Source organism: Schistocerca cancellata, chromosome 5, assembly GCF_023864275.1.
Source record: "Schistocerca cancellata isolate TAMUIC-IGC-003103 chromosome 5, iqSchCanc2.1, whole genome shotgun sequence".
Lineage (NCBI taxonomy): Eukaryota > Metazoa > Arthropoda > Insecta > Orthoptera > Acrididae > Schistocerca > Schistocerca cancellata.
The window spans coordinates 278,079,771-278,223,949 of NC_064630.1; the positions used below are offsets into that span (position 1 = coordinate 278,079,771).

At 41.8% G+C, this 144,179-nt stretch overlaps 1 protein-coding gene across 2 annotated transcripts; it reads left to right on the top strand.

The window, feature by feature from the left end:
• Positions 1–18,497: 18,497 nt before the first annotated feature.
• On the top strand, positions 18,498–87,473 carry LOC126187686 (uncharacterized). Of its 2 annotated transcripts, none has more exons than XM_049928926.1 (5): positions 18,498–18,605; positions 23,494–23,519; positions 33,792–33,921; positions 55,818–55,972; positions 86,857–87,473. In XM_049928926.1, the coding sequence occupies exons 1-5, from the start codon at positions 18,560–18,562 to the stop codon at positions 87,061–87,063; spliced, it is 564 nt and encodes a 187-aa protein (XP_049784883.1). In that variant the 5' UTR covers positions 18,498–18,559; the 3' UTR covers positions 87,064–87,473. The 2 variants fall into 2 exon arrangements, with proteins under 2 accessions (XP_049784883.1, XP_049784882.1); XM_049928925.1 differs by having other exon boundaries at positions 55,815–55,972; positions 86,857–87,454.
• The last annotated feature ends 56,706 nt before the right edge of the window (positions 87,474–144,179 follow it).

A 144,179-nucleotide genomic window follows, 5' to 3' on the forward strand; every position in this document is an offset into this window, starting at 1 on the left:
GGCTGGTCTCAATGTTTGGCTACGTTTTTCGTCATTGGGTGACAGTCACTCCTGTCGTATACTCAATTTTTAAGCTGATATAAAATATAACAAAACAATGCAGGCAGGTATTGCGGTGAAATTTAAAATAGTTAGTCACTCAAATTGATTTGAACAAGTAGTTTACTTTTCTTCAGTATCTTCACTAAACACTTAAAATGGAATCTGGGGGCTTCTTAGTCAGGGCAGCCGTTAATAACTAATGCTACAACACTTCACAATTCGTATGTCACGATCATGACACTCGACAGTCTGTTCACAGTACACAAAATACACTGTTGTCTGCTGTCCTAAACCACTATATTGCACCCAACTTGATCGTTTTCGAACGTTGTTACATACATACTTGTCCCCGATCGTGGCTACCAACCCAACGCTACCCCCAGATAGGCGGCGCGTCCGTCTCTTAGCGTCGCTCAAACCCAACTGTCCAGTCATCAAAGATGGCCGTCCTATGCACCCTCGAAACGACTGCCTAACTCAAAACAATTTTTGACAAAAAATGCGAATATTCTTAAATTAAACACAAAAACATATATAATACACTACTGGCCATTACAATTGCTACATCACGAAGATGACGAGCTACAGACGCGAAATTTAACCGACAGGAATAAGATGCTTTGATATGCAAGTGATTAGCTTTCCAGAGCATTCACATAAGGTTGGCGCCGGTGGCGACACCTACAACGTGCTGACATGAGGAAAATTTCCAGCCAATTTCTCATACACAATCTGCAGTTGACCGGCGTTGCCTGATGAAATGTCGTTGTGATGCCTCGCGTAAGGAGCAGAAATGCGTACCATCACGTTTCTGACTTTAATAAAGGTCGGATTGTAGCCTGTCGCGATGGTGGTTTATCGTATGGCGACATTGCTGCTCACGTTGGTCGAGATCCAATGACTGTTAGCAGAATATGGAATCGGTAGGTTCAGGAGGGTAATACGGAACGCCGTCCTGGATCCCAACGGCCTCGTATCGCTAGCAGTCGAGATGACAGGCATCTTATATGCATGGCTGTAACGGATCGTGCAGCCACGTCTCGAGCCCTGAGTCAACACATGGGGACATTTGCAAGACAACAACCATCTGCACGAACAGTTCGACGACGTTTGCAGCAGCATGAACTATCAGCTCGGAGACCATGGCTGCGGTTACCCTTGACACTGCATCGCAGACAGGAGCGTCTGCGATGGTGTACTCATCGACGAACCTGGGTGCACGAATGGCAAAGCGTCTTTTTTCGGGTGAATCCAGGTTCTGTTTACAGCATCATGATGGTCGCATCCGTGTTTGGCGACATCGCGGTGAACGCACGTTGGAAGCGTGTATTCGGCATCGCCATAGTGGCGTATCACCCAGCGTGATGGTATGGGGTGCCATTGGTTATACGTCTCGGTCACCTCTTGTTCGCATTAACGGCACTTTGAACAGTGGACGTTAAATTTCAGATGTTTAACGACCCGTGGCTCTACCCTTCATTCGATCCCTGCGAAACCCTACATTTCAGCAGGATAATGAACGACCGCATGTTGCAGGTCCTGTACGGGCCTTTCTGGATAGAGAAAATGTTCGACTGCTGCCCTGGCCAGCACATTCTCCAGATCTCTCACCAATTGAAAACGTCTGGTCAATGGTGGCCGAGCAACTGGCTCGTCACAATATGCCAGTCACTACTCTTGATGAACTGTGGTATCGTGTTGAAGCTGCATTGGCAGCTGTACCTGTACACGCAATCCAAGCTCTGTTTGACTCAAAGCCCAGGCGTATCAAGGCCGTTATTATGGCCAGAGGTGGTTGTTCTGGGTACGGATATCTCACGATCTATGCACCCAAATTTCTTGAAAATGTAATCACATGTCAGTTCTAGTATAATATATTTGTCCAATGAATACCCGTTTATCATTTGCGTTTCTTCTTGGTGTAGCAATTTTAATGGCCAATAGTGTATATTGAAAAATATGGAGTTTTTCCGGGCAATAACAATTTAAGGTCCAGTTTTCTGTATGTGCCGACGTTTTTCCACAAATGATGTTCTTGTGGGGCGATACTGCTTTTCCCAGATTTTTGATACTTAGCATAAACAAACAAACAAAGACACATACTTAATTACTCATCTACCCCTTTAAACTTTTGAATGCTGCCGCTAGTTTCGTACGTTTAAATTTATTTATTACCAAAATCACAGTTTCTCTCAGTCGAATCCCATATTCCGACCTCTCATTCAAAATCGGCTATGATTTCTCAATTCAGCTCTACTAGCCGCATCCGTAGACACTTTGTTCATATTAATCGGCCAAAGCGTTGCCGAGATGATAGCTTTTGAACTTTCATAAATTTACAATTTTTTAGACAATAATAACTTTTAAAATATCACATATTTTTGTAGCGCTTCTAGATAATTTGGTTGTACGTATTTTTCTGTCCATGAGTGCCAACTCGCACCTCCGTGTCACTTTTAGTTATGTGATTCTTGAGTTTCTCCCGGCGTATTTGATAATCAAAATATCCACGGGTGTGCTGCCGGTCTATAGTGTCCAACGGGCACAATATTTCGGCGATCATACATGTCGCCATCATCAGGTGAACTGACGGACTGAGCTCCTGTGAACGTGCCGGCACGGAGATCCGTACGCTATGGCTGCTCAGAGGGAACTGGGTTCGGTCACTTTTTTTTTTTTTTTTTTGGCACATTTCATTCCCTCCCTTATGGGGAGGGCGGGCCTTTTTAGAGCTTGCTATTTGCTCTTTTTCGGCCGATGGTGTTTAATACAATTTTTGCTTTTTATAGTTACATTTGCTTGCAATTGTGCCAAGCATTATTATTTTGGTATAATATTGATTTTACATTATTATTTATGAACAATACATGGTTTGTACTATTTTGTTATTCATGAGATATTTATAACGTTCTTTTAGGAGACATATAATTAAGTGTTTAAAGAGAGATAAATGAATAAATTAGGGTATAAGAAAAAAATTATAAGTTTAACAAAAACATAATGATAAAGAAAAAAAATGTAAGTTAAACAAAAACATAATAAGTTTAGCAGGACATATAAGTTGTAGGAAAACATATAGATTAGAAAGAAACATATAACAAAAACATAATGATAGAGAAAATATAAGTTAAACAATAACATAGTAAGTTTAGCAAAAGCATATTAGTTGAATAAATACATATGGTTAGAAAGAAACATATAAATTTAAGAAAAACAGACTTGTAAATTTAAGAGGATCATATAACAATGAGAGTAATATAATTAAGAAGGATTTCGTTTTATTGCTATTGCTTGTTTGTGTATGTGATCGTTTCGTTGCGGTGTGTGTGCGTATGTGTGACTGTGTGTGTGTGTGTGTGTGTGTGTGTGTGTGTGTGTGTGTAGGGCCGTTGCCTACATCCTGGCGTCGAGGTGGGGGGGACAGTGGGTGCCGCTTACGAGTGGGGTCATGGTGGGAGCGAGGTCGGGGAAATGGGATGTCGTATTTTGTGCCACTGTACGCGCTGGTTGGATGTATTTGAACTTAGGGCGCCTCCTTTCCCGGATTTGAGAGGTCAGCAAGTCTTCCATGTCTGGTCGTTTCGTCAGTATGTGTTTGCCGTAGTTGGCGCGTAGTTTCGTTAGTCGAGTTTGTAACGGTTCTATGTTTGTGATGTCATACACGTCGTTGCTCGGCGTCTGGGGGGGGGGGGGAGTTTGGTGATGCTGCAAAGTAGTCTTCTTTCGGTTCTGTATAGTCTGTCTGTCTGGCTCTTCGCCAGGCCAGCCAGGGGTGCGGCTGCATACTCCATGACCGGCCTGACGAAGGTCTTGTATGTGTGCAGGGCTGTCTCCAGGCGGCAGCCGTGGAGGCGACCCTGCACCTGTCGTATGAGTCCTTGTCTTTTTCTTGTTCTGTTGAGGAGGTAGTTGATGTGCGTCTGCCAGTTTAGGTGCTTGTCTAGGAACACGCCTAAGTATTTCGCGGAGTTAGTGAGCGTCAGTGGCGTGTTCCATAGGGTCAGTTGTAAGTCGCCAGTGTTTTGGTTTCTGTTCTTGGTTCGATGTCTGTGTTGGAAGAATATGGTCTGTGTTTTGGTCGGGTAGGGTCGAATTCGCCACTGCGTCATCCAGGTCTGGAGTTTTTGTAGGTAGTCTGTCGTTTTCCGTTGTATGGTCCTGGTGTTTGGTGCAGTGCACCAATATGCAGTGTCGTCTGCATATAGTGCGACTGTCTCGTCTGGTGTCGCCGTGGTGGGGATGTCTGCTGTATACAGCGCGTACGGGGTCGGTGACAGGATGCCTCCTTGTGGGACGCCTGCCTGTGGCGTGAACGGTTCGGATTGTTGATCCCCTACATGGATCCTGCATATTCTGTTACTAAGGTAGGCTTGTATTATCTTAATGAATTTGGTGGGGATTCCTAGTCGGCTTAGTTTGAGGAGGAGCCCTTGATGCCACAACTTGTCGAATGCACGCTCGATGTCTAGGAATACTGCGAGCGTGCATCTTCCGTCGTTGAATCCCTTAGTGATGCTGTTGGTGAGTTTAACGAGAGGGTAATTCGTCGAGTGATTGGGTCTGAAGCCTGCCTGGATTGTCGGGGGTAGTTCTTTGTCTTCTGTGAATTTTCTAAGTCTGTTCGCTAATATGCGTTCGTAGGTCTTCCCTATAACGTCCAGCAGAGAGATTGGTCTGTATGAGCGGGGGTCAGTCTTCGGTTTGTCAGGCTTGAGGATCATTATCGTCTTACTCGTCTTCCAGTTGGTCGGTAACGTTTCGTAGGTGAGGCAGTAATTGAAGATAATGGAGAGAATGGGGATGAGGATGTGGGGGGGAGCTTTCTGTAGGTGCAGTCGCCGGATTTCGTTTTGTCCAGGAGCGGAGTTTCGTCCTGTGTGGATGGCTTCGGCTATTTCCGTGTTGGTTATTTCCTTGGTCAGGTTGTGGTCGTTCTCTGTGTCCACTGTAGCTGTGGTGAGTAGTCGATTCAGTTGTAGTTCAACTGTACGTCTGTGTACTTCGTCAAAGAGATTGTCATTGGGAAAGGAGTAGACCTCCTGCAGTACCTGTTTGAAGATGGAGGCCTGTTCCCGTTTGTCTGTAGTCGGTTCGTTGTTTGTTATTAAGGTGAGTTCAGTAGTTCGTCGTTGTCCCGTTAGTGTTCTGAAATTTTTCCAGAATTTGCCTCCACTCCTGTAGTCTAGTTGTTGGCAGGTGTCGTCCCACTGTGTTTGTCTGTGTGTGGATATTATGTTTCTGACTCTGTTGTTTAGTCTGTTCCAAAGTCGTCTTAGATCTGGGTTGTTTGTACGTCTTATCTCTCTGCGTAGTCGCTTCTTTTGTTGTATTAGCTGTAAGGCCTCACGGGGGATAGTTGGTCTCCAGTTATTTATGATTTTCGTCGGGATTGCTTCGTCGGTGGCTTGTTTGATTGCGTTTTCCAGGCGTCTGGTCACTAGCAGTAAGTCATTGTCGTCAGTGATGCTAACTGGGAAGTTTAGTTGGTCTGTGATAACTTCGCCATATCGTTCCCAATTAGCATTTGCGTAGTTGCGGATGGTACGTCTAGTGGGAGGAGGGTCTGGAGGGTTGAGTGCCTCTGTGGAGAAGGTGAGTGGTAGGTGGTCGCTCGTTATGGGATTGCCAATCTTTGGGGAGGTGATGGTGTCTGTCAGTGTGTGGCTAAAAAGGATGTGGTCAGGGGCGGACTGTCCGTTGTGCCCTATGAAGGTGTATTCATAGATGGGAAGGCGGTCTATTGGTTGCGTTGCTAGGATGTCAAAGAGTGTGCGTCCGTTTTGGTTATCTGTCCAGTCTCCGAGTTGGGGGTGTCTGGCGTTGAGGTCGGATAAGAGAATGAATTTGTCCAGGGTTTGTAGGTGCTGTAGGAATTGAAGTGGGAGGGGACTGTCGGGAGGGTTGTATAGGCATGCCACTGTGATTGTACGTCTGTTGGTTCCCCTGATTTTTACCATTATCGCCTCTAGGTTTTGTAGTGCTGGGGGGAGGGGGATTTCGGTGGCGGGGATCGAGTTTAGGACATACAGAGCTACGCCTCCCCTACCGTCGGCCCTATCTTTACGGAAGCAGTTGAATTTAGGGATATTGCAGTCCCTTCCCTCTTTCAGCCAGGTTTCGGCCACGCCCGCTACAAGTATGTGGTCATTTATGAGAGTGTGCATTAGCAGAGTTCGTCTGTTTACTATCCCCCTCGCATTTACGAAGAGGAAGTTTGTGTGAGTGTGAGCAGTGTTATCCATGTGTTAGTCTTGGTAGAAGTGTTGTCCTGCTGTTTTTAACTTCTGGTAGGTGGGCGGGGTGTGCGGTGAGTGTCGTCGGGGGACCCGTTTTGAGTGTTTTCTGGTGGTTCGTTTAGAGTGTCATCACGTGTGCTGAGGAGTCTTGTTTGTGGGTGCCACTGATCTTTGATGGTGATGTGCAGCCTGCATCCTGTTTGGGTGGCTTTTATTGATTTTTCCAGGGTTTGGAAAGCGACCTGGTTAATAGTTTTTATGATGTCCTCCTTCCTGTCCTGAAACAGGTTAATCAGGGTGCCGGCTAGGACCCTCAGGAAGTCCGCCTTCAGCACCACCTCCTGCTGGATGTCCTCCACTGCGATCTGTGCTGGCTCGTCTATTAGCTTGATGGGTGCTTGAAGCTCTGGTTTCGGAGCTTCCTTGGGGCGCAGTGGGCAGCGGTAGGAGAGTGCTGAATGCGGACCTTCGCAGTTGGCGCATTTTTCAGCATCAAGGCTGTTGCATTGGGAGAGGGAGTGGTCTCCACTGCACTGGGGGCACTTTGGCTTACTTAAACAGTTTTTTCTTTGGTGTTCAAACGAAAGGCATAGACCACACTGGGCGGGTTGAGGTGGGGGGAAATTGGAGGGTTCTGTTTCTTTCCGTGAGTAGTCTATGACAACTCCTTGGGTTAGGATTTTGTCGAGGGTCTCCTGATCCCTCGTTATTACACGGATCATCTTAGTGGGGGCGTTCCTGGCGCGAGATTTGATTCGCCAGGCCCTCTCAATGGTGAGGCCTTGATCTTGAAGTTGTTTCTGGACTTCTTGGTCTTGAACATCGTGCGGAACCTTTTTGATTACTGCCGATAGGGGGGGCCTGCCTTGATCAGGCCTGGGCTGTCTTTCTCTTGGTTCACGAGGACAGAGTTGTCTCACTACTATTTTGTGGTGTAGGTGGAGCCTAAATAGCTTTTGTAGGTGGGTTTCTTCTCCAGGTTTGGCAATTGTGATGAGGGCGATGCCATCTCGTCTGACCTTTAGGTCCTTGATAGCATCCCTCATTTCCTGTTTGAAGAATTTGTTAATGAAGAGAGTTAGTTTCCTCTCTGTAGCCGAGTCGTCCGGAAGGAATTGTATCTCGTACGTGACAGTTCTTAGGTCTTCGAGTTGCAGTCGCTTGCCCCTGTCCTCGGACGATGGCCCTGGTTGTGGAGACCTGGTAGTAGAGGAGGGTATAGGTGGTTGCTGTAGGTTGGATGGGGTGGGCATTCTCGCCTTGTCTGAGTACATGGTCGTTGGTGTGTCGGGACTGGGCTCTATACAGTCGCTTTAGGGAGTCCGACTCAGGAGCGCTTAGTTGTCACCGTTATTCGTTTCCACGCCCTGAATCAGCCTATTCTGTCATACGCGGGTTACTGGGCAATGCCGCAGGCCCTGGTATGCGTACACCCTCCACTTAGGGGGGAGACAGTCTGACTGCCAGCGACACTGTGCTGTGGGCACAACACTTTTTGCTTTTCTTCACCACTACTGGAGTGGCAGGAGAGGGTAACACGGCCTTGATTAACCCAATCGCTGGTTCCCAAGCCTTGCTAGGATTATAGCCACAGTCACAGTTTATGAGGTCGTCATTGGTGCGAATGTCGATGGCCTCTCTAACAACGCTGTCCCAGTATCTCGACGTCTGTACCAGAATCCTCGTGCGGTCATACTCCATGGCGTGATTTTCCGACAAACAATGTTCAGCGACCGCCGACTTGCTCGGATACATCAGTCGAGTGTGCCTCTGGTGTTCACGTCGTGAAACTTGTCGTGCGTTGACGAAATCCAAGCCGATGAAGTCAAATATCAGCAGTAAAGAGAGGGCGGCCATTCGTGATCTAAGGGAGCGCTCTGAAATTGTTGTCTTACCGGCTGACAAAGGCAATGCTACAGCTGTTGTCTCCCATAAGGACTACACTGATAAGATGCAGAGCTTGCTAAATGACAATTCCTACCGGAAGATCAGCGTTGAACCTACAAAGAAGGTGGAGAACAAGACGAGGGCGCTTCTCAAGGACGCAGATTTACCGGAGGGTGACGCTAAGAAATTGTTATCCCAAGGTCCGGTACCGCCTAGACTATATGGACTCCCGAAGGTTCACAAAGAGGGGGTACCATTGTCAGCAACATCAGAGCACCTACATATTTGTTGGCCAAATACCTGACGGGAATATTAAGTCCTTATGTGGGTAAATGCCCTCATCACATCCGTAATTCCGTGGATTTTGTTAAACGCCTTGATAGCTTCAGGTTGGATGAGTCAGATATCATGGTGAGTTTTGACGTCGTTTCCTTGTTTACGAGGGTACCCCTTCGAGAGTCACTAGAATTGATTAGTCAGAAGTTTGACGAGAAGACCACTGAACTTTTTAGGCATGTCATGACTTCCACGTGTTTTCTTTTTAATGGAGAATACTACGAACAAACGGAGGGAGTCGCCATGGATAGCCCACTCTCACCAGTGGTTGCGAATTTGTACATGGAGAACTTCGAGGAGGAAGCGCTGTCGTCATCCGTATGGAAACCTACTTGCTTTTTCCGTTACGTGGACGACACGTTCGTCATCTGGCCACATGGTATGGATAAACTCCTTGACTTCCTTACACATCTAAACTCCATACACCCCAACATCAAATTCACTATGGAGACTGAAATGGAGGGTAAATTACCTTTCCTTGACGTCTTGGTCAAGAGAAGGGTTGACGGCACCCTAGGTCATGGGGTGTATCGGAAGACAGCGCACACTGATCTGTATTTGCACGCAGACAGCTGCCACCACCCTTCACAGAGGAACGGGGTACTTAAAACTCTAGTACATAGGGCGCGCACTATCTCTGACGCAGAGAGTCTACCCCAGGAATTGGAACACCTGAGAACTGTATTTCGAAAAAATGGGTACTCAGAGTGGCAGATTCAACGTGCTCTCCACCCAACCACTGCAGCACAACCTGTTGAGATGGATGAAGTCACGAGGGAGGAGGTAGACACTGCATTTATTCCATACACAGGCGCACTCTCGGGGAAAATCGCCCGCATTCTGAAGAAACACCAGGTCGGAACTGTGTTTTGTCCTCCAAATAAAACTCGTGCACTGGTGGGGAGCGCCAAAGATGACCTCGGTTTGAGGAAGGCCGGCGTGTACCAGATTCCGTGTCAATGCGGCAAGTCGTATATTGGTCAGACGATGCGTACCGTCGAGGATCTATGCCGTGAACACCAGAGGCACACTCGACTGATGTATCCGAGCAAATCGGCGGTCGCTGAACATTGTTTGTCGGAAAATCACGCCATGGAGTATGACCGCACGTGATTCTGGTACAGACGTCGAGAGACAGCGTTGTTAGAGAGGCCATCGACATTCGCACCAATGACGACCTCATAAACCGTGACTGTGGCTGTAATCTTAGCAAGGCTTGGGAACCAGCGATTGGGTTAATCAAGAGTAAATCGAGCAAACGTATAGTTGTGACGACCACGGCGGACAGAGCCATCACACCGACGTCATCTCAGACGCCGTCGCAATCTGTTCCACCGCGCGACCGTGGCACGGGACGCGGACGGCGGAGGGAGCGCGCCGCGGGCAGAGGGTATTTAAATTGGCCGCCGCCGCTACCGAACCCAGTTCCCTCTGAGCAGCCATAGCGTACGGATCTCCGTGCCGGCACGTTCACAGGAGCTCAGTCCGTCAGTTCACCTGATGATGGCGACATGTATGATCACCGAAATATTGTGTCCGTTGGACACTATAGACCGGCAGCACACCCGTGGATATTTTGATTACTTTTAGTTATGTTTTTATCAATTTTTCTGTGGCATATAAATTTCTCCAAGAGCGCAAACACGGCCACATGCGCCCCTGCCGAGCGTCCACTCGGGTTTTTCCAACGCCGCGTACACGCTAGCCGCTCGCCACGGGCCCGTAGCATCCGCCAGCCACGTGGTCTGCGGCGGGAAACGGCCGCTCTAAGCTGCCGCCACAGCTTGTACCCTCACAAGGTTCACATCGACACATTTATTTAATCAGGAAATGCTTAAACAGTGAGCAAAATACTCTACTACATAAATAAAGTGGTTACAAATTTCATAATAAACAGCAAAATAAAAACATGAAAACCAAGTGTCAGTGTGGAACTTTACCGTGCACATTGGAAATTATATAATGCCAAACTTGGAGAAAAGACAAAAATCTTGACACAGTGTTGGTAGAAATATGCAGGATGGCGCACGAAATGTGTTACTAATTATTTCTTTCACAATTTGCGACGCACATTAGATATCCCGCTGGGATCTCTACAATAGTACCAGCAGAAAAAAAATGGTTCAAATGGCTCTGAGCACTATGCGATTTAACTTCGGAGGTCATCAGTCGCCTAGAACTTAGAACTAATTAAATCTAACTAACCTAAGGACATCACACACATCCATGCACGAGGCAGGATTCGAACCTGCGACCGTAGCGGTCGCTCCGCTCCAGACTGTAGCGCCTAGAACCGCACGGCCACTCCGACCGGCAGTACCAGCAGAGCTTGGAAAATCAAATGAGTTACGAAATGACGTGTAATTCACGATACTGCCGCTAGGAGACTAGTAAGCAGCAATGACTGACAATGGAAGACTGACGACACAGCAACGATCGGCAATCGTGTTACTTTTTCATGAAACGAAAAGCCTTGTTGTGACTCAGAGGTGTTTTCGACAACAGTTTAACACACGATGGGTCCCTTTCAAGAAGACCATCCACAGGTTGTACTATAAATTTGTACGGGAAGGAACAGTATTGGAAGCGAAGCGACCTCTGACTAAGCCTGTTTGTTCGCCGGAGAATATTGAAGCGGTACGAGTTGCTGTACAGAGAAGTCCCGGGAAATCGTGTAGAAAGGCAGCAGTGCAACTGGGAATATCCAGAAGCTCCGTTCAACGCATTCTTAAAAGTGATCTCCATATGTACCCATACAAGATGACCTGTGCACAGAAGCGCACTGAAGAACAATGGTTTTCAGACTAGGCGCATTTTCATTTAGACGGTGTGGTTAACAAACAAAATGTACGCTTTTGGGCCACTGAAAACCCACAAGTGCTTCGTGAACGACAACATTATGCTCCGAGGATTACAGCGTGGGCAGCAATTTCCAGTCACGGACTTATTGAACCCTTTTTCTTTGAAGAAACTGTGAATAGCGAGCGTTATTTGAGCATGCTTTGCAATAGCTTCATTCCACCGCTTCTTGTTACTTCCTTGCCCTTCAACACGCAGTGGTTCATGCAAGATGTTGCAAGGCCACATACTGCAAACACTGTGTTGGAGTTTTTACACGAGCATTTCGACATGCGGATCATTTCACTCAGGTTTCCAATTCACTTCAATGACGGACAAAATTGGCCCCCAATAGTCCAGACCTCAATCCATGTGACTTTTTTATTTGGGGGTACCTAAAGGAAAAAAATTTCCCGAAACGTCCACGTAATTTAATGGAGCTCAGAAGACTTACTCTTCAAGCTTGCAATGAAATTACTGAAGACATGTCCCGTAGGGTAATCACTAACTTCAGTGTTCGTTTGAAGGAAGTTAGGAAACGAAATGGTGGACATATTGAGCATGTGCTAAGTTAGAACAAATCTCGATGGACGGCTCTTCATTGTAGTATATGTTCCTTTCAGATTGTATTGACAATAAAGTTTATATTCAAAAACAAAATGGTAACACTTTTCGTGCGCCACCCTGAGTAACTACAGTAGCACATGAAAGTAGGACATGCAGACTACAATAGCATACACAGGCAGTGCACTTTATAAACAAATTCACATCAGTGAGGAATATGGATAGAAAATACGCAATTGGAAATAAAAAAGGGGTGAGGAGGACGGGTGGGGGAGGGAGGAGGGAGAGAGAAAGAAAAGGTCAGGGATGAAAATTATGAGGGGACCCGAAGCGGAAAGCACAACAAGGCTGGAATAGTAAAGAGGATGGAACCATAGGGCAACACAAGGGAATGGTGCTACAGCGGACCTTGGATGACAATCCGTACACGAAAATTTTATTACATCAGACGTTATATTTAAAAAAAGGGGGGAGCTGATAGAAGATAGAAAGACTAATATATGAAAGTGGATCTAAACAGAAAACACTGCAGCAGGCAGAATACGTGGTGGAGCCTGGATATGATCTACGCAACAACAGGCCATCAAGTAGTTACATTGAAAAACTATTGGCGAGACGACATTACTTGTACAGGGTGTTTCAAAAATGACCGGTATATTTGAAACAGCAATAAAAACTAAACGAGCAGCGATAGAAATACACCGTTTGTTGCAATATGCTTGGGACAACAGTACATTTTCAGGCAGACAAACTTTCGAAATTACAGTAGTTACAATTTTCAACAACAGATGGCGCTGCGGTCTGGGAAACTCTATAGTACGATATTTTCCACATATCCACCATGCGTAGCAATAATATGGCGTAGTCTCTAAATGAAATTACCCGAAACCTTTGACAACGTGTCTGGCGGAATGGCTTCACATGCAGATGAGATGTACTGCTTCAGCTGTTCAATTGTTTCTGGATTCTGGCGGTACACCTGGTCTTTCAAGTGTCCCCACAGAAAGAAGTCACAGGGGTTCATGTCTGGCGAATAGGGAGGCCAATCCACGCCGCCTCCTGTATGTTTCGGATAGCCCAAAGCAATCACACGATCATCGAAATATTCATTCAGGAAATTAAAGACGTCGGCCGTGCGATGTGGCCGGGCACCATCTTGCATAAACCACGAGGTGTTCGCAGTGTCGTCTAAGGCAGTTTGTACTGCCACAAATTCACGAAGAATGTCCAGATAGCGTGATGCAGTAATCGTTTCGGATCTGAAAGATGGGCCAATGATTCCTTTGGAAGAAATGGCGGCCCAGACCAGTACTTTTTGAGGATGCAGGGACGATGGGACTGCAACATGGGGCTTTTCGGTTCCCCATATGCGCCAGTTCTGTTTATTGACGAAGCCGTCCAGGTAAAAATAAGCTTCGTCAGTAAACCAAATGCTGCCCACATGCATATCGCCGTCATCAATCCTGTGCACTATATCGTTAGCGAATGTCTCTCGTGCAGCAATGGTAGTGGCGCTGAGGGGTTGCCGCATTTGAATTTTGTGTGGATAGAGGTGTAAACTCTGGCGCATGAGACGATACGTGGACGTTGGCGTCATTTGGACCGCAGCTGCAACACGGCGAACGGAAACCCGAGGCCGCTGTTGGATCACCTGCTGCACTAGCTGCGCGTTGCCCTCTGTGGTTGCCGTACGCGGTCGCCCTACCTTTCCAGCACGTTCATCCGTCACGTTCCCAGTCCGTTGAAAGTTTTCAAACAGATCCTTTATTGTATCGCTTTTCGGTCCTTTGGTTACATTAAACCTCCGTTGAAAACTTCGTCTTGTTGCAACAACACTGTGTTCTAGGCGGTGGAATTCCAACACCAGAAAAATCCTCTGTTCTAAGGAATAAACCATGTTGTCTACAGCACACTTGCACGTTGTGAACAGCACACGCTTACAGCAGAAAGACGACGTACAGAATGGCACACCCACAGACTGCGTTGTCTTCTATATCGTTCACTTCACTTGCAGCGCCATCTGTTGTTGAAAATTGTAACTACTGTAATTTCGAAAGTTTGTCCGCCTGAAAATGTACTGTTGTCCCAAGCATATTGCAACAAACGGTGTATTTCTATCGCTGCTCGTTTAGTTTTTATTGCCGTTTCAAATATACCGGTCATTTTTGAAACACCCTGTATATAAATTCCAAGCTCCTCCAGAGTGTACAGTTCCCGCCCGTTAGGCTCCACACGTAAAATTTATGTGTTGCCATTAATCGATGATAACATATGGTCTACATTTTTTAAATTTGATAATTCTTGAACATTTCTAGGAATTTTTATCAATGACTATAGAACTCCATGTTCAACACAGTCCTAGGTTGTTAAAAGACGATTCTACCACCTTATTTGTGGTTGGTTTTGCGAGATTTCCCACATTCATCCCGTCGAATCTTGCTCCTGGCTTATGCTTGGTCCAACTAATGCAAAAAATGTAGCTTTCAAAACAAATTTTATTAAACTTTTTATGTTGCAGATTTTCTAAATTCTGTCTCAACGTTACCCCACCGGAATATAATAATTTTTAGTGAAAATTTTCTACCTATACTTCATAAGCCATTAGTTACCCTGTTGTAATCATTTGATGATGTAATTCCTGATTGTTGAATTAAGACTGCAGAACATTCAAATTTTAAAATACTCTACCTTAAAAGTAGCATGGTTGATAATTATAGGCGTTTGAGATAAACTAGTTTTGTAAACTTTCTGTTAAAATTCCGCCCTTGGGGCAAGACGTGTTTTCAAACTCAAAAATCAATTGGATAAAAAGTGGCAGCGTTAGAATTTCGGAATAATTCAGGCGGACGCAGATGGCGTCTATGAAGGAGAAAGCGCAATGTGTACTGAGGTCTCATATGAAACACGATTGCGTATTACAGTTCAACTACAGTTTCGAAGAGACCCGTCGGATGAGAATAACATTAAAGGGTGGTATGAAAAGTGTAGAGAGACTGGCAGTGTTGGTGACAATGTAAGAGGCGGCATACCTGGATGGATCGAAGAAACTGTTGATACCGTGACTTCAGTATTTCAACGCAGTCTGCGGAAACTGGTGCGTCGTGTTCCAAGAGAAACCGACATAGCTCAGAGCACTGTGGTGAAGATTTTACGCAAACGGCTGCTTTTCCTTGCACGAAAAGTACAACACCTCCATGTTTTTCAGACCTATGACAGGCCCCGATGTGCTGAGTTTACTAAGAACATGCTGGAACGAATAGATACGGACAATGACTACCTTAAAAAAGGTTGTTTTCCGATGGAGCCACTTCCCACATCTCATGAAATGTATACAGGTATAATGTCCTGATCTTGGGGTCGCAGAATCCACATATCGTAGTACAGCTAGAAAGTGAATGCACAGTGTGGCCGGTCGGAGTGGCCGAGCGGTTCTAGGCACTACAGTCTAGAACCGCGCGACCGCTACGGTTGCAGGTTCGAATCCTGTCTCGGGCATGGATGTGTGTGATGTCCTTAGGTTAGTTAGGTTTAAGTAGTTCTAAGTTCTAGGGGACTGATGACCTCAGCAGTTAAGTCCCATAATGCTCAGAGCCATTTTTTTTTTTTTTTGCACAGTGTGGCTCAAGACACAACACAATTATTAGACGTCCTTTTCGCTGAGCATTACTGCAACATTTTACCTGTATATGTACGAACCTTCCGTCACACCGCAGTTACAGGAATTTCAAGCATTAGAAGTGTTTCAGCAAGGTGATCCACCGCCACGCTGGGCGTTGATTGTTTGTCAGCTCTTCGATGAAATCTTTCAGGACACGTGGATCTGTAATTTAATGTCAAACCCCTTCAGATACACCGGTGTGCTCATTCCCTCGAACCGAATGTCGCAGTTTTAGGTTTCCAGCTTCCACCGATAAGTAACACATAATCATGTCATGCTTTCTCTACAGGTGGTCGCGACGTTATACTGCGTAGTATAGTCCTATAGAGTATCCCCCGAAATTTTGTGTTATCAAGAGTTCTGAATTACACATTTTTGACGTGAACAGAAAATATTTCTGAGACAATCTGTTCATCGTTTAGATGGGTATTTCGAGCCATGGTACAGTGGATACCTTAAGCTTTCCACTTAATGAAAACAAGTGTAAAAACACCTTGGTCACTTCATCAGTTTCTATATACACACACCGTAAATAGGGATTGGTTCAAAAATTTTACTTTAATTTATGACTGAGAGTTTTAATATTCATAAAAGGTAAACTAGTGTTTAAAGTAGTAAAATAAAATATTATCTGGTATCTTCACATTTCATGTGCAATTAGAATAATACATTATGAAAGAGTTTAAGGAGAAGTCAAATGAAATCGGGACGAATGGATAAAAGTAGTTAAACTGTTTATTATTTCAAAAATAATCACCATAACTTAATAAGTTTTCCCCAGTGTGCCTTCGTCGAAAAATGCTTCGGTTTGCGGTCCACAATTGCACCCAGGTGTGCACCTCTTCATCCGAAGCAAACGACGGCCGCGAACGCCTTTCTTCAGGGCTCCAAAAATATAGGAATCACGAGGGAAGGGATCGAGACTGCGTGGGGGACGTGGCAGGGCTTCCCATCGAAACTACTGCAGCGTAGTCGAGACAGCCTGCAAAAAATGCCCGCCTAAATATTGCCGAAGTTTTTTCAACCACGTTGCAAGAGTTTCGCTGGTAAGACCTGTCTCATACTCCATAGAGTCCCGATCTCTCCCCATTCCATTTCCATATGTTTGTAACCTTGAAGGAAGACCTTCATGGCCGTCGATCTGCTTCGGACGAAGAGGCCGGCCCCTTGGTGCAATCTCGGTTCTTCATCTACGTAGATACTCCGCAAGCCACCGTATGTTGCGTGGCGGAGGGTACCCTGTACCGCTACTTGTCATTTCCCCTCCTGTTCCACTCACAAATAGACGGAGGAAACAAACGACTGTCTTCATGTCTCCGTATGAGTCCTAATTTCTCCTATCTCATCATCGTGGTCCTTACGCTTGATGTATGTTTGCGGCAGTAGAATCGTTCGGCAGTCAACATGAAATGCCGCTTCTCTAAATTTCCTTAACTGTGTTTCTCGAAAAGAACGTCGCCTTCCGTACAGGGATTCCCATTTGAGTTCCCGAAGCATCTCCGTAACACTTATGTGTTGTTCGAACCTACCGATAATAAATCTAGCAGCCCGCCTCTGAGTTGCTTCGATGTCTTCCTTCAATCCGACCTGGTATGGATCCCAAACACTCGAGCAGTACTCACGAATAGGTCGCACCAGCGTCCTATATGTGGTCTCCTTTACAGGTGAACCACTCTTCCCTAAGACCTTCCCAGTAAACCGATGTCGACCATTCGCCTTCCTTATCAGAATTCTCACATGCTCGTTCCACCTCATATCGCTTTTGAACGCTACGCGCAGACATTTAAATGACTTGACTGCGTCAAGCAGAATACTAGTAGTACTGTATCTGAACATTACAGGTTTGTTCTTACATTTTTCCACATTTAGGGCTAGCTGCCATTCATAACACCAACAAAAAATTTTGTCTAAGTCGTTTTGTATCTTCCTACAGCCATTCAACTTCGACACCTTGCTGTACACCACGGCACCATCAGCAAACAACCGCAGATTGCTGCCCGCCCTATATATAGAGAGAGAACAACAGCGATCCTATCAGACTTGCCTGAGGCACTCCTGACGATACCTTTGTCTCCGATGAACACTCGCCATCGAGGACAAACTGCTGGGTTATATTATTTCCGTAGGCGACGGCCAACATCTTCGATAAAGGCATTGACCGTCTTGTTTCACACCGGTTGGTGATAACTTTTGAAATAATAAACAGTTTAATTGCTTTTTTTCATCTGTATCTTTTTCATTTGACTGTACTTTGTTCATACTTCTGATGTGCAGAACTCGAATCCTGCCCTGCTACACTCTCAGACGTTTCAGTTCAGTTTTAGTTTCTAGTAAGGCGGAGCAGGTAATGGATACTGACTTGTAGTCAGTGTACCCGGAACTCTTTGTTATGAAATCTCAAAAACTGTTTCGCCATTCCCGCGGTGGTCTAGCGGTTCTAGGCGCTCAGTCCGGAACCGCGCGACTGCTACGGTCGCAGGTTCGAAACCTGCCTTGGGCATGGATGTGTGTGATGTCCCTAGGTTAGTTAGGTTTAAGTAGTTCTAAGTTCTAGGGGACTGATGACCACAGATGTTAAGTCCCATAGTGCTCAGAGCCATTTGAACCATTTGTTTCGCCATTCATCTTGAAACGAATAAGTTTCCCACTAGCTCAGATCTTGGGTATACTTTTGTCTGTGCGTGAAAGTGAAGCATGGCTGATGTTATTTCCCAGGATGCTGAGTGTTCACAAACACCAAGAGTCACAAAAGGTTTGCGTTATGATTTTGCAGCAGTGAACTGCTTTCACCCTTCAGTTCATTAGCTGGAGGGAACACAACGTGTGGAGATACGATACGTGGAAAAGGAGAAGTAGTGTCCTTGCTGAATGGCCTGCAGGAAACGTGGGCAGGTCGTGTAATTGCTGTTATCGGCTTCAGCCGCCGTCGGCGCGTAACGAACGAGCGCGCGTTCTCATTTGTAGTCTACGGCGCCTGGTCAGTCACACTGCATTCACAATGCGGGCCACTGTGTGCTCGATAATCCTCACTCTCTCCAGCTGGGGTAAGTTGACTAATGTAGGTGCCTGAAGTGTGGATGCTTAGGAGTTTCAGATGCAGTGCGAAAACCCTAGGGTCCCGATTCCCGAAGACAAATCTGATTTCAACATTGTCGATAGAAAACCTGAAGCATCCAGAAATGCCTCAATGAAGCTTTTGTTTCCTCGGCAGAAATCATTTCGGGCCAGGTCACTTTACATACAGTTTCTCCTATGATAATCTTACTATTGTAAGTAAACGCAGCATTCATTGTGGATACACGTGGTAAAATACACACTTGAACAGTTTATCTTAAATCTGAGTATCAATTCCTCTATGACTTTGTGCACATTTCACATTACATTTACACTTTTTGACTATCCGGTGCAACGTTTCAGTAAAAGTCAAAGAATTGCCTCTCGGACACTCGTGGTGCATATCCAATAGGACGGAAATGCCCACTTCAGTAAAAAAGCCCCTGGAGAGAAACGGCCGCTGATTCATAGAAAACAACGAGATGGTTTCTTATATGGCATTTTAAAACATACTTTTGCAGTAAAAACAACACATTTACTTTGCAAATATGATAAATTTAGTACCTGATTCAGCTTAAGCAACTGTATATCTGCTGAAAAAATCAGCAACCAGTTTCACAAAAGGAATTTCGTTTCTTTACGGGCTTTAGACATCTAGTGCCCTTCTTCCTGAAATTATAATTACTATCGCCTATTAGCGAGCGTAAAAAAAAATAAGCAGTTACATGCAGCATATTATCGTACTCATGTGGATCATAGTGTAAAAATTAAGTGGGCAGTTGTGGATAGATACTAGAAAGAGGAATAAAGCGACTATAAATGCACATCATCAGAAGACATAAGTAGGTGGCAGCTCTACAAGCATAGCTCCACGTTACTGCTACACCAAATATCCTCTAGGGTCTGTTTTGCGTATTCTAGTCTTAGCTTGCCCCTGCCGTTATTTGCCGGCCGGAGTGGCCGTGCGGTTCTAGGCGCTACAGTCTGGAACCGAGCGACCGCTACGGTCGCAGGTTCGAATCCTGCCTCGGGCATGGATGTGTGTGCTGTCCTTAGGTTAGTTAGATTTCATTAGTTCTAATTTCTAGGCGACTGATGACCTCAGAAGTTAAGTCGCATAGTGCTCAGAGCCATTTGAACCAACCAGCTGTTATTTCATTATTGTACTTTTTCCAGTGCCAAGTTATTTACACCTGGATACCGAGCAGATCTCCAACTAACTTATTCCTTCTTCCACAGATTTAATAACATCATCAGTCATTGCAGTACTTTTTTCATTTATCTATCCACATTCTTCGATAGCACTACGTTTCAGATGTTTCTACTTTCTTCTTCTCTGAATATCTGAGGTAACTTGTTTCAGTTCCACACAATGTTGTGCTGCGGACGGACTGTTTCAGGAACTTTTTCGTCATATCCATGTTCATATATGATGCCAGTAGAGCTCGTTTATGGAAGATAACTCTCTTCGCCCGTGCCGGTTTACGTCTAATATCTTCCTTGTTTCGGCCTTCCTTCCTAGTACTGCTACCTAGATATGAGAATTCTTCGCTTCTTTCACTGGTATATTGTTTTGATGCTAAACAAGTCGTTCTTCTCCTTCCTCCCAGTCGTCACCACCTATGCATTTGTTTTCCTTATGTCATATTCTACGCTGTGTGCTGTCCCTTCCTTTCAACACATAATTTAAGTTCTCCTATGTCTCCAAGTCTTAAGGGTCACGACGTTCGAGAGCTTTACATTTTATTCCAATTTATACTGGCGAAAGCTTTCTGTTGTTGCTGTGGTCTTCAGTTCTGAGACTGGTTTGATGCAGCTCTCCATGCTACTCTATCCTGTGCAGAAAGCAGAAAGCTTTCTGTCGGTCCACAATTCCTAGAAAGGTATCCTGAGCTTTCTTCAGTCTACTTTCAGTTACTAAACACAATGTTAGAACCACTTCTACGGTGCCTTTCCTCGTCCTGAAATTGAACTGATCTTCGTACACTACGCCTTAAATTTTTCTTTCTAAACTTTTGTATGTTATTGTCGAACATTAGCACTGCCATTAGCATTGGCAGCTACATGACGGACCTGGCGGAGGGGGAGTAGTGAATATGTATCAAAACTGGCAATTTTAGAGCCTTGCACTTCTGGAAGAATTTCTGCGTATGCCCATACACAGTACAAAAAGTACAATGTGTTTCAAAAACATTCATTTGATTTTACTAGATTAATTTTCTGCATGAATGAAGATGGAAACTTTGGGTGCATATTAACTCATCGCGCTAAACATTTTTATTTTCAAAAGAAGCACCGGAATGCACAAGGCTGTATTTTTTCACATACGTAGACACGTGTAAGTTTTAGAGTTGGGTTTAAGATCAAATTTTTCATTTACCTGTGACAAATATCCGTTATGCTCTCAACCGGGCGCGCAGTAAACGTCCGGACGACAGTCAAACTCGTCCCCCGCTTTGGCGAGCGTCCCAGCAGTTACTGCTGTGTGCCATGGCGGTTGATCCAAAGTTGTTGGAAGGAGAGACACGAAGGCGGAGTCTTTGGTTGATTTGGGGGACGGGACCAAAGGGCGAGGTTATCGGTTCCATCAGATTCGGGAAGGATGGAAAAAGAAGTCGGCCGTGCCATTTCAAAGGAACCATCCCGGCAGTTGCCTGAAGCGATTTACGGAAATCGTGGAAAAGCTAAATCAGGATGGCCGTACGCGGGTTTGAACCGTCGTCCTCTCGAATGCGAATCCAGAGTACTAACCACTGCGCCATCTCGCTCGGTGCTGAGTCTTTCATAAACTCCACACAAAAATCAAGTGCACGACGCACAATGAAGGAATTATTCGAATGGGACACAAATCGGTAGATGTGATGAACATGTGCACACAAACGAATGACTACTTCAGAAAAATTGGATGATTTAGTCAAGAGAAAGAGCTTCACAAACTGAGAAAGTCAATAACGCATTGGTCCACCTCTGGTCCAAATGTAAGCAGTTACTCGGCTCTACACTGATTGGCAGAGTTGTTGGATGTTTTTCTGAAGGATATTGTGCCAAATTCTGTCCAAATGGCGCTTTAAGTAGTCGAATTCCCGAGCTGGTTGGAGGACCCTCCCCGTGATGCTCCCAATGTTTTCAATTAGGGAGAGATCCGGAAACTTTATTGGCCAAGGTATGCTCTGGCAAGCACGCAGACAAGCAGTAGAAACTCTCGCCGCATGCTGGTGGGCATTGTCTTGCTGAAATGTAAGCCCACGATGGCTTGCCATGAAGGGCAACAAAACGGGGCGTAGAATATCGTAGACGTACCACTGTGCTGAAAGAGTACCGCAGATGACAGCCAAAGACATGCTACGAAATGAAATGGCGCCCCAGACCATCATTTCTGGTTGTCAAGCCATATGATGGGCAATAGTCTAGTTGGTGTCTCACCGCTGACCAGGGCTTCTCCAGATACGTCTTCACTAGTTCAAATGGTTCAAATGGCTCTGAGCACTATGGGACTTAACATCTGAGGTCATCAGTCCCCTAGAACTTAGAACTACTTAAACCTAACTAACCTAAGGACATCACACACATCCATGCCCGAGCCAGGATTCGAACCTGCGGCCACAGCAGTCGCGCGGTTCCGGACTGAAGCGCCTAGGACCGCTCGGCCACCGCGGCCGGCTTCTTCACTAGTAATCTGGGCTCAGTGCGATGTGGGACTCATCGCTGAAGACAATTCTACTTCAGTCAATGAGATTATAGACCGAATTTGACCCACACCACTGCAAAATGGCTTGTTGGTGTACAGACGTCAATGATAACAGGCGAAAGGGGCACCATTAGCCCAGTCCCCTTTCTGTGATCTGCATATTAATAGTTCTTGTCTTCACCGAAGCACCAGTTGCATGTTAGATCAATAATAATGATGAATCATGGGTTCTGAGTTCCTCTCTGGCGTTTGCTCGGTCCTCAGTTTCTGTCACCTCTCTAGGTCGACCACTTTCTTCTTGATGCTGTGTTCAGCCCTGTGACCATTCCTGCCAACATCGTCGAATAGTGGAACCGCTCCTATTCAAATGTCGAGCGATTCGCCGAGTACTCCAACCGGTTGCTTTGTACCCAACAACACGTCCTCTCTCAAACGCTGACATCTGCATATATTCCTCACGCGCCTGTCTGTGATGCATAGTTACTGAGTACACGGAATCAAATTCGCACAGGCTTTATGCCTAGGTTTGGACGTGTCTCCTGTTTACTATTTTTAGCAGCTGCGCGGTGAAATTGCGTTGCTGCGTCATACGTTCACCAATTGGCCACCAAAGTTTACAGTTTTGCGTTTTAATCCGATACATGTCTGAATATAAGTGTGTGACCAATCTGCCTAGCTTCTTTCGTGGTCAGTACTTTTTTTTCTCGTATAGTGTGTGTACTACATTTCACATGGCACTACGTATATGTTCAGTTCCATTTTAAAGCCGTATATTCTGGATGATTTTTTTCTAAAGAAACGTGTACACCCACGTTTCTACCGTCTGAAATCGAAATCTTATGTTAAAATAAGACGTCATTAATACGGTTTTGGCAGCCTCAGATGTAATAAATTTCGTGAACCATCCATCGTAATCGCCTAAATATCGTTCTTGTAGAACCAAACAATTCTCAGGATTCGCAGAAAACTTTTACAGACCAATGTAAATCTCGCTGGAGAATTTGAGCATTATTACAAAACAATGATGTAGCTTGGATGTAGCTTAAACTTTCATCTTTCACAATGCAAAAATTTTAAACGTAGTGTACAAGGTTGCACTAATTTCTTTGTCAGCTTTAAATAATATTTATAGTGGTTGTTCCTGATACAACATAACTTGAAATCAACAGTTTTGTTTTTTCATTTTTCAGGCTTCATCAGTGTTACCAATGCACAGGTAAGAACAGTAACCATGAAACATTTCAGTACAAATGAAGACTACAGTAATTTTCAGCCGAAGCTTCTCACATTAATGTTTACTTTTATAAGATTTGTAATTTCGTAATGGAGTTGACTTATTTTTGTCGGTCTGAAGGCATTTTCTATCATGTATGGAGATACTTTGATCTTCTTCTCGATTCTAATGCGACAGATCACTAATAAAGATCTTACCTTTGTGCAAAGGTAGAGAGAGCGAGGGGGGGGGGGGGGGAGTAGGAGAAAGAGAGGAGGAAGACAGGAATTAAAAACCGTTAATATTTACTGGTATCACTGAGGTGGTGTCAGCCATCGGGCAGATATTTTTGCTATATGGCGTTCAGGATTTAGGAGCCAGTTCTCTGTTACAGGGTTAAAACAAACCTTTACGCCAAATTTTTCGACCTTTATGCGCCTTCCATAAAATACTAAGTGCTCCATTTGCTTGCAGATACTTTTAGCCAGATGGAAGTTAGGCTCATAAATATAGCGGAGGTTACTGGTCCACAGCTAAGATGGCTGTTCTTGGTGACATTGCTGTAACTATACCCTTTCCAATCCCCCAACTACTGTAAAACTGACGAAAATGGTCAAGATGGCTAAAGTATTGAAAACCTTACGAGAGATTCCAATAACCATATTCGGCCATCAGAACTATTAAGAATACCTTCACGTGGTTGACTAGCATTTGATACTTGGTGACCATCTGCTGCTGCTCTCAATCGTTCTGATTATGGTCAGTGGCGACCGATACCGATTAACAATAGAAAACACTTTCCATGATTACGTCAAAGAGAATATTAAGTATACAATTAAAAACATGTATCACTACCTGTCGACATAATATCATTTCTCCAAATTCCAAGAAAGCCAGTTTTCGAAAGTGAAAATCACAGGCAAATAAAAATATGCGAAATTACTCCATAAAATGGTGGTACTAGCACTTGTCTTGCGAAAAAAAAAGAGCGGACAGACCTACTGAGTTGATAAGTTTGTGGTCTGTGTCCAGACCAGATGTGATTTAAATTCAAAGAAATAATATCGACGGCAGTTGACAAATATCGAGCCGTAGCATCGTACATCGTGCCTATTGAGATCGCACATAAGAGCAATGAACAGGCGGTCAGTATGTCACGCGCTGGACAAGTGGCGTCACTTGCCCGTGTGTATTTAGTTTATGTGCGATCTGGTAGAAGTCACTCGCTCACGGACACTGTTTGAGCTGCTGGAAAAATAATTTCATATATAAACTGAGGAGAGTTACTGCTGAAAGCTGCAGCGGGGCATTATGCGGAGTCAGCGGCGACGAGCGTAAATGTGTACCAGACAGGGATTCGAAACCGGGATCTCCTGCATATTAGGCAGGAGCGTTAATCACTGTAAATTGAGGAAAATTACTGCTGTCACCTGCAGCAGGACATTATGTGGAGTCAGGGGCGACGAGCGTAAATGTGTACCAGACCGGGATTCGAACCCGCGATCTCCTGCTTATTAGGCAGGTGCGTTAACGACTGCGCTATCCTGGACACAGCGTTCTTTCCGACATATCAAAACAACAGATACCACGAATTCTTATGAAATTCTGTCATTTTACTTTGCTGTTTTGTTTGTTTAATTTTCCAATTGTTTATTAATTTATATTATAATTGTGCTTAGATATGAGAGTGAATGAAGGTGTGAATGTGAAATAATGTTTTGTGTGAAGTTTTTATGCTATACATTGAGTAACTGGTCTTGTGAGGAATATTCGAGATGACGTACGAGTTAGTCATTGGTACTGGGGAATTTGTTATAAACTACTTCGTCAATTTATGGTACTGCGGAAATGAGATTATGATTTCGGTTAAGAGGGAGTTAATTTTATATTTGTGGGTTTTCAAAATTTATTTATGTTAATTTAATGTCCTGATTCAGTGATAAATTTTGATTGGTTATGTATACGTGCACGGGATTGAGAGGGTTCGATACTGTCTTCCGACTGGCTGTGATGTTTCTCTGGAAGTCAGAAATTAGCATATTCGAGTGTACTTTGGGAACTAGAAACTTCTTTTGTGTGGAGTAGTGAGCAGAGTCGGGGCTTGGATCTAATAGTGATCAGACCTATTGATAGGTGCTCCGATGAAAACTATTAATATTCTGATATTTCGGTACCAAAATGTTTGAGAAGTGCCATAAACTTTAGAAGAGAGTTCAGTTTAATGCACGGTGTGAAATTCAGAACTTTTGATGACATTCTAAATAGCTAAATTCGAACGTGAATATTTTATTACGTGAGACTGATTATAACAACACTCCAGCGAGCTATTCTAAAAGAAACAATCCCTTTGTAAACTTTCTGTGGAGGATCACTAATAATTACAATAAACTGGCTACGGTCATGAATGAAGTGTACATGTGGACTTCTCAGACTTTGTACAGCTTAGAGTAAAGTAATTGGTGTATGCTAGCTTACCGTATTACAGTGAAATTTTACGCACGTAAATACCTTCATTTAAGTATTATCAACCTTCCACCGAAAACAAAAAATTAGTGCAACTTGTGGTTAAGAGGTGCACAACTGTTTTTTCTGTAGCTGTTTCCGGCTAAGAACTGCATTTCAGTAACTTCAGGGAACCGTGCGTGTGAGAAGAGACTTACCACAAGGTGGGTGGAAATTTATTCGCAGTACCACCCCACCATCGCAATATATACCAAACAAATTAATAAGCGCTCGTACTGATCCCCCATGGTACAAAAAACAGGTAAGTACACTATTGCAGAAGCAGCGATAAAAACATGCAAATTTAAAAGATCGCAAAATCCTCAAGATTGGCGAGGTTTTACAGAAGCTCGAAATTTAACACGAACTTCAATGCGAGATGCTTTTAATAGTTTCCAAAACGAAAGCTCGAAATTTAACACGAACTTCAATGCGAGATGCTTTTAATGGTTTCCAAAACGAAATTCTGTCTCGACATCTGGCAGAAAACCCAAAGAAATTCTGGACATATGTAAAGTACATCAGCCACAAGACGCAGTGAATACCATCACTGCAGGATAACAATGACGATGCTATTGACGACAGCACCAATAAAGCAGAGTTACTAAACAAGATTTTCCGAAAGTCCTTCACAAAAGACGACGAAGTAAATACTGCAGAATCCGAATCAAGGACAGCTTGCAACGTAAGTAACTTAGAAGTAGATATCTTCGATGTAGCGGAAAGGCGAAAGTTCCGATCCAGGTTGTATACCAGAAAGGCTCCTTTCAGAGTATGCTGATACAACAGCTCCGTACTTAGCAATCACATATAATCGCTCGCTCGTAGAAAGATCCGTACTCAAAGATTGGAAAGTTGCACAGGTGAAACCAATGCCCAAGAAAGGAAATGCGAATGATCCGTGAAAGTACAAACTCATATTAAAGACGTCGATTTGCAGTAGGATTTTGGAACATATGCTGTGCTCGAACATTATAAATCACCACGAAGAAAACGCCTTATCGACAAACAGCCAATGCTGATTCAGAAAATGTCGTTCTTGTGAAAGACAATTAGCTCTTTATTCTCACAAAGTAATGAGCGCTATCGAGAGGGGCCATTAAATTGGTTCGATATTTTTAGATTTCAAGAAGGCTTTTGACACCGTTCCTCACAAGCGACTTCTTATCAAATTGAGTGCCTATAGAGTATCGCCTCAGTTGTGTGACTGGATTCATGATTTCCTATCAGAAAGGTCACAGTTCGTAGTAACTGACAGAGAGTCTTCAAGTAAAACAGAACTAATATCTGGCGTTCCCCTAAGGAAGTGTTATAGGCCCCCTGTTTTTCCTCGTGGACATAAACGATTTAGCACACAATTTCAGCAATGCTCTTAGACTGTCTGCAGACGACGCTGTCATTTACCGTCATGTAAAGTCATCAGATGATCAAAACCAATTGAAAAATGATTTAGACAAGAAATCTGTATGGTGAAAAAAGTGGCAATTGCCTCTAAATCATGAAAAGTGTGAAGTCATCCACATGAGTACTAAAAAGAATTAGCTAAATTTCTGTTACACTATAAATCACACAAATCTAAAGACTGTAAACTGAACTAAATACTTAGGGGTTACAATACGAGTAATTTAAATTGAACTATTACGTAGATAATGTTGTGTAGAAAGCTAACCAAAGACTGCGATTTATTGGCAGAGCACTTAGAAAATGTAACAGGTCAACTAAAGCGACTGCTTAGTCTACGCTTATCCACCCTATTCTGGAGTTTTGCTGTGCGGCGTGGGATCCGCTTTAGATAGAATTGACGGATGACATCGAAAAAGTTCAAAGAAGGGCAGCTTGTTTTGTATTATCGCGAAATAGAGGAGAGAGTATCATGGATATGATACACGAATTGGGTTGGGAGCCATTAAAACAAAGGCCTTTTTCGCTGTGGTAGGAACTTCTCATGAAATTTCGATCACCAACTTCCTCCTCAGAGTGTGAGAATATTTTTTGGCGCCCACCTACATAGGGACAAAGAGAAATCAGAACTCGCACGGAATTATTTAAGTGTTCTTTGTTTCCGCACACTCTTCGAGAGTGGAACCGTAGAGTAGTGGCTTGAAGGTGATTCGGTTAACCCTCTGCCAGGCACTTAACTGTGAACTGCAGAGTAATCATGTAGCTGCAGTGCAGATTGGGGCATTTTTCGTGAATTTTGTTATTTTCTAATTTTATTGTATTTCAGATGTTTCTATATCAACAGCTACTCTCTGCAAACCACTAACGTGCACCAAAACGGCACATCTCACTGTTCCAGTTATCAGGGTTTCTTCCAGTACCATCCACATATGGAGCACGGGAAGAACATTTGCTTAAACGCCTATGTGCGCGCTCTAATTGGTCTAATCTTTTCTTTTCTGTGCCTACGGGAACAATACGTAGCAGACTGTGGTACATTATTAGATACCTCATCTAAAACTGGATCTTGAAACTTCGTAAGCAGGCTTTCACAGGATAGCTTGCATCTGTCTTACAAGTGCCTGACAGTTCAAGTTTTAAGGCAACTCCAGGATGCCCTCCAGTGGATCTACACTATCGGTATCTCCGTTGGCTCTATTTGACATGGGTCCCACACACACTTGAGCAATATTTTAGAATGGTTCAACGTGTATTTTGCAACCAATCTCTTTTGTAGATCGACTGCTTTTCCCTCGTATTCTACCAACGTTTTGCAAGCAAAAAATTATGATAGCTAACATAGGAAAGTACTTTTTGCACTTAGCGGGTCTTGCAGGTGCAGGTCATTAGTGCTAACTGATGTTTTGTCGGAATTTTTCGTAACTGTCCTACTAGTTGTAGCTAGCTGTTCATAACAGGTAGCAGACCGATACTATTAAGCGGCTCGGTGCACTAGCTTCATATGTCATCTGGAGCCTCTGTCTGAAAATTGAAACAATAACCAGATTTAAATTATAAGAAAATATTGCATCCTGGACAGCTGAGTTTGTTAAATTTATCGAAGAGTGTCTGGACACTTATTTTTTGTGCCAACGGTAGCCTGAAAAGACGATCACTATTTCTCGTGATTGGAAGACAGTTCGTGTGACAGGTTTTTATGGTGGCATACCTGTTGCTACCAGTGCGTAGGGAAGCAGTTATCTGATTTACATTTAAATTTGAGCAGTGATTTTATATTCTTTTAAATCTGCCTCGGGACGCGTCTAGCGGGATACCTGCGAGACCTATAAGTCAAAGTGCCAGGGACACTCGCTTGCGTTTGAAGAGGAGATAATGAGGAGGTCTTCCGTAATACAAGTAAAATGGGTTTACGTTAAGGGTAGCTTTGGCGAGAGGAATGTTACTTACAGGAGAAAGATGATGACCAATGAGAAAGTTTGGGCGTGAATCAAAAGCCAGTCATTCAGCTCCCTTGTCCTGAACATTTTACCCATTTCGGGAGTTGTTTGGAACTCACAGAATCTTGGGGCAGTCAAGCAGCCCCCAGGTATTTGAGACGACCTGTGAGTCCTCAGGAGGGTCAAGTTAGTCACACTCCCTTGCAGAACTCTGCATGTACTTTTCTCTCAAAAATATGATATACATGTACATGAAGTACTGACGCTGACAACAGACGACTGGCAGATGATCATCACGCCGCCACTGCCTCCATGTCATAAGCTCCAAACATGCTTACTGTTGGGGAACGGCACACATGAAGACGTTTGCAAAGCGGCACGCCTGTTGGTTCGGCATCGCGCATGTCGAAGAGAGGACGGATCGCTCCTGCACCGCTTGCGTGTCAACTGTCAGTACCCACACGACGGTTCAAAAATGGGTCAAATGGCCCTGAGCACTATGGGACTTAACATCTGAGGTCATCAGTCCCCTAGAACTTAGAACTACTTAAACCTAACTAACCTAAGGACATCACACACATCCATGCCCCAGCCAGGATTCGAACCTCTACCGTAGCGGTCGCGCGGTTCCAGACTGAAGCGCCTAGAACCACTCGGCCACTAGGGCCGACCGCGACGGTTCGATGCCAGACCAGTGCCGCAGCGCCCGTGTGTGTGTATAATTGAGATCTTCGCCGATCCATTCTTCAGAAAGATGTGGCTCATTGTCACTGGCGCCTCCTGGAAATTCCCATATGTCATTCGGATACCAAATGCCACAGAAAGGGAAACAATAAACGCATTGCAGAAAATATTTACTATTGAAGGGGCCCCAGAAACAAGCTCTTAAAACAATGGCCCTCAATTCTCAGACAGTATTTTTCTTTTCTCGGAATAGCATAACACACCTGACAGCAGCGCCATTCCACCCAGACTCCAATGATGAAGCAGAGGGCTTCGTCCCCACCTTCAAGTGCAAATGAGAGAACTTATATCAGACGCATCCAAAGCCGAGATCCTGACCCAGTTCCTGGCCTCCTGCAGGACAAAACCCATTCAGAATCGCACCATGGCAAACTGCTGCATGGCCACTGACCGCGGACACGCTGAGACCCCTTGCGGTCTGCGACACAATTTCGCCAGCTTAAGCATTGCGCTCACTACTCTCTAGTCACAGAGATAGGACAAGGAAATTTCAGGAGAGTACGAGGACGGCTACTAGGTGTCATGAGCGAAGCCCGGGGACGACAGATGATTGTAGAAGCCAATGGGCCTCGCGGGATTAGCCGAGCGGTCTGATTCGCTGCAGTCATGGACTGTGCGGCTGGTCCCGGCGGAGGTTCGAGTCCTCCCTCGGGCATGAGTGTGTGTGTGTGTGTTTGTCCTTAGGATAATTTAGGTTAAGTAGTGTGTAAGCTTAGGGACTGATGACCTTAGCAGTTAAGTCCCATAAGATTTCACACTCTGTTGAACAAGCCAATGGCACGAGGCTGGTACGGCATGCAAACCAGCTGCGACTACACGTAGCGGCTTCCACCTTGATATAACCGCTACATACTCTGGAGCGACCTTGGTACTGCTTTAGACAGCAGTAGAGACAAACAACCATAGGTCCAACGAGGTCTAAGCGAGTCACTTGTTGGGTGGGACCACTTTCCTACTCTAGCAGTGGGGACCAGAAAACCGAAACAGCTACATGATGACGATGCCGCCTCACCCCCTCACCTTAGAAAGCACAATGCAACCACAGACAGTGACACTTTCGACACCAAACTCCTTAAAATGTGGAGAAGGATTTTGTATCTTTATCCTCAGACTGTCAGATCGATAGTCTGCGATATACATTGCCAAAGACTTCAGAAGCGACCAATAAGAGGCACACCGGAGCAGTCACGTGGACCTAGGCTTTGATGTCACACAGGAAACAAAGCCGGCCGCCTTGCCACAATGAACTCACTTCATATCGTGTTGTACTCTAGTATCTACCTCGCTGACACTATGTATACGTGACTGAGCTGTTTATTGGATCCGTCTTTGGACTGCGAGTACACAAAGGAACGATGGATTTGCGTAACCACAGATCATAAGGATTCTTTTCTTGTTTTGAATCTACAGCTTCTCGTCGGCCCAGCGTAGACTTTTTTGAGAACTGTCGAGTGATAGTTGTGTACCCATAGTTATAGTGTAATAAAGAGTGTCTGTTGCATTTTAGCAGGTGTAACAAAATCTGTTGATGGAGTGATGAACCAGGATAGAAATATAAACTTCTCGACATAATTCCTAAATTCGCTCAATGTTCCCGGTATGCCCTCGCAGGAAAGCTTCTAAACAACATCTCAGAAGCAGAGAAATTGACCGGAAGTGAAATACGCAAGTCAATGTTAAGACCAACAATTCCACTCCTTTCAACTAACTTATCAATTTCAGGTGATATTAGCGTACAGTATGTCTATCAATAACACTCAAGAACAAGCATTCCAGTGGTGTGGAGTTGGTTTGAAGGACTCATGTTCCTTGCAGGACAACTACATGTTCAGCGTCTGCATTTTGGACAGCCAAAAAACTTAGTGATCTTTGTACCCGAAAGCAAAATAGGAATTCTAGTTTGTAGCTATACATTTTGAATTAGTTAGATGGTATACAAATGAAATAACTGATTGCACTTTTTTACCCACTTCAGAATGGAAACGATTCCTATACAGCTAGTTACATATAAAACATAAAGTCATTTTTCAATAAAGGTATGTATTAAAGTAATTTGGTAATATGAAAAGATCATGTTGGCCTAAACACAATATTTTTGCAATTGAAATAGACTCTAACACAAAAAAAAACCACACCGAAAGAAGTATCCGAATGGGACACAAATCGGCAGATATGATGTACGTGTACAGACAAACAAGTGATTGAAGTTTCACAAAAAATGGATAATTTATTCAAGAGAAAGGGCTCCAACAAATAGAACACATCAGTAGCACGTTGGTCCACATATAGTCCTCAAGCAAGCAATTACTAGGCTTGGCATTGATTGACACAGTGGTTGGATATGTTCCGGAGCGGTATCGGGCCAAATTCTGTCCAATTGTTTGGTTAGATCATCAAAATCCCGAACTGGTTACAAGACCCTGCCCACAATGCACCGAACGTCCTCAATTGGGGAGAGATCCGGCAACCATTCTGGGCGCTGTTGGGTTTGACAATCACGAAGAAAAGCAGTAGAAACTCTCGGCCGTGTGCGAGCGGGCGTTATTTTGCTGAAATGTTAGCCCAGTATGGCTTGCCATGAAGGGCAACAACGCAGGGCGTTGAATGTCGTCGACGTATCCCTGTGATGTATTTTGACGGCATCCTACACCCTATGTTACTGAAACTTCCTGGCAGATTAAAATTGTGTGCCGGACCGAGACTCGAACTCGGGACACACCCTATGTTACTGAAACTTCCTGGCAGATTAAAATTGTGTGCCAGACCGAGACTCGAACTCGGGACCTTTGCCTTTCGCGGGCAAGTGCTCTACCATCTGAGCTAGCCAAGCACGACTCACGCCCCGTCCTCACAGCTTCACTTCTGCCAGTACCTCGTCTCCTACCTTCCAAACTTTACAGAAGCTCTCCTGCGAACCTTGCAGAACTAGCACTCTTGAAAGAAAGGATATTGTGGAGACATGGCTTGGCCACAGCTTGGGGTATGTTTCCAAAATGAGATCTTCACTCTGCAGCGGAGTGTGCGCTGATGTGAAACTTTCGGCACACAGTTTCAATCTGTCAGGAAGTTTCACATCAGCGCACACTCCGCTGCAGAGTGAAAATCTCATTTTGGAAACATCCCCCAGGCTGTGGCTAAGTCATGTCTATACAATATCCTTTCTTTCAGGAGTGCCCGCGAAAGGCAAAGGTTCTGAGTTCGAGTCTCGGTCCGACACACAGTTTTAATCTGTCGGGAAGTTTCACATCAGCGCATACTCCGCTGCAGAGTGAAAATCTCATTCTCCATCTTATTGCCCTTCAGGGCAAGCCATCCTGGGCTTACATTTCAGCAAGATAATGCCCTTCCACATACGGTGTGATTTTATACTCCTTGTCTTCATGGTTGCCATAATCTACCTCGGCCAGCAAGGTCGCCAGGTCTCTCCCCAACTGCGAACGTTTGGAGCATTATGGTCAGAACCCTTCAATCAATTCGTGATTTTGACGATCTAATGCAACACTTGAACAAAAGTTGGCACGATATCCCTCAGAACGACATTCAACAACTGTGGAAACTGTTTGCCTAAGGGACAGAGGTGAAACAACGCGTTATTGACTTGCTCAGTTTGTGCAGCTCTTTCTCTTGAATAAACCATCCAATATTTCTGTTTTCAGGCGTTTATTTCAGGGTATTTCACTTGTCTCTGTAGGATGGCCGCTGTTCGGTAACTTGCCGAGACCATCCTAGCTCTACTGCGAGTGGCAGGCTGCTAACACTGCGGCTGTCTTCTACGGGAGAGAGTCTGGGACAGCTGGTTAACGACGCACCAGGCTCCAGCGGTAAGACTAACTTACAACAACGAGGTACACTACCTGTAATTAAGACACGCAGCAGACAGTCCAGAGTCTTACAGATTTCTATGAATGGCATCATACATTATTTGACTACACTGTTCGTCGTGAGTGTTACAGACATAGCTACATACTGTCGCTTATAGGACACAGCAAGTGACATCGCAGTCGCCAAGTATTAATATAGAGAAATTCAATATTAATATAGTGATTACAAACGAACATGTCTATTTAATGCCTAATGATTAGAGTTGTGAAACTACTGTAGATTATGATAAGGAACTGTACACTATGATAGTTTTCCAAGGAGCTATGGACATTTAACATCATAGCTGCGTTACGTGTATGTTAAGTGTGTTGCATACCTATAGGGTGTTACCTAATTTCGATTGCTTTGCTTGTGTATGAAATCACTCTTGGCTAGGTTCCTCTAGAAACCAGAAGGGACAACCGTCTAGAAACTGAGTGTGGACATAATAAGGGCTGCGTAAGTTATGGAACATTTTTGTTCTACATCGTTATCCTTCTGTCTGTTACTTAAAAATAAATAGTATGTATTGCAAAATTGAAATTGTCAAAGTTTAATTCTGGTCTTATTCGAAAAATGTTGATTTGTAAAACGAAACAGGGGTATGTTGTAGTAGAAAGAAATAAAACAATACAGATTCATCATCACTACTATAAAACACAGTTTTCTCAAAAAAAAAAGAAAGAAAATTAAAAACTCTATACAAAAACATGTAAAACATTGTTTCAATACTTTGTCGAGCTTATGTAAGACATCTTTCCGTTATTCATAAACAACTTTCGCACTTACTTGTAATAACAGGACACTTTTGCCTTTAATCAAGATGAAAAACGATCTGTTGAATACAAAATAACGACAAAAATTACTTAGATTTTTTATGTTTGCACCTGTAAACTGTCCTTGCATCAGAAGTAATTGCTTTTGGTTGCATAAATGCGGAGAAATTACGTGCTCTTCTAATTTTTATTACTTATAAAATGGAATTTATATTTCGTAAGGATATAAAATACTCAGTGGACTAACACTGACTGACGTGTGAATCTAATTAATTGCAAAACAAATCAACAGAAAACAAAGAGAGGTCATCGGTTCCAAGTTTTACCTCTCACACATTCATGTTTCTATCCTTACCAGTGACAACAATACCACTGGCAATCCTACCATTAGTGGTGGGATAAACTTCGTCCTGAGCCACTCAGCATTGTTGCAAAATTTATTCAAAATGGCGGCTCTCTTACATCCTCTCCCTGGGGGTTGACATGCAATGTCGCACTGATGTCATTACCACATCCATTCCTCCCCCCTCTCCCAGTTCCCTTCCTTTCCCCCACTTCCATCCCACCCTCCCTCACTTCCCCTCTTCTGCCCCACTCGTGAATTGGTGGGAAAACAGTCTGTGCTGCGCTTTTGGTGTGTAAGGATCTCACCAGTTGTCTGTACAATGTGCTCAGTAGATGAAATATCTCACCAGTTGTCTGTGCAATGTGCTCAGTAGATGAAATATTGGTTTCAGACAGGGAAGAGTTGAGCAGCCATATTACATATAATCATACAGCTGAGAACTGTGTCCATAGCGTCCTGCATGAGGCTTGGAAAGCACAGATATTGGGTGAGGGTAAGAACAATGTTTTTCTTCAAATAACGGTGATGCAGTTGGATGGGGTGAAGTTGCATTTCGCAACTCATGCTGACAGATGCATGTGCTGGAGCTGCTGATCTTTCATGATAAGTCCAGTCAGTCTTCCAGAGCGCAAGAGACAAGCCACTCTTCCACTCTGTCGTAAGCATCTCTGTGTTCAATTGATGAGATGCTGGTGTCAAACAAGGAGGAATTTAGTAAGTGTACCGTATGTAAACATGCAGCTGGAAATGCATCAGTAGCTCCCTACATGATGATTGGTAACAAAATATAATGGATGAGCGTAAGAAGAATACTTCTCAGCAAATAATGGTGTTGCAGCATGGTGGCTGAAGATGCATTTCGCAGCTCATACAGATTGCTACCTGCGCTGGAACTGTCTACCTTTTCCGAAATGGCCCATCAATATTTGTTAGAGACAAATGTGTGTTCTTCACCAACAATCCTGGACGACTGAGTTAGTTCACAAATCTGCCACTGAGGGAACTTGAAATAGCTTTTGCCCCCCCCCCCCCCCACCTCCAATATACTACCCTCGAGAATCTATAGGAACACGCATTCCTGCCCTCCACCACCTGAAAGCCAATAAGAATGCATGAATGCTACTTCCAGTCACATGAGAGTGATGCAGAGGATAGAAGCTGAACGACGTAGCCCATCAGTCTCAGTCATAACAACAACAACAACAGCAGCAGCAGCCGAGATCATCCAGCGTCTCCCATCAGAATAGGAAGAAGCAGAAGAGTAAGTACTCATTAAATGTCTGTGTTACTATTACTGCACATAGTACTTCTTCCTTTTCTATGTCAAGTTCCATCTCTTTGTCAAACTCCATGTCTTTGTAGTGGATGCTTATTGCTTCCCTTCTTTGTTCTGCAGCCTCCAATGCATCCAGACTGGCAGCAGCAGCAACCACCAAGGTGTTGGGACCTGCAGCAACCTCAGACTTTTCAGGACCTGCAGCACCATAGGATCCTGTAGTGCACCTCACCATCATTTGGAGCAGGACAAGCTGCTGTTATCCATCTTCAACGTCGACTTGTGTAACGAAGACACCCAGCCACCCCCTGAATCATAGAATAAGTGTACTGAGGGTCCTACTCCACACGGTGCAGGTCAGTGCTGGTCCCTGACATATGCATCATCCCAAAACATTCCAGTGTTACTGCAAGGACAGAGTGTAGTAGTGGTGGATGAGTAGTTGCCAGTTCCATCCATTGTTCTAATACTATTCACTTCAAGTTATAATTTAACAGCTAGCACTTCAAAGCGCTCAAATATTGGTATAGAAGAATCAGTGGATAGTGACTGGCATGTTATGTTAGAGATCGAAAATGCACCGACAACTGACAAAGTGCAGTTTACGGAGTTGGAATGAGACGACTTGTATAATGCAGAACACTACATCAGTCAACAGATGACCACAGAGTCTAATCCATCCAATTCTCTACCAGATATTTGGTGTGCAGCTCTGACGCTATCTATAACATCATTGTACATCGGTGGTGCACTCATGCTGAGATCAGGTGGTCGGCCCATTTATTTACAGCACTCCACCATTATGAACTTATTCGGTCTACAGATGGTGCAAACCATTGTGTTGGAAAGACTTAATAGACGGTTGCCTTATGTTCAAACTGTGTGTAAAGACATTGTGAACGGTCTCCATACGTATAGTGTGCATGTAGACGATTTAGCACACTGCATCAACAAGGTGCCAAAAGAAGAGACTGAAGGAATGCCCATCACTTTGAGGGAAATACAAACTGAATTCTGTGCATTTGCCAAATTCTGTACAAGTATGAAGATGAAGAAAGAACCAATTGCTTTTGTCGGAGTGGTGCACCCTGTAAACGACTAGTGAATAAAAATAATAATGATGTTTTAGCTATCAGTATTTTCAGTGCAATATCCGGAATACTACAACAGCAGCAAGTTGTGTGAATCATGTCAATGTCTTAAATCATGGATACACTGAATGATAAACGACACTTTCAGGTGTATGTACCAACTTTAGCTTAGTTGATGACATATATTTTCTAAAAAAGCCTAATGCACGTCAATATCTGATGTAGTCGCTATCATGGCAGGATGGGTGAAGGGTCCACGACGTAAGGACTTTGTTGTAAGTGACTGGTCCTGTGATGGCGCTGAGGAAGACCAGAAGAAGAAGAAAAAGAAGAAGAGGAAGAGGAAGCGGAAGAGGAATAATGGGATACATGGCGTAACATACACGACATTCACTTAAAGCAGTGAAATCTTTCAACCACATAAAGTAAAGCCTAGCACTGTCTTCAAGTTCGATGATGTTGCTGTGGAAAACTAGGATCAAATTCTACGATGTTTCAGTTTTGGACATTATATGGGTGGTGATGTGTTTTATTTGAGTCAGACATATTCCAGAATTCCAAAACTGTTGGCGAGGGATACTGTAAACTTCATTATGCCCTCACAAGACAATTTGAATTTAAAGCACATTTACTAAGACGATGAAGCGATTGATGTGTTATTCAATGAATTTGTAAAAATATGTGGAGATTGCTGGAATCACACACACAGTATGGGTTTCTCGTTAATGGTAAAACAAGAAAGCTAAATGTTGGTAGGCATAGACGCAACTTGCAGGAGTTTATATATATATCTATGAAAGAGGCTAAGAGGCTAGAATGTTAGTATACATCAAGCCATGGACAAGTCTATCTGAATGTCAGAAACTCCACCTGAGAGGGTGGGTGTACATAAACAGAGAATTCTTCTACACATAGATGGAAAATTTCCATCTCTCTAAAATAGAGTTAATGACATAGAGATCTATTCCCTACAGGTTCTGAGAGAAATCAACGCATTAGATGCTAGTGTTACCCCATTTGAAAAGAAAGTAAACGGCTTAGCTGTAAAGATTGATAGAATGGAAGATAATGTGCGAGACTTAACTACAAAGGTTGATGGGAGTATATATAAACCATGTTCTGTTGAGGAAGCCCGCTTAGTATATAACAAAATGTCGGCTAAGCATAAGGTCTTTGTGACACAGAAGGCTGTCCAAGAGAAGTTACAGCTGTTAAAGTTAGTACATTTGGATTGAGAGCAAACACTGAGAGAAACCTTTAAACCAGTTACTGAATCTATTGATGAACTCTCTGCGAAATTACACAGTTGCCAACCCCTATCTCAACAATAGATTGATTCATACAATTTACAGATTCTCTCCATCAACTGGAAGTAGATAAAAGATCAGTGGTGAGGAACCCTTGTATAACTGCATCTAAATTGGAACCAGCAGTGACCTCGAATGTGCAGGGACCCGAAAGCGGCGGTGAGCTTCAACCAGTTGGGAACTGTCAAAGGCGAAAGCGACGACGACGACGACGACGACGACATCAACTCACTGGAACCTGTCGGAACTGGAAGCGGCGGTGGCCTTCAATCAGCCGGGACTCGCAGTAGCCATCAGATTCCCATCATCCTCATACTGTCAACGAAGACAGTATAGGCACCAGGTATAAAACCAATGTACACAACGCACAATGTCACACTTTACAGCACAACAGCGAGGCACGAGCAAACTACAAGTTTTTTAAAACAGTAGGTCTGAAATCTCGCAATATAACTATCACAGTGCAATATGATGAGTGTTTTATACGCCAGACCTTATGCTTCAACCACAAGAACGATGAAATTAGGATTGTCATCAAACACCAAGATGCTTTAATCTTCCCTTGTAGGAGTTTCATATATCTTAATGGCTCATTTTAAAAAAAAAGATGGTACCTCCAGTGGCATCGAACCTTACATGTAATGTTTTCGTGTTCCTGTTTCATGAGATATGGTATGATGTTAAAGGGGTCAAGACTGACGAGACACACAATACAGGTATAACATCAACTCTTATAATGTATGTATTTGCTTCTCCCTTGGATTTGAACGGTTTAGAAAATGCTGGATGGTTCGTACATGAGACAGTGGATAGAACAGTGCAGGATTACAAGAAATTTTCTGCCCATACACCTCTGAAACTGCTTATGGGATAATTTGAGGACATGTGGTGAGTTGTTCTGAATTCTAAACAGGAACTTGTTCTGGTACAGAGTGCAACAGGTAACTCATACACTCAAGGCGCCTGAGAGAAGAACGAGATCACCATCAATAAAATAATATGGAAAATCCAGACGTCACTGTATCTGATGAGCAGCGTTTGAAGCTTTTAAAAGTTTGGAATGCTGGTGTATTTCTACCTTTATCTTCCAGTCATGGGAGATTATTGAGTACCCAGCGCTACCAACTGCAAGCAGACAAACATAGTCTACTAAAACCTCTGTGCAATTAGAGACCCCCAGATTCATCATACTTTAGTTTCAGACAAATAGAAGAGAGACTACACCAAATGATTCCATCAAATTTGACAGTTGTAGGTTAACCAACTCTAGATTCTACCCGTATGATAATTTACACCTGCAATGGGATGAAAAGGTATAAGTCTAGCGTATGACATGTATGTGAGTTTCCGTGCTTCTTACTACGAGGAAGAGAAGGGATGTCTACTATGCCCACGGAAATTCAAGGATCTGAAGCCAATAATAGTAATAGACAGTGCGAGATAATTAAATCTGGACCTATAGATGTATGAGCTGAATTTGAATCTTCGCACATTTCCCAGAACACATAGCAGCGTATGCTCTAGTTCTAGATGAATGTGTGATTAACTATTGCCTGCTCACTGGTGTTGTGCAATGAGTTGTATAAATCAACAAGTGCTGCACTATATCCAGAGCATTTCACAATGGTATCTCAAGGCGTGAACATCATTACAGACGTTCAGGGTTTCTATGATGATCAGTTTAGGCAGTTCATATTTACAGAAGTTGCATTCATAGCAAACACAGAAATGACAGTGTGATAGAGGCATTTTCAGCAAACACTGTATCACAGAGATCATTCAAGAGTGCAAAGTGTGCTAAAACACAGAGGAGTGCAAAGAGGTTAACACGTTTCTACAATGGAATTCGCTGGGATGATCCTGGTATACCCTATAAAAATATGGTGACGTCGCTTCAAATATCGACCACATGAATACCACCATCTACGTCAAAGGCATTGAGAAGATCACATGAAAGCTTCGAATCATTTAGTTCGCCACTATTCAAGACCTGGAATTCTATGCGTTCCCTGCTCTCCACTGACTCAAGAAGAAGATGGCTGAAAAGATTATGAAAATGTAAAATTACTTTTGAGTTGGATGGAAAATAAATTAATTTTTCCCTCACAATTTGTATACATTATTTCTTTCGCACTATGGTAGTATGTAGCACATCTGTGGTTCTCCTCAAGCACAGGAAATATAATAATTTTAGACGTTTGCTATATGCATATGGACGCAGACTTGGACGCATGCCTCCTGCTCCCATAAGGAAACACGTGCTGCACGACAGGCGTAATCTCATGGAACCATTACATATATTTTGTTATTATCGATCTTAAACTTCAGCTCCTTAACGGCACCCATGTTCAGAACTATCAGCTGTGTCTTGCACTTCTTTTATATACACAATTAGGGTAGGTTTGAATGGTTATGAATCTTTCATTCATTCAGTTCTCGCCGAAACAATTTAGTTCTTGAGGTTACAGCATGATTCTTGAGATACAATATAGTTCTGGATATACAATTTAGTTCTTCAGATTCAGTTGGGTTCTTGAGATACAATATAGTTCTGGGGGTACAGTTTAGTTCTTGAGATACAATTTGGATCCGATATTCAGTGCATAGATAATTATTACTGTGACTTGCTACCACTTGATTCTAATATGTTCAATGCAGAGGTACTTGCGGCTCACACACTATTACTAATAACTATGACTAGAAAAATCAAAACCTTCCACAGTCCACCAAAGTGTAGCAATGGTTGAGAATATTTTTACACTCTTAAGTACCACTGGTTGAGAATGTTTTTAGATGGAGTGGGAGCTATCTACACTAAAACCTAATCTGGCTAGATGACTGGCACCGGGTGAAACTTAAAAACTGATCTATTTACAAGTGTACACGGTACATAGCAATGGGAGCACATATTTTGTATTCAAGGTATATTTAGGAATGACATTTTGTCGTTGTTGGCATATATGATAAGTATGCAGACCGATGTCTACATGATCACATACGGAAATATTTACAAATGACACACTGTGTGCTGGGGAATATCTGTAGGTGCACATATTACACAGCTATGTCAACTCCTATGATGTGTAGGCGATACTTACATAAGTGTACATGATACACAACTAAAAATATTGACTATGCTAAACAGGTCATCCATACAACATTTACACACACACACACACACACACACACACACACACACACATACACAATCAAGTCTCATCAAATGAATAATGTGAGTAAGGCCTAGTTTCAATACTGTTCTCACAAATGACCTGTTTATCGTCATTAGGCGACAGACCTACTTTAAATTACAATACGGTGTGCGCCTTGTGTCCTCTCGATCGAATACTAGTTTGCCGCGCTATATGCTGCAGCAGAGCACTGCAAACATCATTTTACAGGCACTGGAAATAGTCAAATAATCTTCCATCAAGAGGGCTCTTGATGCCACACACCACCTTAGCCGACCTCTCGATGGCTTCTTCCAATGTGCAATATGCTTACACTTTTGCTCGAAGACCTACAAACTCCATAATAGGTGACCCATTCACATCGTCTTTCATAAGTCCGATAACCTTCTTGTTCTGTGGAACAGTACCGTAGGAATTATCAACCTTGTACCCAGCAGTGTCGCATGCTTCATCATAGCATCTCGTTACGTTATATGAATTGCGGCCCTTCACGCTATAAGGTGAAGCTATCTGTATCCATATAAAGTAAATTTGGATCTTTGAAAAGAGTTTTCAGAAACCTGTAGTGGAATCGGTACATGTGGAGTTTGGATAGCTCTAGTATGCACATCCCCACACAGATAGGTTCCGTGAACGTTCGCCTTCTCCACAGCAACAAAGTTCTCTTTGAATATTGTCACCCACTTAAAATTTGGTCTGGAGATGAATTTTCTTACTTCCAAAAGACCATCCCATTCTGATCTAAACAATATGTCTCGATGTTCCCTCAAATTCTCCATTGTTTTACCGAAAGTTGAGTTATTTATTAATTCATTAATATTTCTCGAAGTCATTTGTCGTGGAAGTTCTCTGTTTCGAATTCAAATCAATACCCTGCTTCAATCAGGGGACTACTTGAAGGAGATAGCCCAGATTATTCTAACCAGCTCCATCCCTACGCTGAGATATTGCTGGAGAATATGACAGCATTGTTTTGGGGTGGGGCCTCCTGGCATAACTATTTACTCTGGACATAGTGACAAGTCTCTATGTGCATCATTTATACTAATAGGGTACGTGAGTTTTGCTTCCCTACACCAGAATCAGTCGCCACACCCCCACCACTACGAAAATGTTTACCTAATCCGACGCATTCGTCATTGGGCCATCGAAACCCGCCAATCGGCAGCGATTGTTGCACGTTATGCCCATATAAGTTATTCAAATCAACGTACATGATGTAACTCGAATTATCGGATGTGTTGAACATCTCACCCATCCATGAGTCCCTGACTCAAAGAAAGGAAGCATGTCAGCATCAGTCAACAGCTCGATGCTGCGCTTCATTTCCTCACCATAGCGTTCCAAGATAACCCAGGAGGGGCTGTAAAAACCGGTAGGATCCAGGGTATATGTGGTCATGCGTAGACTCCGGAATTTGGCGAAAACATCAGCAAGCAAGTGCACATCTGTCTCCACATACAGCTGTGCATACTCTCCAAAAGTGGAAATGTTCAAATCTCACCACAGTATGCTGATACTCTGCATTCGTTATGGCATTGTTTGTAAGGTTGCTGAAGAATGCATTTATGTCATGTAATCTAGTTTCATTGAGTTTTGCATACAATCTCGACACTCTTGTGGGAAAACACACTTCCTAGTCAAAAGTGGTTCAAATGGCTCTGACCGCTATGGGACTTAACATCTGAGGTCATCAGTCCCCTAGAACTTAGAACTACTTAAACCTAAATAACGCCGGCCGGTGTGGTCGAGCGGTTCTAGGCGCTTCAATCTGGAACCGCGCGACCGCCACGGTCGCAGGTTCGAATCCTGCCTGGGGGATGGATGTGTGTGATGTCCTTAGGTTAGTTAGGTTTAAATAGTTCTAAGTTCTAGGGGACTGATGACCTCAGCTGTTAAGTCCCATAGTGCTCTGAGCCATTTGAACCATTTGAACCTAACTAACCTAAGGACATCACACACATCCATGCCTGAGGCAGGATTCAAACCTGCGACCGTAGCTAGAGTTTAAACAACTTTCTGGAGTGGTGCCTGAATAAAGCGAAGTGAGTCAAGGAACTGGAGAGTGAGGCTTGGCGTCATTCGTTAGGAGCATGAAATATACTTCTCAACATTCTCACGCAGGACACAAACCTGATCTTTCTGCGTACCGAAATTAGCCAACAAGAGCGTCATATGCGCTTAAATTCTGAAAGGAAACGGGTATGTTCGTTGTAATTGGTACTTCAAGTTGCATGTATTGTGAACTGCAACATAGAACTTCCCTGTAAGATGGCAGTGAACCCCTACGAGGGGTTTCCATCTTTCTATGTAACATAACGCCAAATACACACATCAAAAAAAGTTTTGCCTAACCTCGGTCCCGTGAGTTCCGGGACAAAGTAGAATAGAGATCAACACAAACGTCTTTTCCGCCCTTTTTGTTGCTCATGAAAATCACACATTGCATATTGTACTACCATACAGCGAGACCTTCACATGTCGTGGTCCAGACTGCTGTACACACCGATACCTCTAATATCCCGTCCTCTTCCACTGATGCATGCCTGTATTCGTAGTGGCATACTATCCATAAGATCATCAAGGCACTGTTAGTCCAGATTGTTCCACTCCTCAACGGCGATTCGGCTTAGATCCCTCAGACTGATTGATTGGTCACGTCGTCCATAAACAGCTCTTTTCAATCTATCCCAGGCATGTTCGACAGGTTTCATGTCTGGAGAACATGCTGGACACTCTAGCCGAGCGATGTCGTTATCCTGATGGAAGTCATTCACAAGATGTGCATGATGTGGGTGCGAATTGTCGTTCATGAAGACGAATGCCTCGCCAATATGCTGCCGATATGGTTGCACTATCAGTCAGAGGATGGCATTCACGTAACATACAGTAGTTACGGTGCCTTCCATGACCACCTGCGCTGTACTCGGCCCCACATAATGCCACCTCAAAACAGCAGGGAAATTCCACCTTGCTGCACTCGCTGGACAGTGTGTCTAAGCCGTTCAGCCTGACCGGGTTGCCTCCAAACACGTCTCCGATGATTGTCTGGTTGAAGGAGTATGCGACGCTCATCGGTGAAGAGAAGGTGATGCCAATGGTGAGCAGTCCATTCGGCATGTTGTTAGGTCCATCCATACCGCGCTGCATGGTGTCGTGGTTACAAAGATGGACGTCGCCATGGACGACGGGATGAAGTTGCGCATCATGCAGCCCATCGCGCACAGTTTGAGTCGTAACACGACGTCCTGTGGCTGCACGAAAAGCATTATTCATCATGGTGGAGTTGCTCCGAGCCATAATCCGTAGGTATCAGTCATCCCCTGCAGCAGTAGCCCTTGGGTGGTCTGAGCGAGGCCTGTCACTGACAGTTCCTGTCTCTCTGAGTCTCCTCCATGTCCGAACAACATCACTTTGATTCACTCTCAGACGCCTGGACAATTCCCTTGTTGAGAGTCCTTCCTGGCACAAGGTAACAATGCAGACGCGATCGATGCGCGGTATTGACCATCTAGGTATGGTTGAACTACAGACAACACAAACCGTGTACCTCTTTCCTTATGGAATGACTGGAACTGATCAGCTGTCGGACTCCCTCCGTCTAATAGGCGCTGCTCATGCATGGTTGTTTACATCTTTGGAGGGGTTTAGAGACATCTCTGGGCAGCCAAAGGGACTGTGTCTGTGATACAATATCCACAGTCAACGTCTGCCTTCAGGAGTTCTGGGAACCAGGGTGATGCAAAACTTTTTTTGGTGTGTGTGTAACAGTGAACCGCTTCCTCATAAAATTTCATTCTCCCTCGAGTTGGTCATGGGAGTGTTGGTGCTTAAAGCTTATCAATATCCGACGAAAGTTGCTCGTGCTCAGTAAGTAAGCATACCGCAGTATTATCCACGACATAAGATTTGGAGCCGCTCGGGATTAGCCGAGCGGTCTTAGACGCTGCAGTCATGGACTGCGCGGCTGGTCCTGTCGGAGGTTCGAGTCCTCCATCGGGCATGGATGTGTGTGTTTGTCCTTAGGATAATTTAGGTTAAGTAGTGTGTAAGCTTAGGAACAGATGACCTTAGTAGTTAAGTCCCATAAGATTTCACACATATTTGAATATTTTTTTAAGATTTGTAGTGGTTAAGACTCGAATCACAGGACGCTACAAACTGGTACGCTGACACATACGGTATATATTTTTCTGTGAAATTAGTATGTGAGACTGTGGGGTCACCTTCTCAGCGTGTCACAGGAGCGAGGTTGGCGTTCTAAATCACTGTAAACTACTATGCGGCATCGCTCCTGGTGGAATGCCTTCTTAAACTTACAGAATTTGTTTTCCTTGGTAGGCATTATAGCACGTATCGATTTCCTGATAGAGCAATCAGCTTAATGTTTGCTAAACGGTCACTCGTGGAAAAATAATTCAGACATCTTAAGCAAATATACTTTATATGATGATCTTTTGATAATTTGGGGGATAGAGGGTGGACTCATCCTTGATCCAGCTGTAATGATAATCCTTTCTCCTTATGCTCCTCATATGTGAACATATGTGATCAGCAAATTCTGAGAAATGAACGGGTCTAACGACTCTGTTCTATACTTATCACCTGAGTTCCACGCGCCCAGCCCATAAGCATATATTGGTATTCTGTGCCTCAATTTTAGGACTGTCCTGGTGTTTAAAGGGGAACTCGATATCATCAAAATTATGAAGTCCACGAAAGTCAGTACCTCTAGTGTATCGAGTTGGGTACTTGGGATGATCCTTATGATTGTAATTTCTTTTGCAAGCCAGCAGCGACCATGCAAAGCAATAGCTGCCATCTTTATTTTGGACATTAATACGAGCCACCTTATCTGAAATATCCTTATGAAGCCATCTTATCTGAAATATCCTTAGGATATTGCCCGCCATTGACTGTATCATGGACATGAGAGTGGATGTCTAGATGTAGTACACAGCTGAGTGCTTTACCTAAACCTCTAACTTCCATTTCGGAAAACAGGGCCCATATAGCACTGAAGGTGAATTTACGGAGCCAGTCAGTGATTGATCTTCCCGCTCATCACATCAGCTATAAGGTGGCTACAACCGTGCGGTATTTGTATAATTTTAAAAGGTCCATTATACAGCATTTGCCATTTCTTGTTCTTCTTTGTTATGAGTGACGACTTAGGATGGTTTCTTATCAAAACTAAGTCGTTTATCTGATATGGAACTGTCCGTTTTATTGACTTGTCATATCGACTTTTTCGTTGGGATTCAGTTAGATAACGTGATTCTTGTGCTTTGTTGTTAAGGATTTCGTGCCATTGAAGCGTTTCGTTGTGAGCTGTTTCCGAATAATATTCTCTCTGGTCCCTTAAATTGCTGCTTAATTGAAATATGGGCATCTCTTCGCTTTTTACTCGTACGCTCGGGCAATCTTTACCGGGTGTACTTACTGTTCGTGTTAAATCCAGTACAATCTGCTTATTTTCATTCAGTAGGGAGATCTTCCCGCGGGAGAAATCAATTTTTGCTTTTTTCTCGCTCAGGAAACCTCCCCCCAGGATGCAGGTTACTCTCAATCCTTTGACTACGAGAAAGATACATTTTACGTTATCTTCTCCCAGGCATAAATCTACCAGCACCTGATACTGAACTTTCTGTGCTTGTGCTCCCATGGCTCCAATGACACAGCAGTTTTGTACAGGAAATGTCGGTAAGTTGCGGTTTTGGCTCATGGTTTTGAATAGATCATAGCTCATAACATTACTAGTGGCACCTGTATCTATGTATATTTCTACTGGCAATTCATTAATTCTAGCTTTTATGATGGTTTGTACTTCAGTTATTTCTTTTTTGTTACATTGGTTTGATTCCATAAGTAAATCATGTTGTGTACTGTCTCCATCTTGGTACCTCAGTAATAATACATTATCTTGTGTATTGTTTCTAGCAGTGCCCCCTGTTTTTTCGCAGGCCATCAATTGGGAGCTTATTGTGGCCGTTGTTCGTTTGACGGTCTTGAACTATGGTGGTTTCCGTCCGTGGGCATTTCTACTATCCTTACGCTGCTATTCGAGTCTGTCCATGTTTGTGGTATTGCATTAGTATTCTGCATAGAATTCCTATTGTCACACTGGTACTGGTTACCGTTAGGAGGCGGTGGTGGTGGCATAGAAGTTTGCATCCACTGCACCGGGTAAGTGCGGTTGTTGGCACTACTGCTTGGTTGCGGCCATTGACCTTCATTTCGACGTTTGTTATTGTAATTATTATTACTGTTACTGTAGCCGGGATGTCCTCTATCTTCCCACCTACGTTTTTGATTGTAAGATGGTTGACCGTTTCCGTTCTTCCTGTTTTGTTCTGCGGATTGATCTTCCTTTCCATTTCTGTGGCTTCCAAAATTGGAATTGTTGTTGCCATTTTTAAACTTGCGTGGTGAACCATTACTGTTCTCCCGGTCTTTATTTATCCTATTTTCTTCCTGGGAGAGATCGATTTCGTCCAGCACAGACAAGTACCGTTCCAGGTCATTTTCGGGTACATTTATTAATTTGTCTCGTATATGACCGGGCAATCGTAATTTTAAGATTCTGATCACATCACGGGCTGATATGGGGTCATCCCAATATCTAGTTTTGTTGATATATTTTTCAAAATATTTACGGAGTGTACCCTGTTAGTGATTGTACATTTGCGGGCTGTATACTTCAGTCCTCAGGCGTTCTTGAATAGCCTTAGACCAGTATCTGTCTAGAAAAGATTTTTCAAATTGTGCCAGGCAATGGCAATTTTCTATGACTTCATTTGCCCATAAGGCTGCGTCGCCTTGTATATGTGCGATTATGAACTGAACTTTTTGGCGTTCATTCCAGGCACTCTGTAATACATTTCGGAATCCTTTTATAAAGATTACCGGATGCACTGTCTTCTTTTCCGCGTTAAATACTTGGAATTGTCTGTGTTTTATTAAGCTTTCATCAATGTTATTGCTTTTGGAAGTAGAAGCTGCCCCCACGGGGTTATGAATAGGAATGCTTCCTGTAAATTGTGTGTTTTCTCTTTCCGAATCGCTTTTTTGTTGGTATGAACTGTACGTAATATTCTCATTACCGTACACGTTCCTAACAGGGACTTGTAGTCCCGTACCACCCTCTGACGGTGATAGTTCTACATGAGTCAGGCAGAATGTATTGCCACGAGTCAGGCAGAATGTATTGCATAACATGGGCAGGTGACTTGTAGTCCCGTGCCACCCTCTGACGGTGATGGTACTACATGAGTAAGGCAGAATTTATTGCCTAACATGGCCAAGGCAGAATTTATTGCCTAACATGGCCAGGTGAAGGTGTGGCGATGGGACTTACCACAGCGGTACTGACAATTTGTATCTCGCTTCGCTTTTTGCACCTGCGAGTGGTAGCGTGTCTACTGTGGGTTGTTTACATACAGCTGCTCCGTTAGTTAATTTTTGCAGAGCAGACTGTATTTTGCTTTCTGCACGTTCTGTGATCTGGCTTTCTTTTTCAGTGAGCCAGTCATGGAACTCTTTTTCTACTTTCTGGGCTTGATCATTTAAATGCGTTCTATGGTTTCTTTTTGTGTCATCTCTAAATTGTCCATTCGGTTCGCAAGCTGTTCTACTTCGTCCCGGATGACTGTGTGTGCCGTCTGAAGCGTTTGCACATCTTGTGCTATGTTGCTTACAATGTTCGGCAGTTCGGCTTGGGCTTTCTTTATTTCTGTCATTTCTGAATGTATCTTTTCGAACATTGTACCTATACTTTCTATTAAGATCTTTTTCTTCATTTTGTTCCCTTATCTGATTGATTAGCTGGTGATTCCTCTCTTCCCTCAATCTCTCTCTTTCTTCGTTTTGTTCCCTTATCTGATTGACTAGCTGTTGATACCTCTCTTCCCTCAATCTCTCTCTTTCTTCGTTTTGTTCTCTTATCTGATTGACTAGCTGTTCGTTCTTTTTCTCTAATTTCCGTAAAAATTCAGCAAATGAATCCGGTATTGGTGAGCATACCGGCGTGGTAGTTGTTCTAATCATTGGAAAATTATCACTAGCCCTGCTAGTAGCACCTATCGGTTTTACTGTTTTCGTCTGCTGGCTACTTCCTGGCATATCACCGGAAACTACATTGTTTACATTTTCTCCCCCTCGATCACTATTAATATTCAGTAAGTCAGTGTCACTATCCATATCGCTCAATAATTGCACATTATTTGTAACATTGGACACATTATCTGGTTGCAAATCTAACACACGTCCAACTTTTCCCATAATGACGATAACTTTCACTGGGCTAACTACAAAATTGTTCCTAACTACAAATGCGGACTAAGTTCACAAGTCAAACTGCTTATTGTTTCCAAAATCACACAATACTAATATCTACACCACTGTACACCATGTACCATCTATGATACTATAATTTGATGATACGGGCCTATGTAGCAAGCTATTATGCATAGTGATCCTTACCTTGATTTCTTTTTTCTTTTCTTTTCTTTTTGCTATCTTGTCCTCTCAGGGTCTATACAGTTCTTCTCCGCTTTCCTCGTTCAAGTTTATACATGAAATGGAATTTGATAGACATTAGAATACATACAATACATGTTAACAATTATATACATACAAACCCTAAAAAAAAATATTTTATCTCTTCAGGCCCCACGTAACAGGGCGCTATTTATTATATCTCTTAAAAGAAATATAATGCTATGTTGTTTATTTATTTAGCGGAAACACTCTCCTAGTAAATTCGTTTGTCCTTTGATTTATCGTGATCCGTCACTGATCTTTAGTGGAGTTAGTTTTTACTTTTAGCTTTAAAAAAAAATACTAAAGAGATATAATAAGCAAAATAATGAATTTCGTAGGTTGCCAATTACGTATTATATCTGGTTTTATCGAGCGCCAGGCTCCCTACAAATTACTGTAAATGCAATAGCGTAGTAGTACTCAGCTCTGAAATTATTACTATCACAGAAAATAGACAAGTTTTAATAAAATTATTTCACTGGATTACTTCAATTAATCTCACAGAATATTTTTATATAATTTCTTCCGCTCCGGCTATCAGACATTGTGCTGTGAAAAAATATTTTTAAATGTACCGCGTAATGGCGGCTAATTGTTAACAGTCAGAGATTACTGTTACTCGCTCCGCAGCAGCTGGAAACATTCTAAATAATTTTCATTAAATATTCTTTTCATAAGATAAATGTGGCGTAGGTTCTTGAAATAACACACGGAGATCACTTTATACTAATATATTCTTACTAGGACAAAGTTTACACCATTAAATATTTGCAATTACGGTACGACAGAAACAAATGCTAGCGGAGCACAATAGCTTGCGTACCTTATTCCAGCTCACACCAGAACGAACAGAACAAAACAGACTAGACAGAAGAATGAGCATTGCATTGTATTTTATACGCTAACAAAGATAATCACATTATAATCTCATACAATAAAAATAATGTCTTTTCTGCATTTATCGATATATATACTCCTGGAAATTGAAATAAGAACACCGTGAATTCATTGTCCCAGGAAGGGGAAACTTTATTGACACATTCCTGGGGTCAGATACACCACATGATCACACTGACAGAACCACAGGCACATAGACACAGGCAACAGAGCATGCACAATGTCGGCACTAGTACAGTGTATATCCACCTTTCGCAGCAATGCAGGCTGCTATTCTCCCATGGAGACGATCGTAGAGATGCTGGATGTAGTCCTGTGGAACGGCTTGCCATGCCATTTCCACCTGGCGCCTCAGTTGGACCAGCGTTCGTGCTGGACGTGCAGACCGCGTGAGACGACGCTTCATCCAGTCCCAAACATGCTCAATGGGGGACAGATCCGGAGATCTTGCTGGCCAGGGTAGTTGACTTACACCTTCTAGAGCACGTTGGGTGGCACGGGATACATGCGGACGTGCATTGTCCTGTTGGAACAGCAAGTTCCCTTGCCGGTCTAGGAATGGTAGAACGATGGGTTCGATGACGGTTTGGATGTACCGTGCACTATTCAGTGTCCCCTCGACGATCACCAGTGGTGTACGGCCAGTGTAGGAGATCGCTCCCCACACCATGATGCCGGGTGTTGGCCCTGTGTGCCTCGGTGGTATGCAGTCCTGATTGTGGCGCTCACATGCACGGCGCCAAACACGCATACGACCATCATTGGCACCAAGGCAGAAGCGACTCTCATCGCTGTAGACGACACGTCTCCATTCGTCCCTCCATTCACGCCTGTCGCGACACCACTGGAGGCGGGCTGCACGATGTTGGGGCGTGATCGGAAGACGGCCTAACGGTGTGCGGGACCGTAGCCCAGCTTCATGGAGACGGTTGCGAATGGTCCTCGCCGATACCCCAGGAGCAACAGTGTCCCTAATTTGCTGGGAAGTGGCGGTGCGGTCCCCTACGGCACTGCGTAGGATCCTACGGTCTTGGCGTGCATCCGTGCGTCGCTGCGGTCCGGTCCCAGGTCGACGGGCACGTGCACCTTCCACCGACCACTGGCGACAACATCGATGTACTGTGGAGAACTCACGCCCCACGTGTTGAGCAATTCGGCGGTACGTCCACCCGGCCTCCCGCATGCCCACTATACGCCCTCGCTCAAAGTCCGTCAACTGCACATACGGTTCACGTCCACGCTGTCGCGGCATGCTACCAGTGTTAAAGACTGCGATGGAGCTCCGTATGCCACGGCAAACTGGCTGACACTGACGACGGCGGTGCACAAATGCTGCGCAGCTAGCGCCATTCGACGGCCAACACCGCGGTTCCTGGTGTGTCCGCTGTGCCGTGCGTGTGATCATTGCTTGTACAGCCCTCTCGCAGTGTCCGGAGCAAGTATGGTGGGTCTGACACACCGGTGTCAATGTGTTCTTTTTTCCATATCCAGGAGTGTATATTGTATATTTTTACAGTTAAATCAGTGTTTGCAATTCGGTTTTATTTATTTTTCACCTCGATAATGGTGAATATTGCAAAAGGGACACTACACAACCAGAGATCTAATGATTTCTGAGCGGTTTGGAAAGCTTCTGTAAACATTACTCTTCTCTAAGGAAGACAACTGGCAACATCATTTGATGTGTTTCAGACAAAACTGTGACCTCCCACACAGAGGATACAACTGCATAGTTTTAGACTTCCACCAAGTAACGATAGTTTAGTGACATGAAAACGCGTGTGTGCTCCGATTTCTTCTGTCTTCAAGTTTCATGAACTACAAAATCCCTTTCTGAGATTAGGTAAGGTGGATTTCTTAATTTAGGGAGTCTATGTCGGTGTGGAAGTGCAGTTAGAACTATATGTCCAAGCCGCGCCTGCTTGTCTCACAGTGTCTGCGACCAGTGGCCGACCGGAAGCGGCAGCTTAGCCTCACACGACCGGCGGGTAGAAATAAAGATTTCGGCTACCGCCTAATCGACTCTTGCCTGCAGCCGCGGGGGCAATTCCTGTCCCTCTCCCCATGTAAATTGATTGGTTGACCGTTTGGCGTTCACGATGACAGTCTCTCTGGCCTCTTGAGCGTCTGGTATGGCTGGATATGCGTCCGCAACTGCTGGCGCGGCTGAAGTATGTACGGGCCTCTCCCGGCCAGAGCCGGCGCGTTTCCCCAGCAATTAGGGGACGGTGCGTACTTCGTGGTCGTGAATGTCCGCAATCAAGTTTTTGCTCCAGTTATGTTCAGTGTAAGGTGGAAATGTTGTGGTTCTCAAATGTTGGCGCATACAAGACCTGAGATATATTTAACGCTACCATCTATTTGTGACAGAAATTTAATTACTTGGTTTGCAAAATGTTTGTATGTGATTATCAAGCGTTGAAAATATATTTTAGTACGAAGAAGAATCACCGTAAGAGGGTGGTAAGTGTTTTAAGTGATCTATTTGATTCCTGCAAATTGTTAAACAATTAATTTGATACATAGTACAGATGGACTGTTTCTCACCAAGACCAAGCACTTTCTTCTTCTTTAAAATTTTTCCATGTAAAGATCGAAGTTTTTTTCGCGATATGTGGCTATGCTCAGGCCATTTACAAAGCGTTTTTCGAGGTGTAGATCAGTTTATAGAATTGTTTTAGTTATCGTTTCAGCATTGTCCTGCCAATTTCGAGAGGTATTGTCGATTAGGGCATACAACAGGGTGAACAATACACAAGCAATCGGAAAAAGTGGATGCAGTGGGCGGCAGAAAGTGTGAGGGCGGTTGTAGGACAGTTTCGAGCACCCTCTGGTGGCGGTATTGAGAACCAAAGCAATCGGTCTTCAAACTTCCAGGTGAACATATACATCAGAAATAGCGTGGACGGTGGGAGCAGCTCAGCACGTACTTTTTCCTGCCAATACACAAGTGGTGGAGGGGGTGGGAAGAGGAGAAGGGAATGGACAGCAAATAAACAATGTTTTCAGCCTTCAGTTGCAAGGTAATTTTATTCGTTTACCTAGGTTTCGATTCCAGTAATGGAATCTTCTTCAGAACAACAATGAAATTATTTTGTGAGCCAAACACTGGCCATGTCACAGATTAAAAATTAAAACATTAAAGACGCATAATCATAAGATTATGTCTTATGACATAATCTTATGATTATGCGTCTTTAATGTTTTAATTTTTAATCTGTGACATGGCCAGTGTTTGGCTCACAAAATAATTTCATTGTTGTTCTGAAGAAGATTCCATTACTGGAATCGAAACCTAGGTAAACGAATAAAATTACCTTGCAACTGAAGGCTGAAAACATTGTTTATTTGCTGTACATTTCACAGTTGCTGACACGCTGCAATATGTTAAAGATTTGTAGAAGGGAATGGAATTCAGGGGTGGGGAGGGGGGAGGGAAAGTGGGATATGGGGGAGGAGTGGTGATGGAGGGGTGGTGATGTTAGCTGTTCGACATTGCCACATCTACTCCTCAGGGAGAAGGAGATAGGGGAGAGGCCGCCAAGTTGAATAAATTTGGCAAAAATGCATAGTGGCTCAGGACAAAGTTGATCCCAATACTACCATTTACCATGTCATGTACGCAGTGTATCCAAATGACCGAAACCGTAATTTTGGTAGAGCGCAACTATAATAGTGATACATCATTAAGACTTACAGAGAATGTAAAAGAAAGTTAAAAATTTCTATCATTGCACATCTAACTGTTACTCAAGGAACATGTTTGTTGACATAATGAGCAATCAAAATTACAACTATTATTTCTATTCACATGAAAAGATATTCTACATCCGTCTTCAAGATTGGATTTCAAACTGTAATGCTCTGGTGATTATTTAATGTACTAATATGTTGTTTAGAAGAAGTATGTGAAAACAAATGTGTTAAACCTTACACTGCATCATGATAACTGCTGGGCCTAATATCTACCAGAAGCATATAATTAAAAAAAAAATACTTCTAATATACTCCGAAATACACTCATGGCTCTAGCGGAATGGAACAGAGCTGGGAATTGATACATCGCTTTAATAAGGATCCAGTTGTGTTTTGAGTGCTGTATGACACTTCCCACACTACTGTCAAACACAATGTCTTCAAAAGATACATTTGTAGTTAAAAAGATCTTTTAATTGAGTATGAATTTTGATCATAAACACCCATAGTTCGAAGTTCTTCTTTACGTAGTTTTTACCTCATATAATAGCAGTCTGTCAGAAATATTGCTCTCTTTAACATATTTGTCTCCAGTATATTTGGAAGCCAGGAAGCTCATCGTCATACATTGTGTAAAAATAAATTCCAATAAAGATTAACGTATTAGACATGGGTTAAAAAGCGAAAAACACCTTATTGCAGATAACTGTATACTATTTACTTCTTTTACAGCAGCAAACCGGATGTACCCGACCTTCGGAGGAAATGCAACCGAGTCTCACAGAAACGACTACCCCAGTGAGGCTCCAAACAGTCGCCTCTTCATAGGACGCAGGAAACACCTACGTGTCTGTGCGAATTACTGCTCCAACCCACGGACATCTGACGAGGTACAGAAAAAAAAAACGATGACTATCCGAAACATTTGTGAACTGCTGACTTCCAAACAAGCACAAACACTGATGGAAATGTATACAAGAACGATTCGTGAATACATATGGATGCAGGAACGGTGTCATCGCAGTACGAGATGGGGAACGCACGCGTTATCAGTTTTCACAGCATAAAATAGTTGCACATTACGCTGCCAAAAGAAGTCCGTGCACTTTCTACAGCCTTCACCACCGTGGTCAACGGGGTCACCAACGTATCCACAAGCCATCATTGCCATGCGTTTCTGAGGCTACTTCTGGCAGCACAATCATTTCCTCCCTTCCCGGTTCCTTTCTAGACTGGTGCGTTGAAAAAAATACGTAACAGCTCTAATGTCTGTGATTTCTCGTCTTCTCGTTGTGGTCATTTCGCGAGACGTACGTTGCAGGAAGGACTATATTGCTCGACTCTTTTCAATAGTGAACGCTTCCGTGATACACAAAGCATCTCTTGTAGTGTCTACCACTGGGTCACTGGGGTTTGTTGCCGTCTCCGTAACGCTTTCGCACCAAATACACTGAAGCGCCAAAGAAACTGGTATAGGCAAACGTTTTCAAATACAGAGATATATAAACAGGCATAGTACGGCGCTACGGTTGGAAACACCTATATAAGCAGTATCTGGCGCAGTTGTTAGACCGGTTACTGCTGCTACAATGACAGGTTGTCAAGATTTAAGTGAGTTTGAACATGATGTTATAGTCGGCGCACGAGCGATGGAACACAGCATCTCCGAGGTAGCGATGAAGTGGGGAGTTTTCCGTACGAACATTTCGCGAGTGTACGTGAATATCAGGAATCCAGTAAAGCATCAAATCCCCGATATCGCTGCGTCTGGAAAAAGATCCTGCAAGAACGGGACCAACGACGACTGAAGATAATCGTCCAACACGACAGAAGTGCAACCTTTCCGCAAATTGCTGCAGATTTCAATGCTGGGTTATCAACAATAAGCGTGCGAACTATTTAACGAAACATCACCGATATGGTCTTTTGGAGCCGAAGGCTAACTTGTGTACCCTTGATGATTGCACGACACAAAGCTTTATGCCTCGCCTGGGCCCTTCGACACCGACATTGGACTGTTGACTGGGAACCAGTTGTCTCGTCGGATGAGTCTCGTTTCAAATTTTGTCTAGTGGATGACGTGTACAGGTATGGAGACAACCTCGTGAATCCAGGGTCTCTGCATGTCAGCAGGGGCTGTTCAAGCTGGTTGAGGTTTCTGTAATGGTGTGGGGCTTGTGCAGTTGGAGTGATATGGGACAGGACTAGATACGACTCTGACAGGTGACACGTACTTAAGCATCCTGCCAAAGCAGCCTGTCTGATTACCTGCATGCATTTTCTGTCCATTTTGCATTCCGGTGGACTTGGGAAATTCCAGCAGGACAATGCGGCACCCCTCACGTCCATAATTGTTACAGAGTGGCTCCAGGAACACTCTCTTGAGTTTAAACACGTCCTCTGCCCACAAAACTCCCCAGAAATGAACATTACTGAGCATATCTGGGATTCCTTGCAATGAGCTGTTCAGAAGAGGTCTCCACCCTCTCGTACTCTTACGGATTTATGGACAGCCCTGCAGGATTCATAGTGTCAATTCCCTCTAGCACTACTTCAGACAGTTTTCGAGTCCATGCCCCGTCGGGTTGTGGCACTTGTGAGTGCTCGCGGGGGCCGTACACGATATTAGGCAGGTGTACCACTTTCTTTGGCTCTTCAGTGTAAACGATCTCACGGGGAAACGCGCAGCTCATTGTTCGAGTTTCCCCATCTCCTTTTCTAATTCAGCTTTTTAAAGATCCCAGACCGATGAATAATACTGAAGAATCGACTGAACAAGTGTTTTACTAGTCACTTTTTCCTTATATGAATCGAGTTTCCTTAAGATTCTTCTAATTAACCTAAGCATGACACTTTCTTTTCTACAATCAGTTTTACGCATTCATTCCAGTTTAGGTCGCCTCAGATGATTACTGCTAGCAATTTAACGGATGTTACCATTTCAAAAATGGTTCAAATGGCTCTGAGCACTATGGGACTTAACAGCTGAGGTCATCAGTCCCCTAGAACTTAGAACTACTTAAACCTAACTAACCTAAGGACATCACACACATCCATGCCCGAGGCAGGATTCGAATCTGCGACCGTAGCGGTCACGCGGTTGCAGACTGAAGTACCTAGAACCGCTCGGCCACACTGGCCGGCGTTACGATTTCCCGTGATTTATTGTCAACAGCATAATCGAGAAGTTATACATCTTTTTGCCTATTTATGCACAATACATTACGCTTACTCACGTGAATGTTCAGTTGTACCAACCGTTGATCTTTCACAAGTCTTCTTGCATTTCGCTACTGTTCTCTGTTGTTGCAACGTTCCAAAGGAGAGCACAATCAGTAGTAGTGAGATGGCAGTGCTAGGACACTTTTGATATCAAATTTATATCCAAATTAATTAAATTGATAAATTGATTGCCCCACCCTGCCCAACCATGTTCATCCAAACTGCCACCCCTATATGATTTCATGTGTTTTCATCAGCCTGATATGGGTCCCCATTCATTCCCCCTCCCCATCCCCACTCCTCCCCCACCAACATTATTGATGAGAATTTAGAATTTTGGTGGGAATTCTGAAATTTGGCGGGAATTTCAAATTTTGAAGAAACTTTAAAAATGATGGAATTTCTTTCTCCCACAGCTTTGCTGATGACCTACCCCAACCCCCACCCGGGAACTCGTGGGCAATTAAAAATGGTGGAGCCTTTTCCAAGACTTAAACCCTGGTCCTTCTTGGCCAAAACCCCAAGTGCATCGCCGAACACATGGAAACTACCCAGACGCAGGAGAGGAAGGTTAGGTCACTGTACTTTATTTGTTTTGGTTGGGAAACTGAAATAAAGATTGGTCTTAATTATGTAATTTATCATACGAACCAGGCCTAATTACACAACTCTATGCACAGTGCTACACAGGTAGTGCCTAAAATCGAAATCCAACTAAAAAATTAACGATGCCATACCACTGGTGTTATATTGCTGGGAAAAAAGTTCACAGTACCACTCAAAACTAGTGACAGACGTACTCAAACTCAATCCTTCACGTACAAGCTGGCAGGAAAAAGGCTGAAGTGGAAGGTACTATATTTAATTTGTTTTTTGGGTCGGAAATATTTTCATCTGACAAGATGCTGGTTTTGGACGTAGAGGAGTTTAATAAGCGTATTACTTGTAATCATACAGCTTAGGACTGTTCTATCGCTGTTTGACGCCATAGTTTGCTGCAGACAACTCATTCTGAATTGCTTGACAATCACCCTGCAGCCTAGGTAATCAAGACCAATACACGCTATCACAACTGATGAAAAATGATTCACTGTTCTAATTACACATCGAAATTGTCATGAAAAGAAAAACAGCACTCGCAATCAATGGGTCATGATGCAACACATGTACTGGGGATTGGAAAAATTTATTGTAATAACACAACTACAGCTAGAACCGACCTCATAAGATTGCAAAGGGGCAATAGTTGCAGCTGTGTTCTCCCTGACGGGCTGTCACGAACTAATCAGATTGGAGGCAGTCTTAACGCCCTGCCCTACCACCCCTCATCTCTCTCTCTCCTCACTGTAGGTAGCGATAGAGGCCTGTTCCATCTTGTCGCTGATGGTCCACAAGAGATTCCTCTTGTGGCACTGATATACTGTCTCCCCTCCCCCCCACCCCCCCCTGGAAAACAAAAATGTTCTAGAGAACTCTCCAGATGGCTTTTTAGAATGTCCGCTGCTTGCAAAACAGGCAGCTTACCACCTATGTCGATTTCAGTCCCCGTAGCAGCCTCCAGTTCATCAGGTTGTGAGTTTTTTACAATGCGTCCCTGACAAGCACGTGGCTGGACGGTCAGCGCCATTGACGCCGACAAAAGCTATTCACAATATACATAAATCACCTGGAGGATGACATCGGAAGTTCACTGAGGCTTTTTGCAGATGATGCTGTGGTGTATCGAGAGGTTGTAACAGTGGAAAATTGTACTGAAATGCAGGAGGATCTGCAGCGAATTGACACATGGTGCAGGGAATGACAATTGAATCTCAATGTAGACAAGTGTAATGTGCTGCGAATACACAGAAAGATAGATCCTTTATCATTTAGTTACAAAATAGCAGGTCAGCAACTGGAAGCAGTTAATACCATAAATTATCTGGGAGTACGCATTAAGAGTGATTTAAAATGGAATGATCATATAATGTTGATCGTCGGTAAAGCAGATGCCAGACTGAAATTCATTGGAAGAATCCTAAGGAAATGCAATCCGAAAACAAAGGAAGTAGGTTAGAGTACGCTTGTTCGCCCACTGCTTGAATGCTGCTCAGCGGTGTGGGATCCGTGCCAGTTGGGGTTGATAGAGGATATAGAGAAGATCCAACGGAGAGCAGAGCGCTTCGTTACAGGATCATTTAGTAATCGCGAAAGCGTTACGGAGATGATAGATAAACTCCAGTGGAAGACTCTGCAGGAGAGACGCTCAGTAGCTCGGTACGGGCTTTTGTCAAAGTTTCGAGAACATACCTTCACCGAAAAGTCAAGCAGTATATTGCTCCCTCCTACGTATATCTCGCGAAGAGACCATGAGGATGAAATCAGAGAGATAAGAGCCCACACAGAGGCATACCGACAATCCTTCTTTCCACGAACAATACGAGACTGGAATAGAAGGGAGAACCGATAGAGGTACTCAAGGTACCCTCCGCCACACACCGTCAGGTGGCTTGCGGAGTATGGATGTAGATGTAGAAAGCTACACAAACAATAGTCCGTGACATCGGCATCCGTCAGAAAAAAGTGAGATAAGTGATGGCTGTCATGACCATGGGTTGTTTGTCTAAAAGAGAAGCTGCGACCTCCTATGGAACATGCTCACCACAGCTCTAGTAGCTCTACCAGCAAACGCATGCCATTCTGAGGGGGAAAATAAGTATCTGTAGCAGTTGTGTTTAACATCAATGCACCTCCTACAAGCGAGCATGAATCAAAAAGGAAAACAGAATTGCAATGATACTAAATGTCCTCTTTCCTTTAGTGTCTATTTTCTTTAAATTTTATGAACAAAGTCTTTATAGTTTATAGATTCAACTATAGGATACAATTCACATCTCATTATTTTGCGACATCCAACCAGGTGCAGTGCTACCGATTACAGATGACCAAAATTCAGAGGTCGGCCTGGCCGCATTCGAGTACAGTGTTGTACTATACTGTCTGACTAATGTGCTCTTCTATCTTGTACATGTGATTTATACTCACGAAAGGTTTTCTCCATCCTTCCGACGGACATCTAGCACAAAAATGATCATCAGCCATCATTGTGGATCTATAATTCTATAGAGGGAGCTGTGATAGGCACAGAAGGATGCCTTGGTTTGCTGTTATTATTGGAGCATTTAGACAATATTATTACGAAATATCGGTAATATAATTTGCATCGAAGATGTTTTGCTATTTAGCAGGTTGAATTTAAATGTGCTTCCATCCCCTACAGAATCCTTTTGTGAAGAGTTTTTCCCTTTTTGCGGGGTTTTAGCACTGTCGAAAATAACATATAATCGTTGAAGTCGAGATTTCGAGATTGGTAGTATGCACTCATAGTCTCTGTATGTATGTGTGTAGACGTGCCATTGGCGGACGGTTGCGGTTTGAATGCATAACTTTCTAACTGTTCATCTATATATTACATTGCCAGAGGTGCACATTCTTTAGGTACGTAGAAGGGGAAACTCTCACGTTCCAGAATGCTAAGAGCAGTTGGCACTCTGTCAACTAACGAATAACTTATTACTAGCATAAAAAATACCTGAAATCTACAGTTTGTAGATGTCTTGATACCCTTGTGGTGACATACCAGAATTGAAAGGTGTAAACAAAAGTATCGAAGCTCATGTGCTAAGCAATAAGGACATATACTTATGGGAAGCCGACCGCGGTGGCCGAGAGGTTCTAGACACTTCAGTCCGGAACCGCGCTGCTGCTACGGTCGCAGTTTCGAATCCTGCCTCGGGCATGGATGTGTGTGATATCCTTAGATTATTTAGGTTTAAGTAGTTCTAAGTTCTAGGGGACTAATGACCTCAGATGTTAAGTCCCATAGTGCTCAGAGCCATTTGAACCATTTGAACTTATGGGAAAAAATATCAGTGCACCAGCAGAAATCAACTCAGTACACATGTCAACTCCCTGGTGCAGATCGCTACACACCAGAGTGGAAGTCATATGAACATGCAGAACTGTGAAAGACATTGAGTTTCCATCAAATCAATCGCTACACGAATCTAAGAACAAGCTCTCTGATTTGTCGTAGTGTATACGGATTTATTTCCGGAATACGAGTTTCCCATCTGCACCACTTGTTGAGTTTCACCTAGGTATGAGTCGCGTGTTACTATACTTTTCATGATCTTCCTATCCACAGTGCGTACGTGTAGGTCATCGGGAAGAGCGGAATTCCTAGTATTTTTTGGTAGGCTGGTGTATAGGACACCCAAATATACTCACATAAAATCAAACAACGCACGGGTATGCCAACAATATGACCACATACATTCGGAAAACTAACAAAAAAATATCAAAACATGACATAAAATCGATAAAAATCGAGGAAAACCTGGTGTAATTACTACAAATCGATGGGAAATACGCAAAATTGAGGTAAATACGTCGAAATATGTGAATTCGCGAAAACAACTTACAAAATTATGTAAATTGACTGGAAACCCATAAAACTGAGAATAAGTACCATAAAATTCGGGGAATTGAGGTGTATTGGGGGTACCTGAGAAAAGCTTAAAAATTGTGCTCTGGCTGCATTCAGTTTTAATCCTGCCCCTGCCTTTGTCAACTACGTTGGTTTTCGTAATGCATACTTCAACAGAGACGACTAAGTATTACACAGAGGCGCTATATTAAAGCAAGCGAAACATTTCTAACCCAATCCATAGCTGTGTTCTCACACAGGGGGCTGTACTCGAGAATCGTGGTGTTAGGGCAAAATTGCTATATTATTCTACGCATGAGCAAAACTATCTAACATCAGACCAGAGCTTCTTGTGTAAGAGGAATGCTACCAGAGCCGTGGTGATGCTACTGTAAACAGTAATAAGGCGGTTATATCTCCTTTGCCTACTGATCATGGTGCTTATTCTCTAATGAGAAGTTGCTGCTTCTTCGTGTGCATTTTCGTGCGTCAGGGCTTGGGTAGTGCCTCAATGTGTCAGCTCTCGAAAATTTTCATGTCGGTTTTTCCTCGCTCCATTTCCTAGTGAGACATAGACGCATCGGTCAAAAGCATTACTACTGCTAACAATAAGCACAACTGATGCGGCAAGTGTGATTGAGGGTACATACATTTCAGACTTAAAAGGAGTATAAAATCCATTAATTTCCTAAGAGACATTATAGCAATCTCCCGACTTCATACTAGTTGGTTTATAAGCAGGTTGTGCGGTGGATACACACTAATGATGCCTTACTAGGACACCAGAATAGTGTAGAAAGAACTAGTTTCATCATTTTAAAGTTTGTCACCACAGTGACTGGGGTAGGAAACTTGCAGGATGGTTGTATATCTGATGTTGGACAAATATATTCTGCATTTGCCTTCCACACGACTAATTCTTAGGACACCATGTGGCTTTAACAATACAGCATTTTTAGGTGCCGAACTGTGTAACCATAGAAGTGTGTGTTTATGTTCTGCAATCAGTTTTTTCGCTCTGGTACCTTCCTGGTATTGACTCCAGACAGTGCAATAATACTTCAGAATTGATAGCACAATTGATTTACGTGAAATGTTTCAAACTCCATCTGTCTGGAGCTCAATCGTGTATAAGCCACACATTTCTTCTTAACCATCTGTTATATCACTGCAACGTTCTCCTGTCTATTATAACCTACACCGATAAGAGGTGCTATTCAGTTCGGCATGCATGTATCTGTAGAGATTTTGTGCATTTCGATGGGTATCATGGGTAAGACTGGCGTGGGGCAATCTTTGCTGAACAGCAGTTACGGACACAGCTCGCCTTGTTCCTTCACAAGACGTGGAATGTAGTGGGTGTAAGACCCTCGCACTTTTGGTCAGTTGCAGATTAAATCGGCAACCGTGTTGCAGGGAGGATTGATCAAGCACAATGTAGGAGGGATCTGTCAGTCTCTGACCTTATCCTATGATTGCAAGAATACTCTGTAATACCCATTCATACATGGAAAGATGGCCAGTCCAATCGTAAATTCTGCACTATGGTCGATGTGCTGAATATATGTAGGTAGGCTAATTGCAACAGTATAAGACTGTCTGGTATACTTTGGTGTATATGGCTAAACGGACGTACTGCACAGCCACCTATCTGTATTCGCAATCTACTATATGGTACTTACAAAGTAGTGGAGGGCTGATTTAGCGATGATACAGAAATTGGGAAGCCTTCTGCTGTGTCATTTTGGCTGCTGTTGAAATTACAAACAACCGGTAAAATTGCTAAAATTGACCATGCTATCAGCTGCAGTGTATATCACAATACATTGTCCCGTATCAAATGTGTCTTTCCCATCCATCCACCAGTATACTGTTGATTACCACATAGTGATTGATTGACACCACTTGGTTGATATGGAGAGATCCTTGGTGGAACACTGGATAACTGCTACTTGTCACTGTGGAGCATGGGATTAAATGTAGAGGTCATCACCTTCAGACAGTTGTTTGGAAGTGTTACTCAATTGTGCAGACTCGTCCTATTTCCATATTCTGCGATGCCTTCCACAAGTTTTTTTTACACCAATAAGATAACAGTACCTCTTTTTATTTCTACTACCTTGCACGTGTTGTGAACAGCACCTTCCAGCGAAGGTGAACACCGGAACAGTAATCATGTAAATGATTGCAAAATGAGGAGGCAATGCCCTTTGAAATGGAATGCTGAGACATCCATTACCTGGTCACTGTGAAAGATGAGATTAACTGTTTACGTCAGCGCCTTTGAATAACTGTTGGAAGCACTCTACAATGCCGCAAACTCATCCAGTTTCCATATGTTGCAATGTCTTCCATATTTTTGTGAATGAAAAATATCATCTCCGAGTTACATTACTAATGATAGTTTACACTATTCCATGCTCAGCTTTCACTGAGAGCCAATGGATCGAAAGTGTTACTGTCGATTTAGAACTTGACAAAGACCTCAAAGTCATGGTAGAAAAACAAAGTGTATGGCGGTGTGCAAAGCGGAGATTGTATACTGCTTGGATGTGTTACAGCCGAAAAAATATAATAATGTATTAAGATGCTTGTGAAGGAACAATGAAAGAACCTACTCTTATGGTTGATAGTTTGTTAGATATGGTCTTCCTCGACAAAACTTTGCGCAGATCTGTGCAAGCGACTTTGACCACTGGCCACCAGCTCGAATGGAGTGATATGTGTGTATGCAATATGCTCGATGTCAACAAGGAGATGGTATTTGTTTTTCGATATAGCGGAAGAGAGAGGTTCAAATGGTTCAAATGGCTCTGAGCACTATGGGACTCAACATCTTAGGTCATAAGTCCCCTAGAACTTAGAACTACTTAAACCTAACTAACCTAAGGACATCACACACACCCATGCCCGAGGCAGGATTCGAACCTGCGACCGTAGCAGTCCCGCGGTTCCGGACTGCAGCGCCAGAACCGCACGGCCACCGCGGCCGGCGGAAGAGAGAGGGACACGGTAAAATCTTATAACAGGTTCTAATATAAGGAGTGATGTAACTGGTTAAAATCAGGACGCACTACACCTATTTTGTTCATAAAACTAATAGAAATCAGCTGTATCTATTCTCGTGGAATCATGAGTGTTTTTGTTAGTTTCGTCACGACTGCGTGTTTAAAAGCTGGTGATACCCCAAGCCTTACATTATTTCATACTTCATAACCTCTAAATATAAAGTAGACGACCACTTGAGTTATAGCTCATAGTGGAACCTCGAAATGGTATTGCCTTTGCCAACACGTGAGTAGATTTCGGGAAACAGACTGTGATGATAAATTGCTTATAAAACTAGAATGCAAGAATCTGCTGCTACTGTGAGAAGTTGTCTGCTTGATAAAAGGAATTTTACATGCAGATCGGTAGTGGGGAGTTATGGAGCAAAAATGTCAAACGTTAGCACACAGACAGAATTTGATTTCGATGTAACAGAAGAGAGACGTGGTAAAGTCTTATAGAAGGTTATATTACAAGACAGACTCTTACGATTTCTTTCGTAAACGCTAGTATGATATAGCTTCACATTCATAAAACAGGACTTGCCATAGTGCGCAAAACAGGAATTCCTTTTGAATTATAGTTTCTTGTTGTCGAATGTAAAATGATCGTGTTTTTTTCCGAGATGTGAGAAAATGACATGAAAGACTGTATTCTCTAACGTTACTTCATGTGTCTGAAGTGTTTGTAATACACACGTGTATGACAGTTTATTTACAGACGCTAATTCTAACGCGAGAGATGCTCTCAGGTCGTGTAATTTGTCCATCAAGCTGAAAGAAGTTGCTTATAATAGATGTTTTTTCTCCAGAGTTTAAATTCTCGCTTTTTCTTTAAGTCGATGATGGTTTCAAAATACTGAGGACATTCTGTTTTCATGGAAAGAGGACATTTATTATGGTCATGATTATGTTTTCCTTTCTAACAGATGCTCGCTTGTAGGGGGTGCGTAGACGTTAAATACAACTGCTACAGTGAATTATTTTCCCGCTCAGAATGCCATGCACTTGCTGGCGGAACTACTAGGGGTGTGGTTAGCATGTTCCGTAGGAGGTCGCAGCTGAACTTCTAGACAAACCACACACAGTTGGAGTAGCGTTCATTTATTTCGCTTTTGTTCTGAGGGATGCTGGCATCACAGTCTGCTGTATGTGTAGCTTTGGTCGACGTCGATAGCGCTGACCGTCCAGCCACATGTTCATTGGGGATGTGTTGTACCGAAGACTCTGCAACAGATAAGTTGAAGTCTATTTCGGGGACAGCGGTCGGCATAGGCTGTGAGCTGCTTGTTTTCCAAGCAGTGGGTGTTCGAAAACGCGATCTGGAGAGTTTTCTAGAAATTCGTTGTTGTTATTCCGGTAGAGGGTATCCAGTCTTTCTGAGAAATACGTTTAACAGATTGCATGAAGCGTATTGTTCTTGTCTTTTGTCTGTCTGTGACTGATTTCAGCAGACGGGAGGCAGTACGTCAATGCCAGCAGAAGGTTCTCTTGTGGACCGTTAGCGACAAGATAGAACAGGCCTCTATCCATGCCGAAGGTGAGGGGAAAGAGCGATGAGTGGTGGTAATGTAGGGGGATAAGACTGCCTCCAAACTGATTATTTCGTGACAGCCCACCAAGGAGAACACAGGTGCAACTGCTGCCCCTCTGCAATCGTATGGGGTCTTTTTTTGCTTAAAATGTGTTATAATGATTTTTTCCCAATCCCCGGTACATGTGTCGCATTGCATTATGACCCATTGAATAAGTACTGTTTTTCTTTTCACGACATTTTCGGAGTGTAATTATAACAGTGAAGCATTTTCCATCAGCTGTGGTAGCGTGTATCGTCCTCGATTACCTTGGCTGCAGGGTAACTGTCGAGCAATGCAGGTTGAGGCATTTGTAGCCAACTCATTCCTCTGTCCAACACTAGCATCTCTTCAGTTGCAGTTGAAAATATTTCCCACAAAAAAATAAAAAAAAAGATAGTACCTTCCATTCCAACCTTTTTATTGCCAGCTTGTAGGTGAAGGGTAGTGTTTGAGTACGTTTGCCTCTAGTTTCGAGTGGTATTGTGAAATTTTTTCCCAGCAGTATAACACCAGTGGTATGGCGTCGTCAATTTTGGAGCTGTATTGCGATTTTAGGCACTCTGTTTGTGGTGCTATGCATGGAGTTGTGTAATTAGGCCCAATAATTATGATCAATTACATAATTATGACCAATATTTACTTCAGTTTCCCAACCAAAATAAATAAAGTACACTAACCTAACCCTCCTCTCCTACAACTGGCTAGTTTCCATGTCATGGGGGGTGCACTTGGGCTTTCTGTCCAGAAGGACTAGGGTTTGAGTCGTTTTCCAGGTGTTGGGGGGGGGGGGGGGGGTGCACTTGGGCTTTCTGTCCAGAATGACCAGTGTTTGAGTCCTGGAAAGGGCACCGCCGTTTTTAATTTCCCGCCAGATCCCGGGTGGGGGTTTTGGTGGGACATCAGAACAGCTGTGGGAGAAAGAAATTCCCACCATTTTTGAAATTTCGACAAAATTCGAAATTCCCGCCAACAGGGTATGTGGTGGTGGGGGGGGGGAGGCTGGGGAAGAGGAGGGGGGGGGACCCACGTGCAGGCTGAAGAGGTGAATGTGGGCATGGTAGGGGGGATGGGAGTGAGGTAATTGATTGATCAATTTAATTAATTTTCATATAAATTTCATATCATAAGTGTCCTCGCACCGTCATCTTTCTACTAGTACCATCATTTATGACCAGCCACACGAAGCTCCCGTCGTTATCCGGAAATATGCAAGCATTTAAAATTGTTTTTCGGAATATTTGACGAAATACACATCGGATTAAAAGAAGTGGTATTAAACATTGTACACCTCGAAGAGCGACGTCCATTAATATAACGCTCGAACCCCCTGGACCTCCGCCAGGGGTGGGAGAGGGGTGACTTTGATATCTTAAATACAAACCCCATTTTTTAGTGCAGATTTGGTTTCCCCGTGAAAAAATATGTAACTTTTGTATTAAACATTTCTTTCGTTTCGCGATAGGTGGCTCTGTAATCTTTTCACATTAATATGGGATGAGAATCGCTGCAAAACAGTAATATGTCACAAAAGTACACGTCCGATTAGGAAAATCAAAGTACATTATTTGATATTTGACACCGTCTACCCTCCCGCAATGCATTTAGCTTTGACCAGGAGCAATGAAGTGAACGTAGTAGTAATGTGTTCCCTTGGCGGTACTTAATTTTGGTGAGTCCCCTTGCCTCTCACAAGTGTTTCACTGCAGCAAATGTTCGAATTGTTGTCCGTTGTTTCTAATGCATATTGCTACCCTGTGTCTGAATGACAATCCGACATGTATTAGTGTCTCTGCGCTAATCTTTTCACATCTATTGCGAATTCGCTGCCGCATACCTTCGGCGGTTGTTCGTTCATTCATGTAAGTTCTCTCTTTTAGCCATCCCCACGGGAAAAAAATCAGCAGAAGTCAAATCGGGTGAACGTGCGGGCCACGTTTGAGGACCTCCTCGTCCAGTCCATCGACCCGTATAGTTTAGATTTATAACTTCTTGGGCTAGTCGTGAGTAATGCACTGGGCATTTATCGTGTTGAAACCACATATCCAGTGTTGTTTGGAGTGCAACATCGTCCATTAGTAGGGGTAAAACATTATCCACAATGTCGCTGTAAATCTGACCAGTCGGATTACCTTCTATGAAGTATGAGCTAATTACCTGCGCACCTAAAATACCGCACGAAACGTTGACGCTCTATGGGCGTAGATGTTCAACTTGCCTACCCAGTGGGGATTCTCCATTGACCAATAATAATGTCGATTCACGTGATCATGATTCGTAAAATTTGATTCACCGCAGAGAAGTATCTGTGAAATGAAATTATCATTGATTGCCAGTTGTTCCTGTATCGAGTTGTAGAAATTCAGGCTATTGTGAAAATCGTCACCATGCAGTTCATGATTCAGTGACAGATGAAACGGATGCCATTTGTGTGCGTGGAGTATGCGTAGAAAAGTTCTTTGCCAAGTTCCTAAACCGTGCGCAGTTTGCCGAGAACTCATGTGAGGATCTCCAGCAACCGCAGCTCAAACATTCACTGTGCTATTATCCTTTGTCACAGGCCGCGGTCGGACTGTATCTCTAGGTTTAAAAAAATGGCTCTGAGCACTATGGGACTCAACTTCTGAGGTCATTAGTCCCCTAGAACTGAGAACTACTTAAACCTAACTAACCTAAGGACATCACACACATCCATGCCCGAGGCAGGATTCGAACCTGCGACCGTAGCGGTCTTGCGGTTCCAGACTGCAGCGCCTAGAACCGCACGGCCACTTCGGCCGGCTCTAGGTTTAAAACAAAACATTGTTGCAGACGGAACATTCATTTAGGGGAACAGAGTAGCAAACCTTTGACGAGCTTCGTCAAAATTTCTATGAGCCTCAAAGCGCGCGGCACTGATACCGACCCTCAGCGCAATCGTTAAGATTGTGGAACAGTTGCGACGAGATGTGTACAGTCCGAATCACTGAAGTAACGCGAACAGTCTGACCGCGGACTGAGCGCATGATCACGGTTTGTGCTTCATTCGATTGTGGTAGGTTAGCATTATCAGAAATATCAATAAATCACTTCGATTGTCTTAATCGGATGTGTATTTGTTTCAGAAAGTACCGTTTTGCAATAATTGTCACCTTATTTCCATGTTTGCCGATTACAGCGCCGCCATCATGAAACGAAAGAAATGTTTCATACAAAAGTTACATATTTTTTCAAGGATAATCCAAATCTGCAATAAAAGGTGGGGGTTCCCATTTAAGATTTCAAAGTCACTGCTCCCTTCCACCCCCAGGGTGGTGAAGGGAGTCGAGCGCTATGTTAATGGATGTCCCTCTTCGAGATGAACAACGTTTATTACCACTTTTTTTTAATCTGACATGTATTTCGCCAAATATTCCGAAAAACAATTTTTAATGGCTATCCCTGTATATTATAAATATGGCCCAGTAACATTCTCTTGGCGGACACGCGTAATTATATTTACATCTGTTGTTTTTGTCTAATTAAGTACAAGGTCTGGTGTTCTGTCTGCTACGAAGTTCTGCATCCAATACTCGGTAAGTAATAATGCGGAAATTTCCTGTTCCACGATGACGTTCCTCCATAGCTACTATTTGGGTTTTGATATGGTGATAGAAAGGTGGAGCCGTGTTATGATTGTCCGCAGTGAAACTACAGTGATGGAAAAAAATCACAACACCAAAAAATAGTTAGAGTAATGAAATTTCAGGAATACATTTGTTGGATAACATATTTAAGTGATTAACTTTTCAAGATCACAGGTTAATGTACGCACGAGATAAGCCATTGCAAATGTGAAACACTGGTACTTTAAGAGCCGATGTAACCACAAGAATGTTGAATGCAAGGATGCAAACGTGAACGCATTGTGTTGTACACAAGCCGGATGTCAATTTTCGGGATGGAATTCCATGCCTGTTTAACTTGCTTGGTCAATACAGGGAGACTTAGTGCCGTTTGTGGCTGACGCTGGAGTTGTCCGATGATGTCCCGTTTGTGCTCGACTGGAGACAGACTTAATGATCGAGCAGGTCAGGGAATGTGTCGACACTCTATAGAGGATTTTGGGTTACAAAGGCGGTATGTGGACGAGGGTTATACTGTTGGAATTTTGAAATACCTTCCCCCACCCCCACCCGGTATGTGGACGAGGGTTATACTGTTGGAATTTTGAAATACCTTCCCCCACCCCCACCCCTATCTCCCGCCCCCACCCCTATCCCCCACCCGCCTCTGGAATTCTGTCCATGAATGGAAGCTCTACAGTTGACAAGTGTAATCACCAGATTCACTTACAGATTTGCAGTCAGGGTGCATGAGATAACCGCGAGGTGCCTCTGCTGCTATACGAAATTGCAAACCAGACCACAACTCGAAGAGTAGGTCCAATACGTCTAGCACGCAGAAAAGTTGGTTTCAGGCCCTCAGCGGTCTGCTTCAAACAAACGTTACTAGTATCAAAGCAAGACCAGTTTTCATCAGAACACGCAAAAGACTTCCACTAGGCCCTGCAATGAAGTTTCACTTGACACCACTGAAGTCGCAAATGGCTGTATTTTGGGGTCTGTGTTTGTGCACGTTACATTCCGTTTGGTTTGGAGCTGTTTTGGAAGTAATCGATTTGCAACAGTTCGTTGTGCCACTGTGGTGCCAATTTCTGCTGAAATTGTTGCTGTAGATGCAGTACGATGCGCCAGAGCCGTACGCCGAACACGACGGTTTTCCCTCTCGGTAGTGCCGCGTGGCCACCTGGAGCCCTGTCTTCTTGCGACCGCATGTTCCTGTGACCACCGCTGCCAGCAATCATGTACGAGGGTTATTCCAAAAGTAAGGTCCGATTGATTGCCAAATTGAAACCACAGTGAACATCAGAAATGTTTTACTTGTAACAATTAGCTACACCTTTCAGCTACTTCTCTACGTAGTCGCCGTTCTGACTTAGACTTTTGTCATAGCGTTGTACCAACTTTTCAATAGTCTCATCATAGAAGGCAGCCGCCAGTGCTTTCCGCCAATTCTCCACGCTGGCCTACACCTCGTTGTCTGTGTCAAAATGTTGTCTTCAAAGACAGCGGTTCATGTGACCAGAGATGAAACTCAGGGGGAGACAATTGCGGACTGTATTGTGGGTAATCTCACATTTCCATTTGAAAACGATGCAGGAGCATCTTCATTGCCCCTGCAGAATGCGGCTGAGAATTGTCGTGAAGACGAAACAGCACGACAGTTATGTAATGTTGGCTGCATAGCTTCAGGCGAAATTTCTCACCAGGCCCTCGTACTTGGCGGCAGACACTATTTTCTAGACATCTTTACGCACTCACTGCGAGCTCAGAAATGAGAAGAGCGACGTGATGCTAACTGGGGTTATACTAGAGACACTACCCAACACATCTGTGCAAAGCTTTATCGGATTTTCATAGTCGTTTCCATTTCGCGACCGATCGGACCTTACTTTTGGAATAACCCTCGTACATTTGCTACATTTTTGCCAAGCCATTGTGCAATATCTTAGAAGGAACATCCAGCTTCTCGTAGCCCTATTACACGATCTCGTTCAAACTTAGTGTGATGATGACAATGGCGTCATCCCGTCCACTCACAAAGGTAACTGATGCTCATGCCTTTGTAGCGCGTATTTAAAGCAAAACCCGATTTGCACCCTCATAGTGGAGCTTCTAGCGCCGCTCTTATGCGACGGGCACGAAATTTGAATAGACATCATCTTTCAGACATAGAAACACGCCTACCAACTTTCTTCTACGTCGCACAGTTCCTTTTTGGTTCTGTGATTTTTTTTCCGTCAGTTAATTTCTGAAGCCCAAACTTAGTTTCTCGGCCTTCTCTCTGTCATCTTCCGTTTCGGTGTCGATATGGTCACTGAGCGACTGAATATATTATTTCGTTTCACGTACTAACCTTACTTGAGACAAACACTTCTTAGGATTGTTAGCGTTGACAAAATTTTACGTTAAATTCATTTAACGCTTTTCGGCAGTTTCTCACCTAGGCTTTGACTTTGTATATATTAGTGGTGTGCTCTCTCTGCTTTCGTAGCAAATTTGTAACAGGGCCATTGAACAACGGTTGGCCTTTCTCATTTCTCACGAGCTTTGCAGACGTACACTAGGCAAAGGCGTATTGTACAATACTTTTGAATTTGGTGTATTTGTGCTTTACATTTTCGTTCTCTCCAGTTTGTTTTTAGTCATTTTTGCAAAGCAATAATATTCTCCTACGTTCCTCTGTATAACATACAACACCTTTAGTCATTGATGCTGTAACATTCTTGGGACCGCTCGTGTACTGATCCGAAAATTTCAGTTGATTGTTACTGGGAGATGTAAGTCCTCACGAGTCGGTTCCCTAACGATCCGCTAGAAGTAATATTCAGACAAGAATTTCAGAACAATCTGTCACGAATGCCTGTCTCTGGCACCAGTTTAAACAGTATGACTCTACCTATAACTGAAGTCTGTGCATTAGCGTGGTAAAGATACTCACGACATTCTTCGCGCTTTCTCTGAAAATTCCGTGAGATTCCTCCAATAAGCAGAATGTTAGAATTTAAGTTTTAGAAATTTTCATGTCTAGTAATACTGTGTACAAAGGGAATCTACTACTCATTACACTTAGCGAGACTGGCGTATGTTAAATGTCAAACTTCCCCGTAGAGTCTCATGGAGCGAGTGCATGTGACACTTTTCGTGACAATTCGTTCATAGTACGTTCACGTTAAGGTTGGCAACGCTCTGATAATGTTTGAGAGCAACTGACCATGTTCCCACACCAAGTACAACGCTAACGTAGGAAAGACAGATGCCAGACTGAGAGACGCGCGGGGTAGCCGCGCGGTTTATGGCGCCTTGTCATGGTCCGCGTGGCTTCACCCGTCGGAGGTTCGAGTCCTCCCTCGGGCATGGGTGTGTGTGTTGTCCTTAGCGTAAGTTGGTCTTAGATTAAGTAGTGAGTAAGCTTAGGGACCGACGACTTCAGCAGTTTGGTCCCATAAGACCTTACCACAAATTTCCAGATTTTTCCAGACTGAGATTCGCTGCAACAATCCTCAGAAAAGTGTAATCCACCCACAAAGGAGATAGCGTACAATGCTTCCGTCCGGTCGTTACTTGACTATTGTTTCTCACACTGGGATGCTTACGAAGCACGATTTACAAAAGATATAAAGAAGAATGAAAGATGAGCTACTCGTTTCGTCACCCGTTCGCGAAACGGTGTTTTTTGCAGTTGAAATTCCGAGAGCGTACATTCCTATAAGAGTTCTTTCTATGTAAGCTATATCTCGCGAAAATATCTTGAAAGTGAGATCAGAGAGATTAGAGGTCACACCGAGGCTTATCCTTCTTTCAGTTGCACAACTCGTGACTGGAGTGTCGCATCGAGTAAATGTCAGTGGTGCAAGAAGTACACTCCGCTATACATAGTAAGCCTTCTTCCAGCTTATAGATGAAGATGTAGTACAAGTAGACACTAGTGGCCCTGCAGTTCCACTTTCCACTTCTGCTAACACTACTTAAAATGACCCACTTGTCCTGCATGAAAATGAAAGAAAATTCAAATTTTGTTTAGAAATTTGCAAAATTATGTCAAGTCCAAACGACTGGAATTTGGAATCAGTTTTATATAAAAATTGTAGCTAAAATTACACACGAGAGAACTGGTATTTGTACAAAGTGAAAACAAGGAGGGAATTCAAAATAAATTGTTTTTGCTAACTTAAATTGCGGCAGGTTGGCACTTCAGTCTCGCTAAGGTGGTCACTAAGTAGAGGTATAAATTATTTTCCGTTTTCCATGGGACCACCCTTGGAGTTGTCAGTTGTGTAGAAAATATCATCGCTATGTTTCAACTCGGCTTCATGGCGTTAACACATGTCTCATTGAGGTCGTCGAACTTCAGAAAAACAGTAATTGTAGTAGAAGAAAATGACAGGTTTTCCTTCCTAAAATGGAAACAATTATTCTTTGAAACTTGATTGACATACACTTGACACGAAATTTTACCTTTGAATATTATTCATTTCACGTTTTTGCTAAAACATGTAGATTTCGTGCTTTCTAGTAGTATTCATTTCATACCTCAAAACTGCAGCAGGACTATTTTTTAGTTTTGTATGTTTATCGGTTTGTATTATTTTCAAAAAAGACTAAATTTTTAAAATTTGTATTTAACTTTTTTATCTGCGTTTGAATTGCAAGTTTTCAAGCAATGAAGTACGTTTAGTGGATTTTTTTTTTCGTGAGGTTTTAACGAAGATGGCCAGCTTCGGCTTCCGCATCATCGACGAGTGTGAGTCAGAAACCAAATAACAGTTTCTTCAGATGAATTTTCACATATGTTGAAGGCTGCTGAGAACATCACATCCTTTCACTGTCACTCACCCGATTACGAACCTGCGAAAAACAAAGATTTATAAGTATGTATGGAAACAAGTTCAATTCTCACGTAAAGAAAAGGTTATTAGTTCTGAGGATGAAGAAATATACGTAATTTACCTTGCACAACGCAATTCTTTCCGTCAACACCTACGTGTCACCTGTAGAGCACGACGAACGAGGGCGTGATGATTATGGAAATCAGAGTGGAAGAATACAGATAGCCAAGATAACTTTTGTTGTAAACGAAATGGGGCGGCAAATTGTCAGACATCAGAAATCTCCAGAAAGCAGCCACCACCAACAGCGCAGCAGCAACGACGAAACCCGCAATTTTATGGCTAATGCTCTCACCAACTGAACTGTGCAGGTACCTACGATGTCACTGTTGGAAACCCGAATGGAAGCGACGGACACTCTAGCTACTGACACGCAGGGTCCATGGATTCATGAGGTTTTCTCCATACCCGTACACGTCCATCCGCTCGATACAATTTGAAACGAGACTCGTCCGACGAGGCAACTTGCTTCCAGTCATCAACATTCCAGCGTCGGCGCTGACGGATCAAGGCGAGGCATAAAGCTTTGTGTTGTGCAGCCATCAAGGCTACACGAGTGGGACTTCGACTCCGAAAGCCCGTATCGATGATCTTTCGGTGAATGGTTCACACGCTGACACTTGCTGATGGCGCAGCATTGAAATCTGCAGCAATTTGCAGGAGGGTTGCACTTCTGTCACGTTGAACGATTCTCTTCAATCGTCGTCGGTCTCGTTCTTGCAGGATCTTTTTCCGGCCGCAGCACTGTTATATGATGTTTTACCGGATTCCTGATATTCACGGTTCACTCGTGAAATGGTCGTGCTGGTGCACGTTTAAACTCACTTAAATCTTGATAATCTGCCATTGCAGCAGCAGTAACCGATCTAACAGCTGAGACAGACACTAGTCTTATATAGGCGATGCCAACGGGCAGCACCATATTCTGCCTGTTTACATATCTCTGTATTTGAATATGCATGCCTATACCAGTTTCTTTGGCGCTTCGGTATATAATAGCAACACAGAGGTTTAGGTACCAGTTTTTAAATTGTGAGATATTTCCAGGAGGGGATGTGGACTCTGACCACAAAGTATTGGTTATAAAATGCAGATTAAAACTGAAGAAATTGCAAAATGGTAGCAAATTAAGGAGACGGAACCTGGATATGTTCAAAGAACGAGAGATAGTTGGGAGTATCAGAAAGAGCATTAGGAACTACTGATTAGAACGGGAGACATAAATACAGTAGAAGATGAATGGGTAGCTCTGAAAGAAGAAGTAGTGCAGACAACAGAGGATCAAATAGGTAAAAAAAACAGGGCCTAGTAGAAATCCTTGCATGTCGCAAAAGATATGGAATTTAACTGATGAAAGGAGAAAATATAAAAATGCAGCAAATAAAACAGACAGAAGGGAATGCAAATGTTAAAAAAAAGAGACTAACAGGTAGTGCAAGATGGCTAAAAAGGAATGGCTAGAGGACGAATGTAAGGATCTAGAAGCTTATTTCACTAGAGGAAAGATAGATACGTACAACTTACTCGAAAATTAAAGAAGCGTTTGGAGAAAAGAGAAGCAACTGTATGAATATCAAGAGCTCAGACTGAAAACCAGTGCTAAGCAAAGAAGAGAAAAGTGGAAGGTGGTCTGTTCAAGGGGGATGAACTTGAAGGCAACATTATAGAAAGGGAAGAGGAATTAAATGAAAATGAGATAGAAAATATGATTCTGCGAGAACAATTTGCCAGAGCGCTTATGGCCTAAATCGAAACAAGGCCCCTGGCGTAGACGACATTCATCAGTACTACTGACAGTCTTGGTAGAGCCAGCTATGACAAAACTATTCCCTCTGATGTGCAAGAAGTATGATAAAGACAAAATACCCTCAGACTTAAAAAAGAATATAATAAATCCAATTCAGAAGAAAGCTGGTGCTGACAGGTGTGAATATTACCGAACTATCAGTTTAAGAATTCATGGTTGCAAAATACTAAAACGAATTTACTTAAAAATAGAAAAAGAGTTAAAGTCGACCTCAGTGGACATCACTTTTGATTCCGGACAAATGTAGGAACACACGAGATAATACTGACCTTACAAGTTATCTTAGAAAATAGGTAAAGGAAAGGCAAACCTTCGTTTATAGAATTTGTAGATCTAAAGGAAGCTCTTGACACTGTGACTGGATTACAATATTTGAAATTCTGAAGGTAGCAGGAGTAAAATACTGTGAGCAAAAGGTTATGTGTAACTTGTAAAGAAACGAGACGGTGTTAACAATTGTCGAGAGTCATAAAAGGGAAGCAGTGTGTGAGAAGGGAGTGAGACAGGGTTGTAGCCTAGTCCCGATGTTATACAATCTGCTCACTGGGCAGACATTAAAGAAAACAAAAAAGAAATTGGAGAAGGAATTAGAGTTCAGAGAGGGGAAGTAAAAACGTTGAGGTTTGCCTACTATACTGTAATTCTGTTGCCGACAGTAAAGGACTTGGAAGAGCAGATGAACGGAATGGACAGCGTCTTGAGAGGAGAATATAAGATTAACATCAACAAAAGCAAAACAGGAATAATGGAATGTGGTCGAATTAAATCAGATGATACCGGGAGAATTAGATTAGGAGACGAAACACTAAAAGTGGTACGTGAGTTTTGCTATTTGGGCAACGAAGTAAAGGATGATGATGACCGAAGTAGAGAGGACATAAAATTAAGACTGGTAATGGAAAGAAAAGCGTTACTGAAGAAGAGAAATTTGTTAACATCGAATACGGATGTAAGTGTTAGGAAGTGTGTTCGGAAGGTATTTGTGTGGAGTGTAGCCATGTATGGAAGAGGAACACGAACGATAAACAGTTTAGACAGGAAGAGAACAGAGGCTTTGAAATCTGGTGCTACAGAATAATGCTACAGATTAGATGTGTAGATTGTGTAACTAATTAGGGGGTACTGATTTGAATTGGGAAGTCAATAAATTTTTGGCATAGCTTGACTAAAAGAAGAAACAGGCTGACAGGACATATTCTGAGACATTAATTTCCCCAATCACCAATTCAGTACTGGAGGGGTGTGGGGGGGGGGGGGGGGGGGGTTTGGGGTAAAAGTCGTAGAGGGAGACCAAGAGATGAATGCAGTAAGCGTATTCAAAAGGATCTAAGTTGCAGTAGTTATTCGGAGATGAAGAGGTTTGCACAATGTAGAGAATCATGTAGAACTGCATTGAACAGTCTTTGGACTGAAGACCATCACCACCACTACCGCAACAACAACAACAACAACAACGTCGTGGGTGACGAGAAAGGCACGCTTGCAGCATCACATGAGCAAATGTTTGCGTCTCTCTGAGTTTGTTGGTACGTGTGTTGATGCAGCTTCCTTGTATTTTGGTGTTTAGAAAGAAGTTTTCAAATCGAGGTTTCTGCAAAGGCCGGCAGGAGTGGCCGAGCGGTTCTAGGCGCTACAGTCTGGAGCCGCGCGACTGCTACGGTCGCAGGTTCGAATCCTGCCTCGGGCATGGATGTGTGGTTTAAGTAGTTCTAAGTTCTAGGGGACTGATGACCACAGCAGTTAAGTCCCATAGTACTCAGAGCCATTTGAACCATTTTTCTGGAAAGCCTTGCATCTCTTTTCGGTTTTGGCAAATGAAAATCTCTTCCCAAGCATGAGAATTTCTGTTTTCCTCGTTCGAGGAAAATGGGAGCCCACGCTACGCACTACCGAAGAACTACTGCAGAAGTTAATGAAGGCATGTACCAAAGCGCTGCACACATCTTTCATATGTGATACCATGGCACACCTCTCTCAGGTCTCCTTACGGGAAGCCCACAGACTTGTGCATTTGAAACAGTCTGAGTTCTGCTATCCACATCCTCAATTTCAGAATCATCATCATCAATGTCATCACTATGTAACTGATCGGCAATAGTCTGTCAAATCTCAGTGTAAATGCAGTTGTTTACTCAAAGTCAAAGGGATGTGTCTCATTGTGGTAGGCCGTTATTTGAGTGCTCTCTTTCTGGGAGCGATAGGGGGAAATTTTAAGGTCCACCTATCACAATATACATAAAATAATTGCTTAACTTACACGTTCTGGAATAGGGCTATTATTGAAAACAGTATAGTTGGTATAAAAAATTTTGAACGAATAGCAAATAGGAAACGAACGGTTGCTGATGGTAATCCATAAATCCATTTATTTCAGTTAATTTGTTATGCAAATATATGTTGCTACCTCAGATAAGTTTGCCAGTTAGATGACTGCCTCCATATGTATAGATATTAGAGTTCACAAGTTATTAGCAGTCAAATGACCGATACCTGAAATGTTTGAAATACAGCACGTGGACAACACTACACCTTTTTATATGCATTTAAAATGGAATTTAGATTAATAAAACCGGCTATGCAACTGCCTATGGCTGATGCTAGAGATTTATTACATTACTCAGTTGTAACTACATTCGTGCGGTAATTTATTACCCCACGTGTAACTCTCTTGCTTACATTTCCGCTTGTATTGCAAAGTTACCACTCCGTTTCCATATAGACTTAGTACCGGCTGTGCTTTTGCACTGTGCAGGCGCGTGCTAACTAGCGACCATTATTTCCATAGGTAAGTACCAGTCGGGGTCGAAATCTATTCCACGAACTTATGAAAGTTACTTCTCTTATTAGTAACCACAAATTGTTTGTAATTGTTTTAGACAGAAAAGAGCGACATGTGAACGAAGATCAAATTTTGGAGTTATTGTTAGCTAATGAAGGCTGCTGATTAGTTGGGTACACCAGATTCATTTCAAGATGCAGCCGGGTTCACTGACAGTGAAACAGGAGTATCTGATCATGAAACTGACAGTGAAATACAAGACGATGAAGAGGCACAAGAAGAGAGTATTCGCGAAGAAATACAAGAAATAGCAAGATAATCTGGTTATTTTTATGGAAAAAAGCGTTTAAGTAAGAGGATCAAGACGGTGCATCGGCATCTTATAAAACAACTGAGCATGAAGTTGATAATGGAAATATCAAAGAGAGGAAAATAATTTCAGAAATTTTCTAGGAACGCGCATACTGCAATGGACAAAGGTCTTTGCGAAAATTTTGAAAATGACAGCAAGTTTGACGACTCTGCAATGCAGGTCAAAACGTGGCCAAGTCAGCCAAAATAGTCAAGGTATTCCGGTGCCACAATATGTCCACGACCTAAGGGACACAAAAACTACCAAAACATACTCTAAATGTCAAAAATACATGTGAAAAATTTGTTTCTGTAACGAAAAGTTGTATGTCTTGGTTGTGAAGAATGAAAATAAGTGCTTAGTTGATTCTTGCAAACACCTTCCGTCATTTTCATTGAAACTCATTGTTTATTTTTTCTTTATAGTTTACTTAATTGACCATTGTTTGATCTCAGAACATATTTCTCAACGAAGTTGAAGTGAGCTTTCTTTGTTTTCTAACGTAACTCCAAAAACTTTTTTTAAGAGCCTGATGTTAATGTAAGAGCCTTAATTGTTTCTATGATCACGTTTTCTGTCTTCATAATGATTAATTTTTCATAAATACAAGCTGTCCTTTTATTGATGATTTAATAGTTTAGACAAAGATAGAAGTAAATAAGATTCATATGGTTTTCGTTTTGGGGTTGGAACCTACCCCACGAAGTACTAACGTCAGTCTAAATAAAAGGTACAGTTAAAATGCTTAACCGCGATCTCAACCGCATCTTCGTGGAGAGAAAACTTCTACAATCTGTCTTGTGAAGTAACCAGGGTTCTTCTGTATACAGCCGCTGTCCCCAGAGTCTTCGCTTTTGCGCAGGTGATCTAAACCTTCAGAGCGTACTTCTTGGAGCATAACAATTACTTAACGTCACGTTCCAACAGAGTACATACCACTCTCTTAACAGTTTCACACTTCACATGTTTCAGATGACAACAGGATACACGTTGACCGTAGCATAATTATGTGTAGCAATCAGCCGATCACAAGTTTCCGTTCCACCGAAGTATTCCTCCTGTCAATGAATCTACAAGTGTCACTAACAAAATATTCTCGGGTTTCAAGCCGGCTTAGTTGGGTAACTTCCCACGAGATTTCGGCAGATATCTCCTCCGCCATCGTCAAGTGGTTGACAGTCGTGTGAATGCCGCTGGAGTACTTACGTAGCCGCGCCGCCACCAGTGACGTCACTGATGCCCAGTACCGCACCACATACGGCAATGTTTTGGCGGCGCGCCCGCCACGCCCGCTTCAGCTCTCCAACCACAGGACCCCGGCCGCACTCAGCTGCACTCCACCGTCTTTATTGAGGCCGGTGTCCGATATTTTAATCTCCATTGCTTAATTTATTACGGTATCTCAGAAGCCGTTGGTCCGCTTAATAATAAAAGTATCGTCGAATGCAATTCGGTGTCCGTTTTCCAAGGCATGCTCCACTGCAGCCGATTTCTCTGGAAACCGTAGGTGGAAACACCTTTCATGTTCTATGCGGTGCTGTTCAGCAGAGCAGACAATCTGACCGACATAAAACTACCCACACCCTCACGGTATTCTGTATATTACAGGTCTTCTGAGACCTACACTTCTTTCACAGGCTTCATTAGTTTCCAGAACTTTGCTGGGGGCCTGAAGACTGTCGTTTCGATTTTTCTTTAGAAGCCGGCTAATCTTCTCTGTTATTGAGCTACAAAACGGTAAATACCTAATCTTATTCGGAGACCTTCTGTTTTCGCGGCCTAGACGAAACTGCCTGTGCAATTTGTCTGTTGTTGTAACCGTTTTCCTTGAAAACTTGAAGTAAGTGGATTAGTTCCAGCGGTAGGTGTTGGCGTCTGAAACGGCTTCAGCTCGATGTACCAAGTTCATCAGAACATTTATGTGCTGGGTGGTGGTAGTTGGTGGTGTGTATGTGGGATCCCGGTGAATACTGTGACCGAGACGCCTATTGGGTTTACGGCGGACAGGAACGTGCAGCGCAGACAAAGTTACAACAACAAGCTGTTACAACAACAGACAAACTTAGAAGGCATTTCTATCAAAGCCACGAAAGCAGAATACCTACGAAGAAGACACATTTTGTGGCTTAATAACAGGAAAGGTAAGCCGGCTCCTGAATAAATACAAAAGCGACACAATCTTCAGGCCCCCAGCAAAGAGCCGGCATCTAATGAAACCTACAAAAGACGATGTAGGCCTCACAACAGCTGGAATAGATAAAATACCGTGTGAGTGTGGCCATTTTATGTCGATCAGACTGTCTGCACTATTGAACAACACCAAAAAGAATATGAAAGACTTTCCATCTACGCAATCCAGAAAAATTAGCTGTAGCGGAGCATAGACTGGAAAACGAACACCACATAGCATTCGACGATAATTCTAGTAGTAAATGGACCAGTGGCTTCTGGGACAGCGTAATAAATTAAGAAATATAGCTCAAAATATCGGAAACCACCCTCAATAAAGACGGTGGATTGTAACTGAGTAGGGCCTAGGATCCTGCGATTGGTGAGTTGAACCGGGCGCGGCATCAAAACATTGCCGTATATGGCGCGGGACTGGGCATCAGTGACGTCACTGGTGGCGGCACGGCTAAGCACGGAGCGGCATACACACGGCTGTCAACCACTTGACGATGGCAGAGGGGATCTCCGCCGAAAGCTCGTGGGCAGTTACCATTTTACACGGCTTGAAACCTTGAAACATTTTGTTAATGGATATCGCAGAGAGAGCAAGCTTTCGTAGATACAAGTTTCATCACAATCATAACAAAAATATTATGACCAGCTATTTAATAGCGCGTTGGTCCACATTTGGTGTTGTGGTTGGAGCTGCTGTCTTTCGATCACTGGATCCCGGGTTCGATTCCCAGTCTGGTTGAGGACTGTTTCCGGTCGGAATGGGGTGTGTATGATGTACTCAGTAACATTTCAGCATTTTCATCGACGCGCAAACACTGAAGTGGCGTCAAATAAAGAGACTTGCACCAGGCGGCCGAACTCCCAAGAAGTAGATTCACGGCTAAATATGCCAAACGAACTTCTCTTTTACCGCATCTCGTGTCCCCAGCGCCACCAGTCGGCGTTGAATCTCGCGTGTGTGTGTGTGAGAGAGAGAGAGACAGAGAGAGAGAGATAGACAGAGAAAAAGAGACAAAGGGTATGGAAGGGAGAGAGAGACTGGTACAGAGAAAGAGACTGAGAGGAGTGGGGGTAGAGAGAAAGATTGACAAATGGGAGACCAAGACGTTAGGATCACGGATTTACTACAAATTTTGTACACTTTTAAAGTGCGCATCATTTACGACGGCGACCGAGTTTAGGTTCGTTGTGCGCATCTGACGTCACAAAACACAGTCAGCCAATGATCAGAGAACGACGTTGCCATAGCTCGACTGCAATGCAGAGCACGGACGAGTGTCTTCAGTTTTAGAAACGTTCAGTCATAAAGTAATTGAACAAAAGCAATGTCTTGGTAGCAGACTTTCTATAAAACAAAGTTTGGAAAAAGCATTCTTTATACCAACTGTTTCATATTCTATTAATTAATTAAACCAAACAAGCAATAAACCTCCTAATTCAGGTGATAGAAAAGAGATTCATTCTCACTAGCCGCTTTTTCGCAATAAAGAACAGCGGTAATGATTTATTTCCTATTGTACTTCGTCGAAACGTGAGTAAATCATAGTCATACCAACAGTGTTTGTCGGTATCTTGCGTGATTGTTTAAACTACTCCAGGAATTCTGTTACACGACGAGCTGCGTTGAGCGTAAGTGAAGGTGTTTGGATGCGAAGCAGAAGGTTCCGAGATGTAATCTTATTCGGTGCGAAACATTTTCTTTATTTAAAAACAATATCGAAGTGTCTTACTTCATGAATTTTATTCGTTTGAATGTAATTTCTTGAAATTTCTATTGCCAACTAAAATCGACCATACGAGAAGTATACGCTATGGACTTTTACCTCTGCAAACTCTTCAAAATTTTGTGCAATGGTTTTCTACATTTAATGCTGCACAATAACTGCGTTGAACATCGAAACAAAATTAAGTCATTTATGGGGGGAAGGTAACAGTCAATAAGATGTGTAAAAATCAAATTTTTGGGCCAAATAGTTTTTGTGAAAGCGAATGATAAGTGTGTCAAAGCAGTCGGAACACCATGTGTCTGCACAGGCGAGCAGTGCAGTGGTGACGAAATCGCGCATAGCGCGGAATGCGGGGAGCACGTCTCTGAAGCAGCGAAAGGGTTAATGCGGCCGTGGTGGCTTTACTTCATAAACTGCGCGCTCCCCCCCCCCCCCCCTCCCCAAACGTAAGTTTGCGAACTATACTATACTATGGCGCTGCTTCTCTTGGCGCGTGCTACTGGCAACGCAGCAATCTTCCACGTCTGGGCGGGCATGCGCGAGCCGCCAAGATAAAAGAATTGAACTATAGTAGTCGATTAGGACAACATAACGTGAAAGTAGCAAGGCGTACTACTTTGGCGATTTCGAGAAAATAGCAAGAGAAGTATTATGCGTCAATGTTGTACCGGTGTGTTGCGACTCTGAGTGCAAGATGGCGGCGGTCATATGGTTAAGCTTGAAGTTGCGTAATCGGTAGATCGCTGGATCGAGTAGCACTTTTTTAATTTTTTTATTCACATTTTTTCATCACTAGTCATATTATTTCATACATATTACATTTCAAAAGTAATATGATAAAAATAAGCGTGTATTTGCAAGAACTTGAATTTCCAATGATATTTGGTTGTTTGCTCTTTTCTTATTACCAAAACAAATATTATATTTATAACCATCAACAAGTAAACGATGAAACGCATGACGTTTTTCTGAAAATTAAGCTTGGTATGATTTGCGCAGACCGTTTTACCTGTAATCGGGTAAGGTACCGAGAACTGCTTTGCAGCAGAATGCTTGGATCAGCGGATACAGGTTTCAGGGACGAGAGACAGGCTTGGAGACACCAAGTCAAACATCGATAAATAAAAGTGTAAATGACATCGTACAATATGCCATAATATGAGGGTAACGTACGAATAATCGTCGCACATGCTTTCAACATTACAAGTTACAGGATGATATTTTTCGTACAGACACGGCATTATTACATCGTATGAATGCAGTTTTAACGCATGCACAAGGAATCTTCGTAGTTTCTAAGGAAAATCAAACCTGATTAACATTTTGAAAAAAATTCTCTTTCTTCCGCCAATTTGGATGCAAATTACGCGTAGCGCAACATTTTATTGGTGCTGAAAATTTGCGATGTACGATTGAATGTATTTTTATTACACCTTCACGATAAGTAATTTCTCGTTGACGAAATAAATCTCGGGTGAACAGCCTCGTATGAGTGTGCATAGTACACAATATTTCGGCAATCGACCACGTTCATCGTCAATCAGACATGAAGAAATTTGAAGGTGCTTGAGGTAAAGTTTTTGACATGCCTATAGAAATAAAAGTCGCATAATATTTGTTGTATTAATAATAACATTGAAAATTCAATGAAAGTTCGTGCAAATACACGTGTCTTTTCATCATATTATATTTCAAATGTAGTATGTGCGAAATAATGTGAGTAGTGTCGAAAAAATTGTAACTTAGAGAAAAATATGACCGGGACTCGATCCAGGAATCGACCGATTACGGAATTTGAACGCTAACCACGTGGCCGCCGCCAGTTAATGCTCAGGTTCGCATCATAGCGGTACATCACTGGCGCGCACAACTACTCTTGCGATTTTCTCTAAATCGCTTAAGTAGTACGCCTTACTCCTTGCACATTTTTCCTGATGGGCTGTCGGAGGTGTACAAAATTCGAAGTTCATCCGTGATCCGAAAGTGGTGGCCTCCCCTTGTGAGAGAGAATTTCTGTAAGGTGAGATATGTAAATCTTGTTGTATTTATTTGAGAAGCAATTTATGATTCTACTACTTATAGCCTCATAAAAACAAGCTCCTTCCAAGGAAATGGAATGAAATCTAACGCCACTTTTTTTGCAGAGATCGACATCGCAGACGAATCGAGACGAACTGACCTTGACGCCTTCGTCAAGGCCAGCAAATGGGATCTCTAGAAGCGAACCCAAAGTTCTAGGGAAGTCTGACGCTGATTCTACAAAGAAGTTCGGCATTCAAAATGCGAAAAAGTTTATTGTAGCAAAACATGGACATGATAAATCTTCTAGGGTCAGCCACAGGAAGATTTAGTCTTGAACTCTGGGCACTGGATTGCAACATGTAGTGATGTAGTCTTGAAGTATTATTCTTCTGTATAAACATAGAGGTCACTGTGACGTACTACGTTGCGTGACATATTTACATAATTCAACAAATGAGTAGGTTTTGATAACGTGCAGGAGACTGTAAAAGAAAAATTTAAAAATCTGTTGTTACGTTATATGTTTTGTTCCATAGATACATAGGATGAAGAATATGTCATGAAAAAAGAATATATAATACATATTTACAAAAAAACTGAGATTGCCAATGTTCCTTCAACAAATCCTGGGGGAAATGGTCCTCGTGGTGGTGGAATTGGTAAAATATCTGAAATATATTTTCATTTCAAGCGTAATAGCAGACTTGTTTCAAACATATAAAAGTACTTAACAATGGAGTGCTTAAGGTAATTCTTAATCTATTGTATCCACACATCATTAAACTGAAAACGCTTTTCAGCACTTATTTACAACTTTTTTTCTTTTTCTTTACGTTGGTCGCTTTACTGCACTGAAGATGAGCGGAAGTCGGATTTCACTTAATGCGTACGTTATCTGACATTATGAACATTATTTACACCACCTGGTTCAAATGAAATAACTTAATGTGAAACACGAAATTGCGCAGGGGTCCTGTAACAATGTGACAATGATGTAAACTTGAGGAGAGCTATAGGACTGCTGAATAGGTGGATAGAATAACTGGTCACCTGCTGTTCAAAAATGCTTATTTATTGATGCATTTGGTGCACAGTCCATCATCAGAACATCAAAAACAAAAGTCCTCAAAGTGTGGAGCCCCATATGTCAGCTATCAGCATCAGTACTCAACTTGAGGAGAATAAGTCTGCACGCTGTGTATGAAAACGTCTGTTTTTGATGTTCTGATGAGTCAGTAGCTTAGAATTTTTGAACAACTAGTGACCAATTATTCTAGCGACCTGTTCAGCTGTGGCATAAGGCTCCTCAAGATCAAAGGAAATATTCATCAACAAAGGAGCTGCCCACAAATAAATCCTGTAGGTTCCTCTTATACTGCACTTCAGTTGCAGCTAATCTAATTATTCCTACTGGCACTTTATTGAAACTGTATGTTCCTGAATAAGGGTCACTTTGCTGAACCAGAGTAATTGACTTGAAATATTTATGTAGATCATTCTTGCTTATAGTACTGATCTCATGAACAGGACTTTTGGTTTGAGAAAAAGGTATATCGAATTTCATTAACGAAAAAAGTATATTACGAAGCAGTAATTAGTTCCCCCAATTCCTTGAACACGCCTCTGCAGAATGCTCTTGACATCGTATCACAAATAACTCATTTAACATGCTTTTTTGCTCATAAAACTTTAGCTTGAAGTGATTATTTACTAAAAAAGTGGTCCCGATGACACTAAGGAATGTAAGTAAGCGAAATGTGTTTGCTCTTTACTTTTATATCAGCAGTTTCTGACAGCTGCATATAAATAAAGATTTGCTGAGGTAGTTCTTCAGTTCCGTTGTTTGTTCCTACAGACTGAATTTGTTATCCACTGTAATCCCAAGAATTTAACACTACTAACCTCCTGACTGTCGCTCCCAAGTTCTGAACTACATGCAGTGTTAACTACATGCAGTGTTCCTTTTCAAAGATTAGTGATAAGGAATTGGCGAGGAACCATTCGATAATGTCTCTGAAAATTGAAATGGCAAGGATCATAGAGCTGGGAGTGGAAAGATACTGAGAAAAAAATTAAAAGACTTTTAACAATATTTGTTTGCCTTAGCGGCGTTTTAACATTAACAAAATAAACGATGAAAAGCCATCATAAAACATTTAACAGATGCCACAATGGAGGTGATAATTCAGGACGTTAAATACTTAAAGATATTTTTAAAGTTAAACGCACACAATTTGCTTTAGAATACGGGAATCAGTTTTAACAAAATTTTGAGCAGAAAATAACTGACGATATTAATCTCAGTATAAAGGCCCGAAACAAATACTCTATGTGATCAAAAGTAACCGGACAAGTGGGTGATAATGACTTACAACATCGCGGCGCTCTCCATCGGTAATGCTGGAATTCAGTATGGTGTTGGCCCACCCTTAGCGTTGATGACAGCTTCCACTCTCGCAGGCATACGTTCAATCAGCTGCTGGAAGATTTCTTGGGGAATGATAGCCCATTCTTACGGAGTGCTGCACTGAGGAGACGTATCGATGTCGGTCGGTGAGACCTGGCATGAAGTCGGCATTTCAAAACACCCCAGAGGTGTTCTATAGGATTTAGGTCAGGACTCTGTGCAGGTAAGTCCATTACAGGGATGTTATTGTCGTGTACCCAGTCCGCCATAGATCGTGCATTATGAACAGGTGTTCGACCCTGTTAAAAGATGCAATCGCCATCTCTGAATTGCTCTTCAACAGTGGTAAGCAAGAAGGCGTTTGAAACATCAGTGTAGGCCTGTGCTGTGATAGTGCCACGCAAAACAACAACGAGTGCAAGCCGCCCCCATGAAAAACACGAACATACCACAACACCACCGCCTCCGAATTTTACTGCAGGCACTACACACGCTGGCAGATGACGTTCACCGGGCATTCGCCTTACCCACACCCTGCCATCGGATCGTCACATTGTGTACCGTGATTCGTCACTCCACACAACTTTTTTCCAATGTTCAGTCGTCCAATATTTACGCTCCTTTCACCAAGCCAAACGTCGTTTAGCATTTACTGGCGTGATGTGTGGCGTATGAGCAGCCGCTCGACCATGAAATCCAAGTTTTCTCACCTCCCGCCTAACTTTCATAGCATTTGCAATGGATCCTGATGCAGTTTGGAATTCCTGTGTGATGGTCTGGATAGATGTCTCCCTATTACACATTACGACCCTCTTCAACTGTCGGCGGTCTCTGTCTGTCAACAGACGAGATCGGCCTGTACACTTTTGTGCTGTACGTGTCCTTTCATGTTTCCACTTCACTATCACATCGAAAACAATGGACCTAGGGATGTTTAGGAGTGTGGAAATCTCGCGTACAGACGCATGACACAAGTGGCACCCAATTACCTGACCCCGTTCGAATTCTGTGAGTTCCACGAAGAGTCCCATTCTGCTCTCTCGCGATGTCTAATGACTACTGAAGTCGCTGATATGGAGTACTTGGCAGTAGGTGGCAGCACAATGCACTTAAAATGAAAAACGTATGTTTTTCGGGGTGTCCGGGTACTTTTGATCACATAGTATACATCTGTTCATTAAACATACGGTAACACATGGCGACTAAGTCGAGGTTAGCCCAGACAGCGTTTAATCTCTTCATTCAGCTTGGGTCAGGAATTATAGAAAACACACACACACATGTTCAAATGTGTGTGAAATCTTATGGGACTTAACTGCTAAGGTCATCAGTCCCTAAGCTTACACACTACTTAACCTAAATTACTCTAAGGACAAACACACACACACCCATGCCCGAGGGAGGACTCGAACCTCCGCCGGGACCAGCCGTACAGTCCATGACTGCACACACACTCACACACACACACACACACACACACACACACACACACACACACACACACAAACACACACACACACACACACACACACACACTCACACACACAACAAAATTTGTAACCACATGGGCCCAAGCTAACACCAACAGAAATAAACTACAATTCGCACTACTATAACCTCGTGAGACGCTTTCAGGTTTTAACTGTGACTCGATAACGACAATAGTAATTTGACACATGTGTGTTTAAAAAATCGGACATGTGCGAGAACGATTCTCACAAAATTTCGGCTTGATACCTATACGCATTCCTGAGGAGAAGGGGTCTTAATAAACGGATGGACAGATGGACGATGAAGTCATCCTATAAGAGTTCCATTTTTACCGACTGAGGTACAAAAGCCTAAAAAGAACAAATCCTTCCAAGTTATAACATACTGGCCTTTAAAAAGATGTATACAATTTAAACAATAATTTTTTGTTAATAAATAAAAACAGAAATAAAACTTCTAAAACAATCAACACTAAAATCTAAATTCTGTTTACCTTTGACAAGTAGGATTAAAAAACTCAGCTTGTACTGGTAATCCGAAATGTTGATTCATCTTGGAGGACTAAAATCAAAATTACCGTAATTGCAGTCGTTATTCAAAGGTTGCCATCATCGCAGAGGAGAACTCGAATTCAATATCTACAGGAAGGCATCACTCAAAGTACGATCAGCACTGTAACGAAAGATGCTCACTGTTTTTCTTTCTACTCTAGTTCTTAGCTGCATCGTGAATACTGGCAGCTTGGCATCCACAAACCAAGTCAGTGGAACCAGGAAATGTGCCGACTCCGAAGGGCAAATCGTGAGACCACGAAGGCAGAGGAAAGCAGTAACACTTCAGGTAAAGTAGGTACCCAAAGCCATCGAAAACGCGACGAACCTCAGTCCTCGGCAAGCAATCCCGGTTACTATCCAAAAAGCATGCAATGATTGCAGTTGGGATTTAATCAGCTCGGAATGCAGCTTCTCGCGGGATGCCCGTGGACCTGTCGCCAGGATACAAAGAGCAGAGAGGTTTGGTGAGCGGTAGATAGCGACTGTGACCTATGTAAGCCTCATAAATTTCACCAACCGCTGTTTCTTAAATTATACTTTTGCTGCTTATTGCAATTTTGTATCATCTGTAAACATAGCAAGCTTGGAGTCTGTTAATGTTACTGATGACAGGTGATTAACATACACAAGAAAAAGTAAAAGCCCTAAGATGGAACCATGTGGGACTCCACATATAATTAGTTTCCAGTACCTCAATACATGTCTCTTGCCTACTGACATCATTTGTTTCCTACCAGAAAAAAACGATTTCAAACATTTTGTAGTACTTGCGCTTACCCTGGTACATTCTAATTTATTTTAAAAGAAATTGTAATTTAGATACTCAAATGCCTCTGACAGGTCAAATACCAGTAGCTTCTTATCTAGTGAATGACATACATTTTCACTCATATTTAAAACGTCTTCTCAGTATATGAACGCTCTCGAAAGCGAAACTGTAAGTTTGAGAATCAGCTTTTCTTAAATGTCGAGAACGCTCACAAAGGTGAAATTAGACAGGACTTTGATAGTATTATTTTATCGTTTGTATTTTTCAGTACTTAAAATTTCTACCATTTGTCTATAGAGAACACTCTGTGTTCACGATGTTTAGACTGTTTCTTTTTCTTGTCATTCATCTATAGCATTATTTAAACCGACATTGCTCCGTGAATTCATAACAGAACTATATATTTTTGTCACTTTCGAAGTAAAGCAAAAAAAAAAAAAAAAAAGATGAACGAGCATACGTTAAAGCCACCACTCCCAACTAAAAGGCTGCCGTATTCGGTGAGAGGGTGTATCAGGTCTAATACATCAGGCGTTCCCAGTAAGGCGAGCAGAGAGAGTACACTCACAAAGGCGAGCCTAAAAGCTACAGAGAATGTTTGACGGCAGTCTGACGTGGCGGCCTCAGTCCAGCTCAACGCTTAGCACGAGGCCTATAGGAAAGATTGCTGAAAAAGCAGTTTGTTACGGATACGCAGCCGAGTCCAACTGAATGTGCTCAGTATACGGTGTTGTAACTAAAATCATGATCTGGTAAGCACACATTATTAGCATATTGTTTATGGACTACGTTATTGACTGACGTCGTTATTTGTTTTATCAAACCATAATAGAGAAACATTTTGTGAACACCATACTGAAAAAAGGCAAAACTTAGGGGAAAGTGGTTGTGTAAGCAAAATAAGTTTTAAACCATGGTTCGTCTCCATTCATACATTGTTTTCTGTAGACACAAACCATACGGTCTGAGAGTTAAGAATTACATAATTATAGCTTTCCATAGAGGGTATGTTTGTGTGACTGAATGATTTCAAAGAATTGTTAAAAATCTTCATGTGTAATTTGTAGGTTTTGTTTAAATGACAGTGTGGACAACAAAACAGTACTGTGTATGGTTCCAATAAGATTGCCCTCTTTGTCCTTACTAGCATCACACATCTGCAGATTGATGGGATATTGAGACAGGAGGTGTGATTTACAAATAATTGAGTAGTGCAGCAATACTGACAGCTCTTTGTGATGACATTTGTATGTTTAGAGCGCCGAAATAATCACATGTGGCTGGTGGTAGATATGAGCATAATAAGAAACAGAAGCTCTAAGTCACGCTAGGGTCTCTACAATAATTGTAATAATGTCTCTCTTATAATACTACGTTAGACATCAGCTACTACACATAGACAACCTGTAAATATCATCAGTATTTGTTATTAATTTCTGGTCTCTTCGTCAACTTATAGCTTCCTGCAGAGGAATTTGATTGAATATTCTCTGTGCACTCCATTTTTGTTTTTGTGTCTTCCTCTACACTAATATAATCCAAACATCGCAGCTTTGCTATTGGAAATTTGGATTACTATTTTGTGCAACACTGTTTCAGTTTTGTGTTTTCCTCTACGCTAATGTAACTCGTCGACTGGATATCACTGTGAAGAAAACAAGCCGGCCGCGGTGGTCGTGCGGTTCTAGGCGCTGCAGTCCGGAACCGCGGGACTGCTACGGTCGCAGGTTCGAATCCTGCCTCGGGCATGGGTGTGTGTGATGTCCTTAGGTTAGTTAGGTTTAAGTAGTTCTAAGTTCTAGGGGACTGATGACCTAAGATGTTAAGTCCCATAGTGCTCAGAGCCATTTGAAGAAAACATAAAAGGACACAATCCACTAATCCTTTACAACTTTTGGCGTAAATAAACTTTTTCTGGAAATAGATTACAACTACAAGTACTCAGAATCCACGATAACAAGACATTTATCAATGAGATTTCTACCAGGATAGAAGGACAGCAGCTGTTTTGGCTAAACGGAGGGAAATATAAAGCTCCAAGCATTTTCTGGCTGCGTTATCCTCACTATAAGTACATAGCGAAGGTTTGAACAAGAACAAGAACACAAAGCCATTAACATCAATTGAAGGCCTCTATGTGGGGGAAGCACTGTCTAATAACGTGACAGAAGAAGAAATTGAAATCGACATGATGGCATATGGGATCCGGTGTTTAGTGGCTTCCAATGCGGAACGCATTGGTAACATTCCTTCGGTATTCCTAAAATAATTGGGAGACTGGACGACAAAACAACTACTCAAGTTGGTGTGTAGAATCTATAAGTCTGGAGACATACCATCACACTCTCGGGAAAATGCCTTACAAAGAATTCCGAAGATAGCAACAGCAGGTAAGTGCGAGTACTATCGCACACTCATTTAACACATCGTGCATCCAGGGTGTTGACAAGAATTATGTACAGAAGAATGAAAAAGAAAACTGATGTGTTAGATTATTACGGAAGATAAAAGTGCCGGATAGACCATTCTGCTGTTGCGTTTCACAATGGAAGCAAGACTTGAGAAAAATCAAGATACGTTCATAGACTAGTAGGCGTACAAAAAGCGTTCGACAATCTTAAAATTCTCAGGAAAATTTGTAAGCTGTAGGGAAAGAAGGGCAACATACAATTCGTACAAGAACCTAGCGGGTAAATAAGAATTTAAGAACAAGTACTAAGTACTTGGGCCGGCCTAGGTGGCCGTGCGGTTCTAGGCGCTTCAGTCCGGAACCGCGTGACTGCTACGGTCGCAGGTTCCAATCCTGCCTCGGGCATGGATGTGTGTGATGTCCTTAGGTTAGTTAGGTTTAATTAGTTCTAAGTTCTAGACGACTGATAACCTTAGAAGTTAGTCGCATAGTGCTCAGAGCCATTTGAAGTACTTGGGTTAGACAGGATACAACAGAAGGATGTAATCTTTCGCCCCGTACTTTTCAATATACTCATCGAAGAAGTACTGACGGAAGTAAAAGAAAGATACAGAAGTAGGATTAAATTTCGTGGTGAAAGAATATCAGTGATAAGATTTGCTGATGACTTTGCTGTCCTCAGTAAAAGTGAGGAAGAATTTCAGGATCTGTTGAATGAATTGTTCTGATCAGGGCACACTATGGACTGAGAGTAAACCGAAGAAAGACGAAAGCCACGAGGGGTGGCAGAAATAAGAATTGCGATAAATTTAATATCGTAATTGGCTTAAAGCCCGTCTCACACGGAGCAAGGTTCGGCGCAAGTTTGCGAGATGGCGAGCATGCCTGTCGGCTTGCAGGGAAAGGAGCCGGCTATCTTCCATGCCGAAGCTCTCCCACGGTGCAAGATCGGCCGCATGTTGTATCGAACGAAGATGGCTGCTTCAGGTACAGATGTTCAGAGCAAACTGGCATTATTAGCTGTTTTGGTGCTAAACAATGCAGAAATGCAAGCTAATGAGAGAAGAAGAAAGAAAGAATAGACGAAAAACTGGATTAAGAGGAGAAACGCTGGAAAAGATGTGCTCTCCATGCTTCATAAAGAGTTGAGGTTAATTTGCATAACACGTACTTTTGTTTGAAAAGTATTACCATTTCATTACTGTTTGATTTTATAAATATACCAATAATGACTGTCATATACGACTTTATTTTATAGGATAGAAGATCGTACATCCTTTGCAAATTTTATACGAATGGATGTATTGGTATTTGCAACTCTTTCGAGTGCCTCTGCACGCAAGTGTTTATTATAATAGTTTGCGCTTTTCACGACGTACAGACACTGTTCTTCCCTATAAGTACATAACAATGCTTCAATCGCTTCCTTGGACCACTGCGGTGCCATTGTTTAATAATTATAAGAACTTCGTACCGCACCTCACAACAGCAGACAAGCGACTATCAACATAGGCTTCCCGCCCAAGCTTTCCGCGTCTGACGTCACAAACGAAACGCCTCACGATTGGCCAACGCAGGTAGCACGCAGGGAACCTTGCAAGAAAAATAGCACCGGACCTATCCTGGAAATCTTACAAGGTTCCCAGCAAGGGAGCCCGCTAGCAGACGACGGAGCCCGCAAGGTAGCCGCCGCGCGAGCCAGCAAGGAAACTTACAGCGAATCTTGCTCCGTGTGAGACGGGCTTAACAGTTGGAAGCAAAAGATAAACTACTGCCGCCATATTCTCAAATGGCATGGAACTCCACTGTCGGATTTAGTGACGATTGCTTCTCCACCGAAAAATATTCTAGAGATTAAATAACGTGCTGAAATGGCAGGGAAGAAGGCGTTGTGTTCTCGAAACCCTATTCAGCTAGTTTTTAGAACCGGCATTTGCGGCAGACAGTAGAACGATCGTGCTGTTACATACATCTTCCGCAAGGACCGTGAAGGAAAGATTAGAGAAATCAGGGAATTTACGGAAGCATGTGAATAGCCGTTTTTTCTCGCTTTGTTTGCAAGTAGGACAGGAAAGAGCATCACTAGCAGTAGTACAAGGCAGCTTTCGTTGTGAGTAGTACAGTAGTTTGCGGAGTATTTATGTATACTTCGATTAAAATAACTTCATGATCGACGTTCCAGCTAACCGAGTGGTAGGAGCTTCGCGCCCACCATTCTTAATTCCTACTCGGGCGCTATGCGTCACAGTCTTGCCTGTTCCGTATGTGCATGCAGAACCTTGACAAGAGTTGGTGGCAACGCTGGCGACTGTGTCCACCTCCACTGCATGCAATATGATTCACTTAGGAATGATATATAGAGTGAGTCACCTAACGTTACCGCTGGATATATTTCGTAAACCACATCAAATACTGACGAACCGATTCCACAGACCGAACGTGGGGAGAGGGGCTAGTGTAATTGTTTAATACAAACCATACAAAAATGCACGGAAGTATGTTTTTTAACACAAACCTACGTTTTTTTTAAATGGAACCACGTTAGTTTTGTTAGCACATCTGAACATATAAACAAATACGTAATCAGTGCCGTTTGTTAATTGTAAAATGTTAATTACATCCGGAGATATTGTAACCTAAAGTTGACGCTTGAAAACTCCGACGTTCAGTTGCGTTTTGTAACAAACACGGGCCACGGTCGGCGAGCAGCATCTGCAGGGACATGTTTACGATGACGACCGTGTTTACGAGTGTGGCTGTAGTGCACTGTTGTGGTTTGATCTAGCTGTCGCAGTGTCCGCATGTAGCGCTTGCTGCTATTGTTATTCTGCATTCGTCTCCGCACGCAGACCAACTGTAGTACACCGTGTTACCAGACGTCTGTGATAGTGTAGTGTTGTAGGAACTGTGACCATGGTGTATTCGAACTCTGAAAAGGTGAGTGTCGACGAAATGCAGCTGAAGCCTGCAGGGTGTACGCAGAACGGCACCCGGACAGAGAGCATCCAACGTGCCGCACATTGCAAAACATCTACCGCCAACTGTATGCAACAGGTATGGTCGTCGCATGCAAACGGGTCCGTAACAGGCCCGTCACAGGAGAAGCGGGTGCAGTTGTTGTGTTAGCTGCTGTTGCCACGAACCCACACATGAGTACACGGGACATTGCGAGAGCCGGTGGACTGAGTCAAAGTAGTGTCATGCGCATACTGCATCGTCACCGCTTTCACCCGTTTCATGTGTCACTACATCAGCAATTACATGGTGATGACTTTAATCATCGAGTGCAATTCTGTCAATGGGCATTAACAGAGAATGCTTTGCAGTTCTACCTGTTTACCGATGAAGCGGGTAAGCATGTAAGACGGTTATGTAGTCTATCATCCCTATTGTTCAATGCATACATCGAAGAAGCAATGTCGGAAATGAATGGTTGAAGAGTGGGATTAAAATTCAGGGTGAAAGGATGTCAATGATAAGAGTTGCTAATGACATTGCTATCGTCAGCGAAAGTGAAGAAGAATAACAGGATCTGTTGAATGGAATGAACAATCTAATGACTACAGATAATGAGTTGAGAGTAAACCAGAAAAAGATAAAAAGGAATGAGAAGTAGCAGAAAACAGAATGGTGAGAAACCTAACACCAAAGTTACTGGTCACGAAATAGACGAAGTTAAGGAATTCTGCTACGTTGGATGCAAAATAGAACTTGATAGACGGGGCAGTGAATCTACGGAACATGCATTACTGGTCCGTGGAAAATCCTTGCTGGCTCAGACAGGTAGAGCGACAGCGACCGTGGACTGTAAATGTATGGTGCGGAATCATTGGCGACCACCTCATTGGTCCTCACTTCATTGCAGGGGCCCAAACAGCTGCAACATACATCGCGTTTCTACAGAATGATCTGCCAACGTTGCTTGAGGACGCATAAATTGGCCAGCCCGTTCTCCTGATCTTACACCTCTGGACTTCTTTCTGTGGGGTACGTTAAAGGAGAAAGTGTACCGTGATGTGCCTACAACCCCAGAGGATATGAAACAACGTATTGTGGCAGCCTGCGGCGACATTATGATGATGATGATGTTTGGTTTGTGGGGCGCTCAACTGCGTGGTTATCAGCGCCCGTACAATTTCCCAACCTTTGCTCAGTCCAATTTCGCCACTTTCCTGGATGATGATGAAATGAGGAGGACAACACAAACACCCAGTCATCTCGAGGCAGGTGAAAATCCCTGACCCCGCCGGGAATCGAACCCGGGACCCCGTGCTCGGGAAGCGAGAACGCTACCGCGAGACCACGAGCGGCGGACGCGGCGACATTACACCAGATGTACTGCGGCGTGTACGAGATTCATTACGCCAGAGATTGCAATTGTGTGCAGCAAATGCTGGCCACCACATTGAACATCTATTGGCCTGACATGTCGGGACACACACTATTCCACTCCGTAATTGAAAACGGAAACCACGTGTGTACGTGTACCTCACCCCCCATGGTAATGTACATGTGCGTCAGTGAAAAAGACCAATAAAAAGGTGTTAGCATGTGGACGTAATGTGCTGTTCCAGTCTCTTCTGTACCTAAGGTCCATCACCGTTCCCTTTGGAGCCCTACGTAATTCGGTGCTCTCCGATACACACGATCGAACAGCGGAGGAGTGGTACTCAAGCGTCAACTTTAGGTTACAATATCTCCGGATGTAATTAACATTTTACCATGTAACAAACGGCACTGATTACGTATTTGTTTATATATTCAGATGTGCTAACAAAACTAACGTGGTTCCATTAAAAAAAACGTAGGTTTTTGTTAAAAAACATACTTCCGTGCATTTTTTTATGGTTTATATTAACCAATACACTAGCCCCTCTCCTCACGGTCGGTATGTGGAATCGATTCGTCAGTATTTGATGTGGTTTACGAAATATATCCAGCGGTAATGTTAGGTGACTCACCCTGTATATACAGGGTGAGTCGCCTAAGACGTAACACCCCCTTTATACTGGGGGCGATTGCACGTATCGGCATGTGGTTTTCGGCGAATCATAGCGGGCTATGGGGCACATACGTTGGTACATGCATAATAATCACAACTTTTATATTTTCCGAGATAATGAGGCAAGTACATGTTTTTTAAAATCGGACGCTATACTTTTTTTTACCATCATTCGAACGCTCTGGAAAAGAAGCGTATAGTGATGTAACGCAAGTTGCTATTGTGATTCAAACTTTGCTTAAAAGACGCTGGAAAATATTGTGCGATTGAAGGTCGAGGCGGTCGGAAGCGGTTGTAGAATGTAAACACGCCTCGCGCGACCCGGAAAACAGGCCGCGTCATACAACTAGTAGTTCGTGTGACGTTGAACCAGTAGGACGTGCGTCTCCTATTCAGAAGTAGTTGCTGCTGGAACATTACGTCCAGATATGTACACAAATCAGGAGAAGTTAGACATGTTACTTCTGTATGGCGAATGTCGTAGGAATGCTGTCGAAACCGTGCAGCGGTACAGGGATATGTATCCTGATCGTCTGTGTCCTACTCGCCAGGCCATTACAAGAGTGATTACTACACTAGTGCGAACAGGCAGCTTAAACAGCAAACAAAGGAGGAGGAAGAAGACTGCGACCGACAGAGACCACGAAGAGGCCGTTCTGGCCATGACTTTATCGATCCTCATTGTGGCACGAGACGTACTGCCGCGGAATGTGGGGTCAGCCAGACGAGTGTCGTGCGCATTCTGCACCGGCATAAGTTCCACCCACATCAGGCACTCAAGGACGCGATTTCGAACAGCGTATAGAGTTTTGTCGGTTTGTTCTGCGACGCCTGCGAGTTGATAATACATTCTTCAAACGTGTGCTCTTCACCGACGAAGCAACATTCACTAATCACGGGAATGTAAATTTACCTAACATGCTCTACTGGGCAGCTGAGAACCCACATTGGCTGCATCAGGTACAGCACCAAAGGTCATGGCGCGGCAACGTGTGGTGCGGCATTGTAGGAAATTACATCATAGGACCTTATTTAATTACAGGAGTATTAAATGGAAATAAGTATGGAGACTTTCTTAGGAACATTATACCCGTTCTGCTAGAGGAGATACCACTCAATGAGCGCCTGTGTGTGTGTGGTTCCAAAACGACTACTGCCCAGCTCACTCCTCACGTGTTGCAAGTCAAATATTGAACGAGACATTGCCTGACCGCTGGTTTGGACGGAATGCTGCAGTACAATGGCCTGACAGGTCCACCGATTTGACTCCACTTGATTTCTTTTTGTGGGGAACACTGAAAGATGCGGTCTACCGCAAAGCCCCAACAACGCAGGTGACATGCGCCGCCGAATCGTCACAACTTGCTCCGCCATATCATCCACTGACCTTTGATCTGTTACCCATTCTCTTGAACGTCGATTACAGATGTGTCTTGCAGTCGAGGGTAAACAGTTTGAGTACATGCTTAAGTAAAGTACAACGCCATGTTTTGTTAAGAACACTATGAATTGTGAAGGTTATCAGTAGGTACCATTGTATTATAAAACGATATGTGTCAATGACCAGTAACGTCCTTGAAGTATAAATGTAACGTGTGTGGACAATGTGTATACCAAGTAGGATATCCTTCTGTCGTATTGTTATCGATGTAGAAAAAGCGTTCGACAATGTGAAATGGTGCAAGATATTCGAAATTCTGGGAAATACAGGAGTAAACTAGAGGGAAAGGTTGGTGACGTACAACATCTACAAGACCAAGAAGGAAGTGCTCGGAATAAAAAGCATGTAAGACGGTTATGTAGTCTATCATCCCTGTTGTTCAATGTATACATCGAAGAAGCAATGTCGGAAATGAATGGTTGAAAAATGGAATTAAAATTCAGGGTGAAAAGATGTCAATGATAAGAGTTGCTAATGACATTGCTATCCTCAGCGAAAGTGAAGAAGAATAACAGGATCTGTTGAATGGAATGAACAATCTAATGACTACAGATAATGAATTGAGAGGAAACCAGAAAAAGATAAAAGGAATGAGAAGTAGCAGAAAACAAAATGGCGAGAAACCTAACACCATAGTTACTGGTCACGAAATAGACGAAGTTAAGGAATTCTGCTACGTTGGATGCAAAATAGCCCTTGACAGACGAAGCACCGAGGACATAAAAGCCGGAGTAACACAAGAAAAGAGGGCATTCCTGGCCGAGATAATTCTACTGGTGTCATTGGCCTTAATTTGAGGCAGAAATTTCTGAGAATGTACTTTCGGAGCACAGCATTGTAGGGTAGTAAATCATGAAGGCTGGGAAAATCGTAACAGAAGAGAATCGAAGCGTTTGAGATGTGGTGCTACAGAAGAATGTAGAAAATCAGGTGGACTGATACGATAAGGAATCAGGAGGTTATTCGCAGAATCGGGGAATAAAGGAACTTACGGAGAACACTGACAAGAAGAAGGGACCGGGTCATAGCATGCGTATTAAGGCAGGAGGTACTAAATCTCTATTGTACTTGAAGGAACTGTAGAGGGTAAAAACTGTAGGGGAAGAGAGAGATTGGACTACATCGCACAAATAATTGAGGATATAGAGTGCAAGTAAAAACTGAAGAAGTTGGCCCAAGAGAGGAATTGATGGCGGGCCGTATCAAACAAGTCAGAAGACTGATAACCTGAAATAAAAATTGTTCCCCACTAATGATGATGTAGTCAGCAGCTCTCATGGTACCTCCAATTAGTACCGCAGGTCCCATGGAAGCCCATAATGTACCACTACTCCCAACGGTCTGTGTCCGTCGCGCGGTGCAAGTTGCGAGTATCTGTTTGCCTGGATGACAGCCTGTCTGGGTACGACCATCGACCTGATGTAACAAGGAACGCGATTCATCCATTCAGGCGACACGTTTTCATTGATTCACGGTTAAATCTTGAAGACCCTCCGCATACTGCAATCGTAATTGCCGATGCGGTTCTGTCAACATGGGAACTGCTGCGCAACCCTCTGTTAACAAAGTGCACTGAACGGTTCTCTCCGAAACACTTATGAGTGGGCTAGAATTGTACTGTGACGTCAGACATGCTCCACATCGCCGTTTATCCTGGTTTGCAGAGAGGACATGTCTCCGATATCCGCGTTCTGATAGGAGGCGTGGACGTCCTACACCTTGTCACGTACTCGTAGTTTCACCGTTCTTAAACCTTTTTTGATTACGTATAAGTCCAAGTCTGAGTAATTCATCTGAAGATGTTTGCCTGGAGTGTAGCCTTATATAGGAAATGTATCGCGGATTGTAAGTAATGCATAAAAGAACAGTAGATGTGACAGAATGAGTTGAAGACTACATCGGTAAACTGGATAGCTAATAAAGAGGATTTTTCGACTACTTCATTAGTTATCCAATGTAACCATATTATCCATGTTTTATTAAAGTGAAAATTGGCTTGGAAACTTCTTTTCACGACCGTCATAGAAAGTATCAGATTTATTTTTCTACTGGTGGGGTGTAGTTATGTCGTAAAATTTGAGATGTTGAATCATAAATACAGAAATTTTAGAACTGGCCTATCCCCAATGTAATGCAAACTCTACATTGAGGAAGCTATGAAGGATAGCAAGAAGTAATTTGGAAAAGGAATTATTGATCAGCGAGAAAAAAATAAAAGCTTTGAGATTTGCAGTTGCTTATGTAATTCTGTCAGTGACGGAAAAGTAGTTGGAACAGCAGCTGGACGGCATGGATCATGTCTTCAAAAGATGTTATAAGACGAACATCTACGAAAGTAGAACAAGGGTAATGGGAAGTTGCAAATTATGTCAGGCGATGCCGAGGGAATTATATTAGGAAATGAGACATTAAAAGCAGTAAATATATTTTGAGTTTTGGGCAGCAAAATAGCTAATGATGGCAGAAGTAGAGAGGATATAAAATGTATAGCGGAGAAAAAACTAAAAAAGAGGAATTTGTTAACATCAACTTAAATATTAGTTCGGTGTTTGTCTTGAGTGTAGTTTTGTGTGAAGTGACATGTGTTCGATAAGTAGCTCAGACAAAACGGAATAGAATCTTTTGGAATATGGTGCTATATGAAATGTTGGAGATTTGATGGGTAGAGTGAATAACAAATGAGTAAGTATTAAATCGGGAAGGAAGTGTGGGGGACGACATTGTAGAGTGAGACTAAAGCTTGAATAGAGTAAGGACGTTAAAAGTGAATGCAGTTTGGTGTTGCTATGCACAGTGGAAAGGCTTACACAGAATGGACTACCATGGAGAGCTGCATAAAACCAGTCTTCGGGCTGAAAACCACAACAGCAGCAGCAACACTGCAGGCTAGGCGGGAAGCTATGTTGTACAGAATTATGATGTTATGTTCCTTGAGACATTCATACATCTTCGAAGAAACAAGCACTACAGCCGTTCTGAAATATATTAAATGTATTTGCAGCTGCGAATACGGACAACCATGAGCTGTGTAATTGATTGATGGCAGTGAAAATTTGTTCCGGATGGGGACTGGAACTGAATTTCCGCTTTAACGATCACCTTGCCATTAGGCTAACTGAATACGCTTTATGACCACACCGAAACTTCCATATGTATTCAATCGTGTGTCTCAAAACTGCACTCGTACATTTATTCTGTATAACAGAGGCAGTGCAACATCGTATTTAGTTCTCTACTCCGGCAAGCGACTTTCAATTAAAATGTCTCCCCTGTGTAGGAATATACATAATGAAGGTACAGCGGCTGGTTTGTAGGCACGTGGTTGACGACGCATGGACGTTTGCGTCTGGCCGTTACCCGTGCTCGAAGAGCTTAACGCTAGCCGGCACGGCAGCTCAGCGTGTTCGGTCGGAGGGTTAGCTCCCTCTGTAATAAAAAAAAAAAAACTGAGTTAATCGATCAACAACGAACTTAAACGGATGTCATACGACGTCCGCCCCGAGCAGATGCAACGTACAAAATAGAACAATAAGCGGGAAATCCAGGTTCGATTCCTGGTCCACCACAAAATTTTTGTAGTCGTCAATCAGTTATACAGCTGATAGTTGTCCATATTCGCAACCGCGAATACATTTCATGAGCTTCACAAACTAGTTGAAGAAGAGGCACAATTAGACTGCAATGAAAATTTTCAAAACATTAATATTCTGGTATTGAAAAGAACAGACTATTAAAGAACATTGAATAACTAGTAAGATGATAAAGAGCGCATAAACCATAGAACACGAACACAAAAACAAATCCAGCAGACATTACTAAGATAATTAAATACTAAGCATTCAGTGGTAACAAGGAACATCAAGTTACGAGGTGAAAGACAGAAAGAGACTGACGATTAGTCTTTCGCGGCAGTAGAACATTTTGGCTGCTACCTGTACGGCAATGCGACTCACGAGGCCTAGCGGCGATGTTCTGTTCTTAGCGCCATCGTTCATTTACGACACGTGGTATCGCCAGCCACAGGTAATAAAATGAACCTGGTAAGTGCTCACCGAATTAGGTGCCACCCCACTCTTCTGAAGCTTCAGCACTCAGTAAGCCGTGTACCAAAATTGCGCCTAAATTGTAGATTTACGTGACATGGCCAAAGAAAATCGATGGTGAAAGAGCGTGTTGTCTCTTCAGAGTCCAACTAAAATTTGGAAGAGGGGAGGGGGAGTAGGGAAGGGTGAAGGGGAGCGGCTAAACTGTGTGCATTATATTCAAAGATTTAACTAGAAATGAAAAGCCGACTGACGAAAATGCAACTACTTTGCGTGGCACACTTTTCTTAGCCATTTGCAAAACCAAGGGAGAAACGGTACGTAACTCAAATTTTATGAGGAAGTGAGCCGGCCGGGGTGGCCGTGCGGTTCTAGGTGCTGCAGTCTGGAGCCGAGCGACCGCTACGGTCGCAGGTTCGAATCCTGCCTCGGGCATGGATGTGTGTGATGTCCTTAGGTTAGTTAGGTTTAATTAGTTCTAAGTTCTAGGCGACTGATGACCTCAGAAGTTAAGTCGCATAGTGCTCAGAGCCATTTGAATAATTTTTTTTTTGAAGAAGTGAAACAACATGACTATCTCAAACATACTAACTATGCCATGGCTATGCTGGAAGCCATGGAGGAAGAAATACTTACTGCACTTTTCATTTATAGTGACGAGGCAAACTTCCACATAAATAGCAAGATTAGTTGACAAAACTCTCGAGTAAGGGGCACAGAAAGCCTTCATGTGTAAGTGAACTCCAACGTGATTAACCTAACGTTAATATGTTCCCTGCAGTGTCAGCACACACTCTACACGACCCATTTTTCTTCACTGCACTGTTTCAAAAGCCGGCCGGAGTGGCCGTGCGGTTCTAGGCGCTACAGTCTGGAACCAAGCGACCGCTACGGTCGCAGGTTCGAATCCTGCCTCGGGCATGGACTTGTGTGATGTCCTTAGGTTAGTTATGTTTAATTAGTTCTAAGTTCTAGGCGAATGATGACCTCAGAAGTTAAGTCGCATAGTGCTCAGAGCCCAACTGTTTCAAAAAACTCTACCTGGAAATATTTGAGCTAAGGCTGACGCCAAAACTTGATGCGGATTCTATCTTTCAGGTAGATGGAGGGTTCACACATTTTTAAATCAACGAGTTCAAAGCCATTGGATGGATCGTACTCGACATAAAGACGCTGTGTTCCGCTCTTGGCTACCTATGTCTCAGAATCTAAAACCCATTATGTTTTAGCCAACACTTTAAATATAAAATGTAAATTTCCTTAAGTAGAACGATGGGTAACAACGGGAAGTCTGACCCAAAGAATGCAAAAGAATCTGTAGTAGTACACTCAGTGTGGACAATGCTAGTCGTCAGACCTGAGGCATTCTGCACTGAATTTTAGCCACACGTTTTGTTTTTGAGCACACAGATTTTCGCGTTTTCCCTCAACACTTGCCGAAGTTTACGAATTGAGTGGCAGTCTAGGCTCGTCATTTATATGACATCCATTTGCAAGCTTTTACACCAAGTAAATACTGGGAGTAGGCTTTTGTATGTAAATAAACGTGTGAGAAGCACAGACTTTGCACTTATGTGGGTTCGTGACAGCTTCTACACTAATGAGTCTAATCGTAAAAGAACACTGTAGCGTCAATTTGTCCCACTGGAAACAGTGTATCTCGCAGAGTACAGGAAAGCACGTCTTCTCCATGGTACAGCTAACAATAAGAAACAAATACCACATGGAGCAGATAACAGTAACAAGAAAGTAAAAAAATTGTTTATTATCAGCATCCGCCACAATTGAAAACATTTCAGATGCACCCAATACGTCCGCTATCAGTGTTGCCACCACACTTACACAGAAACGAGTATATAGAGCCATATCAAACTATGCATAGGTGTAGGCGTCACACCAGCCAACACCTGCGCCTCCCATCTCTCTGCTAGTAACTACCCACACTGCCCACTTTCTGTTATAAAAGTGTCGTGTGACGTCATTCTTAAGGCGCCAACCAAACCATACAAAATGTCTTTTCATTCAAATAATATTTCATACTATTTAAAATGACACTATTGGCCAATTTAACGGAAGATTTAGTGTATCATAAGCAAAAAGCGGGATTCTTCACTGATTTTTCGGTTCTGTTTGTGCGCAAAGCTTATTTATAAGACATTACGTGACCTAAACTGACATGGGGATATAAGGACTAAAACATACAGAAATGATACACACTACAAAATTGCCGAAATAAGAGAGTGAACATAATGTTTTTGATATGTATATCACAAGACTGCATTTGATGTGTGGAGTACAAATCCGAAATCGGATTCTGATAAGGTAACGTATTTCGAAAGTTCTTTACGCATTTTTATCGATGCTTCAATGAATTAATATTTATTAAAATTTTAGGTGAAATCTTAATTAAAATGTTTTGATCTCATATTTTGATTGAGAAGCCACAATAACTTCAAAATCCATAAAAAAAGGATCGTAAAAATGATATGAACACTGCTCATGTTTTGTGCTTGATGGGATTAGTTCACGTAATTTGTCTTCCACGAAACCTATTGCATCACGACCCATAAGACGTGGTTCTGACTTCTAGCAAATATCAGAATTTTCGCGCACAATTTCTAAAAGGGAGCCAAAAGTTGAAACGTGAATCACACGATGAGAGCTGACAGAGTAAATTCACTGATATGAAAACAGACTGATAATTTTAAGCAATTGATAATTTTAAGCAGTTCTGAGCTGTATGAAAAATTTTCTGTTACATTAGGTTAAAACCAACTTTTACTAAGTGAAAATTCAGTTTATCATGAACGAAGAGTATTCTAGCTGATGGTATCGATTAGATGTAGACTCATTGCTTGCAATTGATCTTAGATTGACAAAGACAACGGAAATTCCAGCAGAACTAAATCACAACTCGATTGGCTTTATCAGCGAAATTGTATTGTTTTGTATGGAGCCGGGGACATAGATACGACGGAGAGGTTTCGTCCCCGCCGTAGCCCGCAGCGGTACACAGCCCAACAACAGGCTACAGCAGTCAATTCACCCCACCGCCACCCCACACCGGCTCCCAGTGCGGTTCGGCTCCCAGTGGACCCTCCCAGAACGTCTCTCACCAGAGGAGTGTAACTCCATTGTTCGCGTGGTAGAGTAATGATGGTGTACAGGTACGTGGAGACAGTGTTTGCACAGCAATCGCCGACATAGTGTATTTGAGGCAGATGAAAAACCGCCTTAAAAACGATCCAAAGACTGGCTGGCACACCGGACCTCGACACTAATCCGCCCGGCGGATTCGTGTAGGGGATTGTAATATATGTTTCCTCTAATTATCATTTTCTATTTTTACTACGTCTTTGGCGCCTGACATTGGGCCATCTACATTCCAGCATCTCTAATTTTTATATTTGGTGCCTGTACTGGGACCATCTGCATTTTAGTTCTACTATTTACTTCATTTTGACGCCCAGAGTGCTACCATACGAGTTCCAATTCCTCAATTTGTAACATTACAAAGGGTGTCTCTTGCAGCGAAGATATCCCTGCACCATGAAAGAATGCCGTATTAGTGATTATTGGTAAAGGACAAGGTAAGGACCCTATGATAACCAAATCCTACAGACCAATTTGTTTCCTGAACATTCTGGGTAAAATATCAAAAATTATTTTGAAAAATATACAAGATCATTGATTACAACACGGTAAGAGGCCTCACCAGTACGTCAAATGAAGACGCAATAAATAAGGTGACCTCACTAGTGACAGACTTTCTACATTCACTCTAGCGATTAGATTGATACTGTTATCGCTTTTAATAACATCTGGTTACTGTATTTCTTTGATCGCCTTAGTTGAAGGGTCCAGAGGTGCTGCACAACTGCCTGAGAGACTCTAACCACGTGAGACAAGTCTGTTCAAGTTATCAGAACTGAAAACGACGAATATCACCAACATTTTTATTAAAAATCATCGTTTATTTTTCGTGTGCACTTTTTCAGATATAGTTACACTAAGTCACTGCAGGGATTTTAAGCGAGAAGGAGGACTGAAATAATAACTAAAATGAAGTGTATTCGTTGGGTTCCTTAAGACTCTCGTCGATATAATGGCGCGCTGGAAACATGGCTTTCTAAAAACAATACTTTTGTCTAGGCAGTATCGTTAGGTTCTTTTACGTTTCACAATTTTGACACTTCATTCATCGGGTCATATTTCAGTATAATGTTACAAATTCCGCCTCCATTCTGGTATAATCAGCTCATCAGATCAACTCATCTGAAACACTTCTTCGTAATTACTTTTTGCACCAGCTCGATAACAACTACTTGTGCCATAACAGACCAACTATTACTGAAAAAGAACAGAGGTACTAGAAGTCGCAGTTAGCGATCTTAAAATACGTCAGTATTTTACATTCAAAGAATTTAATACACAGTTAAATATTTTTTTACAAATATTGTCAAATTACTATACAGGACAAATTATAGAATGACATTGATAATTTAAAATAGGATTACAACTTCGAATTAAATTTGAAGTATGAAAAATTTATGTTTTATGAAAAGTAACTTTCATGTCAATTCCATATTTAATTCATGTGCATGAATATTATTAGAATTGCAATAAATACCAAGTTACAAATTTTGATTCTGATGGATCATCTCAAAAATTTAATGCTAGTATCGTATTCTCCGATACGTGACAGAGATAGAAGCACTGACCAGTTATATAACAGCAGGGGTCAGTGAGCGGTCCAGTTTTAGGATACAGCGCAGGACCCCATACTGCAGAAGTTGCATGTCAGCGGTATCGTAACTCTATTGGTACAACGTGTTATTCGTTGTAAGTAATGAGTCGATAAGAATTACAATAAAGAAGAATAATGCTGCGCTCCATGAACTTGAAGGGTAGTGTCGGAGTGTCAAATTGTCACTAGCACCTCATAAAACTACGTGCCTCCTGCTGGAAGGGAAACTAGTAAGAAATTCTAAAATGAAATTAAACACTGTAAAGATTTAAAAAAAAAGCGTAGTAATGAGATACCTAGGGATATATACCTGGATGAACGTCATAAATTAGAGCATCATATAGAGAAGACTGGTAAGAGAAGGTACAAACGTGATACACAAAATTGTAAATACTGCAGAAGTAAAGTTTCCCCTTCTTTTGAAAACAATAGGGCATACCATCAATTTATATGATGGCAAGTTAGCTACATCACTTACATACTCTGAAAATCACTGCGATGAGCGTGACAGACAGTACCTCACAAGGTACCACATGTTAGGTTTTTTTCCCATTCCAATCGCATATTAAATGTGGGAAGAATGACAAATGCCACTGTGCGCGCTGTAATTAGCCTATTCTTCTCTTTATGATCCCTCGCAAGAATGATATCTAGAGAGCTAACTTAAATCAATACGTAAATGAAGAAGTGCATGTTTTTCATCGGCTGTACAAATTTATTACTTATTTCTTAGCAATTTCGCTGTAGCGACCATCGTCACAGGAAGAAAAAAAGCTGTACAATAGATAAATGTGCAAATTCAATTGAACAAATGGAAAGCCACATTCCTCTGAAGAAGATGTTTAAGTCCGAAACCAGCAGTAAATAAATAGCAAATTTTTACATCTGATGACAAACACACAATTCTTCAAATTTATGATAGCTGTATTGAGTCACCTCATTAAATTGTTGGATACGTTAATATTAATACAAGACAGCGTTTTACAACTGCTGCTGGGGCAATTCAGGAATATTCACGAGAACGTACGAATTTCTCCCTAACATCAGGGAGCCTAGTGCTACATACCTGCCCGGTCAGGACCCATATGCTACGTATCTATGAAAAATCGGAAGACAGTTGAACGATAGTTGCGCCTGCGACAGTGTGGGCACTCAGGGTAACACTTTGTCGGATTGTGTGTTCTAAGAAGATGTAATGGATAATGGGAGTCTGACATTAAGAAATCTGGGGCTCAAAGCAGCATTGAGGAAAGAATCTATCTGAAGCAGCTTGGGCGAAACTACAGCCGTAGTATCCAAGAAGGCCATGAGGCACTCAACCATACATCATCACGATGCCATCCCAAAAATTCAGTAGTTTGTACGGATGAAGAGAAGGCAAACAAAAGGAGCCGGTCTTCAAGACTGTACATCACTTTAGTGCATGTATTACAACGACACGAAGGCTGAGGAGTTACACTGGATTGTGGCATCAGTTGTGACAGTGGAAACACTGCTGGTGCGTAGCCCTGAGTCCAAAGAATTCATAGACAGTGGCTGTTGACTGGGGTAGTTTGAGAGCGGGTCTAGCAGCAGAAGCAACCATCTGTAATTTACATGCATATGAATCTCACGTTGCAGTTTTGACCTCTAGGTGTTCATTGTCTGAACGCATCAGGGAATACAGTAACTAATAAAATCCCATGGTTGGCCAGTATTGTGTGTGTTGGAACAGAGTTATTAATGTCAGGGAGCTGGTTGTAGGCCCTACACTATTATGGGTGGGCTAGCAGTGGAACGATGAAGTTATACCCCTGTAGTCGTCAACATGAAAACGTCAGTGTTGTAGATTCATTTATTGCTCAATAACCAAGAACAGCAATGACGATGCTCAGAGAGGTCACCAACGCCAGGGAGTAAGTTGTAGGTGGTCGAAGAAGAGGTGCGACAATCGGCAGCTTCGTGTTTCTAGTACAGTGATGGTGGAAGCGACCACAAAACGACGTTGACCACAGCAGCGGTCGGCAAGCGATTTGTGTACACTGCAGACCACGGATGCCAAGTTGCACCATTTGAGATGAGCTCAGGTGCGCTGAATCACGCCATGGTTCCAGTGTGGACGAGATGACTCACAGAAGCATCAGTGTGTGACCCCATGAGCAGAGACAGACAGCGAGGAGTTTGCCCATAAAAGCGATGGCGGCTGAGTGACTGGCCAGCGCCGCGCACGAATGGTCGACCTTCAGGGTAGGAGGCCGGGAGCACCTGAAGAACGCCCCCAAGTGGTCTGTCGGTTTGAGGACGCTAAACCCACATCTGACTTGGTTCAAGGAGCAAGGCTGCAGTAAGGAGCGCCAGAGTTCGGAATGGTGACTTGTTGATCCATATAGACACACACAATGTCGTAGGACACTCCCTGGAATGGTGGCTAGCAGACCCCAGTACATTTGGCTAAAAAGTACGAGTATTTATACCAACTTTGCCCGTGATCGTTTTGCTACAGCATCAGTTTCTAACAGATATGGCGCAACAAATCAGGGGGCTTGGATATGAAACACCAAGGTCATCCAGGCCCCAGTCGACCTGCCTTTCTGCTGTGTCAATGTTGTCTCCGCTCAGCTTCGGCATGTGGGAATTGATATCTTGTTGTCAGTACTTGCAATATCAGAAGGTATCCCCGCTTGTGGCTGCGTCTGGCCAGCTCCGGCGTGACCTGCTTCCACGGCCTCTTCCATTATCTGCGACAGCGGAGCTTACTCAGCTATGCCAAAAAAATAATGGTCGCACTATACACCTCCCTTCCTCGATAGATCTTGCTTCCAGGTCTCAGCTTATGGTAAGTCATTAAGGATTCGACGTAAGTGCAACAAACTCATAATTATGTATAGTATATCAGTTTTCCACATAAATTAATCATTTTAAACCACAAAGTTAATTGGCCCACTGGCTTTTCTCTTGTTTACATATAATCGTTACTCCAGTGCAGCACCACTTACAAACTACCAAGATAATAGCTATCGATTGTTTACTACCAATCAATCCCTTAGTAATTACTTAACAATACATAGATTCACTCAATAAATTTCTTACTTTTATCAGGCTGTGTCTATGTCCAATTGCATTTAACTGTTCCTTGTTGGTTACAGGTAATCCAGTCAATATCGTGTAGTAGTAAGTTTACTGAACCTCTCTCGTTTTTCACCCACAAACATCTCAGTTCACCCATTACGCAACAAGTTAAAAACGAATACTGGGAAACTTTTTCCCTCTTAGCAAATATCTTAACAAATCGTCTTTTCATAGGAAATCTTCGTATTCAAATGATCTCTTACGTTAGGCCTTTCTTTCCGTCTGTCCAGTGGTTTCTTTGCTCGCTGTTTTGGTATGCACATGAATCACGTACGGTACTACCATACAAATTACGTTGACATTTAATTCCTCTTGTTTCCCTCACTGTAATATTGACCGCTGACTGCAGCCTTCTTGCAGTCTTAGGTTTCCTTGAGAGTTGTGGTACTGCATCACGCGAGTTGAAGCTCAGCGAGTTTTCCTCCAGTTTAACTGGTTGCTCCCTCATAACATACGAACTTTGGGACTGTTTGTTGCCGGCAACCGTTTACTCTAGCTGGAACAAAGTTCACTGACGTTCCACCGTGCCTGATGCTTACTCCTACCTCCAATATGCATTAAATTTTGAGTGTCATCATTTTTGTTAACCTCCCGATCCTCAGGCACACAGGAGGATTTAGCCTCGTCGACCCGGTGAGTAGTCTCACAAGCATTTTTATTGTTTATTTTCCTACCATCTCCCTGTTTCTGGGGAGGCGGAATCATTACATGTGGCAACGATTCTGCGTCATTCCGAAAGAAATACGTCCGAATCACTTTATTACCAACAATATTTACTATTTACAACACAAATAACTTTATCAGTGGCTTCTTGTGCATCCTATGCAGTATCTGCAAATAAATTACCACCTGCAGTTCATTTCGGTACACAGCAAAAATCGTCTGCACATGCACTTCCATGTACACCTGACGCAGACTCCACGACCTTGAAACAACAACCATTCAATGGTGTAGATACTATTGCATCTAAATCATTACCACCCACGTTGCTACTCCCATACTATCGCAATACAGATGATTCAGACTCTTACAATATTTCAACTTTTAAGGTTTTTACGAAATCTTGGAGTTGGTAATTCCACATTACTATCATTGACTATTACCACGTTAGCAATCTTCGTGTTAATTAAACTTACACTATTAACTTCTTTCTCCTTACTTTCCGCTTCCTCACAAATACTACCCTTTTCCTTTCATTCGAGCCTTAGCAAAAGCCTCATTATCCTCATCGCCTTATCGCCTCTTCTCCGCACGCTCTGGAATACCCTACTGCACAAGGCTATGTTCTTCTCCCTAAAAGTCGGCCGCTGTGGCCGAGCTGTTCTAGGCACTTCAGTCCGGAACCACGCGACTGCTACGGCCGCAGGTTCGAATCCTGCCTCGGGCATGGATGTGTGTGATGTCCTTAGGGTAGTTAGGTTTAAGTAGTTCTAGGTTCTAGGGCATTCATGACCTCAGATGTTAAGTCCCATAGTGCTCAGAGCCATTTGAACTTCTCCTATTCAGTAAATACAAAAACCGCAACAACAGGAGAAACAGAATCAAATAGCAAGAAAGGCACCTAAATGTAATTCTACCATAACACTTCTCGACAAACCTCGTGCTTAATACCTTATACACTTTTGGACAACAAGCAACGTCCCTTCCTCATGATAAGACGTATTGCCGATACTGACCAGGCATAAACTAAAAGTCTTCAGAACACTGAGTTTAGTTACCACCAAATATCACAAATGAAAACTGAGTTAGAGACCTGGTAGAACGTGGAGATGTAGCCATTGATTCAGCTGCAAATGTTTCTATCGGTGGGAGTTGATTCTGCAGTGTTCGCTTATGTCAGCACCTATTGTGGCTGATAGCTGATGGCCACTCCGCTGGGTGATGGAGCGACTTTTTAGTGTCAGGAAGGGAATGGTTTCCGTTTTCTTTTGTTGCTGTGATTTGGTGGATGGAGTCTCTAAAGTGTCAGAGTCTCGGAGCCAGGACGTTTCCGAGCTAAGAGCAATTAGGTCCTTGTGAGTTTGTGCCGTTTAGTGCGGGAAGTAAATTTGGTTTCGAGGGAGCGGAATTGCTGAATGTTTTCAGTGTGTAACGTTGTAATTATGAGCAGTCACTCGGATGGATGAAACAGTGCGAGAATGTCTGATAGTCATCCCACAATCAGCATGAAATTATCAGTGTTAGTACATTCATTTATTACTCAAACTACATTAGTCGTAATGATGTTCAGAGAGAAATCAACAACTTCAGGACGTCAGCATTGGCGCCTGTCTTGTAGAGTGATGCTGACAGCGCCCTCACAAGGAGCTGACCATTTGTGCACACTACAGACTACAGAATACCCAGCTGCACCAGTCGAGGTGCGCTGAGGTGCGCCCAATCACGCCAAGGTCCCAGTGAGGACGAGACGGCTCACAGCAGCAGCAGTGTCTGCCCACGCGTACAGAGGCAGGCAGCAAGGAGTTCGCTCACACAAGCGATGACGGCTGATTGGCACCGCAGCCCTGGGCACGACTGGTCGACCTCCAGGGTAGGAGGTCAGCAGCAGCTTAAGCGGGCCCCCAGGCGGGCTGACGGCTCGAGGGCGCCAAGTCCACAGCGTCGGACTCGGCTCAAGGAGCGCAGCCGTAGCTAGCAGCAGCAGAGTCTGGAATGGTGACTTGTTGATCCATATGGACCCGCACGCTCGTAGACCGTCGTAGGACCCTCCCTGAGGCTGGTGACAGGCAGACTGAAAAGCCTTCGGCTAAAAATGACGAATATTTATACGGACTTGGCCGCTCCTTGTTTTGCTGTAGCGTTAGTTTCTATCAAACAATCCGCAACAAGTCAGGGCTTGTACGTGAAATTACTAAATCATCCAGGCCGCAGTGTCTGTGCCTTTCTGCTGTGTCAAAGCTTGATCTGACCTTCCATGCTCTCTTGCATAGCATTTACTCAGCTATGCAAAAAAGTAGTTGTAGCGCTGCATGTCCTTGCAAGGTCAGATGGTTATTTCGACAACTAAAATTTCGTAGTCGTATGTGTGAGTTAAAGCGCACCCCATGTTTCTATCATAATTAATAAAGAAGATATAGTATTTTGAAATCTGGTATATCTTTTTGAAACATCATGAATTAACAAACTACATGATTACTCAATACATATAATTTGAAGTAATTAACCCAGCAGAGAAACCTACTTTCGTAAAATGGTTAACACAAAAAATTTATTTTACGTCATGTATAAAAGAATTTAGTTTCAAAAACAGGACCATACGATACATTTAATTTCATCAGCTTAATTACGATACACAGTCACAACTATTCAACACGAGTTTCGATCCAGGACTCATGGGCCATTATTTCTGGGTGTAGCAGTTCTCACATTGATTAGTATAATTTCTTTTTTATATTTGTTTTTTTATTGCAAAATATGATTTTCTCAATAGAAAAGATGCTTTTCAGAAGCATACGGAAGATTGGGTATAGGTGCTATCAGTTGATTATGGTTTTCGTTTTGCAGCTGTTAGATGAGATACAGGTTTCTGCGTGTGTGTTGAGACTGCTGCAATGGGAATGTAGACTAGTTAACAGCAGAGAAAGGTCTGCTAATGAGAGATCTCGTTGCTTTTGAGGGAGGTGCGTAACCAAATTTTGCTACTTTGAAACACGAGGGTCGTTCTGAAACTAGGCCTCCAATTTTTTTTTTTTTTTTGCGTTGGTGTCCGAGCCACATCATTTTGCCTTAGTAGTAATTTTTTAGTATTCCTTATTATGTTCTGTTGGTTTTCTGACCTGCAATGGATAGCGGCAGCAGGTGAACGTTCCCATGTGGCGTTAGACATCGGCGTGTCTATAAAACAGTGATGTGTCATTGAATTCCTCTCTGCTGAACAAAAGGCATCGACGATACAGCAAATTCGAATAACGTGAGACGGTGAGTACTGCGATTGACTAGTGGTGAAAAGTACTGCACGAAAACCGTGCCCCAATCGATATCGTTCGGCTGCCATCCTTCATAACGAACAGCGTCTCGATAAACTTATTCGTGAAGATCGCTGAATTACAATCAAGGAACTGTGTGCATAGCTGAATGTCGGCTATAATGCCTTACATGAGATGTTATGCAACCTTGCTTACTGGCAAGTGTGTGTGAGATGAATGCTATGGATGCATACATACTACAAAAAAAATTGTGTAATTTTAATGTGTCGTGACCTATTGCACCAATACGAGGATGAAGGTGAAACAAAGACCATCATCACCAGAGATGAAACGTGGCGTCCAGAAGACATGACATGAGTGCCGACGTGTGAATTTTACAACAAAGGAGTTCGAGACAACAGCCATCTACAGGAAAATAAGGTGAGCCCAGTCTTCTCGATTGCACAGGCTATGGTTCAGACAGCAGCGAAAATGAATAGGCAGAAACAACCGAATTTACAAAGTCAGTCCAGAAAAGAAGAGAAACTCGCAGCTGTAACACGATAAAGCCTGACCTCACAATAGTTTTGCAGCCACGGAACTCATCGCCAAATTTGCCTTGTGTGTACGGGGGTGGGGGGAGGGGGAAGAAAGAAAAGCAAAGGGACGAGCTGAATCGGCACTTTACCCACCACTTACATCCAGTCCCTTCCATTTCCTCCATGCTCGCTACTCTGAGATTCCCGCGGGAGGTGGGACGAATTTGTGCATCTGCACTGAAGAAGGTGGATTCGTTCTCCATCTAGGCGAATTAATTGTAGGACTGCGTGGTGTCTGTTCTTTCGGACATGTCCAGGTGAGCAGACAACACCCATTCATGTAAATTTGCCTTTACTGTGGTACCACATTCAACGAGAAGTCATTACTTCGCACCTCCAGACTTCCCGACTGCTTGCCCAACATTTTTCAGAGTCAAATGCTGTAGTCAAAGCTGTAAGACAGTGGTTGTCTTCAGATAGTTAAGATTTTTAGGAGCACAGCTTGCAGATTCTTGTTTATCGTTGGCACGGTGGTAATTACCTGGAAAAATGACATCAGGTGGCTAAAATCTTGCTCTATTTCACCGTGTTATAATGCTTTCTGTATCAGAGTAGTATCTGTGAAAAATATGGGAATGTTATAAAGTTACAGATTCTAAGAATTTAGTAAATGTGTGGAATGTCGTTGGTGGTCGGAATGAGCGGTTTCTCCAGAAAGAGGCGAACGGCTTGGACAGATACATGCAGGCAGGAAGAGGGCGTTTGTGTCTTGCAAGTGAGCTGATGTCGGGACGCTAAAATTAGCTGTACGAGATACAACACCCAAGTCGCATGGGATGTGCTGTTCACTGTGATTTTAAAGCTCAACATGATACGCAACTGCAGCGCTTTTCAGCAACACTGCTCGGCTTTATCAGGCTAGCAAATCATATACACTCCTGGAAATTGAAATAAGAACACCGTGAATTCATTGTCCCAGGAAGGGGAAACTTTATTGACACATTCCTGGGGTCAGATACATCACATGATCACACTGACAGAACCACAGGCACATAGACACAGGCAACAGAGCATGCACAATGTCGGCACTAGTACAGTGTATATCCACCTTTCGCAGCAATGCAGGCTGCTATTCTCCCATGGAGACGATCGTAGAGATGCTGGATGTAGTCCTGTGGAACGGCTTGCCATGCCATTTCCACCTGGCACCTCAGTTGGACCAGCGTTCGTGCCGGACGTGCAGACCGTGTGAGACGACGCTTCATCCAGTCCCAAACATGCTCAATGGGGAACAGATCCGGAGATCTTGCTGGCCAGGGTAGTTGACTTACACCTTCTAGAGCACGTTGGGGGGCACGGGATACATGCGGACGTGCATTGTCCTATTGGAACAGCAAGTTCCCTTGCCGGTCTAGGAATGGTAGAACGATGGGTTCGATGACGGTTTGGATGTACCGTGCACTATTCAGTGTCCCCTCGACGATCACCAGTGGTGTACGGCCAGTGTAGGAGATCGCTCCCCACACCATGATGCCGGGTGTTGGCCCTGTGTGCCTCGGTCGTATGCAGTCCTGATTGTGGCGCTCACCTGCACGGCGCCAAACACGCATACGACCATCATTGGCATCAAGGCAGAAGCGACTCTCATCGCTGAAGACGACACGTCTCCATTCGTCCCTCCAATCACGCCTGTCGCGACACCACTGGAGGCGGGCTGCACGATGTTGGGGCGTGAGCGGAAGACGGCCTAACGGTGTGCGGGACCGTAGCCCAGCTTCATGGAGACGGTTGCGAATGGTCCTCGCCGATACCCCAGGAGCAACAGTGTCCCTAATTTGCTGGGAAGTGGCGGTGCGGTCCCCTACGGCACTGCGTAGGATCGTACGGTCTTGGCGTGCATCCGTGCGTCGCTGCGGTCCGGTCCCAGGTCGACGGGCACGTGCACCTTCCGCCGACCACTGGCGACAACATCGATGTACTGTGGAGACCTCACGCACCACGTGTTGAGCAATTCGGCGGTACGTCCACCCGGCCTCCCGCATGCCCACTATACGCCCTCGCTCAACGTCCGTCAACTGCACATACGGTTCACGTACACGCTGTCGCAGCATGCTACCAGTGTTAAAGACTGCGATGGAGCTCCGTATGCCACGGCAAACTGGCTGACACTGACGGCGGCGGTGCACAAATGCTGCGCAGCTAGCGCCATTCGACGGCCAACACCGCGGTTCCTGGTGTGTCCGCTGTGCCGTGCGTGTGATCATTGCTTGTACAGCCCTCTCGCAGTGTCCGGAGCAAGTATGGTGTTCTTTTTTCCATTTCCAGGAGTGTAATTCGTTTACGAAAATGAACGGGCAAAAAATTTCTGTGTTAGCTCTATTAAAACGCCACCTTTGTCCACATGATAATCATGTTGTGCTGCCCCTTAAAGACATACATTAAACCCTCAATGTGCATGAACAGGATGTAATGCAAAAAGGAAAGTTCTGTATACACTCAGCAAGGAAATCAAATTATAAAAATTCCATTACAAACATATTTATCCCAATACCTACAAGATTTTGCTGATGAATAAATAAACACGGGAGTGTGTTGGAACCAGGCAGTGGTGCAAAACTAATCCTGCAATTCGCTGGTCCATGCTCCTTAGCATTTTCACAAACTTGAATAATCTCACTCCTGAGAGAGGGCACATTTATATTTACATAATATCAAACACTACGAAACATTCTTCTCTTAAATTAATAAGGAAGTTCTAGAAACTTTTAGGAACTGTGAACGGGAATAAAATTGTTTTGGTTATAGTGAGACGCAAACAGCTACATTTTATTTCATAGCTCTGGATCTGTATCACTTACACCACACTAAAGTTGTGTAACACAAATTCCATCTTTTATGTTACGATCTCTCTTGTGCTATGATATCTTGATGGATTTAATCGCCAGTATATTATTAACTTATATTTAATTGTAACAAATTGTGCTAAGAGCAAATCTTTTTATGAATTTTCAATGTATCGTTGCGGCATTCTTTCATAACACACCGGTTATAATACGAAAATATCCAAATACATAAATTCTTTAACCATCACATGAAGTTTTCCGTCATTTTATTGCAACAAATCGTACCAGTAACGACGCATTTTCGAGAGATCTTCTGTATACCGGTGCTGTCTGATGGTATATATCCATAGGACCTAAGTTACAATATAAAACTCACCAAATATGGGTTTCGACTGACAATGACTAAAAGCAATATGACGTCTCCTCCACTCTGCTTGTGACATAGAGAGTGTTCTCGCCTGTTATTGCTTAAACATTCTGTTGCACACTGCCGAAATATCACAGAACTTACTTCGTGTTTCATGTGTGGCAATGCTTCCCCAATGTGAAATAACACAAAACTCGTGCAGCTCCATATCCATATCAGCTTTTACGTAGGAATTGGCCGGCACTGGGTGAACGAAGTGCATGTGCTATATGAACTGCGAATTGGCCGCACTCGTCCGAAAATTTTCAAACTGATTCAGTGGAAGGTGATACTTGAATTTTAATCGGACTTCAGCATTTGTGGATCGATCTCGGCCGCGCGGGATTAGCCGAGCGGTCTTAGGCGCTGCAGTCATGGACTGTACGGCTAGTCCCGGCGGAGGTTCGAGTCCTCCCTGGGGCATGGGTGTGTGTTTGTCCTTAGGATAATTTAGGTTAAGTAGTGTGTACGATTAGGGACTGATGACCTTAGCAGCTAAGTCCCATAAGATTTCACACACATTTGAAAATTTTTGATCGATCACGCTAGTTTTAATCACTGATGTCCCAAGAGCCAACAGTTTAGGACTACGTTATTTGGTAGCTACGTTATTTGGTAGCTCTGACTGCCTGTAATTATTTTAACTGTTTCACCCATATTACACTACTGGCCATTAAAATTGCTACACCACGAAGATGACTTGCTACAGACACGAAATTTAACCGACAGGAAGAAGATCCTGTCATATGAAAATGATTAGCTTTTCAGAGCATTCACACAAGGTTGGCGCCGATGACGACACCTACAACGTGCTGACATGAGGAAAGTTTCCAACCGATTTCTCATACACAAACAGCAGTTGACCGGCGTTGCCTGGTGAAACGTTGTTGATGCCTTGTGTAAGGGGGATAAATGCGTACCATCACGTTTCCGACTTTGGTAAAGGTCGGATTGCGGTTGCGGTTTATCGTATCGCGACATTGTGCTCGCTTTGGTCGAGATCCAATGACTGTTAGCAGAATATGGAATTGGTGGGTTCAGGAGGATAATACAGACGCCGTGCTGGATCGTAACGGCCTCGTATCACTAGCAGTCGAGATGACAGGCATCTTATCCGCATGGCTGTAACGGATCGTGCAGCCACGTCTCGATCCCTGAGTCAACATATGGGGACGTCTGCAAGACAACAACCATCTGCACGAACAGTTCGACGACGTTTGCAGCAGCATGGACTATCAGCTCGGAGACCATGGCTGCGGTTACCCTTGACGCTGCATCACAAACATGAGCGCCTACGATGGTGTACTCAACGACGAACCTAGGTGCACGAATGGCAAAACGTCATTTTTTCGGGTGAATCCAGGTTCTGTTTACACTAACTGATGGTTGCATCCGTGTTTGGCGACATCGCGGTGAACGCACATTGGAAGCGTGTATTCGTCATCGCCATACCGGCGTATCACCCGGCGTGATGGTATGGGGTGCCATTGGTTACACGTCTCGGTCACCTCTTGTTCGCATTGACGGCATTTTGAACAGTGGGCGTTACATTTCAGATGTGGTACGACCCGTGGCTCTACCCTTCATTCGATCCCTGCGAAACCCTACATTTCAGCAGGATAATGCACGACCGTATGTTGCAGGTCCTGTACGGGCCTTTCTGGATACAGAAAATGTTCGACTGCTGCCCTGGCCAGCACATTCTCCTGATCTCTCACCAATTGAAAACGTTTGGTCAATGGTGACCGAGCAACTGGCTCGTCACAATACACCAGTCACTACTCTTGAACTGTGGTATCATGTTGAAGCTGCATGGGCAGCTGTACCTGTACACGCTATCTTTGAGTCAATGCCCAGACGTATCAAGGCCATTATTACGGCCAGAGGTGTTTGTTATGGGTACTGATTTCGCAGGCTCTATGCACCTAAATTGCGTGAAAATGTAATCACATGTCAGTTCTAGTATAATATATTTGTCCAATGAATACCCGTGTATTATGTGCATTTCTTCTTGGTGTGGCAATTTTAATGGCCAGTAGTTTATGTTACGGACAGCAGAAGGTTGTTGGACTTTATGCAGGATTTATGTGGACCTCGAAATTGCAGAATCCTCGCAGCGTTGGTTTCGGAATGGCCCTTATACTCTATGTCAATATAACCTTGCTTTATCAACGTCAAAGAAGTAAAGAAATGGAATTTCTCAAATTTTTTTGCAGATGAGACGCGAAATATGCTGCTGATGTTCTACATGCTACAGTGGCTGTTGCCTAACCTTACTGGAGCGATGCTGGTACCACCGAAGCCTCCAGAGGCAGATTTACTGAAGGGAGCTCTCAGAACGTCGCGCCTAATTTTCCTGGATGGTGCAAACGCCCACGTGTCCACCACTGAAACGTCGGACGAGCAGACGGCGTCTTTCGGCGCAGCACTGCTTCATCACCTGCACCGGCTTGGAGTGGCTGCGCCCCAGGGCAGCGCGTCCTTGGTGGTGAAGATCGTGACGCCACTATGCGGTGATGAACAAGTCCCATCATTTGTCCCCGCCAATCGTGCTCAGCGTCTCTATTTCGTCGTCGTTTCACTCTCGGATACTCCTGGCGCCGACGACGTTTATGCACGTCGATTGCTTGCTGAAGCTTTGAGATCCAAGTTCTTTCATCCTCGACTGGTTGCTGTAGGAATCGACGGGCTGCGTATCCTAGCTTTCAATCCGTACCACGGAGCAAACTTCACCGGTTCCTTGGTAGACTTAACGGCTAACGACGCAAGCAAATACGAACCTGCACGAAATATGAACGGGTATCCCATTACAGCTAGCGTATGGCACTTCCCTCCTAAAGCCATCGTAGACGACAAAGGTAAAATGTGGGGAGTAGATATTCGGATATACGAGACTCTTGTTTCCTTGCTTAACGCCTCTCGAAATCTAACGGTCTATGACAACACGCATGCAGGCCGTGAGCATGCAATGCTGCATTCGGATTTTATTGTCAACTGCAGATTTATCAGGATAGAGCAGAAATTAGAAGCAGATTTCCTATATCCGTACGAAAAATGCTCATATTGTATTATTGTTTCCAAAGCACCGCCGATAGCCCTATACAAACACTTGTTTTTCCCATTCTCCTCAGCTGTCTGGTGTTTGCTACTACCGACTGCAGTTTTCAGTGCATTTTTGTGGTGTGTCATCCGCAAGATCAGGCAACGTCTCTTTGATAGCACTCCTGTCGACACAGCGAGTACAGTGCTTCTTACTCTACACGTTCTTATAACAGGTCAGTTTATATTTAAGGTTTCAGCTGAACTTTGAGCATTTCATTAAGTTTCTCCGAATCATTATATGAATACAGTACTGCATATGTATATTTTCTGTGAATACATTGTCTGCTGTGTAGTGTGTTACAAAAATATTATACCGCCTTTCTAAGTGATATTCATGAAAATAATTATGCAAGAGCTATATCCTACGTTTGCCATTGTTTGCAAACAAAAATTTTTTCGAATATCCACATAACTTTTTGTTTTTAATCTTTTACTTAACCTTATGTTTGTGTGTTATTCTGCCTCATACGTATTTGAAGGTAGTATTAATACAAATCGGCGAATTCTTTGACATCAAACAGAAAATATGTACATATTTTCCCTTATACTACTAATTTTGACGTCTCTAATTTAGCGCTTCGTCTCTAATGCGTCACTTACTATAAGTTTAGCAACAATTGCATAACTATTTTGCCCATTTGACCTAAAATAGCCTAGAACACTCTACACCATATGGAGAAAAACCTCTGGACAACCATTGATATCGTTCCAAGGACGCCAGCCAAGTACATAATGCTGTCTAGGAGCTCCGGTTCCACTGATCGATGATACGGTGGTGGTCGAATTTTTCGTTCTTCCTAAAAGACAGAGGACAGTTGTAGCCTTATTTTAGGCGAACATATCATGTACGTAAACAACGTAGTAGCTGCAAGCACTTGCAGCTGACCCTAAATGTAAATAATGTAACGTGTTACGAATGAGTAGGTGGAAGCGTCTATTACTGTACGATAACACGATCAGCGATGTCACTGCGAATACTCATAACCGTTAGCTACATCTATATCTTCTAGGAGTACGAGTCTATACACATTTTTAATGGGACTCCTAGACGATTAACAGTTATAGGAATGGTTAATGTCAGAATAAAATTGAGTAAAGAGTCCTAAGGAAATTTAATCCGCCCAAGAAAGTAACGACTTATAAAACCTTAGTTTAACTGGTTCTTGGGTGTTGCTTGTCAACCTCGGAGCATTAGCAGGCAAGCACGAGTAATTCAAAGAAGAGTAACGTGTTTGGTGACTCATTTACTTAATAACCTAATTACATATATACTCCTTCAAGTCAACAGCTGACGCTATAAGAAGCTTTATGAATCACGGAGAAGTTCATACTTAAAATTTCGAGAGTGTACGTTCCAAGAAGAGTCAAGCAACATATTGCATTATACTGCACGTATCTCTCGAAACTATTAAAAATATGCGACCTATATTCGGAGGCTTATGGCAGTCGTTTACCGCAGGCAGCATTCGTGATTGCAACAAGAAAGAAGGGAAACCGTAGAAGTACACAAAGTAGCCTTCGTTACATACCGTAGGATGGTTTATGGGGCATAAGTGTCAGTGGAGATGTTCTAAATCTTAATCATTTTCAACAGCATTTTGTCACAGAAACTCAAATTAGGGAAAACCATATTCAGCTCGTCCCACAATCTCCTCTGAATGTCACTCTTACCAAAATACTCTCGGACAAAAACGTTCGTGTAGATCCACATAAGCTTATATGGGTGTTACCTCTGTACTTCGGTTATAACGGAAGCTTACAAAATTAGTTGACGTAGATGTCAGACGCTTGATGACGTACACTTTAGAATTGGGCGGCTCCAATCAGTTATTTTCTTAGGCTTATCTGAGCCTATAGCTGCTACGCTTACATGAGACTGGTACAACTGAGAAACTAGTGGCCTAAAATCATACCCCTATTTGAGCTCATTCTCCAGAAATGTGGTGCCGTATTGAGTTGGCATACGTACACTATGTGATCAGAAGTATTTGGACACCCCCAAAAAACATACTGCCAGGTACTCCACATCACCGACCTTAATAGTCATTAGGCATCGTGAGAGAGCAGAATGGGGCGCTCCACGAAACTAACGGACTTCGAACGTGGTCAAGTGATTGGTGTCACTTACGTCATACGTCTGTACGCGAGATTTCCACACTCCTAAACATCCCTAGGTCCACTGTTTTCGATGTGATATTGAAGAGGAAACGCGAAGAGACACATACAGCACAAAAGCGTACGGGCCGAGTTCGTCTCTTGACTGACAGAGACTGCCGACAGTTGAAGAGGGTCGTAATGTATAATAGGCAGAGATCTATCCAGACCATCACACAGGAATTCCAAACTGCATCAGGATCCACTGCAAGTACTATGACAATTAGGCGGGAGGTGAGAAAACTTGGATTTCATGGTTAAGCGGCTGCTCAAAGGCCACACATTACGCCGCCTGGCTTGGTGTAACGTGCGTAAACATTGGACGATTGAATGGTGGAAAAACGTGTGGAGTGACGAATCATGGTACAAAATGTGGCGATCCGGTGGCAGGGTGTGGTATGGCGAATTCTCGGTAAATGCCATCTGCCAGTGTGTGTCGTGCCAACAGTAAAATTCGGAGGCGGTGGTGTTGTGATGTGGTCGTGTTTTTCATGGAGGGGGGGCTTGCACCCGTTGTTGTTTTGCGTGGCACTATCACAGCAAAGGCCTACATTGATGTTTTAAACACCTTCTTGCTTCTCACTGTTGAAGAACAATTCGGGGATGGTGACTGCATCTATCAACAGGATCGAGCACCTGTTCATATTGCACGGCGTGTTTCGGAGTGGTTACATGACAATAACACCCCTGTAATGGACTGGCCTGCACAGAGTCCTGACCTGAATCCTACAGAACACTTTTGGGATGTTTTGGAACGCCGACTTCGTGCCTGGCCTCATCGACCGACATCGATACTATCCTCAGTGCACCACTTCGTGATGAATTGGCTGCCATTCTCCAAGAAATCTTCCACCAGCTGGTTGAACATATGCCTGCGAGAGTGGAAGCTGTTATCAAGGCTAAGGTTAGGCCAAAACCATCTTGAATTCCAGCACTACCGACGGAGCGCGCCACGAAGTTGTAAGTCATTTTCAGCCAGGTGTCCGGATACTTCTTATCATATAGTGTACATCTCCTGATCTACAGCTAACGTTGATTAACGTTTCACGACTGTTTTGGTCACACAATTTATAGAACACACAAACTCATTGGCCCTGTCGTATAGCTGCCAACAAAAATGTCGACAAGCAAAGAATATGCTACAAGTAGATGTGATCACTTTCACCATTATGACTTTTAGAATTGTACTGGTTCCTTAATGTCATTGCGGGTATGAACTCATGGTTGTAAGGGTACCTTTTCCTTGCAATCCGTAGAAGAAAGATATTTTAAATTTAAGCTGCAATCAGAGTTCTCACGGTTTTTTTCTGATAACAGAATTAAATAAAAAGAGAAACCCACGCAGAGGTAAATCTAGCGATCGAGGCAAATTAACAAATCGTCTTCTCCGCCTACCAACTTTTCCTCGAATCTTTTGTTGGTTACATCTTAGAAAGCAAATGTCAAGTGTGGTGATAATGTGTCATTACGAGATACATACTTTTGAAAATTCTTTTAATGGATCTTGAATTATCGTAGAAATGGAAATACAGTCTATCCATTGATCACAAAAACCACTAGATATTAGTAATATAAATTTCGAATAGAAAAAATCGAAGCAGTGAGTACAAGAGAAGCGTCAATGCTGACCGGGCGCCATGTCATCCTTTACAACGTCGAACCATTTGGATGCAGTATGGAGGGGCAAGGTGTCAGATCATTCAAGTGGGTTCTCAGTATCTCAAGGTGTAGCAGAGCCCGTTCCAGTCCTCCCACCAAGGAACAATTCCTATAGCACCAGGAAGTGAACCTGGATCCTCTGCATCACAGCTGGACGCAGTAAATATTCAGCTTAGGAGGTGGACTGAATTTCCGATGGGTCAGTATAAAACTTATTTTTAGGTAACATATACACTGAAGAGACAAAGAAACTGGTACACCTTCATAATATCGTGTAGGTCATCCGCGAGCACCCAGAAGTGCCGAAACACGAGGTAGCATGGGATCGACTAATGTATGAAATAGTGCTGGAGGGAATTGACACCAAGAATTCTGCAGGGCTATCCATAAATCCGTTAAGAGAACGAGGGGGAAGAGATCTCTCCTGAGAAGCATGTTGCAAGGCATCCCAAATATGCTCAATAGTTATCATGTCGTAGCTAAGGCTACGTATCTGAACACTTTGTCGTCCGCACGTCTCGTACAAATTTATTCGCTTGGTGGGCAGTGGAAGTGTTTAAACTCAGAAGAGTGTTCCTGGATCTATTCTGCAGCAATTCTGGACGCGTGGGATGTCGCATTGTCCTGCTGGAATAGCCCAAGTCCGTCGTAATTCACAATGGACATGAATTGATGCAGGTGATCAGACAGGGAGCACACGTTCGTTTTACCTGTCAGAGTCGTATCTAGACGTATCATGGGTCTCATATCACTCCAACTGCACACGTCAGACACCATTACAGAGCCTCCACAAGCTTGAACAGTCCCATGGTGACATGCAGGGTGCATGGATTCATCAGGTTGTTTCCGTACCCGTGCACGTCCATCCGCTTGATACAATTTGAAACGTGACTCGTCCGACCAGGCAATATGTTTCCACCCATAAACAGTCCAATACCGATGTTGGTGGGCTCAGGTGAGGCGCAAAGCTTTATTTCGTGCAGTCATGAAGGGTACACGAGTGGGCCTTCGGCTTCGAAAGCCCATATCGATGAATCGTTTGCACCCTGATACTTTTTGATGGTCCAGCATTGGAATCTGAAGCTATTTGCAGAAGATTGCACTTCTTTCACGTTAAATGATTCTCTTCACTCGACATTGGTCCCGTTCTTGCAAGATCTTTTTCCGGCCGCAGCGATATCGGAGATTTGATATTTTACCGGATTCCTGATATTCAAGGTACACTCGCGAAAAATGCCCACTTCATCGATACCTCGGAGATGCTGTGTCCCATCGCTCGTGCGCCGACTATTAACACTACGTTCAAACTCGCTTAAATCTTGATAATCTGCCATTGTAGCAGCAGCAACCGATATAACAACTGCGCCAGTCACTTGTTGTATTATATAGGCGTTGCCGACCGCAGTGCTGTATTCTGACTGTTTATGTATCTCTGTATTTGAATACGCATGCCTATACCAGTTCCTTTGGTGTTTCCGTGTACTTGGTGACGTAGAACACATATACTTTCAAAGTGTTCAGTTTATGTACGAGCCCAGAATAACCGCATAGTTTTATTTTCTTATTCATTATCATCGTCATTATCATCAACAGCAGCAGCAGCCATTTCATCTTCTCTGCTGAATAAAGGCAGCGTATAGACTAGGCTGTTCCAACACTGCTCCACAGGGCGTGGTACTATCAAGTGTTCCTCAGCTTGCTCGTGGGCAGGCGCAACTTGTATAGGCTACCCACGAGACAACCCTATTAACTTGTACGTCGCAACTTGGCCATACCTGCTCGCCAGTGTTTGGCAGTTACAGAACTGTCGTGTGCTCTACGACCCAGGGGCCTTACTGCCCCTTATTAGCTGTTTGCTCATTCCTGTCCCGCTGTATCCGTGAGAGTCCTGGTTGCAAGCAGGCCCAGTGAATGGAACAAGATACTCTAGAATTTTCATCCACTATCGTGTTCAGCTATATGCACCCATGTCGCTTCTATATGTTCACTAATATCATCTCGTCACCTTGCATTAGATCATCATTTCGGTCTTTTCATATATTTTGGAATCCAGTAAAAAACTACCTTGGTTCATCCAGTAGCCTACCTACTGGACTGTAGGTTCGCCAATAAGAGATGACGGGATAAGTGTAAACACTCCCGCCCCCACTAGAATACCGCCCCACCTTCTTTAATGGTGACCAGATGGCAAGTTACTAGCAGAACATCATGTGGTATTTTTAGTGTACTCATATCCTGACATCGTCATGCACAAAACTTAATGTTGATCTCTTTGCCTTGAGTCAAGCAGTGATTACAGGTATGCGTGTTATAGGGTGATAGCTCTATTCACTCCAACGAGGTCCTTTCAGATGATATGCGTACCAGTTGTCCTTCACTATAATGGCGAGTGATTAGCAGGACTGTGGTCAGTTTGTCAGATGTGACAAGCAGCGGTTGTCGACAGTGACGCCTGTTACTGACAGGGCACTGCCCACAACTTTTGAGTCTATAAAATACTGCAGTGCGTGTATTATAACGAATTACGATGCAAAGTTCCTTTGGACAAGGATGAGTGTCCAAAGGAACAAGTACTACAGCCACTACAACCGTTATGAAATTCATGAAATGCATTTGTGGAGGATCGGGACTCGGACACGGATTTCCCGCTTGTCAAAATCCAGTGATTAGTACTCGTTCAGCTCAGTGATTTATTAACTTCTGCCATGGCTGCAGGAAATATGGAGATTTGCTTGAGAAATAACGGGAACGTTTCCACACATTTGACACGTCGGGTGTAACAGTAGATTGTTCAGTCTCTTCCAACAAGTTTCGATATTTGTCAAGTCCAAGCACATCAGTTTGACTCCCACAAACTTTATTGTAACGCACTACACGACATCATACACTTTAGTTGTTGTGTAGTCGTGTTACGCATTAAATTCACGTTGAGGCGCCTTTTAGGAGCGCTAGCGACGCTCACAGATGTCAACGGGAACTCCACAGCATTGGCGTTCACCGATCCTATCCGCTTGCTCCACGAATATCGAAGACATTACGGACCTACCTATTTATGTTTAGAATTTCCTTTGTCGGGGTGAAGTTTCATCTCCTTATTGTATTACCGCGTCACTCACTGTACAAAATGGCCAATGAAATCTCAAAGGCAGAATCACCTGTCTCATTCAACGGTTCCCGTAACTATGCTACCATAGGTTTATCTCCTGAAGCTTTCACTTTGATAACTATCTCTAATAAGTGAATCTACCTGGTTCGCTATGTCTTGTACACACACAGTATTATTTTAGTATTGGGCAGACTTTCTTTAACCTTATATTTGATTGTTAGCAGCAAAGTAGAGCATTCTGCAGTATTACTTGATTTAAATCTGTCATAACTGGCAAGGTTTACATTGAAATCAACAATTCTTAGACATCGACGAGAAAATGCTCCAATTTATAGAGAAACCTACACAGCTCTGAACCAGAGTAAAAATTGTCTTTTTGGAATGCGCAAAAACCTCCAAAGTAGTACAACACATTAAGAGCCATAAGTAAACCCTAGGGCAAGCTGCGAATTGGACGACTCACCATGAGCCTTGTAGTCTGTCAACTTTCCTCACAGTCAGTAAGCCAGAATGTGTGTCTTTCCATTGTGAATGTCGTTGTTGGCTGAAACCTGGATTGCAACTTCCTCCTCCATATTTTATTTTCCAAAACTGTTAACGTGTTAGGTTGTTCCAGAAACAAAACTGTGAATGCATATGCAACTGAAAAGGAGGCACACTAACCTGGTGTCTCAAAGTCGAATGTATGTTCTTCACTTAGTGTGTGCTATGGCCTGTTGAATTTTGTATTTGTCCCAGACGTTTCGAGATACAACCCTTCCGCCTGCCAGATGTATTGGCGCTCACATTCAAATAGGATGCTATAGATGTCTGGGGTGAGAAGTTTCAAAGGATCCTTTGCAGAGTTAAGAATATATTTCATTTTCAGCTGTGGACGAAAGGTTTTGATGTCACATTTCCCAAGTAGCCTAGCTATCTTGGCTGAGAGTCGCCCATGTGCGGAAGAAAAGAGAGGTTCTTATTCATGACTTGTTGGATCTGTACTTTCATTTAAAGAAATCAGAGCCAGGGCTTCATTGCATCCATTTTGACGGAGCTCTTCTTTCAGGTACTGTAGCTCGGCTTTTTTTCGTCACGAGGGCAGTAAGCACTATATGCCTTTGCGCTGGATGGGGATAATTCGTTGCATGCAGGTGTGTGTGGGTCTTCTTTCTATAAACTGCATAGCCTAAGGTAGCATCTGCATTATTGCTAACTAGGCTACCCAAGAAAAAAAGAAATCTATTTTCTTCTAGTTTCATAGTGAATGTAAAACAGTTTGCGTCGTTTGCGTAGCCTTCTGCTGCGGCAGCGGCGGCGGCGGCGGCGGCGGCGTCTGATTACGCGTAGCGGTGTGTATCTCGTGTCGCCGTCTCGCCCAGCTGACCGGAGACGCGCAGCGCGAGATGGCCCGTTTAATTATTGCGAGCGACGTCGTGCATCGGATGGTGATACCTTGAATGTGGCGTCCCAGTGTTTCTCTTCTCTAAGCGGCCGCGTGTGTTGTGCGTCGGCCAGCAGAGCGGCGCGGCGGGGGAAGGCCAGTGTCCCGGACTCGAACCACGGACTCCCGCTTGCCAGTCTTCGGCTGTCAGGTCTTCATCCCAGCTCACAGGTGACTGCTGAAGTGAGGCCGTCTCCTTCCCGTCCTCACGAGTCACCCGGGTACGTAAAGATCAGACTTCAAATACCTTTTAACTTCTGTCTTCTGGCGCCGAGGCTGCTGCTTGCTATTCCATTACAGCGGCGGACTTGGTGCGTCTGTGCATGATGTAGTCTCTTCTTGCATGACGGTCTTCAGCACCGAAACTAACTTAAAACAACTGCTACGCTTCTTCACTTCTTCGTCTTCTTCGTCGCTCGTCTCTGTCTTCGTCTCCGTCTTCGCCTTCGTCTTCCTCTCGTCTTCATCTGTCGGGCCCACTGCGTCTCGCGTATTTATTCCCTTCAGTTTACTGGAGGTGAACGACTTCACGGCCGTTGCCTCTTCTGTCTCGTTGAAAAGCTTCTCGAAGAATCTTCTTAACGTCGGTCATTGGCTCTTGGGATGTAGGCGAGGGCCTTTGCTCACATGCGACAACTGAGAAACACGTGAGCCGGTCGGGCGATGCCCTGACGGCTGAATCGACAGCGCCCGCTTATGTGGAACTTGCTGACTTCATGGTCATTGTCTCTGCTGTTCTGCCCACTGAATGCCAGTATGTAACTCTCTAAACTAAACCAAGTTTTTCATTTATATTCTAATTTCTACTTCACTTTGATTTCACTAATTTATTTACTTAAGTACCACTCAACAATAGAGACTCGGCTAGCACCTGCCTTCCACGCTCCCACACCAAGAATATGTGACTGAAGTGGCGGGAGAAGTGATCAGGTTATGGGTCGGCAGCTTGAAGTGCCACCTCGTCAAAGTGTTCCATATCGAGACTTGAAATCCCAATGCCAGTGAGGATCCCTTGGCTACTCCATCGTTTGTTCATAAAACTTCCTGTTGTACTGAAGAAGCTGGCATGAGTGCTTGTTAAAATAGTATTACTGTTTATAGCTCAAAGTGATGCCAGAAATTCCAAAGTGTCCTCATGATGCACCTTCGTGAAGATCGATGTAAGGTCAAAGCTCACAATGTGGTCACCTTCTATAGTCGCGTGCGCCCAAGTGTTGTCAAGAAACTGGCCGAGTTCTTCACACGATGTCCTACAAAGGGACATAGACGTGTCACTAGGTATTTGGTCAGTACATAGACGGTGAATTACTAGTGTTGCCTGCTGGCTACAGAGCGACAGCTTGATTGTGGCTTTTACAAAGTCCTTAGGTGTGGTAAGACTGATAATGTCTGCCCTTGCGTATAAATATGGGGATATCTCGAGATTTTTCCAGAAGATTGTTAGGATGACATTCATCATAAGTATTTTAAACATAGCTGCGCAACAGCAACGGTTCCACGTAATAAGACTAAAAACAGCCGACCAGTTGCAATGGATAAAGAAATCTTTACCTAGGTTTCGACAGATTTAAATCTGTCTTCTTCAGAAGGCGGCAATTTTACATTAATATGGAATGATATATCATCGTCGTTTTTACAAATATCTGCAGAGCTCTGCAACATCCATGTACTAATTTTTATTTACATGACAAACCCTATTTTCAGGGCTATATTTTAATTTGGACTAATGGATCTATGCAGATATTTGTAAAAACGACGATGATATATCATTCCATATTAATGTAAAATTGCCGCCTTCTGAAGAAGACAGATTTAAATCTGTCGAAACCTAGATAAAGATTTCTTTATCCATTGCAACTGGTCGGCTGTTTTTAGTTTTATTCATCATAAGGTCGCGGTATCTCAACAGTGCCACGTGATGGAGGGTCCATGAAGTTCTCATCACACCTCGTTCTTTCATTACTTGTGCCCAAAGATCGTGTATATACCAGCAGCACTGACTGAGGAATTTATATTTTATTTCTTGAAGGGTTTCATTCTACGATGTCAAGTATGCTATGAGGGGCAGTCAAATGAAGACCAAAAACCCGCCACAATGGGCCAATGGAATGGTTCCATTCAAAAGTAATTACAACATGTGTTAAGACATTTATCCCACTGAGAGACGAGATGATCATTTTCCGTTTTATAGAAGGCAGTCGGCCACTGATGGATCAACAAACACATCCACTCTTGTACTTCCTCGTTCGACTCACGCCGAGCTCCACACATGTTTTTCTTCAGGCCGCTAAAGATGTGAAAAGTACATAGCTGTATGGAGGATGTTGCAGTATTTCTCAACTAAATCGTTGAATGTAGGACATGGCGTTATTATGCAACATGCAACATCAGACAACATTCCTAGCGTTTCAACTTCATGGTGCATGCAGTTTCTGCAAATTGTCGTTAGAGGGGTGCACATTGATTGTGATTCCACTCTAGAGGAACTCTACGAGCAGAGGGTAACGGTCGCCCCCACACTACCAACCGCAAAAAGGCTACACTTCAATGATTTGATCGGGAAACTCTGCAACATCCTCCGTACAGCCTGACAGCCTGGATCTTTCACCATGTAATTTTCACATCTTTAGCGGCCTGACGAAAGACATGCGTGGACACTGCTTAGTAGATAATAAATGTAGATTCTGGGACACTAGGACAATTTTATAAAAAAGAAAAATTGCTCGTTAACACTCACAATTTTTTATTTTACATAAAATTGCCCTAATCCCCAGGAACCTACATTTATTATGTACTATCCATTTTACCTAATAATATTATAATATAATAATATAATAACAGCTACAATAAAGAAAATCGTTTATTTAAAATACATTTCTTATAGCTGAATGTAATGTAATTAAATATATTAGAGAATTAACAATTATTTTAAAAAACAATTTTAAAAAAGTATTTTTAACAACTTTTTTTTATCCCAAAAATTGTCCTCATTTTGACTTTTGTGAACAAGGTGATTTTTTAAATAATATTACAGAATAAGTACATAAAATTATTGAGTTTCTGATTTAGCAGCCATAAGATTAATATGAGTTGTTGTTTTCCATTGTGAATGTAAGTAAATAATTAAAAATATATTAGTTAAAAATATTATCAATATAAAATACAAACTTTTTTTGTAAAACTAATAACAATTTTTTCAATACAAATGGAGACTATAATTATCAAATTCAATGATGTTAGTGTCTCAAAATAGATTAAAAAATAACTGAACTAGAGAGAAATGTTTTATATGATATTACTGACAGTGAATATTTAATACTAGATATGGAAAAAAAGTATGTACCTTAATAACAATTTTAAAGTTGTTTTACCAAATAGATATTACAAATTAAATGATCATCGGGAACTTATATAATAAAAAATTATAAAAAAAGGACAAATTAAATTAAAATATAAAAGAATAAAGAAACTTAAAAATAAAAATAAAGAATTTGATGATATAGAGTTAACAATGTGATTTTTTAAAAATAATATAATTTTGAAATAATAACTAAATGGTTCATTTTTTATTTTTTGTAAATCTAATAAAATTATTAATTCTAAAAGGAAAACCAAAACGAAATCGAAGCTAAAGAAAATCATACTTACGAAATAATTGTGATATGTGAAAAAGATATTGATTGTCCTATTTGTTTAATTGATGAAAATAATCGTCAATTTGTCACAACAAATTGCTATCATATTTGTAATAAACAATGCATTGATAAATGGTTGAAGGAAAAAGAAAACTGACCACTTTGTAGAAGTACTATTAAAAATAAAGAACCGACATCAGTTGAAATATTGACAACTTCTGATTCTTTACCAGCAACAGTAATTAGATCTTTTGATCAATTTTTTGATTCTTCACCAGTAACTAAAAGATCTTTTGATCCTTTGTTTTATAGAATTTAACAATCCAGAATTCAATACTATGTATCTGATGATGATTTTGATTTTTGATTATTTTTAAAATATTTTGTATGATTAATTGAAAATTAAAATTAAAAAATCATAAAAATGATAAAAATTTACTTTATCACAAATCTAATAAATTTTTATATATAAATGGAATAGCGCAACAAGATTGTTCTGTTAAAACTAAATTTTGTAAATATTGTAATACAGAGTAATCATTTGATAATTTTACTATCCAAAAATATACAAAAGGTAGTTATAGAACTATAAGTAGAAAATGTATAAGTAAATATCATGTACAAAATTACAATAAAAATCGAATTCCTTGTGTATGTGGAACAAGTGTTGCTAAATATTATTTTAAAAAACATATACAACGAAATCAAAATGAAGATCATAGAAAAAGATTATTAAGAATCGAATCTTAATCTACAATAAAAAATGAAAAAGTTATAACTGAAGAACAATCTACATCTACAAAGATATGTTTAATGTGTTAAGAAATTAAAGATTAAAATAGCTTTTAAACAAACCCATCTCATAAACATAAACATAATAATAAATGTAAGAAATGTACTTTAGAATACAATAAGAATAAGAAAACTTTATCTTTATATTTTATTATTTATTAAAAATAATCTTTTAAGATTAGTTATGTATTATATAATAATACTTATCCATCTATTAAAAAATTATCATTTTTTAATAAAAGTAATTTTTACAAATCTAATGAATTTCTTTTATAATAAATAGAAGAGCAAACTAATTGTTTGTTATACTAAATAGTAAACTAAATCTTTTAAAGAGTTTTGTCTAAAGAATAAATAATAAATTAATTGTTTAAAAACTAATGGATATTTTAACCAAATAATAAACTAATTGTTTGAAAACTAACTGATGGTTAGACTAAATAATAAACTAATTCTCTTTATGATTAATAATTTATTAAACAATAATCTTTATCCATCAATTACATAATTTCCATTTTAATAAAAAAATTCTTTTTACAAAACTAATAATATTTTTTGTAATTAATAGAGGAGCAAAATGGTAGTATTTTTGCTGATCAACTAGAACAAGTCAATGTCACAAGAATTCATGAGTTTTGTAAAGTAAATAATTTACACAAAGACGATTTTATTACATTTATTATTAGTAATCCTTCAAATATTATTAGTAATCATCCAAACATTGTTGGAAATAATAGAAGTGAAAATAATAAAAGTACTGTTGAAAATAATAAAAAATCTGAAGTAACTGCTATATACAAAATTAAAATAACTGAAAAATATAAAAAAAATATAACTTAAGTAAGTAAAAATTAGAAACGTATTGTTAATATTTATATACCTCAAGGTGAAGTAAGTGAAAATCTTCGGAAAAAGATACCATTTTATGGTATTTATGATGTTTTTCTATAAAAAAAACAATATTCCCATTTTCTACAAATATATTCGTAAACCCAAGAGATAGAAGAACAATTAAAATTACTTACTTGAAAGAGCATTTAAAAACAGATTGCAAACTTTTAATTCGGAAATAGTATAGATAATCTTGATCCTAAAACCAAAATATGTTAGATTGTTAAAAACTATTTGAAAGTACATCATGGTGTAAAGATAAATTTTAATTTATTTTTGAATATAAACTACAAACAGGTGAAATAAATGAAAAAATTCAAGAATTTGGACAAAAAACACCAAACAATTCTATATTAACAGAAAAGATTTTATTAAATATTCAAATATGGTAGATGACATATTTTAGAAAAAATTTCTTATTTTCAAGCACAAGAATCAGGTTGGTCATTAAATAGACCAATTTATTAACAACTAGCAATTGATAGACATGTGCCACTAAGAGGATCATTTGAAATTGGTTTACCAAATGTAATAAAAACAAAAAACCTGTATTAACAAAAAAAGTTATGATCAAAAAAGTTTTTTCTGGTCTATAAATGTTTCATGTAGACGAACATCCAGAAAGAATAAAAAAATAAAAAAATGTTGGCCTTTATCTTGATAAAAAAACTTGAAAATTTTGAAATCCTGTATTAGTTAATCATGTTCCAAAATTAGGAAATATAATTAATGTATCTATTAAAGTTTATTCATTTGAAGATGACAGAAAACTAACAAGTATATCCAATAAAAAATACAAATTTAAAAAAAAAGCAAAACATGTAAATCTACTTTGTTTTAAGGAAGATAATAATTCACATTATTGTTATAAAAAATTAATTTAGACTTGTATCAAGTCAAATTAACAAACGTGAAACAGTAAAATTTATTTGTGATTTGTGTTTACTTCATTTCAATAGTAAAGAAGAATTAGATAATCATTTGCTGCTGTCCATATGAATAAAACTATAATTTCATTTAATAAACTTATGTATGTTGGATTAAGTATAATTGGTATACCTAAAGTGTGAATGTATGATTTTCTCTATAGAGTTAGGAAACCTAAATATGGACAAAGGATTGAATTATATTATCAAGAAACAGATAGTCATATTTATTATATTAAAACTCAAGATGCTTATGAAGATATGAAATTAATGTTTTTGTAGTTTGATACAAGTGAGTATTCGACAGATAATATATGTAATATTCCACAAATAAACAAAAAATAGCAGGAAAAATGAAAGATGAATGTAATGGAAAAAAATGAATTATGTGGTTTAAGAAAGAAATGTATGCTTATGAAGTTCATGACAAAATAGAAAAGAAATCTAAAGGAATTATAAAATGGGTTGTTAAAAATAGAATAAGTTAAGAAGATTATACAGGTTGTTTGTTTAACACTATAGAACAATATAGAAATTTTAGTTTAGTTATAAGTTACAAACATGAAATGTATACAATTCAAGTAAACAAAAAAGCACCAAGTCCTCATGATAATAAAAGATAAGTATTGGAAAAAATAATAGATACATTAGCATATGGTCATTATACATCATTAAATTAAAAAAAAAATTTATATAAAAAATAAATACCCATTTTTATAAATAAAGGTAATGTATATAAATGGAATCTTTTTACAAAGATAAAATAAAATTTTACCAATGTCAAACAAATCATGAGGATTATTGTATACAAAAACTACAAAGATTGAATAAATAAATAAATAAATTTATTAATTAAAATAAAAGATGATAGAACTGAATTAAAAGATTAAAGTTATAAATTAAAAGATGTAGGAATTAAAACAAAAGATGTAATAATTAAAACAAAACATGAAATAATTAAATCAAAGTAAGTTCAATTAAAAAAAATGGAAATACTTGATACTCATTTTTGGATACATAATTGATTGTTAAACTGAATAATAAACTAGTCCTATCTAAATTAATGTCAGCTGAAGCAGAGTTTTGTCTGTGACTACTTTATAAAATTACTTTATCTTTATGTATCTACCAGTTGTGTGAATTACCAAAACCTAACAATTAAAAAAAAAACTTTACCTACTTTTTTTAAAAAAATATTTCAATTTAGGATACATCTGGATATTTCTTTTTCTGTAGTTCTATTTCATAAAAATTTACTTTTATATCTTTTAATTTATATGTAATTGGATTAAAATGAATAACATCTTGAATTTCAATTATTTCTGTTGACCAATCAGCTGCATATCTGTTTTCAAAAAGACCTTTTAGTTTACTAATTCGAACTTTATCACCTTTTTTAACTTTAGCTGTTTCATTAGTTAAAATATTACTAATTTTTAAATTTTTTCATTTACTTCTATTGGTTTCATTTTTATTGTAGCATGTTTTATATTATTATATTCATCAAGTAGATTTTTATCTAAGTTTAACCACTTATAATTTCTTTGTAAAGAATATTTCGTCCACATGTTTTCTTTAAGTGTTCTGTTCAGATGTTCAGCAACAGAAGCTTTTAATTCTGAAAAAATGCAATAATTATTAATGTTACATTTCTTCATTAATTCTTGAAAACCTTTGTTATAGAATTCTTTACCATTATCTGTGTGTAAAATATTTTTCTTTCTAATTATGAAACTTTTTTGAAAAACTATAAACTATATTTTTTGCTCTTTCGTCTTTAATAGGAACAGGAAACTTCGAAAAATTTCAATTATTGTTAGTAAATATTTATAACCTTTATTTATTATTTGAATTCCGTTTAAATTTCCAGACTCCATTTCAACTAAATCAGCTTGCCACAAATCATCTATATATTAAAAGAAACAACATTTCTTCCTTTATAATTTTTTATTTCATTTATGACATTCATTATTATTTCATTGTGAATATTATTATTTAATTCTTCACCATCTACTAAATTTTTTAACAAATTTACTCTTTTTTTCATATTGTACAAAGACTATCAATTCCTTGTCTCCCATCTTTAGTTGTTACTCTATGTGGATTATGAGTTTCAGTGGACATTTTACACTTTACATGACAAATGCGATAATCAAGTGAAGTATGATTTTCCATTTATATGTATAAAAATTTTATATAGGTTAAAAAAATTTAATCAGTTAAAATTAATCTAATTGTTTCAATACTGCTAGATGTTTCATCTATTTTCTTCTCTAAGCTTTTATTAATTTGTGATTCTAATGATTTAACATAACTATCTAGTGAATCAATTTTAACTAATGCATTAAGAAGACTATTTTTTGTATTGTTTATTTCTTTATTATAAGTATTACATAATACCATCGATAATACCATATCTTTGCTTTAAATTTAAAAGTAGCTTTTAATTTGTGTCAAAATGCTTGTCTATTCTGGTTTTGTAACATAAGATTTATTGTTAACTACATTTTGTAAATCAATTGGATCATTTACATTAGCAAATCTTGTATATTTAAAACGAAAATCACCTTTAGTTATTTTAATAATAACATAAAATTCTTTCTGAAATTCTTTAATTGCGTTAGTTATTCTTGGATCTATTGATTATGGTAGTTGTTTAATGTTATTTTCAATATGTTCTAAATTTAATTAAGATGTATTAACTACTTGTTCAGTTTGCTAATTAGATGTATTTTATTTCGAAAAAGTCCATTTATATATCTAGAATGTTATTAAAATTATAATTTTCATAATGCAATATGAAACAAATTAACATAAGTGACCACATATTACTTCATCAAAATTTTGTATTCTTTCTGCATTGTAGTATAATTCTTTTTTTCTATATAGTTAACGAATTGTTTTGCTATATTACCACGAAATTAGTCAATAACAAATGTTTTATAATTATTTTTAAAATAAGAAATCCAACACGTACCAGGATTGTCAGATGTATCTAAATTAACTGTACCACATTCAATTTTTAATGGTTTATTTATTAATTCAACAATCATGTATACATCACGAAATTATTAGTTTTCAAATGTTTGGTTAACTTTTCTATAACAAAATTACTTAATGCGTTAGGATACTTAATAATTATTTTTGGAAATTTTTTTGTTTTCTTTATTCCATTACCTACTTTTTTTCCATTTCTAAGTTATGTCTTTTTTGTTGTTCTAATTGTTTATCAGCTGTCTTCTTGTTTAATACTGCGTTAGCAATTGCTGCAGAACCACCAGCTAAAAAACGAATTGTTGCTAAATGAGGTAATGCTGCTAATAATAATGGTAAAAATCCACCTTCATGTTACCCCTTTGCTTCTTTCTTTTTTGTTAAATACTCAATAATTTTTTTAACAACGTTAATACCTAATGTAATAAGTAAATTTCCAGGAACTTTCTTTACTTTTTCCTTTTTTTGAACATCTGTAAAAATGATTCAGTTGCATTTAATTGTTCATTATTTTTTTGTTTAGTTTTGCCTCTAGGTAGTAAAGTATAATCAACTGTAAAGTTATTCATTCATGTAGTTGAAAATTTAATAAATTTTTTTTAAATCCCAATCATTTTCATCAACTCTAGTTCCCATACCTACTTTTCGTTTTCCATACATTATTCCTCCAATTGCTGGGCCACTACTTTTTCATCAAATGATGCATCATCTGCATATATTCTTTCATTTTCAGTTAACTGCACTTTTTTATCAGCTTCATGTCTTTTTTGTAAATCTTTATTAGTTCTATAAGCAATGTCATATTTTTTTACAAGATTCATCTAATATATTTATACCTTTATCAGGTTAATTTAATCTTTCTTATAATTTTGTTCCTGGACCACACTAATTATAACCTGGAAGATGAATTTCAAATGGTAGTTTATTATTTAAATTTTTTACTAATCCTTTTCCATATCTATCCCTTTTCCAAAATATATGTGGAAGATTATTTATAAATCTAATTAAATATGGAATTCCTTTTGGATTATCATTTATGGAATCACTAAGTTTATTTATTAACATTTGTGCTATACTAAGTTTTTCATTATAACCATTCTTTTTGTAGGTAGTTCTTCACCATGAATTACTGCTGATCTATAAATTAATTGTCTAACATCATTCATCCAAACATATTCAGTTGATTAATCTGTATATTTTTAGATTACACGTTTACCTTTTCGTTCCGGAGAACTATTATCTGAAGAAGCTATAGTTTTTTCCTTAATTTGGAAAATGTTTATTAACAATTTATTTTATTGACTAAATATATTTATTACCTCTACTTTGTCATATTTTATTTGGATTATGATCAGAAGATAATCCTCTTTAATTAAATAATTTATCTGCATAATCTGAAAAAATTTACAGCATCTAACTTTTTATTTAAATCTTCTATAGCAATTTGTTTTTCAGTTAAAAGTCTCATTAATCCTTGATGTGTTCTATCACCAATTTTTAAATTTTCACCATTAAATTCTACAGATAACTTACCAACATATTTAGACATACCAACAGGTTTTAAACCAAGTACTTTATCTTCACTATGATTTGAAAACTTTAACATTGTATCACTAAGATTTATCTTTTTAGTTTCATTTACTTTTCTTATCATTTATATTTTTACTTTCATTTTCTTCTTCATAATTATTAAATAAATCCTTAATTTCTGTTTCATTTAATGTATAATCACATTTTCCAGGAATATCATCAGACCAATCTTTTGAAGTTTTAATTGGTGATAAATCTCCAAAGTCTTCTGTATGATGACAATATGGACTCATTTGTTTTCCAACTTCCCTATTTTCTTCAATTGCTTTTAAGACATTATCACCTAAACCTTCAATAACTTGTTTTACATTTTCAATAGCATCAATAACAAGTTGACCATCCTTTTTATATTTTTCATATTCTCATCATGGTTGCTTTTTTCAAAGTTTAAATTTTTTATTTTATTCTTCAGCTTCCTTTTTAGTTTGGTTAGCTTTTTTAACAGCTTCTTCAACATTGTTTGCAAACATTTATTAATAAAGAAAAAATAATTAATTATGTTTAATGTCTATATTTACTCTTATGTTTATGCGTAACATTTATGTTTAATCTTTATTTTTATGCTTAATGTTCTTGTTTATGTTTAATGTTTACACTTAATGTTTATGTTTATGTTTTTTGTTTAATGTTAAAGTTAATGTTGTTATTAAAGTTGATGTTGTTAAGAATTGTGGTATTTTACTGTTAAATTTATCATCATTTAATTTTCTAGACATATATATTGTTAAAAAACGAAATTCACCATTCCAACATTTACTACACATCTCTTTAAAATTATCAAACTGTAAATCTCCACCAATAAACTCATGGTAAATATGATTTAAATTAATATGATCTTGTCTATACATATCTAAAAAATTTAATTGTGTCTGACTAACTGTTTTGATTAACTTTGAGCTAAATAAAAACCTTCTATACCTTTGTGAATGCCTCTAGTTAAATAATTTCCATCATTATCTTGATTTTCTAAAGTAAAATCACTCTAATACAACAACTGAATTTTGTTTACATTCATCTAATGGAATAATTTCTTCATTATTTTCAATAAAACTACCAATTTGTTAATTAATTTTATCTTCGAGTTTATACATTGCTTTATAAATTCTTGATACTTTATTTGTTCTAATCTTTTTGAATAAATATACAAATGTTTAATTTTATCCCAATTTATTCATGCTGGATGTAAAATATAATTATCAATCTTTAATGCTGTTTTCCCACAACCACTTGACCCAATTATTGAACTTCTGGTCGAATTTCCTGAAAGTTTACCATGTTTGTTTTTTAAATTATTTTCTGGAATTCTAACTTTAGGTTCCAATATTTTTTGTTCATTTTGTAAATAGTTTTTTATTAATTTATCCTTCTTATTTATTTATATTATTTCATTTATTTATATTTTTCGCTTTTTCATAGTTTTTATTTTTGACAATAATTTTTTATTAGTTAATGAGCCACTTTTTTCAACTTGGAGATAAATCTAATTTACTTAGCAACAGATTAACTAT

Bases quoted from the DNA above. Each gene is read 5' to 3' on its own strand.
- LOC126187686 (XM_049928925.1), top strand. From the start codon at position 18,560: ATGCGGGCCACTGTGTGCTCGATAATCCTCACTCTCTCCAGCTGGG. The intron at 23,520-33,791 runs GTAAGAACAGTA...TTGTCTCTGTAG, and splicing joins TCAGTGTTACCAATGCACAG to GATGGCCGCTGTTCGGTAAC. The intron at 55,973-86,856 runs GTACAGAAAAAA...CTTTTTTTGCAG, and splicing joins ACCCACGGACATCTGACGAG to AGATCGACATCGCAGACGAA.